Here is a 144,179-nt window from a genome sequence, read left to right on the forward strand (position 1 = left end):
TAACAATATGGGCGGCCACACCATTATTACAAGGACCTAACATGCCCCTCTCCTTCAAAAAAGCGTTTTCCTAAACTTTTGAGTAGTTTTGGATGCTTTTGTATAAATTTCTCATCCTCCCATGTGGAATCTTCAACAGAAAAGTTATTCCACTTAATGGAATACTCTTAAATTGATCAGTTTTGTAGTTGTCGGGTTCTTGTTTCCATGACTGCTTTAGGCTCCAATATGATTTTTCCTTCCTCATTAAGTTCTCGCAATATTGCTTGAACTGGGAGCTTGGTACCTATGACCTTATTTAAGCATGAAACATGGAAAATTGGGTGTACTCGGGAAGATCCAGGCAGCTCCAATTTGTATCCCATAGTACCAATCTTTTGCAATACCTTGTAAGCACTATAGTAATTGGGTGATAATTTATTATGCTTCTTAGCTTGCTTGAGGGACATTTGTTTGTATGGTTGTAGCCGTAAAAATACCCAATCGCCTATGTCAAAACTTCTTTCACTGCAATGTTGATCTTCCTGTTGTTTCATTTGATTTTACGCCACAATCAGATTATCCTTTAAGAGTTGGAGAACTTGTTGTTGATTATCATCAATAATTTGGTTGATGAATGAGGTGGGATAATTGTCCTTCAGACAAGCACGATTGACGTCTCGATACACACACACAAATTGTTCCTTGTTTCTTCATGACATGAGCAATGTTAGACACCCAATCAGTTAAAGGTACACAATAGATGAAACCACAGCGTAGAAATTTCTCAACTTCGGCCTTAATAGAGACATCCTTCTTGGGATGGATCGGACGGAGGCGCTGTCGAACTAGTTTAGCATCAAGATACATCTTAATTTCATGCACAACAATGTTTGGATCAATACCTGACATTTCTTCATAAGACTAGGCAAAAATGTCTCTAAACTCCTGGAATAGGGCTTTATAAGTCTTGACCTCATCGGGAGAGCAAGACACATCGATATGTAGATTTTCGACAATGTCGAGTTTAATTGAAATGTCGAGAGGGATAGTCTCCTCAATATTTGACAAGTTCTTCTCAAAATCGACATCGTAGATGGATGCATAATTCATATACATCTCAACGATATTGGGTTAATAAAGTTCACTAAGATTATCCTCGAAGGAATCTGGCAAGGAGGAACGATGATGATGGTTGTCCCATGGCACATCATTTAGCATCATGATCTCCATGATGCTCTCATCAGTAGAAAACTTATGAGATAAAGGATTAGAGGATGTACCATAATCTACGAAACGATCAACCCAATTAATCGAAAAGGAAGGATCATAATAAGTTGCGAAAGTCGAATATATGGCTTCTTAGTCAAGCTCGATGGGGCTGAGCGGCATACGATCACCAAAACTATCGATATTAGATTCATCTGGCACTATCCACGGATCAACTCGAGTAGTATACGAAGATATCATATTAATATAGGAAACTAAAGTAGATTTGTCAGGAAGTGAAAAGGTTCCCTGAGAGAGTAATCCTTAAGCAGTCCAACCCCAACATGTTGATATGGGTGAGGGGTTTCCCCCATAAGAGGAACACTTCCAGTAACTGAAGAATCAGTGGCAAAGAAAGTGAGTTGATCTATGGATACTATATTGCCTTTGTGAGGAAAAACGATCATTATAAAATATATTGAAACAACCGCAGCCATTGCATAAACCCAAGAACAACCAAGTCGAAGATTATAATCTAGCGGTCCCTACTAATACGGTCTTACCGCCTAATTCTACCTATAGAGAATTCAAAATTCCACACGGTTTATAGCTTCTTCCATTGAAAGCATTCAAAGTAGTCAGTGACTGACTTAGTTGGGGAGAACCAATGGCCTTATAGCAAGACATGGACATAATACAGGTTGAGGCTCCCTCGTCCACAATGGAATGATGGATGTTCTTACCACGAACAACAACCTGGATCATAAAATCTAATAGAGTCAGAAGTCGAGGTGTATAGTTCTCATGGTTATAAACTACTAGGTTGGAATTTGAGGAATCAATTCATCAAATTGCTGAAATAAAATCCTTCTTTTGGGCGGGGAGAATTTGCAATGCCTAAAGAGTCGACATAGTTGATGGACCCTGAGTTAGATCCTTAACTATGTTATAATTATGAGCAGCTCTTGCGCGAGGGTTGAATGTTGATATATGGATAACGCCTTTGGGAGGCTTAATTGCCAATTCAGTAGGTACGTCATTTGGAGTAGGATATGATGGAGATGCAGTCAAACTAGCACGTTGATCAGTAGCCTAACCATTTGAAGTATTCGCGTTACTGTAGTCTTTATTTCAGGATGCCACCATAACATCATTTTTGGGCCTAACAAAGGAAATAATTAAAACCTAGTTAGAGGAAGTGGGATCCCAGGCAACCAACACAGCCGGAGTAGCAAATGATTTAATGAATTGATTCACCTTCGCCTAGTGTGGATAATCGTGAGTGAAATGCTCCTTATTACAAATCAAACATGGGTAACAAGGTTTCCACTTTTCTTCACAAGACTGGTTGTTTTGTTTATCCTCCAGAGAGTTATTTCTTCTTCTTACGTTTTCCTTTATTCTTACTTCTTGGTTGTTGGGATTTTCCTTTGGATGATTGAACAACATTGATTTCGGAAGTAGAATTCGCGGGAGTGGAAGGAGGTATTTGAGCAGTCACAACAAGAGTTGAACCACAAGGTTTACTTGTCGATTGTTGGCTGGTAGAACCAATCACGCCATTAGCGTATGTGCTTCTTTACCAAGAGTTTGAGGAATAATATCAAAATGCCGCATAACATTTGGTATCTTATCATAAAGTGTGTCGGATTGGGTATAGAGGAGATCAAAATACTAGACACGAGCAATTACCTGCTCTTTGATCACGATTATGCCTTTAACGATGTCTTTTGTGATAGATGGCAACAGAGACTTAATGAACCATTAAACTGACAATTGGTCCGGAACAAATGTTTTAACCAAACAATGACAATGTCACCACTCATGAATGTGACCAAAGATGTGAGCGGCATTAGATTGTTTGAAATTGGTTAAAATTTCAGTTCCAATCTCATATCTGATGGGTAACTGGAAATGTGTTAGGAATGTGGTAGCCAAGGCACTGAAGTTATCGAACGAAGCTCGAGGTAATTCAATATACCATTTTGTTGTCGTACCGGTGAGTGTACACTGGAAAAGATGCAAACGAACAGAGTAGTCATTGAGGGAGTTTGAAGAACACCACAAATGACAAGTTATCACTTGCGTGGATGGGTCTTCTCTAGGATTTCCATTGAATTTAGGAATATCACTAGGCAACTTCGTAGGAATAATCGACCACCAAGGAGAATGGGAAATAGGATCATTAGTGAGTCTGGTTAAATCCGACAATTCGAGAGTTGCTACAAATAACAACTACCTATTGAGGTATGGTCAAGGATACCCTGGATAAGATGGGATAGCCTGAGAAACAAGTATCTGTTTCTCGGGATAGGGAGGATTTTGACAACTAGTATACACATAACCGTGCTGCCCAACTCGAGGATAACCTTGTAAAGGTTGAAATAGTTGAGTTTGGATTTACTAACTGTGAGGCATTTGAGTGATACCTTGATACGGTTGATATTGTTTCCCTATGGTATTTTACATCATCCCAACATAAGGTTGGTTAGGTTATGCTTGTGCCATATCATATACATTATGTCCCATTTGAGTTTGAAGGATGGCATGTCCAAACTGTTGTGATTGTAAGTTACCTTAAAAAGGTTGTGTATACATGGCTTGAGATGTGACAAATACAGACATAATGGGTTGAGTTAAAGGTACAACCTGTAAAGGTTGGCTCACATTCACTTGAGCTTTAACAGGATGAGATATAGATTGTTGAACAAGAATTTGAGATGTAGATGGAACAGGTTGAAAAACTAAAGATGAAGCCACAACCAAACCATATTGTGGTTGAGAAACCATCGAAGATTCAATCATGGTTAACTGTCCCAAGGAAGATTGCCAAGGGAAACTCAAAGGTGAGTTGAACAGAAAAGAACCAGACAAAGGAGGCTGAGATGGAGTATGAGGAGAAGGAAAAGGATGGACTTCATAAAAATGATCCTCTACTCGAATAGGAGAGGAGGGTTGAGGCTCTTCATGTGGCATCTTTTCGATACTCACAAGACCAGAAGGAAGTGGTTCATCGTCGGGTCCAAGATATATAGTTTGGGGTTGGGTTTGAGACAAAGGAAGAGAAGAGGAAGGTCCTGAAGTAATAGGTGTAGATAACTGAGGTACCTCAAGTTGTATAACCTCAGGTTGTGTTGTCTCTAATTTAGTATAGTCATGTTCAATAACCTCAAGTAATGTGATTTAAGGTTCTTATGTATCGATTGTGTCAGATTCACTAGCCAATGGAGAGATACGTACGTGGAAGTGTAGTCCCCTATACTCGACGGTACGTGGAAGTGCAGTTTGTGTTAGTGTTGTCTAATGCATAACCGTATGATTAAAGTGTTCCCATATATTTTTCATGTGTGGAGCACCATCCAATATACCTGGAGGTACATGGAGAATGATCTGATACACTTATGCATGTGGAACAGGATATCACCCTAGGAATGCAACACTAGAAAAAAACGATAAATCCTATGTTTATCGACGTTGGAACACATCTCTAACCTAGATATCTAGATGTTTGCGTTAATTTTACAAACACTCCTTAAGATTGATTCAGTAAATTTTAAAGTTTATCTTGAATTAAGTTTCAGCTTTCAAGGATCACCACGAATTTCACCTGAATATCCTAAAATGCAAGCTAGCATGATGAAATGAAACTTTTCTTTTCAATGAAAATCTATGTATGGGAGGGAAGAGAAATACGAATATGCAACATACAAGATGCAACAAACAAGATTTTTAATCAATTCGTGTAGTCCCCTATACTCGACGGTACGTGGAAGTGCAGTTTGTGTTAGTGTTGTCTAATGCATAACCGTATGATTAAAGTGTTCCCATATATTTTTCATGTGTGAAGCACCATCCAATATACCTGGAGGTACGTGGAGAATGATCTGATACACTTATGCATGTGGAACAAGATATCACCCCAGGAATGCAACACTAGAAAAAAACGATAAATCCTATGTTTATCGACGTTGGAACACATCTCTAACCTAGATATCTAGATGTTTGCGTTAATTTTACAAACACTCCTTAAGATTGATTCAGTAAATTTTAAAGTTTATCTTGAATTAAGTTTCAGCTTTCAAGGATCACCACGAATTTCACCTGAATATCCTAAAATGCAAGCTAGCATGATGAAATGAAACTTTTCTTTTCAATGAAAATCTATGTATGGGAGGGAAGAGAAATACGAATATGCAACATACAAGATGCAACAAACAAGATTGTTAATCAATTCCCCTAATGCAACTATTCCTAATTACAATTTCTCACACAAAACCTTAGATGCAATGCATCATGCATAAGATTTTTCTTTTCGATTCCACTTAATTTTAAGATGAAAACTAAGATATTTTGCCTAATCACTCATAAAAGAAACTATTCAGAACGATGACTGAAACACTAATTCCTTCAAGCAACCAAATGATTAAGCAATCAGTTTGCTAATGACCTAATGACAAGAATAAAACAAAATCTAAACAAAATCTTATCAAAGGCACTCAAAACCAAAAGCAAACAAGATGAAGGCTTCTAAGAGACCATGACACACCTAGGGACAAAAGGAGGACCAACTGGAACAAAGTTAATCAAAGAGAAAAAAGGCATTTTTTTTGCATGAAATAGGGGTCAATGAAGGTGCATATAGGCTACCAGTGCTCTGCAACGCAGGTGCAAAGAAGGCCAAACAACACTATAACACTCTGTCAACAGACCAGGGGGAGCGCTGATGAAGGAAAAGCCAATTTTCGACACAAAAAATCAAATTAGCTTAATGAAAGGTCTTCCTAGGGTCAATTGAGACTGAGTGAGGCACTAAAGGTATGTTCAAGAGGTGTAACATGGGATAATGTCAAGGAAACCACTAAGGGAATGAATCAATCCCCAGAGGAGTCACCAGTTTTTTATGCGGAATTTACAACTATGGATAGAAGTATCTTCCCTAGACCTAGTGGGCTAGTCTAGAACAATAGAAAGAAAATAATATAAAGCTCCCCTTAGAGAAATTGGAGAATGGAAATATGCTTACTTGGGATTCGTCACAATATATTCTCTCCTCTCGGCTTGTGAGCTCCAATCGTAGCTTTGATTAATATAATTAGAATCTACACATACAATCAACACAAGCCGAAGATTAATGACATCTATGTAGCATTATCCAATCACTTTATTCAATGGATCAACAAAGCATTGAAATATGTGAATGTAAATATAACATAACACGTATAGGAAAACAATATACTCTTTGTATTAATATGAAAATGAGAGAGTTTACAACCAAGAATAGAAGTTGATATTGTAAAGAGCTCCCTAAGTTGACTTGTCCTTCCTTGTCACAAATTCACACCTCAATGTCACCCTAATGCATGAAGATGATAACTCTCTTAGGTTCAAAGAAGCAACATGAGGGTATTATTAGTCTCCAAAATCCCACCCTAATGTTGTAGATGGCTGCAGATTTATAAGAGAGTGTGTTAGTATAGGAATTCTTATCCATTTACCAATCTAGGCTTGAGATCCACTCTGAATGGGAGGATGAGCTCAAGGGATAAGAGGTGAAATCTCCAAGGTAGGATTAGATAGGATGCAAAGTTCTTATCTAAGGTAAATGGTTAGAACAACTCCTGGAAGCTTCGGGATTCTTTTTAATTTTCCCAAATTTCTAGAATTGGTGCACCCCCAACAAGGGACAACCTATTGTTGATCAGCGTTGGTGGATAAATGAGCAACCTGCTACTGAATGTAGGTCTCTAAGGGGCCAGAGTGCGTTGGGCCTTAAAATCATTGAAATGAAGGAGTTAGACCCAAAAACTCAGGGATTTGGAAGAGTCATGATTAGGGCTTTGTATAGGGATGATGAAAAGATGTTCATGGATGTTGATTGATCTAGTTTGTAGGCCTATTAACTAGATGCGACAAAATGGCCTATAACAATGGGGGCTACACTAGTATTATAGGGACCTAATAGAAAAACCATGTGTTAAGAATACCATGGGAAAAATCATTGGTTGTCAAAACTTGATTCTGAAAACCATGGTTTGCCAAAACATTTTACATTTTACTTTTACATTTTACATTTATATATGTATTAATTTGAATATTAATTAAAGCATATGAAGCCGACATTTTTTTTGTTCTATGTATATATTTTTCTCGAAATTTAAAAAATATTGACATACTTACATTACACCTAACGTTTGACGCCTACAAATCTCCCCTATATTGGAATGATTTTCCCAAGCCCCCTCACCATCCTCGCTAAACCCCATCATAACTTCAACCTTTCTTATCTTAACTTACAATTTGCAAGCGCTAGCTAATGAAACTAGACCATGACTCCCTCCAAGCTAAAAGCCCAAACCATTGAATAATGTAACATACTTCAAGCCATTGTCTAGTTGTAACTTCCTCAAGTAAATTCTCAATCTAATTGTACTTTGCATAAGTCTCCAATGGTGCATCCTTAGAACATCAATTGACCCATAACATGATTTACCTCCTCCCTCACTATTTGATAAATAAATCCCAACAACAAAGCTACTAGTCCCCTTAACTCTGAATCTACCATGCGCCGAGAGGGATCAAATCTCTGGAGCTACAAACCTCTTTTAGATTGAAAAGAGATCTTATCCCTCTTGGTGCTTGGTAAATATGGAGTTAAGATGTATCTAGGTGTGTGTGTGTGTGTGTCCTAAAAACCAAGATTTCTATAAAATATCACCAATAATTTTAACAATTACAATAAAAAATTATTGTTGCCAACTTTTGCAATAGGTATAAATTATTTATTTTCTTGAGATTGACCCCATGACCTATATGAATCTCAGTTCATAGATTATGAGAATTTTTCAATTAACTAAAATCAAATCATGCATTTCAGTCGTTTGGACTTTCTTTCTACGGACCCACAAATGACCTCCCAGTCGCATTTTAATCCTTTTTTTTCACATAGCATATAACAAAAGGTCCAACCTGACCAAAATAATCACTCCTCTGAGACGCCATCCTATTGCTGCTCCATTTCATGTTTGTTATATACATCCCTTCCACTAGATCCAAAGGCAATGCTTTGCTCAGGGAAAATAGCTTCAAATCCACCCTTGAAATGCAAATAATACCTTTCATTTGAACCCTTCCAATAAAATATTTAGAAGCTTGAAACATTTGCAAGAAAATACTTTTAAATAACACAACTACTCCAATTCCCTGCTGATATTCTAGGAAGAATGAAATTCCCCTGCTCTCCTTGAGGCGAATTCTTGTATATCTCTAATAATCTGTGATCAATTATCATTCCAATTCTCAGTAGAAAATTCACAACAAAACCCCCAAGATTATAATGACAACTCTAATGATTCAATCTCTGGGCCAGTATAACAAAATTTAAACAATATAGGCAATTAACAACGTGACGTCACCTGAACTTGGAGTTTTATGAAAAACCATCAATCTAATTCAAACCCAATACCAAGTAAATAGCGTATAAATTCTACGTAACTCATTTTGGGTTGTGATAGAGCAGAGATAAATAACACTCAAAGCCCCAACCAAGTCCTTCTCTATGGAGAAATGAAAAATCATTAGAATTTTCCACCTTTAAATAGACTACACTAGAGAAAAATACCATGGAAAAAACCATAGGTTATCGAAATCCGGATTCCCAAAACCCTAGATTATCGAAACATTTTACATTTTATATTTGAATATGTTTTAATTGAATATTAGTTAAAACACATGAAACTCACACTTTTTTCCCCAAAAATTTAAAAATGTTGACATACTTACATTACATCTATACCTACACATCTCCCCTATTTTAAACTACAAAACACTTCTCAACACCAAAAAAAATAAAAATAAAAAATAAAATAAATAAACTTAAAATCACTAATTTATTTTTCCATATTCAATAAAGTTATACTCAAATTGAACTTATTATGCTTTCAAATGCTTCTACGCATTATATAAAAAAAACATATAATTAAGAAGAAATAAATACTATAATAGTTATATTCTCTTAACGATCTTACCTTTTACCATTTATACGATGCTTTCCTTCTCACCTCATCCAAGAAAAAAAAACTATATAATATTACCTAAAATACTCATCAGTGTTTTTAACATTATATATGTATGGGAAAGAAATTCTATAATATATAAGTGTGAAATTCTAAATTTTAAAATATTCTTATTTTAAGATATATATTGGATATTCTTAAAGCAATTTTGCAAGACATAATTTAAATATTCTTTAAGATATTAAAAAATTGTTTTAATGACACATTCAAGCATTCTCCATGACACTTACAAATAAGTATCCTCTAAAAAGCATGCAGTCACCATTCCTAAAATATGGCCAAAGGACCTTGGGATCCTAAGATATCTGGGGACCGATAATATAAACAAAGTCTAAATTACTCTCAACCTTGACCAATGTCACTATTGTGATTGGAAAAAAATAATCTGGTTAGTACAATGCTTTAATTCGAAGGAACAACCTTTACCAATGTCAATGTTAGTGACTAACATGTTTGAGAATATTTAAAAATAAATCTCGTGAGTACAATAGTTTAATTCAAAGGAACAACTTATGTGGCGGTGTTGTAGAGACTCCCAATTAGAAAAATGGGTGGAGATTTTATGACCACATGAATTTTGAATATAGTATTAGCAACTTATATCAAATCATGTATGGTAAGTTTTTATTCTAAATAAGGAAATGGGACCCCCGACAATGAATTAAAGTTTGACTTGAATGGTGTTGAGGTTTATAGAGGTTTCTATAATACCAAGGGCGGTATACCAAAATTAATTTGTTACTTCAAATTAATAAATGATACATGTCTATAATATGCGAGGTACAAGGTAGGGATATTAAAGTATTATTTTTAAAATATTTTTTTATTAAAAAATGTTGAGTTATTATTTTAGTTTAATTTTGGTTTAATATTATAAGAGTATTTTTTATCTCAGATTTTTGTGATTTATATTGATTGTTTGAAACTGATTTTCGGATTAATGACATAGAATTATTTGTTGATCGAAGTTTAGAACTCTCTAATTTTGGTCTTGAGGATAAACCACATTAGAGGGTTCGATACATTGACCAACAAATAATTTTATGTGACTAATCCAAAAGTCAGTTTCAAACAATTATAAGAGTAGTTAGCGAAGTTGTGGTTGGCGAATGTTGATAGAAATGGTTGTCGCTCGAGTGAACCACGAACTATATAAATGACATAAGAACCATGAACAATGAGCATTTCATAAGAACAACCAAGAGAGGAGAACAACTAAGTATTCCACTTTTCACTAATTTGATAAGTGGTTATCAACAAGTCGTACAATTAGGCATTCCACTTTTCACTAATTCGATAAATGGCTATCAACAACTCGTATAGTAAAATTATAATTCGATTAGGTAAATGTGAAAACACAATCATAGATTTAGAGATGTCAGGATGTTATTATTGAAAACTCCATCCATTAATGTAGAGAAGACGACAAAAATATGTCAGTATCTATAATTCCTAACCATAAGATCATTTTTTTGTTTAAAAGATAGAATAATGTGCAAACGTTCAGTAGGGGAGATGCTTATCGATGTAACAAGGTCATATATTTTATGTTCACATGTTTTTTTTTGTCAATATAAACATGTACGAGGATGGTTTGCCTTGATCTTCTTCAATTTTATATCTTCAAGGAAGTGCGATATCAAGTCACATGTAGAGTGCCCTTATGCTAATTTGTTAAAGAAGTTGTCAACATGCTTTTGATAATGTGATGTGTGAAGACGCTATTTTTTTTACAAGGGAAATCATCCCCTCTCTCATGTTAAGGTCGAGAGTGAGGGTCAAAACAACAATAATCATAAACATATATCCTTTACATCAATATTTCTCATCATCTGTCACTTGCAGGGAAATAAACTGAGTGGGGAAGACAACGACCATTCTTCCCAACCACCCAAAATAATGCCAATTAACATATATGAATATACCTTATCAATATAAACAAATATATTTTTGAAAATTACTAAAAATGCTGAGATAATGAGATGTGCGGAGACAACTCATTAATATAAACAAATTTATTTGTGAAAATGTGTTTTATTTATTAAATAATTTAGAAATATACTTTTAATGTTTTGCATTTTCCATTATAATATTTTTGAAATAAAGTCATGTTATGAAATTTGGGTGTAATTTGTTAATTTTTTTTTTTTTTTTTTAATTATATCATGGAATTTGAATTTGTAAGACCTTTTTGTGTATATTGTATTTTTATTATCAAAGATAAAGTGTAAATTATACTCATTTATAAATATAAATTATATTTTGAAAAATTATATCTAATAATGATTATACCAAAATGCATTGACAATTTAAATTTCACAATACACTTTCAATTAAAAAACTATTACCAAAATGTATCAAAAATTCAAATTTCATAATACATTTTCAATTAAAAATTTAGTAATACACTATAATATTGTAAATATCTATAAATAATAATTTTCAATCTTAGTAAAATAACTTTGTTATAATAATAAGTATATTTAGATGGAAGAGAGAGTGATCTTGATGGCGGAAAAGAGGGTTTTTGCAAGAGTCTTGCATGCAATTGCCCAGTCTAGTGTGTTGGGCAACATTGACGCACAAATCTTGGGATTCGGTTATTTACACAACAAATCTGCCATCAACATTGTGATCTTGGATGGACTATTTCCCGTGCTGTCTTCTCATGAGCCGGTGTATGAGTTCCCAGCACTTGCACAATTTCTGTTTGGATCCGGGAAAATCTCTTCCCCTCCGAAACGCACACTCCTTTACAAATCCAACAAAGATCTAACAGATCCGCTCTCACAGAAAGTAGATTTTCCCTCGCTCCAACTAGATCTGGAGGTTTGCTTACGTCTTGGCTCCTACTCTGGATTGAGCCCTTTTATCGTCACCTTCATTAGATTTATCATCTGGCACAGATCGACCAAAGAAGGAAAGAGATTAGTTGAGCAGGAACTTGCCTCCGCTGTCTTTGCTTCCAATGACTTGCCCATGCTTTTTGTGAATCTAATCCATAACCCACAAGTCTATGTGATTGGATTTAACGATAGCGCTTTGGATATGGTGATAGGAAATTTTCTCGACATCCCCACTAGGCTGAAAACAAGGGGAAGCATAAAGCGTTGTGGCTAGATTTGATGATGGCCTTTCCGAATCGGGTGATAAGAAATCTCCATTGCCTACCCTCCTGGCTGAAAACAAACACGCGACAGAGTACAACGATCCTAAGATGAAAGACTATGCCGACACAGATCGGGCAATTCAAGCAATGGATTGGGATCCGTTTCGACCAGATCTATCAGATCCAAAGTCTCTTACAACAGATCGACCTCTATCACAGACAGATCCACTCACCACAGCTCCGGATCTGATACAAATTTTTATCAGAACACTGCAAGGAAGGATTGTCTGCAAGCAGATCTGGAAGGGGAGGTGGATACAAGAATTAAAGTGTGAAATCCAAACTCATCTAGGCATATTAGTAAGTATGCAAAGCTTGATTTATTCAGGACAAATTTTGTAGGATAATCACACACTATAGGATTATGGCATTGCCTTAAATTCGACCATCATCCTCAATCTGTGATTGTGTGGTGGATGCTCCAGAACTAGCTCAAAGGGCATAGGCTCTTTTAAAGACGCGATCAAAGGGAAGGATGAAGCCCAAACCAAACCAACACCACCTCCAGAACTACCTGGACCCTATATCGTGGAGCAAAAATCCCAGATACTAACCTTGATAGTATCTCTACCTAAGGTAAATGAGCTTTATGCAGACTTCCATACTAAAGCAGTCATATGTAGATTTAATGGTTTTTGGCCTAAATCAGACGCTCTACACCATTAGACATTTTCTACATGGAAAAAAAATTGTGATATTCATTTATGCTCCAAGGGGTCTTTTATTGTCAAATTTGACACAGTGAAAGATAAGGAACATGCCCTCAATGAGGGACCATGGTCTGGGGCAATGCAGGACTCTTCATAATCACTTGGTTCCCAGGTTTTGATGCCACCACTATGGTGGTATCTAAAATGTATGTATGGGTCAAGATACGCAATCTTCCACTACATTTCTGGCATCACAAAGTATTAGAAGGAATAGGGAATTCACTGGGCAAATTTCTCAAGATTGATGCAGATAGAGTTTCAAGAGGCATATTTACTTTTTCCAGAATATGCATCGAAGTAGATCTTAGTCAAGGTTTACCTGATCACATTATACTGGTCCATAACAATATACAATGGACTCAACCACTAGATTACAAAAATACGACATTCCGTTGTCGTGGATGTCTACAAACAGGTCACCTTCACAGTGCATGTCCACAAGCTAAAAAAGACCCCAAAGGAAATAAGAAACAATCCCAAAAGCCAAAAGACTGGCAATGCACTGAGCCCCACAAAGAAGCAGTAGAAGAAGAAGAGACAACAGAAAACATTGCAGATAATAATGTATAGATGGTTCAAACCAACCTGCAGAAGGACAAGATAGAGCACAACTCCACATTAATTCAGAGGCCCAACAACCCTTCGCAACAACGTGAGCCGCACACATCAGGAAAGGAAGTAAGTGGCAATAAACAAATTCATGGATCAGAGGGATCTGATTTTGACAAAGAATATCCAACAAATATCAATGAGAATCAAATGGTTATTATAACATCCACTCCCAACACAGGTGGTTGGCGGAAATTGGAAAAGAAGAAAGGTAGAAAAGAATAGATCAGTTTTTTATGGATTCTGAGAAATCAGGACTTAATATTATGCATATGCTCATTAGCATCTACAACATGTAATTTTTCTCATTATGAATAAAATTACGATTTTTCCTGGGGAAAAAAAGTATATTTAAATTAATAAAAATTAAGCTTTGTTGGTTACATTTATATACTTCGTTTTATTTTAATCTTTCTAATTTTATATACTTTTTTCAGCCTTTCAACTTATAATAAATAAGGGTAGTGGTGGCATAACAAGCTTCGTGTTGTCGTGCTTTTCATTTTTGGCTTATGGGGTTGTCATCGTCTTTTTCAGGGTTTTCGGCTAGACATCCGTTGGGGGTTTTGTTTGCCATTAGCTGGTTCGCTGGTAGTGGGTCGGGGTCGCTGCTAGTCTTGGGTTTCAAGGCCCTATTGCTTGTCACCCTTTTGTGGGCCGTTTTCTTAGTTCTGCTCTAGGATTTTCTATGGCCTCAGGGGCTTTGTTGCATGGGCCATGTGCCCCTTTTTCTTTTTCTTTTTCCTATTGGGGTTTGCGTTACAACGTGTATTGATGGGTGCTTGTTTCAGGGATTTGTTTTGATGTTCCCTTCAGGTCTCTTTTGTGGGCCTGCGAGTCTGGTTTTAGTTTTTTCTTGCCTTGTTGATCCATAAAATACCGTGGATATTCCACTGGACAGTTCGTCACAACAAATTTGATAATATTATATTAAAAATATTGGATTCTACACTATTACAATTTTATTAAACTTTAATATATGTAGATTTAACTGTAATTAATGCATGCACGTGAATGGAAATTATGCAAAAAACTTAGAGAATGAAAAAATAAGCTCTCACACACACATAAGACACAAGATATGCTCTCTGTGAAACCTTTTCGGGAGAAAACCCAGCTGAAAGGTGAGGTCGCTTCGCTCTCTTTCTCTATCTGGATATATGGATGCAGGTACGAAGAAGTGATGCTTGTGGACCGTGGGCCGCTACAGTGCACACATCCTTTATGTGTGCTCTACCTCCTATCTCTCTTGGTTATCTTTGCTCAATTATGGAACAAAATACTCTCGAAAGAATGGAATGTCTCTTCCTCCTAGTGGCTTGGTGATAACATAGCTCGATAGCCTACTAGTGGTTAATTTTGACTACATCAACTCTTAACTAGAGTTACAATATAAACTCTTCTAGAGTCTTTTATATCATAATCACGTGGATAGTCCCTTTTCCATGAATAATGGGGGCTTATGCGACATCCTCCCGAACTATAGGTGTGAAAAAGGGAAGTTCAACTTTTGAGTGGCACAACTTTTGCATACAGACTCTAATTGATGCACTTCTTACATCGTTGGAAAGACCTTTGTGTGTGATGCCTCAAAATGCTCCTGGAAGGTTTCCGATCCCATTTCACCAAACTGGGTCCCAATGGTAAAAACAATCCCAAGAGCTGATTCCTCCACTTTTCCCACTCCAAATGCATCGAGATGGATGAAAAATAATATAATGATCCAATCCAAATCATACTTCCCCATTTTGGGAGGCTTTTGGTCCCCAAAAGCTTTTACTGAATGAGGTGAGGAAATTTTTCCTCTACCTTCTCTTTGGCGTACCATTTAGCTTTGCCTCAAAGTATTCCCTCCAACCTAATTTTCCAAAGGTCATGTTGCCCATGTCTTGTAGTTCTAGATATCTTCTATGAAACCGTGTCTTCTGTCAACTTTGCCTGAGCATCTAGTACCAAATCCTCCATAGAAGGTAGGACTTGTTCCTCTTCCTGATTTAGCATGGAAGGCTGATATAGTTTCAAATTATCTACATTCATAACTAAGTAAATGCTCATAAATGGTGGTAACTAAGTTGATAGACATTATCACCCACCTTTTCCAGTATCTCAAAGGGACCATACCTCGAAACCTTGATTTTCTTCCCAAGTCCCTGCAACCTCTCCTTGTTTAACTGTAACCATACTATGTCTCCCACCTTACTTGTTTAACTGTAACCATACTATGTCTCCCACCTTAAATGACTTCTCTGTTTTGTGTCGATCATCCCTCACCTTATACTTCTCCTGCAACTTCTGTAGTGTTTCTTGTACCTGTAGATCGATTTGTTTGATCTTCTCTATAAAATTTTCAGCCCTCAAAACATCTTCTGTAAGATCCTTCCTCACTCCTCCGTGTTACCCATATGCAATATCCAAAGGTGAAGGTGGAAAATATCCAAAACAAGTCTCAAATGGGGACTTTCATGTAGAAGTGTGGACTGCTTTGTTGTAAGAATGTTGTATATATACCAGATTTTCATCCCAAGTGTTTGGATGCTTTTGGTTATATCCCCTTAGAAGTTGCACCAAAGTCTTGTTGACTACTTTTGTCTACCCATCTGTCTGTGGATGGAATGTTGTATATCTCTTTAACATTGTGTCCATCTTCTCCCACATTGTAGTCTAGAATGCACTGATAAATCTTGTATCCCTATCTCAAATTATGCTCCATGGTATCCCAAAGTGAACCCATACATGTCCAAAGAACAAGTTAGCTGCTTCTTACCCGTTGATGGTCTTTTTACAGGGCATCATAACACACATATTGTTGAATATGTCAACTACCATGAACATGTAGTCATGTCCATTCCTGGTTGTCGGTAAACCTCCCACAAAATCTATGGAAATGATTTCCCAAGGATGAGTAGGTACATGTAAGGGATGATATAGACCCTGTTTATTGTTGTTAGGCTTGCTGGTACAACAAATCATGCATCCTCTTATGAACCTAGCTACATGTTCTTGCATCTTGGGCCAATACACATACCTCCACAAGTTAGCCACGATCTTCCCTATACCAAAGTGCCCTGCAACCTTAGACGTGTGAGCCTCTCTGATCAAATGCAATCACTCACCTTTAAGGACACATAACTTATCCATCATGTAGAGTAACCCATCCCGGAGATGGTAGTCAACCGTGTTATCACCATTGTGCACATGACTCTGACTCTACAACTGTTGATACACCTCCTTGAAGTCCTCATATTATGAATATGCCTCTTTGTATGCATCATGGGTGAATTGTTCCATGTACATAAGAGTCCCCAAAGTTGTGATCTTTGATGTGGGTGGCCTTGAAAGCATGTCGACCAACTTGTTTGTGCTTCCCTTATTATACTTGATCACCAAATGAAACTGTTGTAAAAACCCCATCCACTTGTAATGCCTGGTTTGTTGTAGCTTACTTTGGGCCTGCAAGTACTATAATGACTGGTGATATGTGTGGATTATTGTCTCCTTTCCCATCAGATAATGCTTCCACTTCTTCACAACTTACACCATGGCATAAAGCTCCTTACCATAGGTAGGGTAGTTAAGAATTTCCCCATGAAAAACTTCAAAATGGTAGCATACATGCCGTACTCATTGCATCAAGACAACTCCCATAGCATACCCACTCGTATCTATCTCCACTTCAAAAGGTCGCTACAAGTTTGGTAATGCCATCACTTGTGCTTGGTTGATCTTCTTCTTTATCTCTTCGAAATTCCTTTGCTGACCTTTTCCCCACTGGAAACTCTTGCCACTTGTTGTTATGACGTGGAGCGGTGTTGCTATTGCTAAAGGAGGCTATGAATTTCCTTAGGTACCTTATTTCCCCAATGAAACTCCTGACCTCAGAAACATGAGTAGGCATTGACCATTTCATGATGGCCTCCATCTTAAAAGGATCTATCTTCAACTCTGCTCCACCGATCACATACCCCATATACACCAAATATTGTTGCGCAAACTCACACTTCTTGCGATTTGCTAGCAACTAGTGTTTATTCAATGTTTCCAACACTTGTGTCAAATGTGAAATATGCTCCTCCCAGGTAGCACTATATACCAGTTATATCATCCAAATAGACAATAACAAATGAATCTATAAAAGGGCGATGTACATCATTCATTAATCTCATAACTGTAGCTAGTGCATTACATATGCCAAATGGCATGACTAACCACTTATATAAACCTTGCCTGGTTTTGCAGGAGATCTTCCATAAATATTCTTCTTTGACTCGAACTTGGTATCTAGGCTTCAAGTCCTGCTCGGTGAAGTACTTTGCTTGCTGCAAATGATCTAGCATATTGTCTATCCTGGGCAAGGGGTATCTATTCTTGAGCATGATTTTATTCAATGCCCTGTATTCTATACACAATCTCCAAGTCCCATACTTCTTCAACACAATGATGATGAGTGACCCACATGGTGATGTACTTGGTCGAATGACACCCTATTCCAGCGGCTGCTGCAATTATTTCTTCACTTCACTTGCTTCTATAACATGCTACCTGTACAACCCAATATTTGGAACTGGGGAGTTTGGCAATAGCTGGATCTCATGCTCCACTTCTCTCTTAGGTGGTAACCCTTTAGACTCTTAGAACACATCCTTGCATGCCTATAACAACTCCTCCAATTTTTGCTTATGTTTCTTAGTACACCGCTCCAGGGATGCCTTGACTCTTATTAACTCCTCTTTAGGCTGTCTTTCTCTTAAAAACAATAAAACGTACTTCTTGCTGGAACTGATCAATTTCTTAGCTTAGTTGGCACTTACTAGTGACATTTTCGACTTGCCTTTGTGCGCGTTGATCATGAACGATTTTCCATCCTTGATGAGCTGATAGTGGTTGGCTCTCCTCATGAATATTACATCACACATGTACATCTATGGACTCCCAAACACGAATCCACATACATCAAGGGGAACCACATCTAGGTCAATAAAATCAACGCTAATAGCAAATATAATTTTACATTATTTTATTACCTTCAGCTCTGCATCCTTATTTACCCATCCTAATGGATATGGGTTTGGATGATCATGAACTACAAGCCCCAACTTCTTGACCAGCTTTGCTACAGTGAGATTCACCTGTGATCCTAAGTCAAATAGAGGATCAATCTTTGTCTTCTTAACCTATATCTTTATATGGAAGAGTTTGGTCATTTCTTTATCTTCTCGTTACCGAAGGCTACTCAAATTCACCTCCTTCTGTACTGACATACAAATGATCTTCTCATCCACATTTGAGCTGCTTTCAACTTGGTTGCTCGAATCAGTGGCCATGAGATTCTTCTTCTTGTTATCTTTCTTCTTGTTCTTCGGGTTTAGCTTTGGATGCAACTTCCAACATTTTTCCTCTGTATGGCCATCAATGTTGCAGTGGTTGCTAGAATATTTGCACTAGTGCATTGTGGCTGTTGTCTTCTTATATTTTTTCCCTTTTTGCTTCTTCTTCCCCTCCTTAGAAGCTTCTTGTTGCTCCTTCTAATTGGATCCACTTGATTGCTTTCTCTTCAGGTCTATGTTCTCCAAGTACTGTGCCTGTACACAAGCCTCATCCACCGATTTGGGCTTGAACAACATCACTTACTCACACCGATGGCAGTGCAGACCCCCCAAATATTTGAGTAGTAAATTTGGGTTCTTTGGAGATATACCCAACATTATAGCCATCTTTCTGAATTTCGTGGTGTACTCCTGCACGCTTTGGCCTGACTTTTGCCTTAAATAATGTCACCGGATCCACTAATCCTACTAATCCTTCACGTACCCAATGGAATAAAATTGTGGCTTAATGAGGGCTTTTAAATCCTCCTGCTTAGTCACTAGAGGTTCTCCCTGCAACCTCAGGGTTTCTGTGTGGCTCTCCCACCAATTCAGTGCATGACCCTCTAATTTCAGCCACACGAATGAGATCTTTTGTCCTTCCTCAATCTGATGGATGCTAAATAAACTTCCAGTTTTTGCAATCAGTGATTCAACTTCAAAGGGTCAATCTCGCCATGGTATAGTTTGATATCGACTTTTGCTTCCATTTTAGATAGGGATTGATTCACGACACTCGAACTGGGTTGATATTTTGTAGGTTCTTTCTCTAAATGGTTCTCTGTTTCTCCTCGATCTTCTGATCCCCATTCTGATTTGTCCTTTACATTTGAACCCCAATCTTCTTCAAATATCTCCAACTTGCTATTCAAGGTTGTCATGAGGAGACTTACATTGCAGGTTATATCTACAACTTGTTGCTCCAACCGCATAAACCTCACCTCTGCAGGATCACAAGGTTCGTTTATAGATTCATCAACCATGATTCAGGTTTTGCGATTTTCGGCTCCGCCAATCTAGATCCTTGCAATCTCCACAAAATACCCAAAGAAGCCTACTCTAATACCAAATGATTTGTAAACTGTCATGGATATTTCGCTGGATAGTTCGTCACAACAGATCTAATAATATTATATTAAAAATATGAGATTCTACATTATTACAGTTTTATTAAACTTTAAGATCTGTAGATTTAACTGTAATTAGAGAATGAATGTGAATGGAAATTATGCAAAAAAATTAGAGAACGACAAAATAAGATCACACACACATAAGACACAAGACATGCCTTTGGGAAAACCTTTCGGGAGAAAACCTAGTTGGAAGGTGAGGCTGCTTCGCTCTCTTTCTTTGTCTGGAAATATGGCTGTAGGTACAAAGTAATGTCTGTGGCCTGTGGGTTGCTACAATGCACAATTCCTCTCTGTGTGCTCTACCTCCTATCTCTCCTGGATATCTTTCCTAAACTATGGAACAAAAGTCTCTCGAAGGAATTGAATGCATGTTCCTCCTAGTGGTCTGGTTATAACACAACCTGATAGCCTACTAGTGGTTAATTTTGACTATATCAACTCTTAGATAGAATTACAATATAGACTCTTCTAGAGTATTTTACATCATAATCGTGTGGCTAGCCCATTTTCCATGAATAATGGGGATGATGCTACATCCTCTCGAACTATAGGTGTGAAAACACGAAGGTTAACTTCTCAGTGGCATAACTTTTGCACACAAACTCTGATTGACACGCTTCTTGCACCATTGGAAAGATATTTGTGTGTAGAACAACATGAAATGGTGCAATATTAAAGCAACAAATTTTTATCCCCCAAAACTGTTATTTGATGTCTCAAAACGCTCCCAGAAGGTTTCAGACTCCGTTTTGCCAAACTAGGTCTTGCCGGTAAAAATGGTCTCGTGAGCTGATTCCTCCACTTTTTCCACCCCAAATGCATTAAGATGGATGAAAAACAATATAATGATCCAATCCATATCACTTGAGGGTTGGTTGACGATAGGGTTTTTTGAATGTAAAGTTTTTTTCCTGGCTTTGGATGGTGTATGTTGTCTGGAATGAGCACAACACATACTTTGTGGTTTCCTTCTTATAGCGGAGCCATGTTTATGTATGTATCTTTGATTTCATATGAATAACAAGATACTATTGCAGTTCGCATGAAAAATAAGGGAAGTGGCTTCATAACAAGGTTCTCATTCTAATTCATTATCTTCAACACTACTTCACATATTGATTCCTAAAAAACATGCAATGAATATGTACAACTTTTATTAAGTAATTTTTAGTGATGGCTATGGGTTGAAGGTTATATTTTACTTTGGCTCACATTATTGAGCTTCTTATTTAGCATTAACTTAATGGTGCTTGTGGGGATTTTAAGGATTTGTCATTAGTGCTTAGCAAATATGATGTGTCTTATCTTTGGTTGCTTTATTTATTTCCTTTTTATTTTTAATTTTATTTCTTTTCTTTTTTTCATTATTTCTTTTTGTTATGTATTGTTTGAAATGTTATGTTCACATATTTTTTAGAATTTTGAAATAATTTCTAGGATTGTGAATTCAGGGTAAGGAAAATGTTCTAACTTTGGAGGGTGGTTTTATAATTTATGTTTGTTTCCTTCTATCCACTGTTTGCTTTCATTATTCAAGGGCATAGATAGAGTGGTTGGTCCTTTCTTACTATGATTACTATTGCCATTGTAAATGGTTATTATTCACCATCAAGTTCCTAAATATAACACCACCCATATAAATATGTGAAATGACTTCTGAAAGCCCCTTCTGAAGGTATATCTCAACACAAATTCGTGCATAAGAATAATAACATGCCTTTCAAACTACTTTATCCAAAAGCCTTCCAACATTGGGACTGTAAACTACAAGGTCTTGTCATCCTAGAAAATTATCAAGAGACAAACACATTGACATTACTTTTGGAATGCCCTCTTGAAAATTGAAGCCATGGGTCAAATGTTTAAATTCAATCCCCCGAGGCCCCATGAAGTTTTTGTCTAGCTTCCAATGGGATACAAAAGCGATATAACCACATCTACATAGGAAGAAGTTTAATGATCCTTTCATCATCGAAAGCCAATGTTCTTATAGGAGAAATTTAAATATTTTTAATTTGACTACCACCCCATGAATTTCTCAACCAAGGCTTTATTGATAAAGCATAAAGCATTACTCCTCGGAGATAGAGTTGTGATTTTGTTCTTTAACACTTTTTATAGTTTCTTAACAAAATGTGACTTGTCTTATTAATGTCCACGAGGGCCTATAACATTACAACTTCATTCTCAAGTGCTAGATAAGCCATGTTGAAAGGGATTGCAAACAAAAACACTAAGTGGTAGGAGTCAAAACACTCATTACAATGAAGAATGCCACATTTTTTAAAAAACACAAATCGTACATCAATCAAATTAGGGAATGACTTTTGGTTAATTTTCCCCCAAAGTAGGAAAAATCCTATAATATTTTAGGCTATCAATACTTGTTGATACAATCTCAAGAACCTAATGTGTAGTTATATCAATATGTGTAAACAAAATCATGCCACTTAAAATAACTCGTTGGTAATTTGTAACAAGGTAGAATTCCTCTTATAGCAAATGCATTTAGGTCTTAGGTTATTAACTTATTTCCTTATGTCTAAGAAAAATCAACCATTAACCAATCAAAAATACTTTTGGGTCATACTCCAAGACCAAAAAAACAATTTAAGCCTTGAGCCTACAACAATGAAGTCATATGCCTTCAAATATCATGTGCCCTTAATTCCCTTTAGGAGATTAAAAAAGCATTAATCCTACTAACAATTTATGCCATTCATATTATAAATTTGAAAAGTTTTTCAAGGGTGAATTTGAGTTATTTTGACTTTTTTTACAAGAATTTGACAATACAATTTTGAAATAAATTGTTATTTTTAATTATTTAAAACACATTTTTTAATGTATAAACGGAGTCAAAGCACTAAAAAACCTTGAGACATTCAATTTGTACATATTTAATAACTCAAATTTACCATTTCAATAATTTTTCCAAATTTTAATTAAAACTCTTAAAAATATAACTAATAAAAAACAAAACGTAAAACACAAATACATTTTTTTTTTAATGTGCAGACCCATTCAAAGCATTGAAAAAATCAGAAAAATTTAATTTTTACATATTTAATAACTCAAATTTATCATTGTTTTTGGTTGACAAGTGTGTCAATCCTGAAAATCAGGCTTAAGCTGTCAAAGTCACTTGGGATCGCACGCGACCTGAGTCGCATGTTGGGCAAGACTAGAACTGGTGACCTTTGCTTACGGAGCACTTTAACAGTAGGCTCCTTCACCGATTGTTCTAAATCTCTTTGATTAAACTCAAATTTATCATTCTAATAAATTTTGGGAATTTTAATTAAAACACATTTTTTTTTTAAATGTGCGGACCAATTCAAAACATTGAACATATAAAAAAAATCATTTTTTACATATTTAATAACTAAAATTTACCATTCCAATAATATTTGTTTCGAATTTTAATTAGAACTCATAAAAAAAATATATCCAACAAAAACAAAAAGTAAAACGTAAAACATAAATACATTCTTTTTAGTATGCACACGAATTCAAAACATTAAAAAATTCAGGAAAAAAAATCAATTTTTACATATTTAAAAACTCAAATTTACCATTTCAATAATTTTTCCAAACTCATAATTTTGTTTTAAATGTGTAGACCAATTGAAAGCAGAAAAATTCAATTTTTATATATTTAATAACTCAAGTTTACCATTCCAATATTTTTTTTCCAATTTTAATTAAAACTCATAAAAAAATATAACCAATCAAAAACAAAACTACATTCTTTTTAATGTTAATGTGACCAATTGAAAGCATTGAAAAAATCAGAAAAATTCAATTTTTACATATTTAATAACTCAAATTTACCTTTCCAATAAATTTTCTTAATTTTAATTAAGACTAATATTTTTTTTAAATGCGCGGACCAATTCAAAGTTTGAAAATATCATAAAAAATCATTTTTTACCTATTTAATAACTCAAATGTATCATTCCCTGTTAATTTTCGGCAGGAATTTCAAGTTTGATGGGTAAGCTCTGCACAATCGAAGTGCCTTAGCCCTAGGGTTTTTTCAGGGTGCTGAATCTATATGTATAGTAAAAAAATCAGTTTAAATAACACAAATCAAGATTTCACCTCTAAATTTTCGTCAACAGAAAATCCATAAAATCACATTAAAAACTATTAAACTAGTTTTTTCTTTTTCTTTTAATTAATGTATTTTAATAGTTTTTTTTTTTTCTTTTAATTAATGTATTTTCTTTTTCTTTTAATTTTTTTTTTCCGAAGGTGGTAAAACCTATCATCTCAGGTGTCAAACCAACAGTGAGGACAGCCATCTCTGGCTGCTATCCGCGAATGCTGGGTTTGACTCATCACTGTTAAATAGGAAAACCACGCCACCTGGCATAACCCTGCTGGTGGTCCGTAATCGGGAGCAGGCTCTCACTCCTGCCAGATGCCTCTGGGTCTTGGGCCGTTAACCTGTTTCCTTACGTCCGAGGAAGACGAGCTTTTTCTTTTAATTAATGTAAATTGAAAGCGATGAAAAATTAAAAAAACTAAATCTCAAATTTTCTATTTTAATAATTTTGTGTAAAACGTTTTAGGTTAGCGTGGAACATTGCGAAATCAATAATCAAACTTCAAACCGCGACAAATACAAAACCCTCGCCGATAAATTGGTCATGTTTGACGGCTTGATGTGAGGCCAGCAATAAAAATAGTCTTCCAAAGTATCATTGCTTGCAGCGGCCAAGTATATAAACATCGGGAAAGTGGTTAACGTTGTGGGGGAAAATTTCCATTCTCGGGGACTGTGACTGCTTCGGAATATGTAAAGTGAATATACACCTGAGGCGGACTAAAGAGCGGCCCCACCCATGCTTGCCGCGGAGCTTGGAGAAAGAACAGCGGTATTACACGAAAGCAAGCAGAAAACCAGCGTGGTTTTAGGATTGCAGGATTGAAGCTTACCATAGCTCTGGCTTGCTTTCATTCCTGATGTGGTAATTTAACTGTTTATCGCCATCGAAAACAACAGATGAAGGAAGAGGGGTCGGAGCTTATCGGAATCGAGGTATTTTACGGTATCAATGACTGCCTGCCATTGATCCATCGCATTTTTTCGTTGCTTGTCATGAATATGAACCTGGAACCCTAAAAATTGAAACGGAGAATTAGGTTTTATGCCGTTAATATAGGTTTTTACTTCTTTGTCTTTCCATTGGGTATATGCTAAAGTTTATGACCGTGAGACCCAATAGCTTAAAATAAGGCGCACGGTAATATATTTTATAGGGATTTACTTATTTTGGCATATTGCTTGAGGACTCCATACCACTTTGCGTGCCATGCCTTTTCTATTTTAAGGGAGTGTGCTTCTTAAGAAGACAAGCAATTTGAAGCATTCCAGTTGTTTTCTGCAGATCGTCATGGTATTACCTTGTAAGCAGCCGTGAGTCACACAGAACGCCCTAATATTCTTTATCAGGTATGATCGTGAACGGAGTCGATACTTTCTTCATCTGTACTTAAAATTTTAATGGGTTTTTAGGATTGTAACTTGGTTATTTCTGCTTTATTAGCCTTTTCCTTCCGGTGGTTGGGATGCATTACAGAATGTACGTCTTATGTCCAAAGTTCATGTGGGTAGCGAGAAAGTTAAAATAAGCCGAAGAATAAAAAGTAGAAGGGTAGAAGAGAATATTAACTTTAACGATGTAGCAAACTCAGCATCCTTTTACACGGTTCATAGTTTACGAAGTTGCAAAAAATGAGTACGGAAATAACTCGGCAAGGTTTTAAAAGAATGGGGCAAAACTTGAAATACAGGAAAAAAAAGCAATAAAACTTTTTCTTTCTTTTCAACAAAAAAATGGCGTGGAAACTTCAGTGGATGCTTTTCGACGTTCATAGATGGCACCCCTAGTAAATCTGTTCGCATAGACTAGTGTGTCTTATATATGGGAATTTGAACTGGGCACTTGACAATATAGAACTAGTCAAAATGCCCAACAACATTGGCCACAACTATAATTGACCTAAACTGCTAAGTAAGCTTACTTTGTCAGCTTCTATCCCACAGCTTGTACAAATTGTTTGAAAGAAATGATTTATAAAGGGTCAACCTCTTGTCTGCCACAAATATGGAAATAGTTCCAAAATTTTACGTGTTTTTATTGTAGTGCTTTAATTCTGAACTCTTTAATGAAGCACAAAAACTGGGCAATATAAGTCATATCCTTGATTCTTATCAAGTCAAGGTTTCACGTCGGGAGTTTGAAATGGTATGATATCTATGGCTGATATTTAGTCAGAAATTTGATGGTTAATTCAATCCCTATCCGACACTTAAATTGTTTATGTTTATATTTATTAACATTGTTAATGTTTTTCTGAAAGTATTTCTTTTAGCTCAAAGAGAAATATAACAAATTGTCTAAAGAGGCCGGACACCACAAGTGCCCTGCGTACATGGGCAAAGCAAGTCCTTGACTGGCAATCTGCCGAGCACAATCACTGCTGGAATGGCAACCCCATTAGCATAAACATTGTTAATTAGTAAACACCAGCCATGAATTACACAAAAATATCCTTTTTTTTTCCATTGATGATTGTCAGATGTTTACATAAATAACTTTCTCTTATTCTTCCGGTGATCTTTCTGAACTTTTTTCTTTTTAATATTTTTAATGAATCTGTGTACTTCCTTTTTTAATGGGAGTTTTAATTTCAACCTCCGCAATGTAGTTTTGTTTCATAATGTCTCCTTAAGTTTTAGATTTGGATTACTTGAACAAGGATTCAACCATAACATTCACATTATTCTCATGAATTCTCATCTCTTCCCTAGAGAGTTATGGCTTTGAGTCAATCTAATATGATACTATGGTGTAGTTTTACTGGTTTTCCTATTGTTGTATTTGGTTTGATATATTTGAATTTCAGGATACATTCCCTTATTTTTGTTGCTTTATCACTCATATATTGTAGACACACTAAGCATGAAGTCATTGGAATGTTTGTAGTGGTTAGCATCTCGTTGACAAATTAAGTTATCAGATTTAACATTACGATAGAACAAGTCCTTGCTTGAAGACGTTGGACAACAATGGATAGACGTCAGAAGTATTACCCTACAAAGTGCGAGGGATCATGGAATTTATCCTTGAAAGCGAAGCTGGCATAATAATATCAGTGATCCCATGAACTTTATGATCAACAACTATACTAAAGGGGCTTTTATAATTCATCCGCTCATGATATACACAAATCGGCATAAAATATAAATCAATATCCTTACCAAAACAAAGGAGAACCAACTTGCTCAAGAGAATACATAATTTTAGTGAATATTGAAAACTATAACTTATACCATACATACAAGGTTGTTGTTGTGAAATAGAGGAATTTCCTAAAATATTTGATTGACACCTAGTATGTAATTACTCTTCTTAAAGTAGTGAAAATCTCTATTTTGCTACAAGAATGATTGTTACAAATTCACGTTAAGTACAAGGTTAGATACCACATTACACACACAATATTATGATTTTTAGTAAGCGGCAATAAAATGAAATCCTATCTCTGTTATCCTAAGGTGCTTACTTTTAAATACTTGTTTGAGATGGAACTTGTCCCCCAATTTCTTCTCTAAATGAGGAAATTGTTTCTCAAATGTGGATTGAGAAATCCACTTGGCATGCAAAAGCAAGTTCATTTTCTTGTTGACGAAATATTTATTTATCTTCTTCTATTCAATAGTGCAAGTCATCCTTTCAAGAGGAGTATCCTCTAGTTGTGGATATTGAAGATTTGCGATAGTCTCTTATGGGTGTATCATTTTGTCCTATATCTTCTAAAAAATGGTTGCTTAAGTTGTTAGAGATTACTTCCACGAATGCCAATATGAGCCAACAAGTTGAGATAAAAAACTTGTGGTCTAATTGCTAATAAGTTCTCATAAGGCACATGTTAAAGATTTTGAGCTTGTACACTTTTGGTTTGAAATGGTTTTTTCTTGTTATGTTTTCTTGTTTTGTTGTGCAAGATGCACGAGAAACTTGCAGTTCATGTGTGTAATTGGTTGAAACTAGAAGAAACCTCAAAAGGTGATTGGCTTGTGGACTCATATGCTTTTGACGTTTAGTGACATGATATTGTGTGTCCTCCATGCTTTAGAGTGGCTCCTATTGCGATGTAAAAGGCAATAATTTCAACCAAAAAATTGTGTCCTATACTAGGAAGAAAAGTGAAAATGCTCTTTCAATTGTTACAAGGTATTAGTGAGAGCCTTCCTTTAACTAAAACCAAGAAAGGAGGATATTGTAAATCAAATAATAACTTGAATCTATTGGATGTTCTTATAGAACTATAGGGTTTTTCTCATTACAAGAGCTTAATGGTTAATGGGGTGTCATTATCCATGTGTGATTTGTGTACCTTAAGACTCCCTATCTTCTAGAATCTACATTATATCTTGCTTTGGGTCAGTAAAATCAAAAAATGGTTAACTGTTGAGAGCTAAGCATTTGATAGTTCCCTATCCTTTTTAAGCTCTTCTTGCCTCAATGATGGCACTATTGAGCTAGGGTGTTAAGAAACCAGCTCAAGAAAAGATAGAAAAGATAGATGAACGCCTTAGGATTTAGCCTCTTCGAGGGGCAACCTCCTTTACATTACATAAATGAACAATTCTTGGATGATACAAATGAAAAAACCTCCTTTCTATATATAGGAGTCTAAGGGGTCATAACATAATCAGAGCCAACATAACAATAATAATGTAAGGGCACAATAATAACAATAATGGGCATCTATGGGGCACAATAGTAACAATATGGGCACTAGATGGGTACATCAATATAATAAGTGGGTTATACTAATAACAATAAGGGGTTACACTAGTAGTATAGGGGCCTAACATGCCCCTCTCCTTCAAAAAGCGTTGTCCTCAACGCTTGAGTAGTTCTTGATGCTTCTGTATAAAATTCTTGTCCTCCCATGTGGAATATTCAGCGGGTAAGTTCTTCCACTTGATGAGATACTCTGAAATTGATCGATTTTGTAGCTGTCGGGTTCTTGTTTCTGTGACTGTTCCAGGTTCCCATATGATTTTTCCGTACTCTTCAATTTCTAGCAATATTGTTTGAATTGGGATCTTTTGCAACTTTTGAATAAGTGGCCATACTTCTTCGTCCTTCTTCCATTCATCCCTTGCTTCGTTTATCCAATCTGGTTGGATAATATAAATAACACAAAACAATGCTTCCACAGCCTCATCCTTGAAGAGTCTTCCCATTCGGTAAGGTCGCCATTTTTTAAGTGCATGTAATATTGCCAACATTTCCTTCTCATAAATAGCTTGCTTGAGATGTAGCAGTAAAAATACCCAATCACCTACATCAAAACATTTTTCACTACGATGTTGATCTACCTGTTGTTTCGTTTGATTTTGCACCGAAGTGGCGTTATCCTTTAAAAGTTGGAGAACTTGTTGTTGATGCTCGATGTGATCTTTCACTGCTTGAACCTTTTTCTTCTTGATACGTCCTTCTATCTTGATAGTTTGAGGAGTGGTAATTTCGAACAATGAATTACAAGATATGGTTGGATTCATTTCTTCTTTCTCGATGTGATATTTCACTTCTTACACCTTTTTCTTCTTGATATGTCCTTCTATCTTGAGAGTTTGAGGAGTGGTAATTCTTGCCAATGATTTACAAGATATGGTCTGATTCATCTCTTCTTCTCTAGGGTGGGGTCCTGGCATATATCTTCTTCTTTTGATGTTTCTTGATCCTTTTCTTCCTCCTCTTCATATTCTATGTAAAATAATTTCTTCTCAGCACACTTATGACCTTTAGTGCATTTGCTATCACAATTGTAACAAAGCCCTTTTTCTCTTTTTTCTTCCAATTGTTGTGGTGTAACCCATGTAGGTTGTGGAAGGCTATGAGAAACAACACTTCCATCTTTATAGTTGTTAGGGGTACGCTTCCTGGTTTCCATAATTTTACTTTCCACTATGTCACAAAGCCCTTTTACTCTTTCCAATTGTTGTGGTGTTGCTCTAAAGAAGGTGTTGCTCTTTGTATCCTCATAATGTGCTATCATTTCCTCCGTGAAAATTGACCACGTAACAAGTTGTTTACGAGAACAAAGCCCTCCGTACCATAAAAATTGATCTGGTTCTAAATATGAAGATGCAATACAAACCTTTTGTAACAGTTGTACACCATGTAGATCAAAATATTGCTCCATTTGAAATATCCAATTTACCGGATCCTTGCCATCAAACTTCCTCGTCTTGCTTTTTCTTGATTTTAGGAGCTCGACCTTGAAACGACTGTAACTCTGTACTTTCGGATCTTTAAGTTCTGAATTTGTGACCTGCAGTAGCCCTTTGTGTTCTCTTTCCAATGCCACAATTCTGACCCAAATTGGATTCTCCAAGGAAGAGTTATGCGAAATCTCCCACAGTGACTTGATTATAGACTAGTTCAGTAGAGCGAACTTGTACGACGTGCCACGAGTCACTGTTTCGACCTTTGGATCTGAAAAATGCATACAAGAAACTATATTCTGTCCTCTTTCTGTACCTTCTTACGAAATTTCAATCCGATCCCCAGAGAGAAAGTTATGACGATTTTCCCCAGGTCACCTGTTTTGAATGTAATTCAGGAGTCTGCAAAAATACCAAATTCCTTAGATCATATCTCCGCAAGTATCGCGCAAAAAGCTCTGAAATTCGGACCCAAGGTTTAGCGCGATTTCTTCTCAAATGAGTTTTTTTTTTGCGACTTCTGAAACGTCACAGAAAAAAGTTATAGCGAAAATTCCACAATGACCTGTTTGGAGCAGCGAAACCCTAGAATTCAAAGCTTTGATACCAAATGTTAAGAAACTAGCTCAAGAAAAGATAGAAAAGATAGATGAACGCCTTAGAATTTAGCCTCTTCAAGGGGGCAACCTCCTTTACATTACATAAATGAACAATTCTTAGATGATACAAATGAAAAGACCTCCTTTCTATATATAGGAGCCTAAGGGGTCATAACATAATCAGAGCTGACATAACAATAATAATGTAAGGGCACAATAATAACAATAGTGGGCATCTATGGGGCACAATAGTAACAATATGGGCACTACATGGGTACATCAATATAATAAGTGGGTTATACTAATAACAATAAGGGGTTACACTAGTAGTATAGGGGCTTAACATAGGGCCTAGGGATGTTAGGAATAAGAGGATCTTTGTTCGACATCATTGATATAGATTGAGTGGAATGGCTTTCGAAAGCCCCTTCTCAAGGTCTACCTTGACACATATCTGCACATAAGTTGAACTTGCCTTCCAAACAACTTTATTATCCAAAAACCTTCCAATATTGTTAATGATAGCCTAGAAGTTTTGGTTATCGTAGAAAATTATGAAGAGATGAACCCACATTAGCATTGCTTTTGGAGTGCCCCTCCTCACGATTAAAGCTGAAGATCAAGTGATTAAAATTAATCCCCCATGGCCCTATACTGTAAGCACCATTGCAAATTTTTTAGTTTCTTTCTAGCTTCCACTAGGATAGGAAAGTGACATAGCCCCATTTATATATGAAGAAGTTTATGAGATCAATTAGCACAACAAGACAATTGTATTGGCCAACATTGCCTATTACATTGCATTGACTTCAACATATTGCCAGATGACACCTCTAGCAAACTGTTAGTGTCCTATGTTATAGTAATCAGAGTCAAGTTAGTTTAGTCTTTTTTATTATTCTGGTTAATTTGTGAAGGGTTGCTATGATCTCATAAAGATCAAGTCTTGGTGTCAAGTTAGGATATGATATACTAAATTTTTGAGTGGTGAAAGAAATCAAGTTATCAAGTTCTTAAAGGGTCTAGGTTTAGTAAGTCTAGGGTTAATATGTCATCCAAGTCATGGATAAAGGCAATAATTGGTTTGGTCTTTCATTATTGGGACAAGTTAGTGATGTCTTTTCAGTCAGTGACATGGTCAAATCAGATAGTACATCATATTCTTGTAACCATGAGTTGCTATTGCGATTCTCTTTTGCATTGCGCTTGAACATTTAAAACATGAGCGAAATAACAAAAACCTCCTTCAGTTTCTTCACAAGTGTCATAGATTGGAAGATTCAAATGAATCTTTACAACCTATTTTTTAGATTTCGTCATTTCATGTTTTAGTCATGATCTTTGGGCATAGATTCTAAGGAGCTGGAGAAGAATTTTCGAAAACTAAGAGAGGTTTCTCTAAATGACAAGCTCATCTACAAAAACCTCCTTCATTTTTGTAACAATTATCATGATTCAAGAGATATGATCTAATCTTTGACCCTTATTTTCCAGAAAATTTGATCCCTATTTCCTAGCCGACAATTCCAAATCTTAATGTAACGGATTTTGTCTTTGGGGAAATGGTTGAACTTGACCTCCTTAGCTTGGGAAAGAGTTTTTCCTTTATATTTTTGTAAATTTCTATGAGAGAGGGTTGGTCAGTGTGTGATAGAGAAGAATCATTGTGCATTGTACAATTTTATTTGAAAATTTCAGTGAATGATGAAGGCTGAAATCTACTTGTTCAAGGATTCCTGTGTCAATCATTTATGGTGATGTTTATCTCCTGTTTATGTTTCTTTATCTTCTGTTATAGCCATGCTTAAATGTTATATCTTCAGTGTTTAGTTAAAATAAATTATTTCAGAATTCACTTTCAGGTGCTTTGCTATAGATAACTAAACATTTCAGTGTTTTTTTCTCCATTATAATATCTAAAATTCATCCTTAGGTAGATGCTTTAGATATTATCAATTTCCTTATTCCTCTACTCACCTCTCTACAACAAAATTTGACAAAGATACCATAATGATTGCCTACCTTGCCCCTGTCTAAGGATTCTTCATTTCCCATCATAGCACTGAAAATCATTAGCTTGATTTGACTCCATGCCCAATGGATTTTCCCTCTCCCTTGCCATCAAACTGTTAAAATTATTCTACCTTGATCTATAGACCTAGCCTAAAATCTAGAAGATTTCATAAGAGAGATCCCTCTCTGGGTTTGGAAGGGCTAGCTTCCAGCCCTAAAGTTTGGTTTGTGGTTACCTTTGGGTTACTCTCCTCAGCCTGGAGGAATTACAAAGTGCTAACATTCTGGGTTTCCCCCCTTGTGGGGTTTTGGCCCTAGCTTGGAGAGCTTAATTTCTTGTGTTCTTTTGTTTCTTTGTGATCTTCATGTACATTTTGGTAATTTCTTGAAGAAGAATAACAAAACATAATAATAATAAGCCAACAAACACTCGCAAGTAATTGTCATGATAGTGAAATCAACCCTAATCTAAAGCACATTGAATTCTCAACAAAGTTGAGTATATAGTTGCTTGTTCAGCCTATTGTGAAGCAGTTTGGCTTCGAAAGTTGCTTGCAAGATTGTTTTGATCAAGTGTTGGTGATGACCATGGTGATAGGTCGAAGCACATTGAGTAAGGCACTGTGAGGCTCAAATACATTTCTACTAATGAGCAAGTTGTTAACGATCTAACTAAGAGGATGACTCTGAGCAAGCAAAAGAAAAAAACAAAACAAAAACAAACAAACAAACAAATTTCCTAAGGAAATTGTTAAGTTATGGTATGTTCTATGCTTAGAGCAATTTACTTCAATTTCTTCTTATTAGCCCAATGTCAATTTCACAATTTAGCAATCACATTAACATAAAGTAAAATGTTGATAGAACATAAATAAATGGACAAAAGACAAGCCAAGACAAGTGACACCAGATGTGGCGGCTAGCCAGGGACAAACCCCAATGTGGGGAAACCCTTTGATCAATTCTTCTATATTCTTCAATAATTCAACAGAGAGAGATAGTACAATATCATAGATCTAGGATTTTATATTAGCAATAATATATCAACAACCAACAAAGTCAAAGCTAGTCAAACAACTCCTTTTTTACCTCAAGTCAACCTTGAAGAACTTGGTCTTCAACAACAAACATCAGCAGCCCAAAACAACCCTCGGTCAATGGTCAAAACAACGGTCAAGAAATCAATAGCCTGCAGTCAGCCCTAACCAGTCAACATTGGTCAATGCTCTGGTCAACACAACACCCAAACAGCGTGCATAGGTCAACGCTTGGTCAACGCATTCTCCAGCAGCCCTGCACAATCACCGTTGCCCTAGAAATAGTCAACATTGCCCTAAACAAAAATTTTGTCTTTCTTCTTACACGTGTGAGAGACACTACTCCTATACTGGCCCAATGAGATTAGGAGAGAGAAGATGTGTGTTGAGATGATGTGAAATAATGCCACAAGATATCTTCCTTTTATATAAATCGCTGAGGTTAAGCTGGGGGTGTGCCACACATTTTATCTTGTTGGCCAACCTTGACAAATTGTCAAGTATTTACAAATAAATTCATATCTCCATAAATACATGTCGGAATCAGATGATCTTTAAATCAATCCTACACCTCCCAATGAGAGGAATCCAAGAGAAATATCAGTTGCCATAAATAAGATGACCCACATGGAGTTTGTCCTTAGTTGCCAATTTTAACACTCCATCTCAACTAGGGAGAACTCCATCTGCTAATCCATCTGTCTGTCGGTACTATCTCTGCCATCAAATGCACTGCTTGGCTATGCTCCGCTGAACTATGAAGAAGAAGAAATGATTAAGGATGTATCATACCATCCTCTACTGACCCGAAGTCAGTCCCAGAGTGTGTCATACCACTCTTACTGATCCCAGATCAGTTCCAAGAGAGAGTGAGCTATATCACTCTTACTGACCTGACGTCAGTTCCAATTGATCCCAGATCAATGTCGGTCATCCTAGCATAGGGAGTACGGTAGATACATGATGCATGCATCAGTACTACTATGGACCCTATCCTCATTTCCCTACTCATAGGCCAAATAAGAGGTACTTCCCATGAGTCCCAGACTGCACCGGTAGGATGCCTCGGCAAGAGAAGGATGAACCAATGTTTTAAGACTCCGACTCCGACCCTGACTCGGCCGAGGATCGACTCCGACTCCGACTCCGAAACGGTAATGACTCGGCCGACTCGATTTCAATGACTCGGTCGTTGTAAAAAATACATTAAATATTTTTTTTTATTATAAAAAAACATAATTTTAAAGATTTTCATTCATGTTTCCAAACACACAGCATTATAATATAGATGGAAGACAACATATGATCAAAGTAGGCTCATGAACCAATCCATTATATCAAAATGGTACCCAATGGCAATACATAGTCAACTGTCATACATGATCGAAGACTCAAAACAAAAAACACATAACCAAGGAGGCTAGAAGTGGCCTCTACAACAAAAGTAAACTGTGACGGTGACCAGACTCCAGTACTAGTACTACAGTACTATTGGGCCACTGGCTAGTAGCTATTGTCAGAGGAGCCAAGATCATGTCGATCAATCTCTGGATCATCATCATCAGAGTCAGACAGGGGGCCCCATGGCTCCTCCTCATCATCATCATCCCCAACTGCAACTATAGAAGTGGTACCACTAGCCAGGCTGTGCAACTGCAGCAGATGCAAGCTGAGATAGAGTAGATATGCGGCTGCGCTTCTGTCGTGGCTGAGCAGAGGAAACACCTACAACTGGAGTCCTTGCTGGCTGTGAGACTGAGGCTGGTGGATTGGGATCTGCATTCAACTGAATAGGCTGAAGTTGAACAACATGTTCAAGTTCAACTGATGTCTCCAGATCTAAATCTAAATCAAGATCCTCATCAGGATCAAACTCTGCTGGACAACTCTCCACTACCCAATCTCATGTTGGATCAATGTCTTCCAACACAATGGGATCTGAATCAGGTCTTTTGTTCAGCAAATGGTTTCGTCTGAGCCGAAGGTTGTATTGGACAAAAACTAGATCATTTAATCGTTTTTGATCCAAACGGTTTCTCTTCTTTGTGTGAATCCTCTCAAAGACAGCCCAATTGCGCTCACACCCAGATGCACTGCAAGTTTGACTCAAAATACGAATTGCAAACCTTTGCAATTCAGGACAATGGCCACCAAAGGCCTCCCACCATTGTGCTGCAAAAAACATAGGAGTGTAATGAGTTAGCTCAACAAAATTACAAATTATATCTAACTTTCAAATTATAAACGATTTAACAAACTTTAAAAAAAAAGTAAAACTATTAAGAATTTGAAAATTGAAATTTTTGTTTACCTGGCTCATCTGCTTCTCTTGCAATCTTTGCTAGGTTCTTCCCAAAGGTACCTGCTGCATTGCTGAAGATATTGGCCTGTCGGTGTATCTCCAGCTGATCAGACTCCAATGGGATCATGCGTTCAATGCAATCAACCAGTCCATCTCTGACCTCCCCCCTCAAAACTCCTGACTCCTTAGCTTTATAATGATACCGTGGGTTCAAAAAATACCCAGCTGCATGTATAGGGCGATGGAGTTGATTATTCCATCTTTCATTAATGATTGCCCAAATGGGCCCATACTTTGCCACTCTATCCTTGTATACCGTCTTTATTTGCTCCTTTGCTTGATCCATAGCCTCATAAATGAAGCCCATAGCCAACCTTTCCCCATCCACCAACCGCAACACCTTAACTAGTGGCTCAGCAAGCTTCACAATCTCTGCTGCCTTTCTCCAAAAAGTTTCTTCATGGACGTTCTGGTTTGTTAGACCAATTGCTTTGATTCCATTCATCACTGGAAAACATCTTTTGCAAGTTTCTATGTTGGGAAAGCATAGATTGCAATGTTAAAAAATGTGTAGCAAATCTAGTGATGGCAGGCCTAATAATATCCTTGCCCCCAGTGTGTTTCCTCATGAGGCTCAAAACCAATGTATGATTGTAGATAAATTTTGTTATGCTTTTGGCATGATCTATAGTGTTTTTGACCCAATCTAATTTTCCAATATCCTCAAGCATGAGGTCTATGCAATGTGCAACGCATGGGGTCCAAAAGATGGTCTTGTGTTTTTCCTCTAACAGTTTACCAGCAAGAACATAGTTAGAGGCATTATCTGTGATGATTTGAACAACATTAGCCACCCCCACCTCCTCAACAACCTGATCCAATAGCTGAAACAACAAATGGCTATCTTTTATCTTATTAGATGCATCAACTGATTTTAAAAACATGGTTCCCTGTGGGCAGAAGACAAGAAAGTTTATGATGGTACGGTTTCTTTGATCAGTCCATCCATCTGACATGATGGTACACCCTGTTCTTGCCCATGAGACCCTGAACTCTTGCAAATACTCATTAATGGATTGAATTTCTTTCTGCGAACGAAACCCCCTTAGCTCATGCATAGTAGAGCCTTTGAAGCCTTTTCCAGCAGCATGTATGGCATCAAACATAGGCTCATAATATGGTGAACGAGCAGCATTAAAGGGGATATCAGCATCATACCACCATCTAGCTATGTAATCACAAGTAGTCTCCCTCAATTCTTTCTTCCAATGGTCATCTAAAGTGGGCTGCATTTGAGTTTTACTAACTTCAAGACCATGTGCATCTGATGGAGAGGAGGGAGTGAAATAACTTTTGATAGTCACATCATCCTTTTTCAAATTCATTCTACCCTTTCCCTTATCTTGAACAAAAGCAAAAGAGGGAGGAACATATCAGAAAGGGTTGGATGCCTCAGTTTGAGGGATAGAGGAAGAACCCTCAAAATCATAGTGGGGTTTGGTAGCCATCATTTTTTGTATCTCCCTCTTCCTCCCACTTTCAGCCTGTATGTCTTTTTGCCTAGCCTTATCTTCTTTAAATTTCTCAAAGCTGGCCAACAAATTCTTTCTAATCTCCCCAATTTCTGGTGAGGTACATGGGGTAATTTGGCCTCTAATTCCTGCCAAGTGTTGTTTCAGCCTATGAATGCCCCCAGGACCTTCCTTAGTTTTCCTATGGCAAAATTTGCATTGCATTTGACTATCAACCATTTCAACATATGCCCAAGCAGGATCTCTTGCTCTAGGTGCCATTTTTTGACTAGGAAATGAAAGCAAACAATCTGAAAATGAAAAAAAAAACATTGATTCAATGTTCATTTATTTGACAAAAAACACTCTCTAAGCTTTCTAGATATGCACCTAAAATTTACTAAGCAAAAACAGATTTATAGAGGTGGAAAAAAATACCTCCAAGCACAAACTGCCTCCTCAAGCTTGCTCCAAGAATCAGCTCCTCAATGCTGCTCCAAATGGCTGCCCAAGAAGCTCCTCACTCCAGCTACAATGCTCCTTCAAGACTCCTCACTGCTGCTCCAAAACAAGCTCAAGAACTGCTCACTAACTCTCAAAGAAGACTCTCACTCAAATGCATAAGACTGCTGTGAGTGAATGAGAGCACTTGGGTGTGTTAAATAGGGTTTGGGAGGGGGAAATGGACCCCAAAAATCATTTAGCATATTCATATAACTGTTTGGGGTCCAAACCAAACAAAAAACAATTAAAAAATATATATTTTTTGCTGTTTACGTGTGCCTGGGCTGTTCCTTTGTGACTTGGCCGAGTCATATCGGAAACGGCCGGGTTGGCCGAGTCACCCATGACTCGGCCAACCAGACCGTTTCCATGGCCGGGTCACTCTCCTTGCTGGTGAAACGGATCAACCAGGCCGTTTCGGTTTCGAAACGGCCGTTTCTTAAAACAGGGGGATGAACCACTCATCTTGCCTACAAGTCGCCACGCGGTATCATAGGGGAAGGCTAAACCATTCACCCTATACACAATGCACCACTCGGGGAGGGTGAGTCGCCCTATGGTCGCTCGTTGCTCCAAGAAGTACCCAAGCCCCCCGGAGCTCCCAGAGCTCAATGCATGCAACATGTAGGACCCTCATAAGAGGGTCTCTCAACGACTCCTAGTCGTTCTCAGAAAGTCAAGAATTTGACCTTTCCTAGGGGCTTCGTCAGGATATCGGCGACCTGCTCATCTGTACTGATATGATGGAGCCTTATTGTTTCTCATTGTACCATATCCTGGATAAAGTGGTACCTGATATCGATATGCTTGGAGTGATCATGAAATACGGGATTCTCCGATAAACGAATCTCACTCTGGTTGTCGCAAAGGATCACGGTAGTATCCAATGTATGTCCAAACAGCTCACTGAAGAGCTTCCTCAACCAGACAGCTTCGCAGGAGGCCATACTCGCAGCAATGTACTCTACCTCAGCGGTGCTCAAAGCCACCTACTTATGCATCCTACTCATCCAGGATATCGAGGCAGAACCCAAAGAGAAACAGCACCTGCAAGTGGTCTTGCGATCCTCCACACTGCCTGCCCAATCAGCATCGGTATATCCATGTAGCCTCACATCTCCGGCAGTGTATCTCAACCCATGAGTGATTGTGCCCCGAAGATATCTCAGAAGATTCTTGGCACCAATCCAATGTGAGTGATGATGCTCAACCATTTATTGGCTCAATGTGTTGACTGCAAAACATATATCTGGACAGGAGTTCACCAAGAACATTAATGCTCCTATGAGTTGACGATACTCAGTAGCATTTCCCAAAGCAGGTTCAGCAACACTACTGCATAACTTCTTGAAGTTAAGCTCCATCGGGGTAGTCACGGACTTGCAGTGCACCATACCGAATCTCTCCAATATTTTCAACACGTATTTTCCTTGAGATAGGAAAATATCTCTTGGCTTCTGCCAGACCTCCAGCCCTAGGAAATAGTGCATCATCAGTCGTAGCTCCTTCATCTGAAATTCGGAAGCCAACTCCTTCTCACATTTGTGAATGAGAGGGTCTATACCTGTCAGAAAGAGGTCGTCAACATACAACACCAGTATGAGAGGCTTATCATCCTCAACTTTAAAGTAAAGGTTTGGATCAACTTCACTCCTAGTGAATCCCAGCTTCATCAAGTAGCTATCGATCCTCTCATACCAAGCTCGGGGTGCTTGCTTCAGCCCATAGAGGACTTTCTTCAACCTGCATACGTGAGATTCCCGATTATGAATCTCAAACCCCTCGAGTTGTTCCACATAGACTTCCTCTTTGATCGAACCATGCAAGAACGCGGTCTTGACATCCATCTGATGTAGGTTCTATCCTTGCGAAGCAGCAAGGGCTATGATCGAGCAGATGGTGGTGTATCGGCCAACAGGTGCAAACATCTCGTCATAGTCTACGCCTTCCTTTTGGGAGAAGCCTCGAGCAACAAAGCGAGCCTTATATTTTTCAGCACTCCCATCAGCTCCATGCTTTATTTTGTAGAGCCATTTTGAGGTGACAATTGTTTTGGCCTGAGGTCTAGGGACCACATCCCAGACATCGTTCTTCATGATGGACTCATATTCCTCATTCATAGCATCCTTACATACTTGATGCTTCACGGCTTCTTCGAACAATGAAGGCTTATTTTGAATGATGGTGCTCATGATGGTCAAGTATCCCTAATACCTAGTCGGCTTCTTACTTTCACGGAAAGTCCCTTTGGGTGCAATGTGTCCTTTGGCATCATCAAGTGTTCCCCTAAGCCATGAGGGCCTCTTCCTAGAAGAGGAAGGCTCTTGCAGAGGGGGATCAATAAGATCCATAATTTCTTCTACATCGGGCATCGTCTCATCTTCCTTCTCATCTAGCTTCCTGGTGTCCGCTTCTTTAGTTTTCCTTAGTATAGGAAGATTGTCAACCTTGCTAAGAGCCATATCTTCATCAAAGATGACATCATGACTAATCTCGACTTCCCTTTGACCAACCACATAGATTCTATAGCCCTTAGAATTTTCACTATAGCCCACGAAGATTCCCTTCTTTCCAGATGCACCCAATTTATTCCTTTTCTCTTTCGGCACATGAAAATATACGGGACTTCCAAAAATTCTAAAATGAAAGACATCAGGTTTCTTACCAGTGAACATCTCTTCTGGAGTCCTAGAATCCAATTCTTGATGAGGGCATCAGTTTTGAACATATACGGCGGTATTCGCAACTTCGGCCCATAGAAACTTCGAAAGCCTTTGATCATGGAGCATAGCATGAACAATCTCCACAATCGTACGATTCTTCCTTTCCGCCACACCATTCTGCTCAGGAGTGTATGGTGTTGTGGTCTCCCTCTTAATGCCAGCCTCTTTGCAAAATTCATGGAAGTCATTGGATTCATACTCGATCCCATTATCAGTCCTTAATATCTTGATCTTCTTTTCGGTTTAATTCTCGATCAACGCTTTGAAGTGACGGAACCAGGAGAAGACTTCATCCTTCTTTTTCAAGAAGTATATCCAAGTCTTGTGAGAATAGTCATCTGTAAAAGTGAGATAATATAAATATCCTCCTAAAGAGTTCACGGGCATCATACTAGATATGTCGGAGTGAACCAACTAGAAAATATCAGAGGTCTTGCTATAACTTGAGGGGAATGGTCCCCTTTTGAGCTTTCCTTCGACACATCCCGAACATACACCTTCATGCTCTATTTTGAACTCGGGTATCCCTGTCACCATTTGTCTCACATCGGGTAGAGCCTTGTAATGAAGGTGGGCAAACCTCCGGTGCCATAGTTCGAACTGAAGAGATGTGTCGCAAGACTTCCTCCAACTTGATATAAAGAGCCAACTCAAAACCCAAGATTGAAAGCATCTTTAAAATTCTTTTTCGACACACGTACCTTGCCATCGATGAAGGCCACCTTGTAGCCTTTGTCTCCCATTGCCGAAATGGACACCAAGTTCTTCTTGAGATCTGGTACATATAGGACTTCTTGCAAATGAATTGTGCTACCCTGATTTAACTAAAGAGTAACATTACCTACACCCTTTACGGGATAGGTGGAGTTATCTCGAAGAATAATCTCCAAGTTGGTCTCCTTCTCTATCAGATCAAAGAGAGCTTCCTTGTAACTAGTGAAGTGCCTTGAGGCACCACTATCAATAAGCCAATTGCCTAACAAGTCCGAAGCAGAGGTAGTGGAGAGGGTCAATATCGGATAATATTCATCTTGCTTATTGTTAACAACATTAGATTCATACCTGGAGTTCCTTGCTTTCTTGGAGGGTTGACCACTTCCTTGATTTCCGACATTCCTCTTTCCTTTGCCATTGAACCTGCCATTCCTTTGATTGTGGTTGGAATTGCCCCGGGAGTGATTTTGATCATCGTCATGAGATGTGTCCTTCCTATTTGGACACTCCCTCGCATAGTGGCCAAATTTATTGCAAGCGAAACATCTTCCCTTCCTTCCACCTTTCGATCCAGCCTTTCCTTTGGATTTAGACCCGGAATTATTTCTCCTTTTAGCATGAGAGGAGAAAGCAGTGGGGTTGCCTTTAAATGAAGGCATTTCCTGCTCTTCCATCCTTGTCTCTTCCTGAATGCATCTCGCCATCAATTCCTCAAATCCCGGGATTATATTATTGTTAAGAAGAGTGGTTCTAAATACATACCATTCAAATGAGAGCCCTCCAAGAGTTGTGATAGTCAGTTCCCTGTTAGGAATGACTTCTTCAATCGATAGGAGGTCATTCTTGATCTCGATGATCCTTAAGAAGTAGGATTGCATATCCTCATCTTTGCCCTTCTTAATTTCCTTCAGCTTATTTTAACAAAACTTGATTTGCATCACTAACTTTAAACAAGCTTACCAGTCTATCATAGATCTCCTTGGAGGTGTTTAGCTCGGAAACGTATTCCACTAGGCGCATGTCAATAGAGTCGCGGATGATCTTCTTCGCTTTGACTTCACCCTTAGTGTACTTGTTCCTTGTAGCAGCCGATGCGTTTGATGGAGGCTCTATAATTCTGCCTCTCACATAGTCCAACACTTCCTGCTCTTCCAATGTCAGATCGAGAGACATCTTCCATCCGTGATAGTCAGACTTCTCACGGAGCTTGTCTTCGACGAGGAACTATGATGAGGAACCCAAGAAATCTCAAGACTTTTTCCAACAGTCTTTGGTGATTACTCTTGCTCTTACTCTTGCTTGGGCTTTGCCTTCACCTTAGCTCTGATACCATGTTAAGTTATGGTATGTTCTATGTTTAGATCAATTTACTTCAATTTCTTCTTATTACCCCAATGTCAATTTCACAGTTTAGCAATCACATTAACATAAAGTAAAATGCTGATAGAACATAAATAAATCGACAAAAGACAAGCCAAGACAAGAGACACCAGATGTGGCGGCTACCCAGGGACAAACCCCAATGTGGGAAACCCTTTGACCAATTCTTCTATATTCTTCAATAATTCAGCAGAGAGAGATAGTACAATATCACAAATCTGTGATTTTATATTAGCAATAATATATCAGCAACCAACGAAGTCAAAGCTAGTCAAACAACTCTTTTTTTACCTCAAGTCAACCTTGAAGAACTCGGTCTTCAACAGCAAACATCAGCAGCCCAAAACAGCCCTCAATCAATGGTCAAAACAATAGTCAACAAATCAACAGCCTGCAGTCAGTGCTAACTAGTCAACGCTGATCAACGCAGCACCCAAACAACATGCGCAGGACAACACTTGGTCAACGCATTCTCCAGCAGCCCTGCACAGTCAACACTACGCAGAAAGTCAACATTGCCCTAGAAATAGTGAATGTTGGCCTAAACAGAAATTTCATCCTTCTTCTTGCATGTGTGAGAGAGACTGCTCCTACGCTGGCCCAATGAGATTAGGAGAGAGAAGATGTGTGTTGAGATGATGTGAAATACTGCCACAAGGTATCTTCCTTTTATATGAATCGTTGAGGTTAAGTTGGGGTTGTGCCACACACTTTATCTTGTTGGCCGACCTTGACAAATTGTTAAGTATTTACAAACAAATTCATATCTCCATAAATATATGTCGGAATCGGATGATCTTTAGATCAATCCTACACCTTTCGACGAGAGGAATCCACGAAAAATATCAGCTGCCATAAATAAGATGACCCACATGAAGTTTGACCCTAGTTGCCAATTTTAATAGAAATAGAAGGTTGGTCTACATGATTGAGAAAACAAATTGTGCAAGGTAGGGAGCATATACCTTTGCTCTAACTTTTAAAGCTTTGCAAGTATTTAAGCCTAGCACAAATGAAGAAGGCAAAGGAAAACCCAAATGGGAAGCTACCATGAAGGTGAAATATGATGCATTAATGTAAAACATGACTTGGGCGCTATCAACATTGTCTCCAAAAAAGAAAACCATTTGTTGTAAATTAATTTTTAAGATCAAGTATAGGTCAATTGGTTATTTGGATAAATACAAAGTATGTCATGTCACCAAAGGATATGCGTAGGAGGAAGAGATATACTATGAAGAAAATTTTGGCTTCGTTGTAAGATGGTAACCTTGTGGGGGTTATCTCCAATGTTGCTCATTTTGGATGGAGGGTATATCAAACGGATGTTAAAAAAGTCTTCTTGAATGGAGGCTTGAATGATGAGGTTTACATGGTGCAAACAAAAGGATTTAAGGTTTCCAAAAAGGAACATATGGTTTGTCAGTTGATAAAGTGCTTGTATGGGCTCAAACAAGCTCCATAAGCTTGATGTGTCAAACTTGATCAATATCTTAGAACTTTTGGATTCAGAAAAAAGTCATTCTAAACCCACTCTCAATGTCAAAAACAATGGTAATGGCATACTAATCCTAATTGTCTCTATTGATGATCTTTTCCATCACCAGTAGAAGTATTGACATGATTCAATAGGTGAAATTTGATATTTGTAATAACTTTTAAATAATTGATTTAGGCCTGCTTCGTTATTGTTTAGGTGTAGAATTTTGGCACTCTGATCATACTATATTGCTATCACAAGTCAAGTATGCCATAGCTCTCTCAGAAGAATTCAAATGAATGAATGTAATCCTACATCTACAACTATGGAAGTTGGGATAAAACTCTCATCTCAGATTAACTCACCATTTGTCAATGAGCCATTATATAGGCAATTGGTAGGATGTTTGATTTGTCTTATTACTACTCAATCAAACCTATGTTTTGTAGTATGTTGTCCTTCTTGATTCATGACTAAGCCTCAAGAGGTAGATTAGCAAGTTGCATAATAAGTTCTTCGACATGTCAAAGGGACCCTTAACGTTGGCATTATATATCAAAGATTTGTCGACTCCATGCTAGTAGGATACGCTGATTCCAATTGGGTCTGATCAATTGATACAAGGAAGTCAATAACAAGTTATGTGTTCATTCTTGGTTTAGGGGTGATTTCATAGCAAAGTAAGCTAAAACCTAGAGTTCCCTTGTCCTCCACTAACGTAGAATACAAGGTAACCATCAATACAAGTTGTGAGGCAATGTGGTTATGAAGGATATTGGTTCAACTTTAACAAACAACACCAACCTCACTATTTTGTGACAAGATGGTGAAGAACCTAGTCTTGAACCTCATCACCAATACAATAGACAATTGTTTGATAATGAAGATATTTGCATTTATTATTGTCCTACAGTAAAGCAAACTACTAACATAATAACAAAAGCAATTGGTAATGATAAGTATGTTTAGTTTAGAGATAAACTTCGAATTGCATCTGGTTTACTCAATCAAGGACTTGCAAATTGTGGTTTGTCCAAGACCCAAAACCAAGACCAAAACTTCCAGAAAGCCCCAAGTCATCCCTCCTTCAATTCTTCTTCTTGATAGTCAAAGTCAACAAAGTCAATGTTGGTCAAAGTCAACAAAGTCAATGACGGTCAAACATCTGAATTTTGGCCAATCTTGGAAATTTCTTCCTCCCTAAAATCTTAGCCCTGTAATAGTTGTAGAGAAACTTGCACGTGTGAACATATTAGGGCAGAAAATAAGATTCTCTCTCTCCTTTGACTTTGCTCTCTCTCTCTCTCTCTCCTTTGACTTATTGCTGAAATTGTTCTTCTTCTTGCACATACATTGAAGTGGTGATGGATCCAAATGAGGCCAAACTCTTCTTGTATTTATACGCTTCCCAAGAGGTCGAATAGGTGCCTCTTCAAGGTTGACTTGTAGGAGAGCCAACTTGGTCTTGTGTAGGAAAAATTTGACTTTTTGACTCGTAATATTTTTTTTTATTCTTTTCTTCGAAGAAGTCCAAATGGGATTTTGACTCAAATACATTCTTTTGACTCAAGAATAATTTTTTTTTGACTCAATAAACCCTAGAAACATGAAGAACATGCTTTGACTAGAATAATAATAATAATAATAATAATAATAATTCTTTTTTTTCTTTTTGCTTTTACAAAATATATTTTTTATAAGTACAATGACAATTTATGAAGACCGAACCTAGTTACACTTCTAACACTCCTGCTTAACTAGGGAGATATTCATAATTACACAAAGGGATACCATGGATACTCTCAAATTGAAATATTCTCATAAGAAGAGTTCGGATTGATAAGCATCATCAAGCATCATCATCATAACCAACATTGTCAATTACAAAATAGCAAGGCCTTGACTGACAAGCTCTAACTCTCCACTAGATTAGAGCACAATGTTGGGAGGCATACATTTGGAGGACACCACCACTGCCTCTCAAGGCACATACCCCATCCAGATGTTCACCAGTGTGTCCTTACATGACTATTCTTATCTTGGATTCCCAATCCTCAAAGAATATCGATCCTCCTCAGGACTACTCTTATCTTGGATACCCTGCCCTATCCTCAAAGAGTATCGGTCCTTGGGACTACTCCTATCTTGGATTCCCAATCCTCAAGGAGTATCGGTCCTAGATGCTTATCCAATCCTCCATTCTCCCTACCAGTGCCTTCACTAGACATACGAATTAGTCCTAGTCTAGTGCATGACACATGGAGAATATAGTGTCCACCATCACTCCGCCTCAACTAGGGAGGAGATCCTTACTCCCTCTCAATTGGGGAGACATAACTAGACTAGTAGTAGCTTCAGCTTGTCTCATTCATCAACTACTTATTTTTCCGTGGAGATCTTAGTAGTAGCTTGCGGGGTTTTTCTACTCCTAACATCACATTATATTGAACTTCAACCTTCCTGAATCTTGACAATCTTCATGCAAATTTGTCATCAAATGGTTCATTTATCATCTTCAACGAGTCAAACTTCCTCACAGTTGTTAGCACATGCCTTCTTCCTTACATAACAAAATTTTGCCCTCATGCTCTTCCAAGCCATCATCAATGCTGTCCACTCAATTGATGTGCTCCCAAATCAAATCAAACCAAACAATTGTCGATACATCAATATCAACTTCTACACATGCTTCTACGATATGTCCTTTCCAGGGAGTCAAACCAAATCCCAAACAAGGCATCATTTAATCAAAATAGCCTCTAGTCAAGATGTGGGATTCTTCATGTCAAATTCAGCTGCTCGCTCCCTCTTAGGTCAACCTTCCTTTTGCGTGGTCTATTTTCGTATTGCAACAAAGTTTTGCTTCATATTCTTCAACTTCCAATCTATCTACGTCAATACTGTTAATTTTAAAATGTTCCTGGAACGAACCAATCAACTACCAAAAATCTTCAACTTCTTGCTTAAGGACATTGCCCTAGATCAATCATCATCACTTTTGGTCACAAGCTTCTCTGGGGTTTCTCTCAAGCTTTAAGTATAGTATTCATCTAGGATCTTTACAACTCCTTCCCATCGGAGATAAGTGAACTTCTTGTCATATAATTGACTTCTTTGATGTAAACTTCAAACTGCCCCCTTCTTTTTCATCTTCATGTTTTGCCATGTTCCTCCACTTCTTCCTTCTGCTAGTCAAGCTTTAGATAAATCTTGCCTTGACCTGCAACCTTTATTAGAAGACTATGGAAGAACAAAGAGACAAAGTGTGCATAGGCAAAAATAATATCAATAACAATTAAAGAAATAGTACTTATCCTATTGAAGTGAGTCAACTTCCTCTTAAACTTGAACCTTTTCATTAGCTTTGTCTGCTCATCAGCATGATGTCAATCCTGTCATTCTCAAAAACTAGGTTTTCTTTTTACAACAAAAATGGTTAGTTAGGGTTTCTATTCTAGGGTTTCCTAATTCAAATTTTAGCAAGGGTTTACAAACCCTAAATTCTTCATAGCCATCAAAGACCTACCAAATAATAATTGCAAAACACTACAAGCATGTTGCTAACTACAAAACGCTAATCATACTTGTTGACATGCCTTTTATCCACTTCATTTCTTGATCTAGACTTCATATATAGTGATCTTCTTGGTGTGCTACCAAATCAACAATATTCACTATCTTTAGTCTATATTTATGCAGACCCTTTTACTATTTTCAAAGATCATCACCATGATCTAGTAAACTTAATATAGGTGACATGGATCATGAAATGCACACAAAAATTGTACATACCTCTACAACCTTACCTTGTCAAGTGCTAACATTCTTCAACAAAGGTGCCTCAACTCCTTCAACCTCGGAAATTTCATTGAGTTGCTTCACAGAGACATTCAAACTTCAAATTTTATTTTGCCCATAACTAGTTCTTCATATGATCTTCTCATTGATTTTAGTCCTTTGTCCTTCAAGCTAGGCACAAAGATGAATTCAGTCTTTAGGATGTCATATTCCTATTATCTGTTGGTAATGTCATGGTTGTTCAGATAGGTCAGCTTCATTGATAGATCCTTTGTTTGTTGAGAATTTAGTAACGCAATATATATGTTAATTCTCGTTGCTTGATAACTGCTTGTGTTAGCTTTTTACTTATTAACTTTTTGATCTTTGTTAGTTCAATATGCTCAAACAGCTACCAAAACAGTGAGAACATTGACACAGTTTGTAGGCTCCAAGCTAGGGCCAAAACCCCTCCTCTTGAGGGGAAAACCTGTAAAATCTCTTCTTATCATTTAATATTTCAATTGATGAATACCATGACCTAGAATTAGACAAATACCATCCAAGATCAAGTCTTCCTCGACCTCATGCTGCAATATCTTTGACCTCCTCAGTAAATCCGAAATTTTGCCCCAACAACTGTTGCTGCTTCACTAGGAGACTTGGATCTCCTTCTTGCTGCTCTTCCCTTGACCTTGCTTGCCTTAATTTGAGTCTTAGGGTTAGAAGGAAACCCTAAGAGACCTTCGCTTGCCTTCTAGCTCTTTCTTCTTCCAATATTGAACTTCTAGACTTCCCGAATGCAGAAACCCTAACTTTGCGTTCCCAGAAGAAAGTAGAGAGACCCAAAACACTTCGACTTCTTCTTCACACTTTTTTCTACATCCTTTTGATGCTTCCTCCTTCGTATGAGAGATGCTTCATACTTCGTATGAGAGATGAGTGAGTGAATGATCCAAATGGAGGATGAGTTCCTCTTTTATATAGGCTTCCTTCAAGGGTGGACATGTCTCTTCACTTAGGCCGACTTGACAGCTCATGTACGCTGACTTGATCTTGGAGGTATTTTGACATTTTCAAGAGAATAATTTTTCTTTTACAATTTACAATGTGTCCATAGGGTCTTCCATATATGTCAATGACTCTTATACCTAGGACAAACCATAGAAGCACTCAATGGGTGCTTGACCTATAAAATAGAAGAACTTGAGCATGAAACCCATGCTCCAATAATAATAATAATTTCTTTTTATATACACAAGAATACATTTCATACTAATGAAGACCAAACCTAGTTACACATTTTTCAACACTCCCTCTTAACTAGGGAGGTATTCATAGAAGGTACATGGTCATTCTCAATCCGAAGAGTCGGATTGGTAACCCATCTGTCTAGCATCATAATGACCAACATTGTTATATAGCAAGGCCTTGACTAACAACTCTATCTCTCCATGAGATCAAAGCACAATGTTGGCGAGACCAATGATGTGTAGACACCAACATCATTGTCTCTCTAAGGTACATATCCCACCTAGGTGTTCCCAGAGTATGACCTCTCGTTGGACTATTCTTATCTTGGGTAGCTAATCCTCAAAGAATATTGGTCCACGACTACCCTTATCTTGAATGCCCTACCACATTCTCAAAGAGTATCGAATGTGAAATGGTTACCCAACCCTCCATTCTTTCTTCCCAAGTGAAGACAAGAATGCTTGTGTCTATCCCTCCCTCTCAATCCGAGAGGCCCAATCCACCAAACCTAGCTTGTCCCTTAAGTATACAAGCTTCTTGTTTGGAAGTGATTTTGTCAATATGTCAACTACTTGCTCATCAGTGGAGATATACTGTAGTTGCACCACACCATTTTGCACTAGCTCTCGTATATAGTGATACTTGTTGTTGATATGCTTTGTCTTCCCATGAAACATTGGGTCCTCAGACAAACGAATACAACTTGTGTTATCACAACGTATCACTTTAGGGTTCATCGGTCCTTCAAATAAGTCAGACAACAACTTCCTTAACCAAACTACTTCCCGGCTAACTTCACATGTTGCAACATATTATGCTTCAACACTACTCAAGGAAACAATGTTTTGTTTTCTGCTCATCCATGAGACCATAGATGATCCCAGACTAAAACATCCTCTTGTAGTGCTTCTTCCATCTTGTTCACTGCCTCCCCAGTCAGAATCTGTATAACCAATCAATTGAACATTATTCCTTCTATCATATTTCAGACAATAGTTGATGGTTCCCTGCAGATATCTTAGGATATGTTTTGCTGCTATCCAATGATCATGCTTTGGCTCCACTTGGAATTGACTAAGTATATTTACTGCAAAACATATGTCTGGACGAGTATTCACCAAGTACATTAATGAGCCAATCAATTGTCTATATCTGGAAGGATCCATAGGGCTTGATTCGAAACTCCTTAGTCTTTTCAAGTTTGTGATCATTGGAGTAGTCATCTCTTTACAATCCATCATGTTGAACTTCTTCAGAATCTCGATCACGTACTTTCCTTGACCTAAATAGACTTCATTAGGTTCCTGCCAGACTTCTAGTCCCAGATAGTAATGCATTAGCCCCAGATCCTTCATGTCAAATTCTGCTGCCAATTGCTTCTTACATTCTTCAATTCGACCTTCTACACCTGTTAAGAGAAGATCATCTACATATAGAAGAATGATTACAAGTTCATTGTTTACAACCTTAATATAGAGGTTTGAGTCAACATAACTTTTTGTGAAGCCTAGTCTTTGTAGATATGCATCCATTCTAGCATACCATGCCCTTGGTGCTTGCTTGAGGCCATATAATGCTTTCTTTAATTTGCAAACATATGCCTTCCTATCTTTGATTTCGAATCCCAAGGGTTGTTCTATGTAGACTTCTTCATCCACTGTGCCATTCAAAAATGCAATTTTGACATCCATTTGGTGAAAGTTCCATCCCATCGATGCTGCAAGAGAGACTAATGCTCGAATTGTTGTGTATCTTGCTGTTGGAGCAAAAGTTTCTTCATAGTCGATGCCTTCAAGTTGGGAGAACTATCTTGCCACAAATCTTGCTTTATACTTGTTTATGCTTCCATCGGCTGCATGCTTGATCTTATAGATCCACTTGGAAGTAACTACAGATTTGTCTTCATGCCTCGTTACAATCTCCCATACTCCATTCTTCATTATAGATTGATATTCTTCATTCATGGCATCTTTCCATTCTTGATGTTTTATAGCCTCTTTAAAAGTGGATGGTTCTGCTTCTATTAATTTTGTCATGTATGCAGCGTACCCAGAGTATCTCTTGGGTCTTTTATTTTCTCTAAATGATCCTTGTGCTGCTCCATGACCTTCTACATCAAGTAGTGTAGACTTCAACCAATTAGGTCTTTTCCTTGTTTCTTGAGTGACCACCGGTTGAATAGGTTCACTAGGTCCTTCTTCATCATGGTGAGATTCTTCTTCCATGGTGAGATTCTTCTTCCTTATCAACTTCTTCCTCAAACATAGGAAGTTCTTCGTCATCAGAGTCTATAGAAAGTTCTTTTGATTTTTTGAATGCTATGCTTTCATCAAATATGACATCATGACTAACTTCAATGTGATGTCCATCTTTCATATAGATTCTATAGGCTTTCGATGAGTTACTATACCCAACAAATATACCTTTCACACCGGAAGGATCCAACTTTTTTCTTTTGTCTTTTGGTATATGAATGTACATAGGACATCCAAAGATGCGGAGATGATCGACAGATGGCCTCTTCCCAGTGAACACTTCTTCAAGAGTTTTGTTGTCTAGAGATCTGTGAGGGCATCGATTTTGTATGTAGACTGTTGTCTTAGTTGCCTCAACCCATAGAAACTTCTGTAAACCTTGATCATGTATCATTGCTTTTACACTTTCTTCAATGGACCCGTTCTTTCTTTCTGCAACTCCATTTGTTCGGGATTGTATGGAACTATAGTGTGAACTAGGGCATTATTTATAGGAGATATCAATCTGTAGAGTCTTCCTTCTCGGATACCAATTACTTTAGCTTTTTCTATGCTTGAGTCTTTTGCCCAAACAACTACTTTTCCATCAATGAACACTATTCTATCTCCTTTATCTTCTAAGCTTGAAATAGAAAGTAGATTTTTGTGCAAACCTGGAACAAACAGAATGTTGTTGAGGTGGATCTTGCTTCCATCTTCTAGCTTTATGGATGATGATCCAATGCCTTTCACAGGATAACTCTTGTTGTCTCCAAGTTCCACAGAGTATGCGGATTTTCCTTTTGATAAGGTCTTCAATTGGTGAGAGTGACCAGTCATGTGCCTTGTTGCACTGCTATCAATCACCCAGATGTCTTCGTCTTGAAATGTTCCAGAGAGAGTAGAGAAGAGTCCTTCATCTTTTACTATGATTGATTCCTTCTTTGAAGATAATATGAGACTTCATACCTCTTTGATGCCTTTCTTGAGAGGGCTTGCAATCCTTTTGATGACCTTATTCATTGTAGAGGAGATCTTTATGATGCCCTTAGATAACCAAAGCTTTGATACCATGTTGAGAATTCAGTAGGGCAATATATATGTTAATTCTCTTTGCTTGATAACTACTTGTGTTAGCTTTTTACTTATTAGCTTTGATCTTTGTTAGTTCAATATGCAAAACATCAAATAGCTACCAAAATAGTAAGAACAATGGCACAATATGTAGGCTCCAAGCCAGGGCCAAAACCCTCCTCTTGAGGGGAAAACTCGTAAAATCTCTTCTTATCTTTTAGATCTTTCAATTGACGAATACCATGATCTAGACTCAGACAAGTACCCTCCAAGATCAAGGCCTCCTCGACCTCCTGCTGCAATATCTTCGACCTTCTCAGTAAACCCGAAATTTTGCCCCAACAACTGTTGCACTTGCTGCTGCTTCAGTAGGAGACTTCGATCTCCTTCTTGATGCTCTTCCCTTGACCTCACTTGCCTTAATTTGAGCCTTAGGTCTAGAAGGAAACCTTAAGAGACCTTCGCTTGCCTTCTAGATCTTGCTTCTTCCAAAATCGAACTTCTAGACTTTCCCAGTGTAGAAACCCTAACTTCGCATTCCCTGAAGTAAGTAGAGAGACACAAAACACTTCGAATTCTTCTTCGCACTTCTTTCTTCGTCCTTTTGCTGCTTCCTCCTTCGTATGAGAGATGAGTGAGTGAATGATCCAAATGGAGGATGAGTTCTTCTTATATATAGGCTTCCTTCAAGGGTGGACATGTCTCTTCACTTAGGCTGACTTGACAACTCATGTTGGCCGACTTGATTTTGGAGGTATTTTGACATTTTCAAGACAATAAATTTTCTTTTACAATTTACAATGTGCCCATAGGGTCTTCCATATATGAAAATGCCTCTTATACCTATGACAAACCCTAGAAGCACTCAATGGGTGCTTGACCTATAAAATAAAAGAACTTAAGCATGAAGCCCATGCTCCAATAATAATAATAATTTCTTTTTCATTTTATATATACAAGAATACATTTCATACTAATGAAGACTGAACCTAGTTACACATTTTTCAACATGTTTATGTATTAAAAGGAAGATACCGTCACTGCTCCTCATACTTGTGCATCTGATATCTTGTTGCAGAGATATATTTTGTATGCCTGTTCATAGAAGAGTTCTCTGAAATTAAATGTTGCAACAAACATGTAGTTTTATGTCATAGTGCCTCTCAGACAACAAGATGGACTTCTTTCATACTCGTCATTTGTTACAGAAGTAGAACTAATTTTGGACTTTCTTTAGGGTTATAGCTTGGAGAAAAGTATACTTCGGATGTCACATAATCATAATGCCACAAAAATTTCAGGTCTTGAGTGCCATAACAATTTCAGATGTCATTATCACAGCTTCAGATCTATTGTATATGCTTCTTGTCTTTGCTATTTCTTGAGAGTTGATGTAAACTATCCATAGAAGACTGTAGTGCTGTAGAAAAACATTATGAATAGTTTGTTCTTGTAGCTCACAAAAAATGTTGTCACTGTCATATATGGTTCTGATGGATGTCTCATAAGAGGGTTTGGATACCTCTTATCACAGTCTCGGCCTTCTTTTCCATATATCACAAACTTCTGGTTACTCTATTTGGATTTCAGGTCACTACTGATTGCTTCCATAGTGATGACTAATTTGGACTTGCTTCAGATTCTTCAAAGAATGGATTTGGTCTATATAGTGCTTATGACACTGAGACATAACTCAAACTTCTTTTGAAGTTGTCTACTTTCTTCACAGAGATATTATGCTTGGACAATAAGATTCAGATTTGTCATTTCCTCGGACCTGTATAGTATGGTCAAACTTTTATTCTTCAACAAATTCAGACTTGTAGATTTGGACTCAGCAAACAAACTTGGATCTTGTATATAACAGTTTGGGCTTCTCCACAGAGATAGAAATTCAGATTTTTAACTCAGAAAAGGTAATTCACACTGCTTTCTTGATACTTGACTTTCTATAATGCTATCTTCCAGAATAGTAGAAATCCTTTTGTAACTGTAAAAATGTCTTTGAGAGAGAGAGAGAGAGAGAGATACTTCCATTTAGAGAGATGACTTTGGATTTTCTTCTTTTGTCTACAAGAATAAGTATAGTTGTTGCAAATGATGTCCTTCATTGTAGCTGATGTAAGAGTGCCTTAGGAGTGAGATGATTGTGCCAACAAAATGTGATCTTCAAATTGCCTTTCTCCTCACCTTAGCTATGATACCATGTTGAGAAATCAATGTGCTATAGATTAGGGTTGATTTCTATGTCATGATAATTACTTGTGAGTGTTTTTTGGCTTCTTATTATTATGTTTTGTTCTTCTTCATCAAGCAATTACCAAAATGTACATGAGGATCACAAAGAAACAAAGGAACACAAGAAATTAAGTTCTCCAAGCCAGGGCAAAAACCCCACAAAGGGGAAAAGCCAAAAAATTCCTGTTCTTATAGATTCATATCAAAGTGACATATCCAAGACTTAAAACCAAGACCAAAATTTCCACAAATGCCCCAAGTCAGCCCTCCTTGAATTCTTCTTCTTGCTGGTCAAAGTCAACAAAGTCAATGCTGGTCAAACATCTGAATTCTGGCCAATCCTTGAAATTTCAGACTGCCTGAAATCTCGTCCGTGAAATTTCGGCACTGTAACAACTGCAGAAAAACTTGCACGTGTGAACAGATTAGGGCAGCAAATAAGATTTTCTCTTCTTTGACTTCGCTTTCTCTCTCTCTCTCTCTCTCCCCCCTTTGACTTATTACTGAAATCATTCTTCTTCTTTTATAGAAATCGAAGTGGTGATGGATCCAAATGAGGCCGAACTCTTCTTGTATTTATACACTTCCAAGGGGGTCGAATAGGTGCCTCTTTAAGGCGACTTGGTCTTGTGGAGGACACATTTGAATTTTCGACTTATTTTGACTCATTACAAAATTTTCTTTATTTTCTTCCAAGAAGTCCAAATGGGACTTCGACTCAAATATATTCTTTTGACTTTAATATTTTTTTTTGACTCAATAAACCCTAGAAGCATGATGAACATGCTATGACTATAATAATAATAATAATAATAATATTTTTATTCTTTTTGCTTTTACAAAATATATTTTGATATAAGCACAATGACAATTTATGAAGATCAAACCTAGTTACATTTCCAACAAGCTTCAGCTGTGCTAAGTGCAACAGAGGCCTGCTTTCCATGATATCATTGCAGAACCCAGATTAAAATAACATTCAAAAGTGCTCTTCTTGTCTTCGGTGGATCTGGCCTAATCAGAATTCGTAAATCCATGCAACTGCAATTCACCATTCAATCCATAAACAAAGGTGTGACGTAAATATCTCGATTCTCAATATATGTTTCGCTGCAATCCAACATACATGCTGGAGCTTAACCGAGAATTGACTCAAGGTGTTCACAACATAGCAAATATCAGTTCAACAAGCTGATCAGTCGATGATATATGGGGGAATCAACCAAGTCAAAATCAGAGTCTTGCAACTTCAAATTTGTTACCATGGGAGAGTCTATGGACTTGCAGCCCATTATGCCAAACTTTTGAAGGATCTCAACAAAAAATCCACCAAGCTTGTGCCACAATCCTAGGTAGTAATGCATTAGGCCTAGATCCTGTTGAAAAGTGTAACTAGGTTTGGTCTTCATAATGACATGTAATTGTGATTTTATGTAAGAGATGTAAAGAAGAAAAAATAAAATTATTGTAATGTTTGCATCATGGGTTTCATGAGCAAGAGATTTTATTTTTAGTTGAGGCTCCCATTATGAACCCTTAGGGATATTGTCATCTAGTCATAAAAGTCTAAAGAGTCATTGTCATGTAATGAAGACATGTTACACATTGTAAAGAGTCATACTTGTCTATGTAAAGTCATCCTCCAAGACCTTGTCACTAGCCCTCATCAAGTCGACCTACAACGAAGGGAGAATTCTAGAAGATGAAGTCCACCTATTCTAGAGATCATGTCGGCCTAAATGACATGGACAAACGACTATATATACCAGTGCTCGTCCTCATTTGGAGACAAGCAATTCAGTGAAACAAGCCTACTATCATAAGTGCACAAATCATCTAAGAAGGACCCTAAAGAGCAGGAAGGGACGAAGGAAGGATAGTGAAAGGAAGGGACATCATTGGAGGACTGTTTTGGGCTAGACTACCCTCACACGTGCGAAAGTTGTAGGACCAAAGTTGGCAAGGATAGATTGAAGGTTGCAATCATACCTAAGTGCTCTTGTTTGGGTGGAAATCTTCGCTATAGGAAGCCGAGTAAGAGAGGAAAAGAATCTCCTTCAAGGAGGAGTCTATTCAAGTGGCAAATCTGATCTAGGGTTTCTGCTGTGAAGAAAGGAGTTGTAGAACAACGAGGAGAGGCCGAAATTTTGAAGGAAGCCGAGAAGGAGAAGAGGAAGAGCAGGGTTCCAGAGGAGGCTAGTGACTTGGTCTTGGGAGGACTCTAGTGTCAAGGGTCATTATCATGGTCTTGGTATTCTTCAATTAAAGATCTATAAGAAGAATTTCATTTGGGTTTTCCGTTTTCCTCTCAAAGAGTGAGAGGTTTTGGCCTTGGCTGACAAGCCTATCTACTGTCTCTTGTCTCCTTATTGTTCATGGTTTGGTAATTGTCTTGATGAAAAGAACATAATAATAATTCAAGAAGTAAAAAGACTATCACAAGCAATTATCTTAAATAGGGAAATCACCCAACTATTGATGCCCTAGATTTCTCAACAGATCCTTCATTTCAAATTAAAAAATCTGCTCCCTCATAAACTGGACAATGAGATCATCATCACTTGACAAAAACACGTCATCAACATATAGTAGTAAAATCAAGGGTTCATCTTCAACAACTTTGTCTTATAGATTTGGATCAACATCGATCTTTGAGAAAACAAGACTCAACAACCTAGCTCGAGGTGCCTAGCAGTGGGAGCAAAAGACTCTTCATAATCTTCTCCCTCTTACTGAGGTAATCCTTCGTATTGTACTTCTTGTTGAAGAATCTAGGGCAAATAGGTGTAGTGTGATTCTTCTTGATTCGATAACAGTTTGTGGAGTCTTTTTACTTTTTTCTTGTTAGCTTAATCTTCTTCTTCTTCTTATTAATGCATATGTGTGTACTTCATCAAACTGCTACCAAAAACATAAAAACAAGAACATAAATGTTGGCTCTCTATCAGGGCCAAAACTTCTCTCTCTTAGAGAGGAAAACCCTTTAGTAAGGTTCTCTTATTGAAGCTTCCTATTGATCACTGCCAAACCCTAGACCCTTGACTAGGATGTCCTCCAAGCACAAGTCAAATCCTTCCTCTTTTCTGCACTTGGTTCCCCGACACATAGAATTCCTCATTCCGTCACTTTGCTCCCCAACACTTTGTCCTCCTCCTTTGTTTCTTGTCTAGAGATAGATCTTCCTTGAGTCAGCCTTCTAGGTGAGATGTTCCTCTTCTATCCTTCACCAAACGAGATCTTTTTGGAAGTATGGCTGTAATACTGTTTTGCTACCCTAGTTTTTCCCACGTGAGGTAGGAACCCTAGAGAATTAGGGTCCTTTTCCTTCACTAGAGAGATAGGCTCCTTTGCTAGGCTTGGGAGTCTGTAGATTTGATTTCTCACCCAAACAATAATATTTCATGCACTGTTCTCTAGCTGTTATAATGCCGCAAACTTACCCTCTTCACCTCGACCTTCTTCCTCCTTGCTTCGCTTGTCTTGGTGACCCTTTAGACTAGGCTTTCCCTTGTCTTTTTCAGCTACTTCACTTCGCTGATTTTAGAGATGTATTAGTGCGTTATAGTGTAGTGGACAACCTCTATATATAGAGGACTCTCCCTCCTTTTAGGCCGACTAGAAGACCGACTTCAGGATGGTTTGCAGGACGACATGTTATGCTTGCTTCGGATGGCTTCTTGTGGAGGACGTTTGTTGCATAGAGAGGACTTGCACTTGTCTTGGAGGTATTCCGTTGACCTTATACATAGTGTGACATGCCCTCTAAGGGTCTTATAAATATATTGACCTTCCAAGAAGCACTTAACCATATGCTTGACCTACTTCAATGAGCAAGAAACTCATTGACAAATAATATAAAAAATAATATTTCTTCTCTTGAATAAATACAGATATCAAAAGTACATTTATGAAGACCGAACCTAGTTACATTTCCTTCAACACTCCCTGTTAACTAGGGAGGTATTCATACAACATTACAAGGTGTGTGGCTATTAGTAATCTTGAAGAATTCACATAAGAGAAACCGGATTTGCAATCCATCTGTTATAACATCATAATAACGAACATTGTTTCCACAGCAAGGCCTTGATTGACAACTCTATCTCTCAATAGATAAGAGCACAATGTTGGCGAGACCAATGACTTATAGACACCTTAGTCATTGTCTCTCAAGGTACATACCCACCTGGGTGTTCATTGAGTATGACCTTCTAGGACTATTCTTGTCTTGGGTTCCCAGCCCTCAACGAATATTGGTCCTCTTGCCTACTCTTGTCTTGGATGCCCTACACATCCTCAAAGAGTATTGGATGCCATATGATTACCCAATCCTCCCATTCTTTCTTTTCAAGTGAAGACAAGAATGTTGTGTCTATCTTGTGTCTACATTTCCTATCATGACCTTCATCTAGAGTCACGGTTGTTAGTCCTGGTCTTGTGCATGATACATGAAATAGAAAACACAATTGTCACTCCTTTTTAATTAGGGGTGATCCAAAACTCCCTCTTGAGCAGGGACCTGTCAGAGCTCCCTCTTAACTAGGGACTCTTTAATTCATCAACAACTTCTTCTCCATGGGTCCTTCAGCTGCTTGATCTCCTTCCTTTCTTTGATGTCATGAAGTCTTTGTTCAAACTTCTTCTAGGCAGGGCACCATCCATCAATCACTTTCCTTCCTGGTTTGTCATGTCATTGCTTCCTTCGTGTAAAGTGGCTTTCTTGTCATACATCAGGTTTTCTTGTCATCTGGCTACTCCTTTGTCATCTGTCCATGCTCCAGAATACTCTCCTCATGGATGCTTCGTCGTACTTGCTTGTTTACATGCTTAGACCTAGTAGCCCATCATGACTTCATCTTGATATTGCTTCAACAGTGCTTTTTCTTTTGCTGGATGGCTTCATCATGACATCTTCGTAGAATAGAATCAGTGATCTGCATCTTTCATATCTCCAAGGCCTTCATAGGTGTTAAGGGTCCTTCCTTCCTTTGTCAGAGTTGTCTTGCCTTCTTTCGGAAGATATCTTCAAAGTATCTTGTCAAATAGTGATTCTTGGTGATCATGGTGTTCTTCACATGCTTGATCTCTCTCTTCATTTGCTTCTCTTTGGATAAATTGGTCAACCACCTTATGCTCCTTGAGAACACTTCTCCATTGCTTGCTTCTTGGACTAGTCAACATCTCTTCTTGCTTCTTAGTCAACAATCTTATACTCCTTATGTGAGCCTATCCTTGTGTTGACCTTTATTGCATTGTATACTCCTTATGTGAGCCTATCCTTTTGTTGACCTTTATTGCATTGTATACTCCTTATGTGAACCTATCCTTTTGTTGACCTTTATTGCATTGTAGTACATGCCTTTGAGCATGTCATTGGTGAAAGAGATTGTTTCCTACTTGATCATGTTTATAGAACTATTCCCATGACTCAGTAATATACAAATGATAATATGACTAAAATTTGATGCATACATACCTCATCTTGATTCTCCTTTGATCATCTTAGCTTGATTAGGTTGTTCTTGGTGTGGCTCTTCTTGCTTCATCTTAGCTTGCTTGCATATCATCCTTGTCTTGAATCCCATGAATGGGATTCCCAATGAGACATCTGCTTTGGTTCATGAACCTTCTTTTGAAGATTCCATCATAGGATCTTAAAGACCCTTGACTTGCCAATGTTTATTTTCCTTTGATGATGGAGGTCTTCTAAGATTCTTAATCATGATCAATTTTCTTTCATCGTGGATGAGGTCCTATACTAGGAATGCTCTATCTACATGAATATCTTGAGCTATATCTACCATGCTCCTATATTCTAGAAGATATTTCTAACCATGCATTTTGTTCTTATTATAAATGCTACTTCTTCATGAATATCTAGAACTCTATGTACTTCATGCTTCTAGATTCTAGAAGATGTTTCTAGCCATGCAATTTTTATTTTATTCCTACATGCTCCTATCCTACTCAAAACCTTGAAAGAAGACTTGAAGTAAAGAGTTTGACTTAGTCATAGTAGAGATCTGGAGGATCTTCCTTCTTTTGCTTCTTTTCTTCTTCTCTAACCTCTTGAGTCATGTGAGCTTCCTCTCATTTTCTTTTGTTGTTGTTGTCCTTCTTAAGCTTAGGACAATTCCTTTTGTAGTGTCCATATTCTTGGCATCCATAGCATTGGATTTTGGACATACCTTTGTTGTTTGTTCTTCGTGGACCAAATTTGCCAAATTTTCCCTTTCTCTTGGCCATGGTAGCAAATGCTTGCTCCTTTGATCCCACATCTTCCTTTGCTTTAAGTCTGGTTTACTCTGTCTTGCATAGAGACCACATTTCACTGAGTGTGGTTGCTTCCTTCTTGGCATATATGCTTGATTTGAAGTTGCCCCAATCCCCATGTAGAGCATTGAGTACTACAATTGTCGTTTCTCTGTCAGACATGACTTCCCCAAGCTCTTGAAGTTGATCCATCATCTCAGAGATCTTCATGAATTAGGGAGCTATTCCTTCCTTTGGTATCTTCATCTTGTACAATTCATTCCTTAGAGATATCACTTCTCCAATTGTGGATACCGAGAATAGCTCTACTAGCTTATCATAAATTTCTTTTGATGTCTCAAATTTGGAGTCATAAGGAATGAGAGAGTCTTTGATGGATTCAGTTAGAATCCATTGAGCTCTTGCCTCATCCTTATTATATGTGGCTAAGGCTTGAGTTTGTTCCTTAGCAGGGAAGCGATATTCCCTTTGACATGTTCTAGAAGTTCATTCTCCTTGAGAAGTAAATCAATCCTCTTCTTCCATGCAAGAAAGTTATTGGTACCTACCAATTTGTTGCTTTCCTTGCAAAAAGACATTGATGTATATTCAGAAGGGGACATATACTTACTTGATAGATTTCGAAATGTAGTTGATTTCTTTTCTCCTTGAAGTCTTGATGGCTTGCTTTCCTTGAATCTTGATGTTCCTCAACATGTCTTCTCCAAGTGGATGTATAATCAGAAGGGGACATATACTTACTGTAAAATTTTCTGTTTCCCACCCCGGTTTTCAGTTTCACCTTATTTCTCCCATATAGTTAAATGCCCATTCCCATAGCCATACATTTAACAGACTGAAAAAATAAATATTGCTGAAAACACAAATTCTGGAAATTTTTCAGAGTGCTGGAAATTGCAGAAATAAAAAATCAGCAATTAAAACAGCCATAAAAACACATTTAAACTCAGTGATTTTTGGTCAACTTGACCCTGGAAAAACCCCCTACAACTCTTGGGGAAAACCAGTTTGAGAGCTCTTCTTTATTTCTGGAAAATGCCTTTTACAGAGAAAATATTTTCAGCAAAAAATCAGCAAAACAGAAATTTTTCCAGCAAGCAAAACTTATCTGTTTTCAGCCCAAACGACAATCTGAAAACTGCTGGAAGAGCTGTACGGACCGTACGGATGTACGGACTGTACGGACGTACGGACCGTACGGACCGTACGGACTGTACGGACGGCCGTACGGACTTGTACGGACAGCCCTCGGGAAAAGTGCAGAAAATCGCCTCCTCGATATTCGTGCTGAAAAATAATTTTTTCACTGTTTTGCTCACTAAATCTGCCTTTTTCTGCTTGTTCTTTATGCTGTTCAGATTTGCTGAAATGCTGCCTTGGTGTGTGTGCCAAACTGCTGCCTCTTTCTCCTCCTTGTCCAGAAATCTCCCTTGCTCTCTTGCTCTCCTTCTCCCAATCTGCTCATGAAAGAATGAATGATCTTTTTCCCCTTTTCCTCCCTTAACCCAACCCTAAATGACTTTTGGGTGATCCCTAAATCCAATGGCTGAAATAGATTTAGATCAATGGCTGAGATTAAATGCTCATTTAAATCTCACTTTCTATTTTTTAATTCACCCCACTTTAATAAAGACCCACTTAGTCATTTATTTCCAAAGTCACTTTTCCTTTCTAATTTTTCATTGACTTTATAAAGTCACTTTAAAATTAGACTTAGTAACTTTATCACTTAAAGTCACTTTCAAATTAGATTTAACTTTATAAAAATTATAAAGTTACTTTAGGAGAAAAATTAAATTCTTTTGGACACTTTTCCCTAGGCCAAAGATCAAAGCCTTAGGGAACCACCTGTCCTCCGGTACCAAATTTCAACACTCCCTCTTACCGAGGAAGGTGTTCCTCACCACACCTATCTTGTCTCTGAAGTAGACATGCTTGCCCCGTGGTAAGGCTTTGGTAAGAATATCTGCAACCTGCTCATCAGTGGAAATATACTCAAGCTTTACAGCTCCCTTCTGAACATGGTCTCTGATGAAATGATATCTGATCCCGATATGCTTTGACCTGTCATGAAATACTGGATTCTCCGTGAGTTTAATGCAACTCTGATTATCACAGTAAATCACTGAAGGTCTCAACGGCTGACCAAATAAGCCAAACAACATCTTGCGAAGCCAGATGGCCTCACAACTAGCTAGACTGGCTGCCATATACTCTGCTTCCGCTGAACTCAGTGCTACTGACTGCTGCTTCCGGCTGAACCATGACACTACTGCTGAACCCAACCCAAAACAACACCCTGAAGTGCTCTTCCTATCAGAAGCACAACCTGCCCAATCAGAATCAGTGTATCCTGCCAATCTCACTCCATCTCCCTGCCTGTAGTCCAGACCATAATCCACTGTCCCCTGCAAGTACCGCAAAATGTGTTTTGCAGCCACCCAGTGAACCTTCCTAGGCTCACACATAAACTGACTCATCGTGTTGACTGCAAAACAGATATCTGGTCTGGTGTTGACCAAATACATCAAGGAACCAATCAGCTGCCTGTACAATGTGGGATCCACCAACTCGGAATCCGAAGCATGAAGCTTCTTCCAGTTGGTGATCATCGGTGTCAACATGGGTCTACAATCCTCCATGTGGAATCTGCTAAGGATGTCCACAATATACTTCCCCTGCCCCAGGAAGAAATGCCCCTCCTCCTGCCACACCTCCAAACCCAAAAAGTAATGCATCAAGCCGATGTCCTTCATCTCAAACTCCGCTGCAAGATCTCTCTTGCAGTGCTCTATGAGTCTCTCTGCACCTGTAATGATCAAGTCATCCACATACAGCACCAGAATGAGAGGCTCCTCACCAATCACAATAAAGTAAAGGTTCGGATCTGCCTCACTCTTTGTGAAACCCATCCCCTGCAAGTATGCATCTATCCTGGAGTACCAAGCTCTGGGAGCTTGCTTCAGGCCATAAAGGGCCTTCTTCAATCTGCACACATGGGACTCCTTCCCATGCACCTCAAAGCCCTGTGGCTGCTCAATGTACACCTCCTCCTGTATGAAGCCATTGAGAAATGCGGTCTTCACATCCATCTGGTGGATCTTCCAACCCATCTCTGCTGCTATCGATATAATGGAGCGGATCGAAGTATATCGAGCCACGGGAGCGAAGGTCTCCTCATAATCAACTCCCTCTACCTGTGAGAACCCTCTAGCCACAAACCTTGCTTTGAATTTCTCAATGCTGCCATCTGCAGCATGCTTTACCTTGTAAAGCCATCTGGAAGTAACCACGGATTTGCCCTCAGGCCTCGGCACCACCTCCCAAACATCATTCTTCATGATAGAAGAATACTCCTCCTGCATGGCCTCTCTCCAGACCTGCTGGCTAGCTGCCTCCTCATAGCTAGAAGGCTCAGAGTCAAGGATGCTGGTAACCATCGCCATATAGCTACAAAATTTCTCAGGTGGTCTACTCTCTCTGACCGGCCTCTTCGGCTCAGCAACAGATGTGGCATCTCTCGAGGTGTCCTGAAGCCACTTGGGCTTCCTCTTCCCTGAGCATGCTTCTCCCATAGGAGAATGAAACTCCTCCTCATCCCCATCAGTAGCCTGAACTCCTGACTGTCTGTCTGCTGTCCTCCTGCCTGCACCTGAACCTATAGAAGCTGAGGTACCGTGTGAACTGTCCATCAGTGGACTCCCTAGAGAACTGCTTTGTGAACTGCTCTGTATGCTGCCCGGAGCACCACCCCTCTGGCTCGGCGAGCCACTGCTCACTGATGGACCTGACATCCTCATAGATGTACCTCCGGATCCTCCTGATCCCTGCCCACTGGATCCCTGCGACTGACTCAACTGCTGCTGAGGGTCTGGCTGATCCAGATACTCTAACTCCCGTGACCTCCTAAAGGCCCTGTCCTCCTCGAACTTCACATCCCGTCTGACAACAACTTTCCTCTGTGCAGGAATGTAAATCCGAAAGGCCTTTGAGGTCTCACTGTAGCCCACAAAGATACCCTTCTCTGCGGTGGGCTCTAGTTTGGTCCTCTCCTCCTTGGGTATATAGGAGTATGTAATGCATCCAAGGATATGAAGATGACCAAGATCAGGCTTCTTCCCAAAGAAAGCCTCCTCCGGAGTCATGTGCCCCAAGGCACGATGCGGACTCCTGTTCTGCAAGTAGACAGCTGTGTTGCAGGCCTCTGCCCACAAGAACAATGGCAACCCCTGATCATGTATCATGGCTTTGGCAGCCCCTATGATGGATCTGTTCTTCCTCTCCGCAACCCCGTTCTGCTGGGGGTTGTAAGGAACAATGAACTCCCTCCTAATGCCTGCCTCCGCACAATAGTCAACAAACTCTCCAAGGGTGTACTCTCCTCCATTGTCCGACCTCAGGGACTTGATCTTTCGACCTGTCTGAGTCTCCACAAGAGCTCTGAACTCCTGAAACCGCTTGAAGACCTCACTCTTGGTCTTCAAGAAATAAATCCAGGTCCTCCTGGAGTGATCATCAATGAATAAGACATAGTACTCATATCCACTCAAGGAAACATGAGACATCCGACCGCTCACATCGGAATGAATCAAATCAAGTATCCCCGTCGCTCTGCTGTCACTGCTGGGAAAAGGGGATTTGGCAAACTTGCCCATCGCACAACCTCTGCAAGTATCATGGTGATCAGTACTGAAATCTGGCACACCTGTAGTGATCTCCCGCAATGTCCTCAAGGCTCCATGAGACATGTGCCCCATCCTGCGGTGCCAAATCTCACATAGCTCAGAACTGCTAGCTCTGCTGTCGGTACTACAGCTCAATGCCAAAGGGGGCTGGAATGCAAACTTGTACACCTTTGCATGGCGTACACCTATCACTCTAGCTGAATCAGCTGGAGAGCCCCTGGGATACATCAACACCTGTCCTTCCCTGAACAGTACCTCATATCCTCTGTCCTCCAACGCTGAGACGGATATGAGGTTCTTCCTCATCCCTGGCACATAAAGAACCTCTGACACCTTCAAGGGAGGTTTGGACTCCCTCTGAAATGTCACTGTCCCCACCCCGACTGCTCTAACAACTCTGTCATCACCGAGTACTACCTCAATATCAGTGCCACTCTCTGAAAGCTCTGAGAAGTACTCCCGGACTCCTGTCATGTGACGTGAAGCCCCACTGTCCACATACCAGATACCTGTAGATGCTCCGCTAATCGAGGGAAAAGCATGCTCCCTCTGAACCTGTGTGGCAGGTGATCCTGCACTAGAGGACTCACATGTAGTGAACGCAAACTCCCGGTCAAAACGACCTGCAAAGTCCTCAATCTCAGCTGACGCTGCCACATCCTGGGTCTTCCCCTTCTTCTTCTTCTTCTCCGGACACACAACTGCATAGTGTCCCATCTTCTGACAATTCCAACACTTCACTTTGGAATAGTCCTTTTGTGAGTTACCCTGTTTACCTTTACCTTTGCCTTTGCCTCCACCACTGCTTGTGGAAGCCTGCTTCTTCCCTTTGCCTTTCTTGCCTCCTGCCACCAGTGCTACGTCCTCATCCTGCTCAACTGGCTTGGCTGCCCCAAGCTGTCCTTTCCTGATCTCTGTCTGTATACAATCATCCCAAAACCTCTCCCATGTGGGAAGGGTCTCACGTGCACAAACCCCATCAGCAAAGTTCAACCATGAACGAGGGAGGCCATTCACTGCAATACGCACCAACTCAGTGGATGGAATGGCCTCTCCAATCGCTGCCAACTCATCTCTCACATTGGTAATCTTTGTGAGATATCCAGCTGCACTATCATTCCCCATCTTAATGTTCTTCAGCTTCTCCTTCAGGACCATCTTCCGGTTCTCATTGGTACTCTGGTAGAGATTGGACAATGCTGTCCACATCTCATGGGCATTGCTCTTTCCTCTCACATGAGGAATGCAATGGTCTTTGATTCCGTCTAGAATCAGCCTCTTACCCTTGTTGTTCTTTCTATTATAAGCTGCCAACTGAGTAGCATCAGTAGGCACAACAACAGGGTGCTGTGCTGTATGCACCATGATATCCCAGACTTCTGCCTCCTCAAAGATACTCTGCATTCTCTCCTTCCAAACGCTGTAATTTGTATGCCCATCCAACCTATCCTCCACCCTCAATCCCAATGACATCTTGCTGTCCTAAAACTGAAAAATAGCACTGCTGTGGTAAAGATAAACCTGCTGTTTATGAAAAATCAGCTTGCTGGAATTTTCTGAGTGAAAAAATCAGCAGCTGTATTTTTTCTCTTTTGCTGTCCCAAACTGCCCTTCAGCACTCAAGCTCCGATACCATGTAAAATTTTCTGTTTCCCACCCCGGTTTTCAGTTTCACCTTATTTCTCCCATATAGTTAAATGCCCATTCCCATAGCCATACATTTAACAGACTGAAAAAATAAATATTGCTGAAAACACAAATTCTGGAAATTTTTCAGAGTGCTGGAAATTGCAGAAATAAAAAATCAGCAATTAAAACAGCCATAAAAACACATTTAAACTCAGTGATTTTTGGTCAACTTGACCCTGGAAAAACCCCCTACAACTCTTGGGGAAAACCAGTTTGAGAGCTCTTCTTTATTTCTGGAAAATGCCTTTTACAGAGAAAATATTTTCAGCAAAAAATCAGCAAAACAGAAATTTTTCCAGCAAGCAAAACTTATCTGTTTTCAGCCCAAACGACAATCTGAAAACTGCTGGAAGAGCTGTACGGACCGTACGGATGTACGGACTGTACGGACGTACGGATGTACGGACCGTACGGACTGTACGGACTGTACGGACGGCCGTACGGACTTGTACGGACAGCCCTCGGGAAAAGTGCAGAAAATCGCCTCCTCGATATTCGTGCTGAAAAATAATTTTTTCACTGTTTTGCTCACTAAATCTGCCTTTTTCTGCTTGTTCTTTATGCTGTTCAGATTTGCTGAAATGCTGCCTTGGTGTGTGTGCCAAACTGCTGCCTCTTTCTCCTCCTTGTCCAGAAATCTCCCTTGCTCTCTTGCTCTCCTTCTCCCAATCTGCTCATGAAAGAATGAATGATCTTTTTCCCCTTTTCCTCCCTTAACCCAACCCTAAATGACTTTTGGGTGATCCCTAAATCCAATGGCTGAAATAGATTTAGATCAATGGCTGAGATTAAATGCTCATTTAAATCTCACTTTCTATTTTTTAATTCACCCCACTTTAATAAAGACCCACTTAGTCATTTATTTCCAAAGTCACTTTTCCTTTCTAATTTTTCATTGACTTTATAAAGTCACTTTAAAATTAGACTTAGTAACTTTATCACTTAAAGTCACTTTCAAATTAGATTTAACTTTATAAAAATTATAAAGTTACTTTAGGAGAAAAATTAAATTCTTTTGGACACTTTTCCCTAGGCCAAAGATCAAAGCCTTAGGGAACCACCTGTCCTCCGGTACCAAATTTCAACACTTACTTGATAGATTTCGAAATGTAGTTGATTTCTTTTCTCCTTGAAGTCTTGATGGCTTGCTTTCCTTGAATCTTGATGTTCCTCAACATGTCTTCTCCAAGTGGCTTGCTTGATGATTTGTGGCTTGATGTAGGCCCCTCTTTGATATGCTCTTCTTTGTAAGTGCCTTTATATAAGGCTCTTCTTCTAGCTTTCTAGTCTCCCTTGATGAATGATAGATGATAGACCTTCTTGTCTTTGATGTGATAAAGACTTCTTGGCTTGATGCTTCAACTTTTGTAGATGTTTTTTCTTGATGAGTGTTCTTGAGATGCCTTTTCTTTGATGTGTCACCTTAGCTTTGATACCATGTTGAAGAATCTAGGGCAAATAGGTTTAGTGTGATTCTTCTTGATTCGACAACAGTTTGTGGAGTCTTTTTATTTTTTCTTGTTAGCTTGATCTTCTTCTTCTTCTTATTAATGCATGTGTGTGTACTTACTCCTTCCAGCACTTTGTCCTCTGTTTCTTGTCTAGAGATAGATCTTCCTCGAGTCAGCCTTCTAGGTGAGATGTTCCTCTTCTATCCTTGACCAAACGAGATCCTTCTGGAAGTATGGCTGTAATACTGTTCTGCTGCCCTAGTTTTTCCCACGTGAGGTAGGAACCCTTGAGAATTAGGGTCCTTTTCCTTCGCTAGAGAGATAGGCTCCTTCGCTAGGCTTGGGAGTCTTTGTAGACTTGATTTCTCACCCAAGCAATAATATTTCATGGACTGTTCTCTAGTTGTTGTAATGCTGCAGACTTACCCTCCTCTTCTTTGCACGTGTGACTGTTTCTAACCCTAGAAACAATCCTCTTCACCTCGGCCTTCTTCCTCCTTCCTTCGCTTGTCTTGGAGACCCTTTAGACTAGGCTTTCCCTTGTCTTTTTCGGCTACTTCATTTCGCTGATTTTAGAGATGTATTAGTGCGTTATAGTGGAGTGGATAGCCTCTATATGTAGAGGACCGTCCCTCCTTTTAGGCCGACTAGAAGGCCGACTTGAGGATAGTTTGCAGGCTGACTTGTTATGCTTGCTTCAGATGGCTTCTTGTGGAGGACGTTTGCTGCATGGAGAGGACTTGCACTTGTCTTGGAGGTATTCCTTTGACCTTATACATGTGTAACATGCCCTCTAAGGGTCTTATAAATATATTGACCTTCCTAGAAGCACTTAACCATATGCTTGACCTACTTCAATGAGCAAGAATTTTATTGACAAATAATATAAAAAATAATATTTCTTTTTTTGAATAAATACAAATACCAAAAGTACATTTATGAAGACCGAACCTAGTTACATTTCCTTCAACACTTCTAGCCATCTTCATCTTGGAAGTCAGAACTGACTTCTTTTCGGCATAGATCAAGACATACTTCAATCTGGCTGATCTGTTTGCTCCCTCTGAGGTCACATCAAACCAGATAGCTCGGCTTTTTCAAATTATTGTTGCAATAGATTTCACAAAGGAAGATCTCAGTACCCATGTACTTAAATCATATTGACACATGTGGCATCAATATTTTTAGAAACATAGATCTTTAGCAATGATAGGGCAATATCATATTTGTAGGAGCTTTGATTTTCATCCTTGAAGAAGAGCTCAACCTCTTTTCCACTGTATGCAGGATTCCTTCAAAGTTATGATTATTGAAGGTTATACCTTTCTTCCATCTTTCAAAACTGAGCAACCATAGTTTATGAAATAGATACCATTCTTCTAAATATGCAATGCAGAGATATATCTGGCTTCTGAAGATATTACAACATCATCACACTTCAATCTTTCAATATATGGTTAAGGTCACACATTTTCACATGTGACTATATTACTAGAGCCAATGTCTATTCTTCTTGCCAGACTTTTATGCCACACACTAACAATATTGAAGATTATTCAATAAATTGGAGGGACACATTCAAAATGCACAGTTGTCCTTAAAGATTCCTCATTGTCTTATGACTAACTTAGTGAGTTTCAACCTTACTCTTATTGAAAGCAGAGATCGGTAGTTCCAAAGGAAAAATTGTGATATGAATCTTACTACAGACTTATACTTGGCCCTAATGACGACAGATCTAGGAATGATGTACATGGAAACCTTTGGTCCCAAAAGTGATAAAATATACCTTTATATTTCAAGCGACAAACTTTGGATTTATAGCTTCGCTGGTGTCTGTATAAGACTTCATTGACAGAGGTCCTTAACAAGAAAATATTGAGATCAGAAATTAGTAATTACTGATGATACCTACCTCTTTTAGCATTGTATTCATTGGTTTGACTAGTACATCACTGTACAATGCCTTCCACACCACAAGGATCAAAAGCACAAAATATGATTTGCTCGCATGTCTATGAATTTTCAGTATTCAATGCAAATCTTCTTGCAAGACAACTTTCTTTGACATCTGCGAGATTATCTACACAAGTTCAAATATCATAAAATCTCATTCCTTCAGTAAACAAGGATGTCATGATCAGGGATGATCTGGTCCTCAAATCAAGTAGTCTTTGCTTCAACTAGATCTAGACTTCAACCTTCAACCTTTTGGTATAGAAAGGAGCTTTAAGGACTGCCTACTTAAAAATGATATTGTACGAAGAAGACATCCTTTACATCGGCCTATACAAGTCTTTAACTCATCTTTAGGATGCGAAGCATTCTTGGTACAGATATGGCTCAATATTTATTCTGATAGGAGACATATCACGCTGATTTGTGCAACATAGACTAGCGTCTTCAATTCACTTTTTCAGATCAAGCCTAGGACTGTAGCTGAGCTTCAAGATTTATTGCAATGCTTATGACTTCGCAATCTGGTACAAACTTAGAGCCAATGGCTCAGATTGATCTTAAACAACTTTTAACGACAGATAAAATTTCGATATGCAAAGATCTTGATTCTTTGAAGAGATACAAGCTTATTTTCCTTAAAAGAATTTTGAAGGCTTGACCCTTAAATTCTTGAAATGACTTGAGCTAACAACAAATCTTCTTCCAGATGCTTGTACATAGGTGATCTGCATTTGAGACTTCTTGATGATTCTTGACCCTTTTTCCTTGACCACAAATTCAAGACTAGACATGGTATTGTGAAAAACAAAACTGTGATATTTCTGAAGTCATTCGGCCCTTTAGAATATTACACAGTATCCTCTGCTCCAGGGATATAAGCTCCATCAATTACAAAAAAAAGAAGAAGATTACATATCAGAACAAATAATAGAATGGCTATGATAGTTCAGGCTTTCGTACAGTTACTTGACCTCATGATCATTGTTTGAGGCATCAAGGATTTAGTAGCAGTATTTGTTGAAAATATTAGCGAGAAAAGGGTTCCTTGATTTGTGCCTTAACCATAGGAGCCAAAACGTGTTCCTTCTTGTGCATGACTTGAGTTCCTAAAAATTAGGAGAGTCCCTATAATTAGGACGAGTTCCTTAAATTTAGGAATCAGTCCCTAAAAACTAAGATGAGTTAGGATGCAGTTAACTGATGTGTTGAAATTGAAAGTCAAGTTCTTGATTTTCTAGTGTGAGTTGATTGAGGAAAAACACAAGTGGTTGACTTGAAATAGGACGAGTTGCATGAGCAGTTAACTCATGCTAACTCAATCAATCACAAAATCATTCCTTAATTAGAAAACTCACTAATGTTAACCATTTGAATTGCCTTTGAAAGATGGAACGAAGTCACAAGTTATTCATTGTTTTGGTGAACACGAGTTGGTGAGACCAAGCAATAGGAAAGCACGAGTTTGTGCGTGGAGCTTGTGAGAGGAAGAGTGTGCAAGAGAAGCTTGTGTACAGGTTGGTAGAGGGCAGCAGAGATCAATAATCTTGCAAGGGTTTCAAGCTTAGATCAAGAAGGAAAGGCAATTGTGTCTTTCAGATTGAAACAATTGTATTTTGTAAGAGATCAGTTGCTCAGTTTTTCTATCAATAAAATTCTCATTAAGCAGAGGGTTTTCCCAGTTGGGTTGACTAGAAAAACAACATGTTTAATTATGTGTGAATGTGTCTTTAATTCTGTTCTATTCCTCTGCAAATTTGAAGTAGAGAAGTTCTATGTTTTTAGTGAAAAGAAGCTAGTTTTCAGTTTAAAGATTGTTCACTATAATAATTGCAGAATTTCGAGGAAATTCTACATGGTATCAGAGCTCTTGGAACAAATTTAAGATCTTCACTGTGCATTCCACAAGAAAGGAGGTCTGTGGCAGCCGAGTCCCTTAGGTGCTGGTCTGAAGTGAAAGGAGACCGAGATAGTGTTTCTTCTTGTGTTTTAGGGCAGCCAAGATTGGGCAGGTGGTGGTTGTGTGACAAGGTTGAAGTCTGGAAGGTTTTTTGTGCAGGATTAGTGGGCATATTCTCTTCAGAACAGGCCGCAATAGCTCTGTGTCTCTTGGAGATAGACCAAGCTCCTGTAACAGAGATTTGGGAGGGCTGTAAGGCCTCAAAAGAAGCTGCTACAGGGGCCAAGTAGAACCCAGGCACAACGCAGGTGGAAAGGGTGCTAGAAGAAGGCTCAGTGCAGGTGTTGAAGGCAATAGAAGGCCGAGAGGAGGGCTGTAGCAGCTACTACAACAACCCTAACAAGGGCCAAAGGTTGCTGACACCTGTACAAGCACAGGTCCAGAAGAATTGAGAAAGAAGTTGATCCTTCAGGTATGATATTCCTCCTTTCAAGTATCGTGTTGATGCTAGGTTGGTAGAGGTCCTGTTTGGGCAGAAGTGGGCAACTTGTGTACAGGTTGGAAGACAGTTACAGGGCTGCCAGAAGAAGCCCCAATTCCAGTCCTTGTGAAAGACTCCAAGACTGATAAGAGAGGCAAAATTATTTGAGCCCTAAGTACAGCTTCTTGTGAAGGACTACAAGACAGTTAGTGGGCAAGTTTTTTAGAGAGCTCTTAGGGGAAGTGGCATGGCTTACCAAGGGTTGAGAGTAGATCACTGTCTAGAGGGAGCATCGAAGTTCATAGCTTGGAAAGGGAGGATCACGATAGTGCTGGAATATAATGGAGTGGGAGAGTACATCAAGCAGGCATTCAAGGTAAAGGCTCCTTCTTTAAGACTTAAAAATTTGTTTGGGTTAATTCTGTGTTGGAGATTGGACAAACTCGGACCTGAAGTTAACAGTTAGAAGGGCAGTGACATTTGTGAGGCTTTGTTACAAACTTATGAAGGCTCAAATGTTAAGGACAACTCACCTCAGATTGCTGGAGTACTCGGATTGCTGAACATACTTACCTCAGACCTGTTAGGATACTCTTACCTCGGACCTAATCAGTCTCTGTACTCTGGGCAGTAAAGCTGTGTCTAGCCCAGTAAAGCTCAGACTTAATGCATTGCAGACCCCGGACCAGTGAAAACGTTTTTTTCGAGACTTGGATCTACACCTGCCTGTGGCTCGGATCTAAGGCTAGGAATAAAGGCTCGGACAGCCATCTGTGGAGGACAGATTTGTGGAGACAAGAAGCTCGGTCAGTCACTTTTTTGAAGCTCGGATTTGCATGAACCAGTGATTTGTAAACAATGTCAAGTGAGCAGACTTTTGGAGAGAAACTACACCTTGGACTTGACCACCTGTTAGCCTATGACAGATGTGAGGACCTGTGGTCAGTTTTCTGTGTGTAGACAACTACCTATGAGCAACCTCACCTCGGTTTCATCTGTGGAGAAGCTGCAAACTTCAGGACAGTCCCTTATCAAGTTCGGATCGAGGATAATCACATTTGTTTAGGCTTGGATTGATAACTTGAAGGCTCAGACCTGTGATAGCAGAGAAGATCAAAATTGTGTGAAGTATTCAGATTTGAGTGACAGTTTCAAGCTTGGACTTGTCGACCTGTGGTCACAGAATTATTGGGGAAGCTCATAAAATCTCAGACAGTGAACCTGTGGGCAGTGACACTTGAACTTGTGATCAATACCTCGGACTGCATTACAAACTCGTGGAACAGTCACATAGTAGCATACCTCAGTTGGAGGAGCAGCCCGTTGACAACACTTGGAGCACCTTTTAAAGTACTGCTTGGAGCCCATCTCTTGGACTTTTCAGCAACGATATAGTGCCTTGCAAAAGACATTCTTGAAGTCTCCTTGGAAAGACATTTTTGGAGCAAAATTGTAGAAGACCCTGTAGCAGCAGACCTAGCACTATTTCTGGGTTTGACTTGAGACATCTAGACCAAAAGTAAAGTGGAGACAAGCATCTATGGGCTGCATATAACAGCCTTTTGGAAGACCTCCTACTAACCTTGTTGAGGAATCGTTGTGAAGACACCTTGAGGGATTCTTGAAGACATTTGGAAGATGTGTAGAAGTTGATCCTAAAGGTACCCTTGGAGATCATGATGCATTGTTGAAGGACCTCGTCATGTGACCTTGGAGAATTTCTTTGTGTGAAATGAAGAGTTGTGGTGACAGCTTCTGAGAAGATAAAGTTGTCATTGAGGAAGTGATTTAGAGAAGGCATTGTTGAAGGTGAAGATATTGTCCGGGTTGGTTGTAGAAGATATTGAGAGCATTAAAGAATCGTTGAATCCATATTAAGAATTGAAGCTGTGGGTTGGAGTCCAAGAGGATAGGAGTCCTCAAGAAGATCAAGTTGGAGCCGATACCAATGAGAGGGTTGGTGCCTCATAGAGACAAGGTTGAAGCCTTGGGAAGATAGAGTTGGAGCCTCATAAAGTCCAAGTCGGTGCTTGGAAAAGTACAATTTGGAGCCTGGTGGATTGGAGATTGGTGTCTTCATCTAGGTTTGGAGCCCTAAACTATTATTGTACCTGATTTATTGTAAAGAAGAGGATTGAAGTCCTCGTTGTCTCTGATTAATAAAATCATTTACTCTATATTGTTCATTTTGTGTTTTGGTTATAAGTGATTTAAAAACTGGTAAAATAACAATTGTAAAAGAAATACTGATTCGCCCCCCTCTTAGTATTTCCAACAATTAGAATCAGAGCTCGTTAAAGCCTAACAACTTGAAGGTAGATCCTTAAAAGGAGTCGTCTAAGGAGGTGGAGGAATTGCCCGGACGACCAAAAGTGGCTGGAATCCGGGCAAAAAAAAATTCAAAAAATCTTGTAGAGGCAGTGTTTGAATCTTGTTTTTGATGGTGGAATGGATTCAACACCATAAAAAATGTCTAAGACAACTAAAATTTTGAAGTTTAACAACTATAACTTGGATTTACAAAAATCCTTGCCATATTTTCTCTAAATAAGACCGAAATTTCAATAACTTTCAGGGAAACTTCTCCGCCTCATTAGACTATGCGTCCTTAAAACACAAACGACAAAGCCAAGGAGGAAAGCCTCCAATCCTTCAAAATATGTGTCTTCTTCAACCATGAAAACATAAGAAAATCAAATTTGGAAAGCGCCATTGTTCAATGGAAACTTTTGATATATGGAAGGCAAAAATGAAATTTTTTTTTAATGGCTCAAGACTTTGAAGTCTGGGAATTAGTGAGTACTGAAAGCACGATGGAAGGAGAATCCAAAGAGGATAATGCAAGAGTGATAAAAGCAATCTCGAGTGGGCTACCAGGTGCTATAAAGGGCAAAGTGGAGAAATGTTCATTGGCAAAAGGTATGTGGGACAAACTTCAAGATCGTAACTCAAAAGGAGCATTGACCATAACTTCTATTCATGAAGATAATGGAAAGCAAGAAGGAAATCTAGAACCCATAAAAGAAGCTGAAAACAAGAATGAAGACAACAAGACCAAGGAGGACCTAGAAGATGAAGAAATTGAAGATGATCCCAAAGAATATCTCAAGGTAAAACTTGTAGCTGCCCTGAAAGAGATAAGTAGTTTGAAAAAGGAAAATGAGGAGCTCACCAAGCTAAAGGAGGAATTGCATCAAAACAAGAAAAGGCATCATGGAGAAGTCATATCCATGACAAATCAGTTAGATAAAGCAAAAAAAAGGGAAGACATTTTGTCAAGCCATCTTGAACAAAGACACGAGGACTTGAACAAACTTAAAGCGAAAATTGGTCAATACAAGGAAGATGTCTCCTCCCTTAAATCTCAACTAGAAGAAGCAAAGAAACAAGCACGAGGAGCTGAAAAGGTGATGGAAGCTTTGGCATTCCTAGAAGGACAATTCGATGAAGCAGGGAAGGAAAGAAATGCCATGACATGCCAACTTAAAGAAAAGGATGAAGATATCTCCAAATTAAAATTAGATGTCACCTCACTTAAGGCCCAATCATGTGAAGCAACAAGGATAAAGGAAGAAATGGAGATCAGTCTAGCAAAGAAGGATGAAGAATGCAAGAAAATGAAAGAATAAATTGATATCCTTAAAAAGGAATTTGATCATCTGAACAAGAGCCTAAAGAGCTCTAAAACCCTAGATGACATCCTAAGTCATCAAAGATCTCCTCTTGATAAATCAGGGCTTGGATATGCAGGTGAACCCTCAAACAAAAATGATGCAAACCCGAATTCTTCAAACAACAAGGATGTGGAGAATCTTGGAAGAAATATTGATGTCCCTAGTTCCAACAAAAGCAAGGAGAAGAATCAAGATAACGTTGGAAGAAACCCTACTCCAAAAAGATATGAAGATGGTGTCAAGAATGCAAGAGGCAATAAATATGATCAAAGGATCCCAAGACAAAATGACTTTAGAAGTACATCAAGACAATCTCCATCCTCCAGGTACCAAAGAATATTTTTTGGTTATTGTTATTCTGTACAAATTTTGGGCATATGGCAAAGGATTGTAGGGCATATCACAAGGACAAATATAGTGGTTCCCATCAATCTCGTAGAAGCAACTTGTCAAGAAGAATCAATGCTTCCTCATTTGTGAACAAGATGGAATGCTTCAAATACAACATTGGACATATGGATCGTGATTGTAACTTGATTTGGGTTCCTAAACAAGCTAAAAACATGACTACCAAGCAAGAAAAGAAAGTTACACAAGTATGGAAAAGGAAGCAAATTGGATCAGAAATCTTGTTGAACACTTAAGACATCAACTCATGTTGTTGATCTAATCTTTGGCAAGATGTGATATTCCAAGTTTTGAGGATGAAATTCTGCTAACAAGGAGACCATACATACTGTTATGGGGAGCTTGTGATTTTTGACTATTCTTGTGAAGCTATCTGTGAAGAGCCCTATGAAACCCTGGACGAGTCACACATGGACAATCATCTCTTGATAGATCATCTCTCGAGAGCACTGTTGCACGAAGCGGGAGCGAAGCGGAAGCGCGGAGCGCGGAAGCGTCATTTTCCAAAAATCTAGGAAGCGAAGCGTCCGCGGAAGCGTCTGCTATATATATATATATTTTTATATTTTTTTGCATTTATACTCAAAACAAACATCCCAAATACCAAATTAATTGTAGAAGACATGAAAACATGCATATTTTTGCATAAATCAAGATAGATATGGCATCCATGATTCCATTGTAGTTACTAGTATGTACAACAATCATCTATATTCTAGCTATTACAAACATACATCAAATTTTTAAGCATATTATAAAACATAAAACATTTAAGCATATTATAAAACATAAAACATAGAGCATATTATGATTTATCTAGCAAGTGAGCAACTGTCAACATTTGTCATGTCCAAAATTCAAATAATAATGTTTACAAAATATGTCACTTGGTCACCGCCAAGCCAAAAAGGTTCAAAATTCAAATTCACAAGTCTACAAGTCTAATGAGTAATCTATGACAAAAAGAAGTAGATTGTGAATATATCTACTAATCTCTCCTCCTTCCACCACGAATAGAACGTGATGGCGGGCCTCCACGTGGTGGCAATGAAGAAGATGGTCCCTGTGTAAGTCGTGGCACTGAAACTGATGAAGAAGAACCCCCTGCTGTTGGTGTTGAACCATGGAACCTAGGAACCAAGGGACCAGATGGGGGTGGGGGTGGTGGCATATCAACACGGTCATCATCATCCTAGAATCGCTCAAAAAATTCATGCAAAAAAAAAAAAAACACTAGTTAACAAAAAAATTAAAAACATGAATTAGAGAAATGCTTTATAAGGGAAAATTGGAAAATTCATACCACAATGGACATACCTGGATAAGAGCATCCTCTAATTGCTCTAGTCGCAACACTCCATCCTCCAAATTGGGCTCCTCTGGATTCTTGTCCCAAATCAACAAGTCTTTATTAGACTTTGCATCTTCACAGTAATGGGACAACAATCGCAAGTTGTAATGAACATAAACCAAGCTCTCTGCCCGGTCTAAATTCAACCTGTTCCTTTTAACACTGTGGATGAAAGAATAAGAGCTCCAACACCTCTCTGCAGAAGAAGTGTTTACCACCTGTGATAGCACCCGCAATGCCAAACTCTGTAGAAGTGGAGTACCCCCTCCATGCATGTTCCACCACTCAAGAGCAGAAAAAGTCTCTCGATCTTGAATTGCATGCATGCTCCCAAATGGACCAGTGTTGAGCGTATAGTTGCTCACCTGTCTCCGTACCAATGCAGCCTCCTCATCATCAGGGATTAATCTACTCAATGCAGCCATATATTTTTCGTGAACCTCTCTATCTTGGTGTGGTTTTTTCCTGCTTCCCCCCCCAGGTGCTGGTGTTGAAAGCCATGATGGATGATAGTATTTAGGTGTCAAAACATATGCTAATGCATGCAATGGAATATTTAGCATTTCCCATCGGTTTTGCACCTCTACACGAATATAATTGTACAAGGTGGTATCTCTAGGCTCAACAATGTCTTTAATCTGCCCCAACATGCTATCCATTTGCTCATACACCTCCCCAATTACTGGTCGATCTGAATCTGCAAACTTGATCATGTAATAAATTGGTTTGGTGAATTGCAAAACATATTTAACCTGTGACCAAAAGTAACTGTCAAGAACAGTGTCCTTGACTACATTAGCACCATCTGTGTCAGTGTTAATTTCATCCCATGTTTCAGCACACACCAGATTAGTTAAAGCTTGTCTCACCCTCACTAGCCGCCTAAAGGTGAGGTAATAACTAGCAAATCTTGTCTTTGCAATTTTAAGCAATTGCAACTTGGAGTAAGTGCCATAGAAGTAGTTTACCCTTGTATGCCCTGTGATGAATTTAATGAGCTGCTTCCCTTTCCTGTAAACCTCAGCAATCCACCCACAATCTTTGTGTTTCACAATATCATGCATCAAAAGGTTCAATGTGTGAACCAGGCACCTAGACCAAAAGATGTGTGGATGAGTACGCTCAATAATTTTTCCTGCTGCCTTACAATTTGCTGCATTATCTGTGATCACTTGAACCACATTATTCGGACCAACATCTTTGATTGATTTCAATAGGAGATCTGCAATGTTTTGTGCAGTTGCACTGATGGAGGAGGAGTCATGACATGCAATAAATACTGCACCACTAGAAGAAACACCAAGAACATTTATCAAATGTTGGTTTCTAATATTTGTCCACCCATCTGATACAATGGATACCCCAGAATCCACCCACTCATGTGTAAAACGTGTCAAAGCTCTTTGAACCTTAGCTTTTTCTCTTTCTAATAACACTGTTCTAGCTTTCTCATAGTTGGGGGCCTTGTATCCTTTTGGGGCTTCATTGATGGCCTTTACCATGTCATGCCAATAGGGAGAGCGAAGCACATTGAATGGTACACCGCAAGCACAAAGAAAACGGACTATCTTTCCATCCACATCATCCCTCCCAGCAACATTAAGGAAATCCCCTATTGTTCTTCTACCTCCAGAGGTTGCAGAAGTACCATGAGGAGATGGGCAACTACCAAATTTAGAGGTTGCACTTGATTCAGAATGAGTTTTTTGTTTCTTGTTTTTTTGTTGTGCAGCCATCTCTATTTGGATGTATTTTCTTCTTTCTTCAGTTGAAATGTTTGGGCAAATTTGTACCCCCACAGAACCCTTTTTTTCATCACTGTCCAGCACCCCACAAAGATGCCTCCTCAGACGGGTATATGAACCACAATATGGTTTTCCTCCATGACAACCATGAGGGCACACAAATTTGTAAGATCCACCACCCTTTCCCCCATCAAGTTTGGTCACATAGTTCCACAAGGGTGTTGATGTACCTTTCCCATCTTGTGCTTCAGTGTCCCCTTCAAGTTCATCCCCTTCCTCTTCAAACCCTTCCTCCTCATCATACATTGGGTCACTACTATTAGGACCAAGTTCATCCCCTTCCTCTTCCCTTCTATTCCTCACCCTTGCCATCATTAAAACCAAGAGTGGAATGATACATAGAAGCCAAAAGAACACCATCTTGGAATATGGATATAGGTGGTGGACAACCTGTAAATAAAGGAGCAAGTAGAAACAATGGGAAAGAGTAGGAGAGGGAGGAGAAAAATACAATTTTTTTTTCAAAAAAACAAGGGAGTTTGGGGTTTGAACTTACCTCTTTAGCTCTTGTAGATGAAGTCCTCCAAGCTCTTGCTCCAAGCTCCTCCTCCTTCTCCTAGCTCCTTCTTCACTCCTCCAAGCTCTCCTCTCTTCTCCTCTCCTTTCCTCTCTTCTCTTCTCCTCTCCTCTCTTCTCTTCTCCAACTCTCATAAACTCAAAGTGAGAAAATGAGGAATGAATGGGGGCTTTATTCTTTTCATTCCTCACCCTAAACTCACCCTAACCCACCCCCTCACTCTTAAGTTAAGTTAACTTCAAAAAAAAATTAAAAAAAAGATGCGTATTTTCCAGCCCGCGCGGATTATGGAGGAAGCGCTCGGAAGCGCATCGTGAAGCGTACGCTTCCGGGCCCGAAGCGTGGCGCTTCGGAGGCCCGAAGCGCCATCCGAAGCGCGCTTCGGGGCCCACGCTTCCGAAAAACCAGGAAGCGCAAAAAAAAACCGGAACCGCGCTTCGCCAAAATTGGAATCGCGCTTCGCCTGTCGCTTCCAGAACGCTTCCGTACGGGGCGCGATTCCGGCCTCGGATCCGGGGGGGGGGGGGGGCGCTTCCTGCAACTCTGCTCGAGAGTAATACCGTTGAAGAAAATCAAGATATTTTGTCTTCACTACACATCCATTGTTGAGGATGTCTTCCACCCTATCACAAGGCAACACTATTTCTTATCTTGAGTAAAAAGAAGAGCTAGAAGAGTTTATCCAGGCAGGAGGAGTTGGTGGATCATCTACCTCATCCATTTCCATGAAGGCATGCAAAGGCTTAGGGGAGCAAGTCCATTAAAGAAAAGCAAAATGATAGAGGGAGTTGCAAAGAGCAACATAATTGTTGAAGAATCAAGGGCATTAGTGTGTCTTAGGATTCTTCTTCTGTTGATAACAATTTGTGAAGCACTTTACAATTATCTTAGCTTGATCTTCTTCTTATTATTAGTGTGTGTGTTTCATCAAACTGCTGCCAAAAACATATAGACAAGAGCACATATGTTGGCTCTCTGCCAGGGCCAAAACCTCTCTCTCTTGGAAAGGAAAACCCTTCGGTAAGTTTCTCTTATTAGAGCTTCTTATTGATCAATGCCAAACCGTAGACCCCTTGACTAGGATGCCCTCCAAGCACAAGTCAAGTCCTCTCCTCTTTTCTGTACTTTGTTCTCGACACATAGACTTCCTTTTTCCGACACTTTTGCTCCCCAGCACTCCGTCCTCCTTCTTTGCTGCTTGTCTAGAGATAGACCTTTCTTGAGAGAGCTTTATATGAGATGTTCCTCTTCTATACTTAGTGTTGTCATTTTCTCAAGTAGACTCCTTCCTTCTTTGACCAAACGAGATGTTTCTTGAGATGTAGGAGCAGACTCGATATAACTGTACAACCACCCTAAATTCTTCGCATGTGTGGCAGAGATCCTTGTAGTTTAGGGTCCTTTTACCTTCGTTTGAGAGGAACTTCTTCGCTTGACTTGGGAGGCCTTGTAGGCCTAATTTCTAGCCCAACCAATAATGATCCTTGAACTATTCTCTAGCTGTTGTTATACCCGCAGATTTACCCTTCCTTTCTTTGCACATGTGACTGTTTCTAGCCCTAGAAATAGTGCTACACCTTTGCTTTATCTTCTCCTTTCTTCGCAGCACTTAGGAGACCCTTTAGACTTGTCTTTTCTTCTCTCTTCTCGGCAATGTTTTAAAACTCCGACTTGGCCGAGGGTCGACTCCGACTCCGACTCCGACTCGGTATCGATTCGTCTGGTTTGATTTCAATGACTCGATCGTTGTAAAAAATACATTAAATGTTTATTTTTTTATAAAAACACATAATTTTAAAGATTTTCATTCATGTTTCCAAACACAGCATTAGAATTTAGATAGAAGACAACATATGATCAAAGTAGGCTCATGAATATATCCATTATATTAAAATGGCACTTAATGCACTGTCCAATACATACACGATGATGATATAGAGATCAAAACAAAAACACATAACCAAGGAGGCTAGAAATGGCCTCTACAACAAAAGTCTGTGACCAGTACTACTGGCTACTGCTAGAGTTGCCAACATCATCTGGCTCAGTGTTACTTGGGAGCGGGAGTGAAAGCGGGGAGCAGGAGCGCAAATGGGAGCCGGAGCCCCCGGTTTGGGAGCGAATCCCTGAGGAGTTCGACAACCAATGTCACTAACATCAAGGTACATAGGGGGATTGGTGCTCTTGATTAAATATGGGTTCCATACCCTAATACATGACAAAATTCAATGGAAACATTGCAATCCCCCAATCCTGAAATCCTGAAAAACCGATAAGTCAGCTGGATTTTGAATGAAATCTAAAATTCTACTTTCTCCATATGAAATCCAATGAGGCCGGAACCACTCTCAAACATCAAGAGTCATTTCATGGTAATGTTAAAAATTTAAGTAAAAGGATGAAAATGAAGATTAAGGAGAATGTCACTTTTACTTTAAGAATTTAACATTACCATGAATAACATAGCCTTAGTAGGGCAATATGATCAAATACTAGGGTTTAGGAGAGGGGAATGGACCCCAAAGACCAGCAAACTAATTCATAAACCCCTTTGGAGTCCCCCACACTTAGAAAAATTAAAAAAAAAGGCGTGTTTTTATGGTTCACTGGCCATTGTCAGCTACCCAGCCGAGTAGTTACGGATCCGGTCGAGTTGGCCAAGTTATGACTGACTCAGCCGACCGAACCAAATTTTCTGCTGGGTTGAATTTTTTTTCCGGCTCGGACCAACTCGGCCGAGTCGGTTCTGAGCCGGCCGGATCTTAAAACTATGCTTCTCGGTGTCTATCCTTTGCTGATTTCAGAGATGCTTGGTGGACGTTGAGAGGGATTGGACAACCTCTATATATAGAGGATTGTCCCTCCTTTAGGCCGACATAAACTTTCTTCATCGTTTTGCTTCTTTTGGATGACGATGTTGCATGGAGAGGACTTGCACTTGTCTTGGAGGTATTCCTTTGACCTTATACATAGTGTAACATCCCCCTCTAAGGGTCTTACATAAATACATTGACATTTTGACTTCCTAGAAGCACTTAAACATGTGCTTGACCTACTTCAATGAGCAAGAAACTCATTGGCAAATAATATAAAAATAATTTCTCTTTCCTTGAATAAATACAAATGTCAAAATTACATATATGAAGGCCAAACCTAGTTACATTTCCTTCAACACTCCCTCTTAACTAGTGAGGTATTCATACAACATTGCAAGGTGTTTGGCTATGTTTCAATCTTGAAGAATTCACATAAGAGAAACCGGCTTTGTAATCCATCTGTTATAGCATCATAATAACCAACATTGTTTCCACACCAAGGCCTTGACTGGCAGCTCTATCTCTCAATAGATCAGAGCACAATGTTGGCGAGACCAATGACTTATAGACACCTTAGTCATTGTCTCTCAAGGTACATACCCACTCGGGTGTTCACTCAGTATGACCTGCTAGGACTATTCTTATCTTGGGTTCTGTTATATAAAAATTAGTTCGTTAAGTAGTTATTAGGCAAAGGGCATGATCAAAGATCATGCCCATTCACCAAGAGGCACCTGGGGCGGTATAAAGCCAAGGGCCTCCCTTAATTTGTAATCAACTTCTATCTTTTTAATAATAATAAATATGAATTTGTTGAATAATCGGTGTTAATTGTGCCATCTGGTATTAGAGCGATCGATTCTCCCTGGAATTCTCTGTCCGTCCCTTTTCATTCGGCTTCCTTCATTCATTCGACTCCATTGTCGTGCTCCCACACCCTGTTCTTCGGCTGTCTGACTGTGCCACTGCGCCAGTTTTGCCACGTCACTCCGAATGACCAAGTATTCTGACCTGCGTCAATCTCTTCCATCCTTTTCTGCTGTGATCCATCGTATAAACATTTCGTTGTTCTACCCGTCCCAGCGTTGTCCCCCATTCTCCGTCCTGGCTCCGCCTGTATAGTTCCGTCCACCATCTACATCGCCGCTGTCAACACCCCATCGCACAGTGCCAAGTGTTCTAGTTAGCTATCGGTCTCGGTCAACACTGGCCACATTCCTTGACGTTGTGGCTTATTCAACTGCGGGAGGTACGCATCGTATATAACTATATTACGTTGGGGTATATAACTATAAAGGTTTATAACTTAAATCATATAGTTATATGATATTAATTAGTTATTGATAAATTATTTAATTTAGTTATTATTTAAAAAAAATAAAAATAAAAATAAAATAAAAATTGTCGCCTTTGACATGGATATACTTACATAAAAGGGGAAAAGACAATGTAGTGGCAGATGTCTTGTCTAGGAAAGACGAAGAATCAACACTACTTGTAGTCTCGGTTGTTGTTCCTGAATGGCTTAATGAGATTCGAAGTGAGTATGCTAAGGATCAATAACCTTCCAGACAACTCAAAATTTGAATGGAAGAACGACATTCTATGGTACAAAGGAAGAATCTATCTGAATTCAAACTCCACGTTTAAATCCAAGATACTCAAAGAGTCACATGATTCACTGTCAGCCGGACATGTAGGATTCTTTAAAACTTACTACAATGCACGTCAATCATTCTTTTGGAAGGGGATGAGTCGTGATATTCAAAAGTATGTAGCGGAGTGTGATACATGTCAAAGAAATAATATTTGTGAAAATATTATGACACTTGGATTACTTCACCCCTTAAACATTCCGAATTAAAAATGGGAAGAAATATCAATGGAATTTATTGAGGGATTACCTGTATCTGAAGGCAAGGATAAGATCTTCGTAGTGGTCGACAGACTCACCAAATATGCTCACTTTATTGCAATAAAGAAATCAGACTCAGCTAAACAAATTGCTGAGATATTCTGCAAAAATATTTATAAATTTCACGATTTCATGATTTTCCGAAAGTCATTGTGAGTGATAGAGATGCCAAATTTAAGGGTAATTTTTGGAAAGAGTTGTTCAACCATATAGAAACCTACCAAAATATGAGTTCCAGTTACCACCCTCAAACAGATGGACAAACGGAGGTTGTCAATAAATGTTTGGAAGCTTACTTACATTGTTACGCTACAGAAAAACAAAATAAGTGGGCTCAGTGGTTGCATCTCGCTGAATGGTGATATAATTCTACTTACCATATGTCAACGAAAATAACTCCATGCCAAGCTTTGTATGGGTACGAACCTCCAAATGGTTGGATTTCATTGGACCATCTAGACAAATATACTTGCTGTCTAAAACCAACTAGAAGAGACCCAAAAAATCGTCCAAACCCTAAAGGAAAACTTGAATAATGCAAGGAACCGTATGAAGTAACAAGCGGACCGAAATAGAACCGAAAGAGAATTTGAAGTCGGAGAATGGGTATTTGTCAAGCTCCAACCATACAAACAATTGTCCTTGAAACAAAAAGAAAAAAATAAATTGGCACCGAAGTTTTATGGACCAAATCAGATCAATAAAAATATCAGCCAAGTTGCATATAGTTTAAGCCTTCCAGAGAAAAGTCGTGTTCACAACGTCTTCCATGTCTCCTGCCTTAAAAGGGCACTGGGCGACCATCAATCGGCGCAAACAACGCTTCCATCCCTAGATGATGAAGGGTCATTTTAGAACCAGAAGGTATCATATCTACTAGAGAAAGGTAGCTTCGATCTCGTGTAATCAAGGAATACTTGATCAAGTGGAAGGACTTACCAGAAGAAGAAGCTTCTTGGGAGACTGAAGCATTTTTTCAACAACATCTGTCGTTACGTATGCTTTGAGGACAAAGCATTTTCTGGGAGGAAGGCAATGTTATATAAAAATTAGTTAGTTAAGTAATTATTAGGCAAAGGGCATGATCTTTGCACCAAGAGGCACCCAGGGCGGTATAAAGCTAGGGGCCTCACTCAATTCGTAATCATCTTCTATCTTTTTAATAATAATAAATACGAATTTGTTGAATAATCGTTGTTAATTGTGCCATCCCCCAAAGAATTGTGCCAGGTTCCCAGCCCTCAAAGAATATTGGTCCTCTTGCCTACTCTTGTCTTAGATGCCCTACACATCCTCAAAGAGTATCGGATGCCAGATGATTACCCAATCCTCCCATTCTTTCTTCCCAAGTGAAGACAAGAATGTTGTGTCTATCACTTCCTCTCAATTGAGGAAGACATGCCCAAGTATCCTCTGACATTGTACTTGTGCAAGTTCCTTTGTAATTGGGAACTTGTTATAACTCCCTCTTAGCTAGGGACTTGTCCATTCATCAACAACTTCTTCTTTGTGGGTCCTCCAGTTGCTTGATCTCCTTCCTTCCTTTGATGTCATGAAGTCTTTGTTCGAACTTCTTCTTGGTAGGGCACCATCCATCAATCACTTTCCTTCCTTCTTTGTCATGTCATTGCTTCCTTCATGGAAAGTGGCCTTCTTGTTGCATATCAGGTTCTCTTGTCATCTGTTTATTCCTTGTCATCTTGTCTATGCTTCAGACTACTCTTCACATGGATCCTTCTTTATATTTGCTTGTTCCCATGCTTTGATCTAGTAGTCCTTCATGACTTCATCCTGATATTGCTTCAACATTAAATGGTGATTTTGCTGGATGGCTTCTTCATAATGACATCTTCGTAGAGTAGAATCAGTTATTTGCGCCTTTCATATCTCCAAGGCCTTCATAGGTGTCAAGGGTCCTTTGATCTTTTCCTTTCTTAGTTAGAGTTGTCTTGTCTTCTTTCAGGAGATGTCTTCAATGGATCTTTGTCAGATAGTGATTCTTTGTGATCATGGTGTTCTTCACATGTTGATCTCTTTCTTCACTTGTTTCTTCTTGGATAGATTGGTCAACCACTTTCTGATCCTTGTGAGAACACTTCTTCATTGCTTGCTTCTAGGACTAGTCAACATTTCTCCGTTGCTTCTTAGTCAACAATCTTTTACTCCTTATGTGAGTATTTTCATTTGTTGACTTTCGTTGTATTGTAGTACATGCCTTTGAGCATGTCATTGGTGAAAGAGATCCTTTCCTACTTGATCATGTTATAGAACTATTCCCATGACTCAATAATTTACAAATGATAACATGACTAATTTTGATGCATACATACCTCATCTTGATTCTCCTTTGATCATCTTAGCTTCATTTGGCTGTCCTTGGTGTGGCCCTTCTTGCTTCATCTTAGCTTGCCTGCATATCATCCTTTACTTGAATCCCATGAATGGGATTCCCAATGAGACATATGCTTTTGTTTATGAATCTTCTTTTGAAGATTCCGTCATAGGATCTTGAAGACCCTTAACCTTGCAAATGTTTCTTTCCTTTTGATGATGGAGGTCTTCTAAGATTCTTAATCATGATCAATTTTCTTTCATTGTGGATGAGGTCCTAATCCAGGTATGCGTACCATGCTCCTATATTCTAGAAGATATTTCTAACCATGCATTTAGTTCTATTTATAAATGCTCCTTCTACATGAGTATTTCGAACTCTGTGTACATCATGCTTCTAGATTCTAGAAGACGTTTCTAGCGATGCAATTCTATTCTATTCCTACATGCTCCTATACTACTCAAAACTTTGAAAGAAGACTTTAAGTAAAGAAGTAGACTTAGTCATAGTAGAGATCCGAAGGATCTTCCTTCTTTTGCTTCTTGTCTTCTTTTTTCATTTTTTGAGTCACATGAGCTTCTTCCCTTTTTCTCTTGTAGTTGTTGTCCTTCTTTAGTTTATGACAATTCCTCTTGTAGTGTCCATATTCTTGACATCCATAGCATTGGATTTTAGACATATCTTTGTTGTTTGTTCTTCGTGGACCAAATTTGCCAAATTTTCCCTTTCTCTTGGCCATGGTAGCAAATGCTTGCTCCTTTGATCCCACATCCTCTTTTGCTTTGAGTCTTGTTTCCTCTATCTTGCATAGAGACCACATTTCACTTAGTGGGGTGGCTTCCTTCTTGGCATATATGCTTAATGTGAAGTTGCCCCAATCCTCAGGTAGAGCATTGAGTACTACAATTGTCATTTCTCTGTCAGACATGACTTCCCCTAGCTATTGAAGTTGATCCCTCATCTCAGAGATCTTCATGAAGTAGGGAGCTATTCCTTCCTTTGATATCTTCATCTTGTACAGTTCATTTAGTAGAGATATCAATTCTCAAGTTGTGCTTTCCGAGAATAGCTCTACTAGTTTATCATAGATTTCTTGTGATGTTTCAAGTTTGGAGACATATGGAATGAGAGAGTCTTTGATGGATTCTATTAGAACCCTTTGAGCTCTTGTTTCATCCTTATTATACTTGACTAAGGCTTGAGTTTGTTCCTTAGCAGGAATAGTAAAATTCCCTTTGATGTGTTCTAGGAGTTCATTCTCCTTGAGAAGTAAATCAGTCGTTTTCTTCCATGCAAGAAAGATATTGGTCCCTACCAATTTGTTGCTTTCCTTGCAAAAAGACATTGATGTATATTCAGAAGGGAACATATACTTATTGGATAGATTTTGAGATGTAGTAGACTTTCTTTCTCCTTGAAGACTTGATGGCTTCCCTTCCTTAGATCTTGATGTTCTTCAAGTTGCTTTCTCCAAGTGGACTTGACTTGATGATGAGAGTTGCTTGATGACTTGTAGCTTGATGTAGGTCCTGCTTTGATTTGCTCTTCTTGTAGGTGCATTTGTGTAAGGCTCTTCTTCTTTCTTTGTAGTCTTACTTGATGAATGCTAGATGGTAGAACTTTTTATCCTTTGATGTGATTGAGACTTCTTGGCTTGATGCTTCAACTTTTGTAGATGTCCTTCCTTGATGAGTGTTCTTGAGACGCCCTTTCCTTGATGTGTCACCTTAGCTCCGATTCCATGTTGAAGAATCGAGGGCACTAGTGTGTATTAGGATTATTCTTCTGTTGATAACAATTTGTGAAGCACTTTTACAATTATTTTAGCTTGATCTTCTTCTTCTTATTAGTGTGTGTGTTTCGTCAAATTGCTACCAAAAACATAAAGACAAGAACACAAATGTTGGCTCTCCGCCAGGGCCAAAACCTCACTCTCTTAGAGAGGAAAACCCTTTGGTAAGTTTCTCTTATTGGAGCTCCTTATTGATCAATGCCAAACCGTAGACCCTTGACTAGTCCTCTTTTCTGCACTTTGTTCTCGACACTTAGACTTCTTTCTTCCGGCACTTTTTCTCCTCAACACTTTGTCCTCCTTCTTTGTTGCTTGTCTAGAGATAGACCTTTCTTGAGAAAGCTTTATATGAGATGTTCCTCTTCTATACTTAGTGTTGTCCTTTTCTCAAGTAGACTCCTTCCTTCTTTGACCAAATGCGATGTTTCTTGAGATGTAGGAGTAGACTCGATATGACTGTACAACAACCCTAAATTCTTCGCACGTGTGGCAAGGATCCTTGTAGTTTAGGGTCTTTTTACCTTTGTTTGAGAGGGAGACCCTTTCACTTGACTTGGGAGGCCTTGTAGGCCTAATTTCTAGCCCAACCAATAATGATTCCTGGACTATCTTCTAGCTGCTGTTATACCCATAGATTTACCCTACCTTTTTTTGCACTTTTGTTTGTTTCTAGCCATAGAAACAATCCTACACCTTCGCTTTATCTTCTCCTTTATTTGCTGCACTTAGGAGACCCTTTAAACTTGTCTTTTCCTCTCTCTTCTCAGCTTCTATCCTTCGCTGATTTCAGAGATGCTTGGTGGACGTTGAGAGGGAGTGGAAAACCTTTATATATAGAGGATTGTCCCTCCTTTATGTGGACTTGAGGCCGACTTGCTGTATTTAGGCTGACATGAACTTTCTTCGTCGTTTTTCTTCTTTTGGAGGACGTTGTTGCATGGAGAGGACTTGCGCTTGTCTTGGAGGTATTCCTTTGACCTTATACATAGTGTAACATGCCCTCTAAGAGTCTTACATAAATACATTGACCTTTTGACTTCCTAGAAGCACTTAAACATGTGCTTGACCTTCTTCAATGAGCAAGAAACTCATCGAAAAATAACATAAAAGTAATTTCTCTTTTCTTGAATAAATACAAATGGAAAAATTACATTTATGTAGACCGAACCTAGTTACATTTCCTTCAACAATAAAAAGGAGCACCATGACAAGGGGAACAACATATCTATCATGGAGAACTATCATTGATGAAGAAAGGAAGAAACTACATTGGAGCAACATGTTAAGAAGCAACTTGATAGGGGGAGTACCTGGACACCCCATTTGCCATTGATGTCAAAGGGGAAGAAATCGTTGAAAGTGCTAGAATATTCCCATCAATGACAAAGGAGGAGTCTGTTTGTCAAAGTTGTCATTGATGTCAATATGGCATTGTTGATGGCAAATATTCTTGTGATGCATGAATAACACTTTTGTGATGTTGCCCTAACCTCATGCAAACCCTAGGAGAAAACCCTAAGCATGAAGATGATGCACATTCCCTAGCTACATGATAAAACCATTTGGATTTGCATGAACCAATGATTTGTGAACAATGTCAAGTTAGCAAAATTTTGGAGAGAAACTACACCTTAGACTTGACCACTTGTTAGCCTGTGACAGATGTGGGACCATGTGGTCAGTTTTCTGTGTGTAGACAACTACCTATGAGCAACCTCACCTCGGTTTCATTTGTGGCGAAGCTGCAAACTTCAGGACAATCCTTTATCAAGCTTGGATCAAGGATAATCACATTTGTTTAGGCTTGGATTGATAACTTGAAGTCTTAGACTTGTGATAACAGAGAAGCTCGAAATTGTGTGAAGTATTCAAATTTGAGTGATAGTTTCAAGCGTGGACTTGTTGACCTGTGGTCACAGAATTATTGGGGAAGCTCATAAAAGCTCAAACAATGAACTTGTGGGCATTACAAACTTGTGGAATAGTCACATAGTAGCATACCTCATTTGGAGGAGCAACCCATTGACAACACTTGGAGCACCTTTGAAAGTACTGCTTGGAGCCCATCTCTTGGACTTTTGAGTAGCGCTGTAGTGCCTTGCAAAAGACATTCTTGAAGTCTCCTTGGAAAGACATTTTTGGAGCAAAATTGTAGAAGACCCTGTAGCAGCAGACCTAGCACTATTTTTGGGTTTGACTTGAGACATCTAGACCAAAAGTAAAGTGGAGACAAGCATCTATGGGTTGCATATAACAAACTTTTGGAAGACCTCCTACTAACCTTGTTGAGGAATCGTTGTGATGACACCTTGAGGGATTCTTGAAGACATTTGGAAGATGTGTAGAAGTTGATCCTAAAGGTACCCTTGGAGACCATGATGCATTGTTGAAGGCCCTCATGTTGTGACCTTGGAGAATTTGTTTGTGTGAAATGAAGAGTTGTGGTGACAACGTATGAGAAGATAAAGTTGTCATTGATGAAGTGATTTGGAGAAGGCATTTTTGAAGGTGAAGATATTGTCAGGGCTGGTTGCAGAAGATATTGAGAGCCTTAAAGAATCGTTGGCCCTAGAGGATAGGATTCCTCAAGAGGGTCAGGTTGGAGTTGGTACACCAGTGAGAGGGTTGGAGCCTCAGAGAGACAAGGTTGGAGCCTTGGGAAGATAGGGTCAGAGCCCTAGAGGTTGGAGCCTCATAAAGTTTGTAACAAAGCCTCACAAATGTCACTGCCTTTCTAATTGTTAACTTCAGGTCCAAGTTTGTCCAATCTCCAATACAGAATTAACCCAAACAGATTTTTAAGTCTTCCTCGACCACAAACAATAATTTCCTTAATCTCCTCAACTTCCCTTCCTTTTTCTATTTGCTTCCCTGTATTCTTCACCGAAAATGATGGTTGAAATGAGGTGTTGGGACGTTAGTATATACTGGATTAGAGTTATAATGAATAGAGACGTCAGTTGAAGAGACATGTCAACCTACATAAGCCGGTTTACCAAAAATAATGATTTTTCTAACTTATAAATTCAATCTCTCTCAATTTAAGAGGAGTTAGAAGGCGGGTAATAGCTTGTTAGAAAGGGAAAAATGTCCTCTACAACCTTATACCAATTTTATCCTTAAATGAGGTTAGTTTCCTATCAAGAAAATTATATTTGTGAATAGTCATCATTATTTTGTTCATGGAAGCCTTTAGTATTTTATCATTATGATTTTGGCATTCAAGGTAAAGGCTCCTTCTTTAAGACTTGGCATTATTGGAATGGGCCTAGTAGGGTTAGGGCTTCCTTAAGGCATCATGAACATCATTCAACAAAGCTAGGGTGCCTTTTCAATATGTCTTCATGGGCATCTTCAACAAGGCATTAATAATCTAGTTCTATCTATTGTTTCATGGGCATTAGGGCATCATGAAGCCAGGGCTTTCGGGTTTTAAACTTTTATCATATAGCTAGGGAATTTGCATCATCTTTATGATTGGGGTTTTCTCCTAGGGTCTGCATGAGGTTAGGGCAACATCACAAAATGGTTATTCATGCATCACAAGAATATTTGCCATCTCCAACAATGACATATTGACATCAATGACAACTTTGACCAACATTCAACTACTTGTTCATCTGTGGAGATCTGTTGTAGCTCCTCGACTCCTATCTGCACCATACTCTCGAATCACAAAGAGCTTCAACCTTACATGAAATACCAAGTTCTCTAACAATCTTTATAGAGTATCATGATTGAATTCAACATGTCATCAAATAGTCCATCAAACATTTTATGGAGCCAAATTGCTTCACAACTAATTGTACAAACTGCCATATCTTTTGCCTCCGCAATGCAACAGAATCCTGCTTCATGCTCTTCCAAGAAACCATACCAGCTCCCAACCGTCAATAGTATCTTTTACTCATCATCAACACTGCTAACCCAATCGATGTATCCTCATGTCCCAAGTTGTAGTGTAAGATCCTTCATGTCAAATTCTGCTTCCAACGCCCTCTGAAGTCAATATTTCTTCCTTTGACTCATGAGTCTTTCCCAAAGTACGAGGTCTTCTTGAATCACGATGCTCCTTCAAAATTTGGGTAACTCTTCTAACTGACGCAATTGTCTTAACATGATCCTCTCCCTCTTCTTGGGAGAACCTTCTAGCTTTTATGTTGCCAAATACTAGATCTTGACCTAACCAAGATATACTTCAAACTGTTTGCTCCTCCAGTATTCAAGTCTAATATAAATATAGAAAGTCCTCTAGCTACGTGTCGTTCTTCCATACCATTCTTCTGCTGCCAAAGCCTAGATTACCCTAGTTATTTACCTGCAATCCTCACTAGGAAAATATGGGAGAACAATTATAACCAAGCAAAGGATACATAAAGAAGAGACTAACCAAAACTTAAAGACAGCAACAATAGTCTTAATTAAAGAGGAAAGGTATAGAATACTTATCTTTTGAGAAGAGTCAACTCCCTCTTAATATTGGATTTCTTGTAATTATCACCAACCTTGTCCTTACATCAGCATGATATCATTTTTGTTAATCTCAAGAGCTAGGGCTTCTTTAAGCAGAAACTATTAGTCCTAGGGTTTTTCTTAGTTTAGACTTTTGCGAAGGTTTACAAACCATAGATGCTTTAAGATCCAAAATCTTCGAAACCTACTGTATTACATATTTCAAGTTCGACAAGCATACTAATGTGTTAGATACAAACCCTAGAATTGTCATTGACATACCTTCTATTAATGAGATTGAGCTGAATGTCTAACATACAAAACTTCTGAATGTCTAAAGTACAAAACTTAATCTTCATATACAAGTAAAGAAGAAGTATCCTCTATATCAATTATGTCTTTGTCCACAAGAGAGAGAGGACTAGATCTAGTAGACTCCTTTTGATGAATTTTGAAATGGACTTGTATTCTAGATTTCTGCTATCCTAGATATAAGAACAAAAGATTATATGTAACTCTTAAATTGCAGAGTGTGAGGAGTAATACTTCAACCTTACATGTCCTTTTCTTCCTTTAAATATGGTGTCAAATCACAATTTCTTCAGGCTCCTCCAAAGAGATATGGATCAGCTCTTTGTAATGTAGAATGTCGTACTGTACTGTACTTATGGAGACAAACTTGATCCTTTTTAGAGAAGAAGATGGATGCCATAGATTCAGACCATGCCACAAAGATGTTGAATGTAACTAGTGTTGGTCTTCATAATTGTATTTGAGTCATGATGTTGTATTTGTCAAAAGGAAAAGAAATTATTATAAAAGAAATTGACTCATTAAAGCATGAGTTTCATGCTTGGGTCAATGGTTTTTAGGTCAAAGTCTCCATTGTAGGCTTCTAGGGTTTATGTCAAGTGTCCTTGTCCATGTCATAATGTAATAAACCCTTCTTGGGCTTTATATATCAAAGAAATTTATTTTAATGTAAACTAGGTCTTTTAGGCCTCGTCCACCAAGTCGGCCTAATTAGGGAGGCAGAGACCACTATAAAAGGGCAACAACTCGACTCATTTGGAGCACATTTTCACTCAAGTTTGATCTGCAGTAGCTGGAGGCAGAAAAAGGGTGCGAAGTTCAAGGAAGAGGAATGAAACCCTAGCGAAGAAGAAGGAAGTCTTTGTCAAGGAAAAAGAAGTCGAATTCTCTCTCTCTACTCTCACACGTGTGAAATTCTGAAGCTGCTGGGGAGGTCGAAGTCGCTGGGCTGCAGTAGGGCCGAAATTCTGAAGCTGCTGGGGAGATCAAAGTCACTGGGCTGCAGTAGGGGGCTGAAATTCTGAAGTTGGGGGCCGAAATTCTGGATTGTTGCTGGGCTAAAGCCGCTGGACAAGAAGAGACTACTGAAGTTTGCTGAATCATCTTGGAAGGCTGACTTGGTGGAGCAACTAATCAGTTTTGTCATGTATTTTGGATTTGATATGTGTAACATATTCTTCCTTTGGCATACTGGTAAATGTAACAGCCAAGTCTCATGTCCTCACAGTTAAAGTGTGTCCACTTCCATCTTGCTCACAGCCCAACCTAGACACCCTCCAGAACAAGCTCACTCTACTCAAAAGCATCGGTGATAGACAGGGCTACAATTGAAGGCACGATATATGTAACACAATATCTCTTGGGCACATTATCATATATAAGAGTATGTCTTTTGTCTCCACAGTTAAGCATGTCTGCTTTCATCTGCTTTGACTAGTGCAGTAACAAACACAACTACCAATGCATAGTCTATTTTTGGCAACAACTCAATCAGGTAGGACAACCAACTTGTACCTACTGCATCTAGGATAATGTCTATATGATCTTCGTCAGCAACAATGCAACTTAAGCAAAGGGCAAGTTCAGATAATATCTAAAAATTGGGTTCTTCTACTAACCAGGGATGAAATCATGAAGACATCATTAACATGTATTCGTGTATTTTGTCCTTTAGTACATGTGACATACCACATAGGAACATAATTCCCATATTATTTGGATTTTGTTCTTCTGTAACCACACGGAAACACAGCTCCCGCTCAACATACATGTATTCCCTATGTAAGTAATCAATGTTTTTTGTCTTCTGTGGACTCCCATGAGGTAGGAGATATATAATGTTGGAGTTGCATAAGATTTTGATGAGGCATGGATGCTCCTTCTGTACAAAGGTGCCTTTGCCCACGTTTACTTTCAACTTTTGTAGCTTTGATCAATAAAATATTCTACAAGTTTTCATTCTCTTTTGCAGCAATTCTTGTTAACTTGCTCAACTTGGGAATTGGGATTGTAGGCAGAGTTCAAATACCCGGAAATGAATTTTTGGGCAGGTTCTTCATTCTACTATTTTATGGGCTGTTTGAATCTTTCACCACCCTGCTTCACCTCTGCCCATATCACTTACAATTTGAAATACAACTGAAAATAAATTCAGTTCTAGTTTATTATGTACGTTGATCAGTTGTAAAGAATTCAACTACTAAAAATGTTTCTATATATCCTGCCTTCAGCACTAGTAATGTGTAGATGAGCATTAATGTAAGCTTGGACGTGGGAAGCAAAGTTTCTAGACACATCTGTATGTCTGAAACTTGTAAGATTTCATTTCTAGAAAGCAGTATTTCCCTTTAGGTAAAATAGATGAGGCTCTAGGCTTGCATTAATACCATCAGCAACCTCATTATCTGAATAACATATTGTCAAGCTATTAGCTTTTCTTGCATCTTAATGTCTCATTTTTAGTTTAAGGGACAAGAAACCAAGAGGTTCCACTCTTCAAAATTGTACATATTCCTGAAAGGCTTTCGTCAACAGCATTGTCACCGGACTTGACATGGGACAAGACTTGTTTTGGTGGGAGAGTAAAATTTGGTTCAGGGCTCGGAAAAGACTTATGAGTCAAGACAGTGAAAAGTTAAAACTCAGCAAAATGAAGATACAAAATTATAGATTTTCACGTAAAATAGCTGTCTCTTAGATTATACATGAGAGATTTCACTGATTATAATGCCAATACATTGCTGCATATGATGCAAAGATGACATATCTGAAAATAACCAAGTGTATCATTCAGTGTACATGATATGATCGATTATTCATCATACACCATTAATTATTAAGAAGATTGAAATTATCATGGAGCATGATGTGCAATTATGATTCATAATGTCATATGTCAAGAGTTGAGGCAGAATCAAATCTGGGATCATATGACAAAATCTGGAAATTGAAACAAGCTTGAATTCCTGGTAGAAAGGTGAAGAAAGTTCAAAAGTTGAAGCCCTAGATGTTGGTCAAGGTCAAAACTAACTTGGCAGATCTGTGTCAAATCTGGAATCATATGACAAAATCTGAAAATTGAAACAAGCTTGAATTCCTGGTAGAAAGGTGAAGAAAGTTCAGAAGTTGAAGCCCTAGATGTTGGTCAAGGTCAAAACTAACTTGGCGGATCTGTGGTTCGATTTGGTGGGTCTAGGAAGGTCAAATGGTTTGGGATCAGACCCATAGTTTCCAGGTCCAGGTGCCTTTTTTGAAAGTTGGTCGGGCAGACTCACGAGTCCTGCGGGCGCTGTAATCTGTACAAGAACATTTTGAAAAGAAAATTCTTCTTTTTCCTCTATATTCTGTTTATTGTGTCTTCATTGGCATATTAAGCTCAATTCTTTACTCTGAGATTCAACTACAGTCAAAACCAAGCTTTTAACTTTGGCATCTTCTACAATAAAGTTTATGCCCATTAAACAACCGGGGAAGACTAATTATGATGAGATATGAATTGCAGGCATTTCTGGCAGCTTATTAAAAGGGTGGCAACAAATTTGTTGGCTGTTTGGAGCTTTTAGTTGAGATTTTGTCATCAATGGGGTCTTGTAGCTGATATCAACTCGGAAGAAACTGGATAATCTAGGCAACATGGAGGTTCATGTAAGCTGCTAAACCTCTGTATCTATCACATTCTGGGACAAGCTTTTCAATGAAGTTTTTATACACGTGATTATTCACCTTTTTCTTCTATCTAATAAATCCTTGAGAATTAACTTTTTAGAGAAGATGCTCAGTCTGGTTAATGAGCAAATCTTTTAATACCTTGAAATTTATCCTGTTGTGGTGTTCCATAAAAGTTGTCTGAAACAACAGCGTAAGCAAGACTTTGATAGCCCCCACATCACTATTTCTGTTTATTTTCTCTACTTATCCTGGAGTTCGTTGCATGTTTTGCAGGATAGCACACAAGAAGGCAATGATGTTATGGAATGTGAGGCTCCAAGCTCACCAGATGCAAGTTACAGTAATTCCTTCCCTGGAAATGAGGATGACGCAAGAGAGCCACCTACAGTTCCTCCACATTTGCAACATACTCTGTTAAATTCTCCTGTAAATGTAGAGGCATCTGGTAGTTTGCCACTTCCACAGAACGTGATATTGAACCATCTTTATATTGGAAATACAGAAAATACCCGTTCAATGGTAGCACTTGGATTAACACATCGTTTCCGTTCAAAGTTTGTGACTGTTGTACTTTACAAACCTGCCCGTAGGCGAGGCACATGAATGTTTCATACTTCGTATTTGATATATCTAATTTGTTGGCAGAGTAGATTTTTCTTATTGTGCTCAAGGCGACTATCATATTGTTTTTATTTTATTGTTGTACTTGTGAGAATATAATACATTTCTCCTATATCTATCTCCGCAATCCATTGATTCTTGATGAAATGACCCTTTAAAATCAAGGTAACTGTTCAATTCCCAAAAAGTATAATTAAAACTCAACTCTTTTCATAAGATGCACTTTATACTGATGTTTCTAAGCATTATTTCAGTTCTAATTTCTAAACAATGTCTTATGGACAAAAAAATTGTAAGGTTGAATGTTTTTCGGTGCTGTTGGTTGTGCATTTTTTTTCCCAATTCAATGCTAGACTGGTCAATATCAGTTATGAGATTGGCATATAGGGGGTTTTTAAAAGCCAAAACTTTTCTAAAATTATACAACTCTGTTGCTGTAAATTTCTGCTGAAAAATTATTTAAGTGAATCTGACCTGTCACTCACTAGCAGTTGGCTGCTAAATTTCTTACATCTGCTATAAATGTTTTGACATCATTTGATGCTTTTAAGGAGACACACCCTGAAGATGCAAAGGTGTCTTCAAGGGTGCTCACATGATGCACAGCAAAAATAAGATGTGTAAAAGTAGCCTAGCTTTTTAGCAATTAAATTTCTACTGGCCACCTGCTGTTCAACCTTGCTTTCATGAAATTCTTGTCACTAGTATTAGCCTGTGATCTTACTATGGAAATTTTATATTCGTAAAGTGCGTTAAGGGCCTCCCAAGCCATGGTGTGAATGGAGGTGTCTAACAGAAGTGAATAGGAGTTATGTTTTGAGGTCTAAGTTTTTCCAGCTAAATAAATATTTATATGCTCGGTTTCAGTGGTTAATTGTAATATTGGTTTGGGCATGCTGATTTTGCATTCTTTTTGCCAAGAAAGCATTTGATATGGCAATAGTAAGGACATTATATAACCTCATTGTCTGTCTATTTCATCTTTGTTTTGACATTTATTTTACTAGCAATAATATTCAAAAAACTACATAAAAGACTCATGCCCCAAACCCTGTAGGATTATCTTGTCTAACGCTTTTCAATAAATTTTTATTTTTATTTTTATTTTATGACTAACCTTTTCTTTCCATAGAATCTTTTACTTAACTTTTCTATGGAATCTAATTTAAAATCATTAGCACATTTATAGACAGCACACTACACACAATAATGCCCCCAATTTGCATTTAATTTTTTTTTTCCTGTAAAACAAATGTAATTGTAGACCTAGTTATATCTACACCGATGTAGATGCATTATCAATGGCTGTATGCTAAGTCTGTGGAAGCTAGTTCTCAATGTCTGTATGCTAGAATCTATGGAAGCAAATGATCAAATGATCCTTAATTGGCCAAATATGCTATAACATAACACGTCCCGTATCACTTTGACCTGTATTTATAGTGAAACTGTATATTGTTGTCATTCTAAATATAGTAGAAGATCAATGGGGAGATGATTGCTTTGTAATTTAAGTGATCCATTCAACTTAGGTTTCAAATTATGGTCAAAACAATTTGAATTTATGGTTAGGTATTTTTTCTGTTTGTTAATGACCTCTAATGAGTCACCATTTGTCGAAAATATCATGGAATTATATTAATTAGATTTATTTGTAAGCAGAATGTTTAATGTAAAGAGAAGCTAATTAATGCTTTAGATAATTGGCAAAGACACAAAACTATAGTGTTATTAGCTCTAGTGATGTTTTTAGACAGGATTTCTGGAGACACAAAACTATAGTGTTATTAGCTCTAGTGATGTTTTTAGACAAAGGATTCATGGGGTTTTCTTGAAGTTGTTGGAAGCATTCTTTGGTGGATCTAATGTAACGATTTCTGAGAAGCACATTTTTTTAGGGACCAGCAATTTGTGGTGTCAAAACTGCTATAAAAGGGGGTTCTCCCCGTTTTGTTAGTTTAGAATTTGTGTTTTCATTTCATGGTAAAGAATTATCTGCACATACTTTGCATGGTGAACTAGCCCATGAAGCTGAAACTACATATGAACTTTATTTCGTAGGTAAACCAACCCATGATAGGTAACAATATGCACATGCCTTGCAAGATTCTGGCGTTTGGTCGGGTGTTAAGCATGCCACCACTCTTGCCATTGAGCAACAACCCTGGTTGTGTATTCTATTAATTTTATGATCATTGATTATTAGTCATTAATTATCACTATTACTTTTAGGTGAATTTTTAATGTGACAAGATACTAAAAGCAGTATTAACAATCACAATTCCATAAGAGGGGTTTCTCTTTAATTTAGCCACATAAAAGGTATTCAAATTAGAAGATATTTTACATTCCATTAAAAAGGTTTATTTTTGAAGGTTATCCAAATTAGAATGTATCTATAATTTTCATGTAGGAAAAATGGTACATTGCCATCATGTTAATAATGTACCTTTATCCATATGAATGGTTTTTTCACTGTTTTTGCTTAGTTTTATGTGAATACTGTTGTTAAAGCAAATATCATATTATAATGATCAGTTCGGTATTTAGATAGAGACATTAATAAAATCATTTCATCTTTAGGTCATTGTATACTCTTATGTTTTATTTCACTTTAGGGAGTCTTTTACCTTATTTGTCATTCATAAAGTGAATTGATTTGAATAGCTTGCAGCCTTTTATAAGAAAGTTTTTGCTTTCTCATTGTAAATGAAATGTTGGTTTTCTTTGTATGTTTGTGTTATATCGAATCAAAGCACAACAATTTTGAAATTGTTTAAAGAGTTTCAACCTTTTGAAAGATAAGGTTTCACTCTTGCAACGTAACATTTTTAGTGTCGCCAAATCTGTGAGTGTAAATCCCTAGGGAGCTTTGTTGGTAGAGATGGATTGAGGGATCATCAACATGACACACCAAATATCTAAAAGTTTTTGGATCATTCGAAATTAAGGATGATTGATTTTCAGTCTCTAAAGACAAGTTTGGAAATGCCTTGATTTTAAAGTCATGTTTAAAAATTCAAAATCATGTTTAAAAAAAGGGTTGTAGAATTGCAGGGATTGAACTATATAAACTATGTACAATGACAATATTTAGTTGTAAAAGGAAATGGAATTCACTGTCATATGGAATCAAATTGCCATCTAGAATTTGTTGTAAATGCCTGAAATTGTGAAGTAGGAGGATCTCCAAAACTGATCCAATTAGATCCTCTTAGTCTTTATTGAAAGAGTCTTCATGTCGAAGGGCTTGTCAAGAGCTTCTCTGTGCAATTTGAATGGGATCAAACAGACTCCATATGCATAGCTTTTGGTTTGCTAAAGTTGAAGACAAAGATGTAGAGACCATATGTTGACACACATATCGACCAAAAGACAAGAAGTGACAAGGTTTGGTGTTGGCATGTGGACAAATCATATGATCATTTAGGCGTTGGCATGTGGATCAATGAGAAGGAAACATGTAACGATGTTGACTTCAATATGGCCCTTCATATGTGTAGGCTGTTGAGATTCATGAGAGAGTATATATATATATAATGCCAACAAACCAAATCATGTACCATTCGTGCAATCATGTACAACGACAACATTCTAAAACCATCCATCATCGAGCTTGTTGATTGTATGAATATGGAAAGAAACTGTGTGAATCTTGTGAGCGATTGTAAGAGTCTCATGTAGGCTGATTGCAATTTTTCTTTTTGATGTTACAACCTCATTTCTCCAATACAAACTCCTACAACAATTGGCTCTCCAACGCATATATTTTCCTAATGCAAAAAAATTGTGACAATATCTCATCTCCTTTCCATCTATAAACTCCATCTGGTTGGCCACATAACTAGTGTCTCAAGCTATTCAACAAGACAATGGTACCACTGTTGGAAATGAATTCAACTATTATTAGGAATGATGTACATATAAATACAACATAGAAGCTATTGGATTCAACTTCCAAGGTTTCTTCGGCTTCTAGTAACCATTCACCATAACCATAATAGATTAGGTCTTCAACAATATCCATCTGCCCTGGTCAAAGTCCTTTATAACCCAACCAAAGTCCTTTATGGCTTCAGGAGATTGTTTGTGAGATGGTCAACCCAATCTTGCAAAAACCTCATAATTCCCTTCAAATGAAGGATACATTCAACATCATACTAAGCATGTCTTTGAAGTATGTCCACAATCTACTCATCTTAGGATATCTAGTGGAGCTCCATTGATCTCTCTACATCATGTCTCAGATGAAGTGACTTGGCCATGTCCTTTTGGCTCTTGAAGCGACACTGCTTCATGTCTTATTGTTCCCGCAAAAATATACTATGATTGAATATGTATATTCCTGCAAATACTCACTTCATCTCTTGAGACATATCTCAGACCACATCCAATTGTACAACACAAGTACCACATGCTTTGCTTCCATCTATTGTACATGCCCCGAATCAACCATAATCTGGTTTAGGGTGCTCACTATAAAGAAAATTTTTGGTCTGGTGTTAACCATGTACATCAAGGATCCAATCAACTGCCTATACATCATGGGATCCACCAAATCTGAATCTCCAATCCCAAGAAATAGTTTATCTTCAAGAATCTTTCATTTCAATCTCTAAGGCGTTCTAATGCTAAAGCAAGGCTTCCTGTGGTAGTCCTGGCTATCATGGAAGAAAATACTCCTACGGTTGCTCCCTCTATCACACAAGCAAGTCCTTCTATTGTAGATGCTACCTCTATAATGTAAGCAAGTCCTTTTGCTATGGTTTTCTCAAGGAAGCCATACTTCTCCTAGAGACCCTTTGTCTCTAAGCATCTAGTTTGACAATCTCAACCCCATGACATCCTCTGGGAAGGTTGCTCCTTCCACTTTGCTTGACTATCGACTCCCTTGGATCTGGAATATCTTCCTATCATTAGACATGATCATGGATGTCAATCTACACTTTCTTCCTTTTGAACACCAATCATTCTTAAGAATATGAACATTTGTAATACGAGCAAAAATCTACTCGTAGTACATTCCCTCTTATTGGGAGAACCCTCTTGTCACAAACTTGCCTTGTACTTCCTAATGCTGCCACCTACGTAATGGAAGTCTTCGCAATGTACCTCTTTTCTGTAAACCTCATTCAGGAGGTGTTGTCGCTGCTACAACACCCTCCAAAACTTCACTACATTCAAATTTTGGAGCCTACCAAACTGTCGTATCAAGTGTCACTTTGGTCGTCTAGTATTGTTTCAAGTCATTCCACATGTTTCAACTGTTCTTGATCATTCCCAAGTGTCGTTGGAATGCTTAGAACATATCTAGTGCACTTCATGGTTACAAACCTTAGTTTTTTGTAACATGACACTTTTGGTCGCAGTCACACACACTTTGTTTATTGTACTTGGGGAGTGTTTGTAAAATGGCGTTTTGATGTGTATTTATTGTTGTTTGATCTTGTCTAAGTCTTATTAATGAGTTGGTATGTTTTGCATTTGATTTTATGTCTAAACTCATTGTGTTTGCCCCTTGTTTGATCTTTTAGACTTAGACAAATTTTAGTTGCACACGTTAGCCCACTAAGTCTAGGAGAGCACATATCACACTCCTAAGCCTTAGTTGGGACCCCTTGCTTGTTTCGAAGTGTGCCCTACATCCTCTAAGAGCGCATAACACACTCCCAAGCATCATTCCCCCTTCTTTGTTCCGAACTGTGCCCTTAAAGAAAGCCTTCCTCCTTGTTGAGTGCATGGCTCATCATTGAAGCAAAACCATGGTTCCTTCAATGATCCAATTCTTTTACTTCATGGATGCATACAAAATTGCATTTAAAAGACCATGTAACCAAGTAACATAAACACATAAAATGAAGCAGAAATCAAAAGTAACATGAGATGAAAAGGCACAAGATGATTTGATTACGAAGTTCATCCAGTGTGGCTATGTCTCCGGGCCCGACTCAAAGTGGGGAGACCTCTTTCATTAAATCAAATTACATAAATATCCCTTATACCTCCATTTTCTGACATGGATTGAAAATGCAAAGCTCAGCTGTAGAAATAGTCATCACCGTTGAATTTGTGGCATGAAATCGTGTCAAACGATTATAAACCTAGCCCTTTCTAACACCATCAAAATCTAGATGCTCAGGAATCCCGAAGATTCCCCCAAAGATTCTTTTTTGGAGATGGGCGAAAAATCTGCCGCTCGGAGGAAACTTATGAGCACACCACTGCGCTTCTTGCAAAATTTTGAGAAAACTGACTATAAAGTCAACATCATTACGCCTCTGTAAAAAAATGGGCCTCCAAGAGAATCTAAAGATTCCTTAAGCATCAAATAATATTTCTGTGACATTATGTCTAGAAAAACATGCAAATCATGGCTCCACCTCGGCATCCGTGCGCTTCTCTGCTCTCTGTCCAGTGCATGAGCGAAAATGTTGTTTATATGATTTTCGTTGGGCGGATTACCAATGAAAGGCCCGTTAGCCCGTTGGTATTTGGCCCCAGTTTAGTGCGCATGGCTCGGGTTCAAAACTCGATCTGGGAAATCATTGGCTTGGTTAGTTGGTGGCATATTAACTTTTTTGCAGTGCATTATTTATTTTTTGCCGGGTTGTTTGTTTAAATTAGAGCTCTGTTGGTTTTTGAGTTGGGCGGGCCAACCACCCGGTCGACGCAGGTTCAAATCCTGCCGACCCATTTTAATACATAGCCGTTATGTAATGGCTGGGTCCTGGGTCAAAGCTGTGAGCCCCAACCCCAATATATAATATATATAATACCATGCCGTGGGGTGGCAGGGGTGGTGGCCCACCACCCCTTTATTTTTATTATTTTTTTGTTATATACAAAGAAATTAACCAAAAAAATTCAACCGGTTTTTGGGGTTTACCAACAAAATTAAAGAGGTGACAAATTTGCCCATTTCGGCAGCTGGATTCCGTGCACTAATCATTTGCCAATGGTTGCCTCGTTAGTCGCTGTCACTAGGCCTAGTTTGACCTGAAATTTGACCGCAAATATCTTGAGCATACAGACTCGGATTTGAGTGTCGTTTACACTGTTGGAATCAGGATGATGAGCATTACAATCTGGTCATGGTTCCACTTCAATATGATGACTTTTATTTTTGAGCTTTTTCAAAGGCACTTCTATTTCTGGACCCACCTGGATCATTCCTCCCCACTGAAGAGCTTTTGGTTCTCCAAAAGCATGAACACATCCTGCAACCTGCATGTGTCTTTGTCAAGCCATACTTTCAATGTTTGTATTCCATGCAAATTTGGTACATTCTTTGCAATCACATACAAAACCACACATGACTCAAACAACCTCATACTTGTCAAGAGTTTATAATACACACTCTTTGGTCAAGTTTACATCATAATAGAAACCAATACCCCAACTATAAAAAAAACAAAAAAGATCATCATTGTTTGAATAAGCGATGGAAAACACATCATTTCTTTTACAATTATTCGCAACTCATGATTTACAAAATGCGGCCATAACAAGCTACAATATCTAGTAAAACCATCTCTTACTCAACAAAGTGAACCACTAGGAATGTAGCATATTCGCTTGTTGAACATTTTCACCAACTGATTTCTTTAATGGTGCTTTCTGGGCATGGAGTATTTGACATGCGACTCTCTGGTGTCCAACCTCGTTGTAGTAACTACAATGATTCTTTCTCCTCCAAACTTTCCGGATCTTTGTGGAACACTTATTCCTGGTGCGCCTCTGAGAAGTGCCCGTGGAATCTTCACTATCACTGGAACGTGATGAGGTGCTCCCATCATCCGTCGTTGGTTGGTCACTGGTTGTCTTGGAGCACTTTCCAACCTCTTTTCTGACATACCCAAGTCCTGCATAACGAGACAATTCCTCCACTTTGATGGGATTCACAATGCCCTGGCCATCAATGCCGAGGCCCTTCCCCTGATATCCCATCTTCTTTAACAATTTTGATCCAATTCTTGTACTATGTTTCTCAAAAGTAGTGAAATCATCATGATAAAAAGTTCATGAAATTGAAGAATCACTTTTTACCTCAGGCTTGTTATGCTACAACTTTTCCAAGGCCTCCTCCTTGGCTTGTAACTGATGTTTCAACCTCTTTCTCTGCTTCTCTGCTTCGTGTAGGAGTCTCCTTCTAGAGCGAAGAAGATATAAGGTCAAAGTTGGTCAAGCTCATGTGCTAAAGGTTTTTGAACTAGAACCAAGGAGTACAGTACTGAACCAAGGGACCGAAACGCTGAAGAGTAGCCATGAAGGAAGAAGAAGCAGAGATTTGATCATTGCAGGAAGAATCTCACCAAGGAGGATTTGTGTCTTGGTCTTGGAGTGGCAAATAAGTCAAGGGTATTGGTCTTAGTATTCATCAATTGAAGTCTCTATAAGAAGAATAATTTGTGCGGGTTTTTCTCTCAAGTGGGAGAGGTTTTGGCCCTGGCTGATAACCTACTTTCTGTGTCTCTTGTCTCTTTATGTTTATGCATTGGTAGATGTTTGATGAAGAATAACAGTATAATAACATAAGTAAAAGAATATCCTAATATAAGAAGTAAAAATCACTCACAAGCAGTTATCTAAGAAGAGAAATCACCTAATACTTGATGCCCTATATTTCTCAACACTATGAGGGCTAGGATTTCTTCATCCTGTAGATTCATCAAGCTACCTAGACACACCAAAGTCTCAACAACAAGCTAGCGTATATAACAAATCATTCCACATGCTATCAAGGAGATAAACCAAGTAAGCATCACACAAACTCCACTTGCATCCAAAACTCCATGTGTTTCTCTAGGGTTTCATCCCACAAACACTAGGACTTTCTTTTCCGAGACTTCAATATAAATTGTGACCTCAAAGTCTTCTCTAGGGTTTACAGACCATAAGTCTTCCAACTCTTGTATCACACAAGCATAAAGACTCCAAGATGAATACATCAATATTAAAAGCACATACTTTAATACAAGTGTTATGATAGGATCTCTTTTCACTTTATATAAAAGTAGGTGAGGGAGGCTTTCTCCTTAACTCCCTTTGGCTCTAGAGTAACTTCCTTAGGAAGATTTGTAATAATATTTTCCATTATGAGACTTGGCACCAATTGACAAGAAATCAAAATCTAGTCAAGTTTCTGAATACTTGTCTCTTAAGCTAACTTCAATGGTTTCTCTTTCAACAAAGCTCTAATGCCATGTTGAATTTTCTATAAGATTCATAGTATAATACAATTTTCTGCTAGATAAATATTTCCTACCACACAATATTCTTATGCCATTGATATCATTGAGCAATTACACTTCAGAAAATATCAACAGTAAATGCAGTAAAAACAATAAATATCAAAGAAAGACAAACATGCATAATAGAGACAACAAATTTACCCTAGGAAACCTAAACTTGGGAGAAAACCTAGAAACTTTTCTTCTAGGAGAAATTATTCTTCAACAAAGTTTAAAAATAACTAGAAACTTATTGAGATAATCTTCGGTTTGGTCAAAAATAAGTTTCCGGTCATCTCAAACTTTCCATTAGACTATGGTTAACTATGGCCATATCCTGTATTCAACTATGGCCAAAATTTGCAGTCAAAATACAACCTAATTTTGTGGTCAAAACGCGGCCTAATTCTTTGGTCAATGCCCAATCAAATAACAGATAAACTCATTCAAACTTCAATCAACTCGTCCTCGTTTTGTTACACATGTGGGTGCCTCTACGAGAGATAAGAGATGATGTAATGATGACCAAAATGAAACTTCACATCATGTATATATTAGTCTAATGGGGGTGAATTAGCCCAAGGGACATGTATCTTCACCTATATGGGCCAACTTGTCTCTTGGGCCGACTTGATTCCCTAAAGAAAATAAAATAAAATTTAATCTTTTATAATTTTTCTAGGCCAACTTAGGAGATCTATTGGCATGCAAGAATACCTTCTAACGCTACACCAAAAATCTAAAATATACCGTTGGAAAGGTCCCGAAGAGGAATATCAAACCATACCATCCACAAACTCATTCAGACATCATAAATTTGAAAAAAAATCAATAAAATTCAAACCTACTTGACTTCACTTGATGAGGACATGCAAGTGATCCGAAAATCATACCACTTCCTTTGGTTCATGAGTAACATTGCTTCTTCCTTAGGCATCCCCTTTGAAATAAATGAATATTGTTGTCACCAATGACAATGTTATATGCAACAATCTTCCCCTTTGCCATTGATCAAAACACCATCAGGCATTGATGGTCATTGATTGCAATGGACCAAACTCCCCATGACATGCTACTGGGGACTCAAATCCACATAACTGGATGTGATTATTTTTCCTGCTGCTTTCTCTCATCTCTTATTGCTTTCATATTTTCTTATCAAAATTTTCACTCTCCTCAGATTTCTTCCTTGTCAATGCATGTCAACATCTGTACTCTCCCCCTTTGACATCAATACCAAAGGGACATGGCTTCTTTCCAATGCTTCATGATATTTCTTGAATCTTCCGTTGGACCTGAACCTATTATAAATAGAGTCTCCCCCTAAGACCATGCTTCCTAGTATGCTCATCTGTAAGTGCCTACCAATTCTATCCAACTATTCTTGAACTTTCTTGTGAACTCGATCAATGAAATTCCCCCTGAGAACCTTATGTGTGTTGTGAGAATCCCCCCTATCAATATGATTCCCTCTACATGCAAATACTTCCTTATATACAACTTCCTCTTGTATCTTAAAAAATAATTCTTGATTAGATAAAAGTATCAATATCTATCCTCGAGATGTTGGATCTAATGACATACCTTCTCTCCCTATATATAAGATCTCTACATACTTTTTTCATATTGTTGCCATCATACACTTCTTGTGAGTAGGTTGGGAAACATAAAGCATGAGATATCATCTCCAAAGTACTTGTACACAACCTTGACATATGTAAGTGTCCAAATACACTCATCTACTTTGTCAAATGATCAACATGATTTTCCTAGTCATCATGATCTCTTCTATCAATAATTGCTTCCCTAGTGGTGATCATTTGCCTTGGTTCATCTTGTCTTATACACGGAGTCTGAGTCTCTTCCTCTCTTTGAATTCAAGTTTCACATCATCCATACATGTAGCATCCTTGGTACTGTCCTCAACATGCTTATTAGGGCTTATTCTCCTTCTAGGAGAGAACATTCCAATCTTTCTTATGCATTTAAATCCTATTTAGGCAAAAATTCAAATAATAGAATCTTGGATTATACCTTAGAGTACATAATCAATCAACAACTCATATTGATGCCTTGAGCACTCAAGGAAAATTCACGATGTTCATTTTCTAGCTCAATCTATTTTCTTCTCCAAACCTTGGTTTGCTCAGGTGACCTCTTCATATTGCATTCTCATGCAATGTGACCAAGATTGTGGCATTTAAAGCATTCTATATTGTGCCTGAATGGAGGAGCAACTGAAGTATAGTTTCTATTATTGAATCCATTTGGATCTTGTATACCTACACACTTTCCTCTAGAGGTATGATAATGACTTTTATAATCATTCTTGTCATAAGATTTGCAATCCCTAGACTTATGCCCGAAATTTGCACATGAAAAGTAATAACTAAGAAAGATACTTTGATTCTTGGATAAAATAGGTTCCCTTGAATATCTTATGAAGATATTCTGTCTTGGCAAAGGTTCGATCCTTTGTTGATGCTCTTCCTTCATTATATTGTTGTATTCTTTTCAATGGGGCTTCTTGAAAACATAGACATAGTTTCCCGTGGTAACAACACTTCCAGTATTCTTTTTGATTTTCACTATGATTTGGATTTTAAAGAATGCCAACTTTGTCTTTGAACTTTTCTTCAAATTTAACTTTTGGATACTAGGATCTTGAGCCTTATTTGCATTGAGACTTACCTATATAACTGATCCAGGAGGATCCTCAAAATTTTACAGTCTCATATGATCATGAAACTAGCGCCAAGTTGAAGAGCTCGTCACGCTGATTCCGGTGGTATATTCGGTTTTCAAAAGGGCCTTCATATGAGGGAGAAAACATGTTTTGAAGTTTTTCCCAAACAGACAAAAAATGAGCCAGAGCAGGCCAAGTGACAGTCTCAGAATAGGGCACGTGGCAGTCTCACAGCAGGGCACGTGGCAGTCTCACAACAGGACACGTGGTAGACAAATAAGGCGGAGGAGTTGTGGGTCAAACCCGCGACCACCGAGCCGACACTACAAAACTTTACTAATACACCACGACATTTCTTTATTAATCCTTGGGAGCATGGTTATATTTAAACAATTGTTATGTTGCATGTGGGGGAAAGGTTGGCGGAGCTGCCATATTCGATGGTTCGCCAAACCTGTGGATCATTTTATAGCGCTACCAAACAAAGCCTTCACATTTGGCGCGCAATTCAAATCATATGCCAACATTTTACCAACCTCCACAGTTGGTTTAGAGTCTCCAATCAACTCCATAGGTTATATTTGTTACACAGTTCCAATGGTGATATGTCACGATGATTCACATATATCTGCTAAGCCTTAGGTTAACCTATGGCTATAACAAATGTGCCACCGTCGAAGGATTGTTACAACCATATACTATGTATAAACTTTGGTTAAGGAACATGGAGATTCATTTATCCACCTGGTCTAAAGTTAAAACATTGTTATAACAAATGTTATATATGTATGTTCGTCGACTGTGTATTGCTATATTAATATGTTTGGCTATACACAACACTATGTATTTCCATATAGTTGTGCCTGTTTACATATTGTTGTAACATATTACCATATTTGCAAAGCCAATCTTGGGAGGCTCGCAGGTTTGACCTCAGGACCTCTTGTGGGCTATATAAAAGGTATTTCCATTGCGCCAAAGACAAAAGATTTGTAAAATGTGTATCTGGAACTTGTGTTATTTGTGCCTGTAATATGCCTTTTGAGGCATAACTTGGCCAATATTGGGCCTTTTTATAGTCTAAAAGTTGCGTTGGGAAGCTAAGGCTGAGAGATATCAGTTGACAATAGCCATTGATGCTTGTGTGCACATTCTAGAATGGTGAATTTGATGTAAAGAGACTTTATGAACATTTTTAATACAACGGACGCCCATTGGAAGCGGACCCGAAGATGTAGTCCAGGAGGGATGAACTCCGTCATCAAGTTTTCTGTGTTTGCTTCTTTTTCTCTGTTATTCATGCTCAGTTTAAGATTTCAAGTTTTAAGTTTAAGGCACATAAAATCCATTTTCCTTATTAATCCACTTAAAAATCAACCTTAGTTAATATTTGAAGAAAATGAGCAAATAGTCAATTCTATTGTTTTTGGATCATATTTTGGTATCAAAGCAAGGTTGATCATGTATAAGCAGGATATTTTCCAATGTGAACGTTGACTAGATCCAAGTTGCGACGTGGAGAAGGGAAACTTGAGAAGATAAATCCAAAGATTAGAAAGAGGAAAGTCTCTCAAAAGTTGAAGATGGAAGAGCCAAATGAAAGAGAAGCTCTTGAAACAAAGGTCATTGGAGAGGAGAAATATCAACAAATGTTCCTTAAAATGCAAAGGATGATTGTAGAACTTTATGAAGACAAGAAGACTAGAGATGCAATTTCATCTTTTAAAGGCTCGAAAGAGAAAATGGCAAGGAAAAAGTTGATGGTAATGAACCTCCTTCTCCTCCGTCTTCGTCTTCTTCTTATTTATTCTCTTATCATTTAAGTTCAAATTCAGACTCACAAAAGAAGCAAAAGAAATCTCCTTTAATGAAGCTTGATGTTAAGTTTGAATTGCCCATATATGATGGTGAAATGAATCCTGAAAAGTTAGATAACTAGATAAAGAAACTTGAGGTGTATTTTAGAATTCAAAATGTTGACGAATCTGCAAAAATTCAGTTAGCTACACTTAGAATGGGGGGAAAAACTTTGATTTGGTGGGAAAGTAAAACTCAATCAGATTTGAAGCAAAAAGGTAAAATTATTTCTTCATGGTCTAAGTTTGTTAAAGCTCTTAAAAAGAAATTCTATCCTTTAGGATATATGCAACATGATATAATGGATTGACAACATTTAAGGCAAGGTAAAGGGCAGTGTGTGCAAGAGTTTACTCAAGAATTCAGGAAAAAGAAATTAGCACTTAATGTTCCATTAAACACATGAGAAACTTTGTTAAAATATATTGGAAGTTTGCATTCTTATTTGTGACATACATTGCTTATGTTTAATCCAACTGACTTTGATGAAGTGTGTGTACAAGCCATTCATATTGAATTAGGTGGAAAACCTTTTCAGTCAAACTTTTCAAAGAAACCATTCAAGCATTCAAAGAACAAAGATTCCAAAGAAGGAAAAGGAAAGAGTAAGTTGAAAGGGAAGAAATCAACAACAGCTAAGAAGGAAGGAGAAAGACCTACTTGTACTCATTGTCATAAGGTTGGACATGACGACTCCAAATGTTGGAAGCTTCATCCTGAACTTAAACCAAAGAAGTTCCTTAAGAAGAAGGGTGAAATGAAAGCTAATGCTGCAGTCCAACAAGATTTGGGATCTGACTCCGGTGATGAAAAGAAGATTACCGCTATGGGTCTAACATGTATTCCTTCTGAAACTAGCTCTAGTTCTACTTGTTCTGCATCTTCTTCAAAAGCTAATAATGTGATTGAAGAAAATAAGAGGGTTGAATTGTTTCACATAAGGATCATATCCAAGCACACTAAGATAGACATGTTATTCGATAGTGGATCACAAGCAAATCTAATATCTGAGGAATTAGTAAGGAAATTGGGATTGGAAACTAAAAATCATCCAAAACCATACCCTTTAGGATGGTTGAAAGAAAATACTTAGATGCATGTCACAAAACAATGTCGATTAAGGTTTGCAATTACAACTAATTTTTTGTTGATGAAGTTGAGCTAGATGTGATACCTTTGGATATATGCGGAGTTGTGTTGGGTAGTCCGTATCTTTATGATAGAGATGCCATATTTCATAGAAAGGAGAATAAGTATCATCTCTTTAAAGATGGAATTGAATACATTGTCAGGATACACAAAATTAAGACAAACTTGGATTTAATCAATGCCAGTCAGATGAAAAGGTTAATAAATTCAAGTAAAAAGTTTATTCTCATGATTGTTAAAGAACACACTGAAGATAAGTATGATGCTTTTCAAGGGTGTGATTCTCAGTTTAAGGACAAATTGGTTGAAATAGTAGATTCTTATAAAAAATGATTTAAAGAACCAAAAAGTTTACCTCCACAATGGGAAATACAACATGAGATTCAATTACAATGTGATGCCCCTCTCCTGAACATTGGCATGTATTGAATGTCGGTCATAGAGAATGAAGAGTTTAAGAAACAAATTCAGGAATTGGTTGATAAAGGATTCATTCGACCTAGTTCTTCTCCATGTGGATCACCGATCATATTAGTCCCAAAGAAAGACAAAACTTGGAGAATGTGCGTTGGTTTTAGAGCCTTAAATAAAATCACCATTAAGAATAGGTACCCTCTTCCTAGAATCGATGATTTTCTTGATCAGTTAAATAATGTTGTTTACTTTACAAAATTGGATTTAAGAAGTGCTTATCATCAGTTTCGTATTGCAGAGAATGATATATGGAAAACTGCATTTAAGACTAGACAGGGGCTTTATGAATGGTTGGTTATGTCGTTTGGTTTATGCAATGCTCCAACAAATTTTATGAGAGTGATGAATGTTGTTTTTTGTCCTTTTATTGATAACTTTGTCAAGTCTATCTGAATGATATTCTCATTTTCAGTTCAAGCTCGGAAGAACACGTAAAGCATGTTAAACACGTTTTTGATGTGTTGCAAAGAGAGAAATTGTATCTCAAAGTCTCTAGGTGTGAATTTGGAAAAAACATCCTTAGTATATCTTGGTTACATAGTTGGAGGTGGTCAGTTAAAAATAGATCCAACTAAAATTGAAGTAATTGTTAAGTGGCCAAGACCTCAAAATGTGAGGGAAGTTAGAAGTTTCTTGGGTGCAATTCAATATTGGAGGAAGTTTATTTCTAATTTTTCTTTTATTGCATCACCACTTCATGCTTTAGCAAGTCCTAAAGTCTCCTTCTAGTGGGGAGAAAAACAACAAAAATCATTCGATAATTTAAAGCAGACAATTGTTACAACTCCTATCTTGGCTTTACTAGACCTCCAACAACAATTTGAAATAGAATCTGATGCTAGTGGGTATGCAATCAGTGCAATGTTATCGCAAAAAGAAAAACCCATTTGTTTTCATTCATAAACATTTTTCAAAGCAATTGCTAATTACCCAACTCATGATAAAGAATTGTATGCATTAGTGGAAAGTGTTAAAAAATGGAACATTATTTAATGGGCAAATAAACATTGATTCATTGAGATCATCAGCCACTTAAGTACCTTCAATCACACACTAAGTTGCAATAGTATTGACACTATCGATGGAATTGGGGTTTTTGTAGCAATTTCGCTTAGTAATCAAATATATGAAAGGTAACACCAATAAAGTAGCTGATATGTTATCAAGGCCTACTTTGAATGCTTAATTTATTCTACAAAATAGTTCTTTAGCACCTGAAAGTTACATAGAACAATATGCTAAAGATACTGATTTCAAAGATGTGTATGAATCACTAATTCATGGTGCTCAAATGGAAGAAATGAATTGTCATGTTCATGACAGGTTATTGTTCCATCTTGTCAAGTTGTGCATACCACAGGGAGAAAGAATGCATGTCGTCAAGGAAGCACATTCTTCTCGTGTTTTAGGGAATTTTGGTGTAGGTTCTTCTACTAGCAGATCTCCTTTTGAAACATGTTTTGGGTACTTGCCAAAATCACCAATGGACTTTATGTTTGGTGAAGAAGCTAACGAGGATGAACATGGAGATGCTAACAAAGCAATCAAGTTCATTCAAAGAATCGAAAAGATTCATGAAGCAGTGCAAGATCAATTGGAGAAAAGTCAAGACAAGTACAAAATACGTCATGAAAAGCATCAGATGGATCATCACTTCTAGGTTGGCGATCAAGTATGGCTATACATCAACAAAGAAAGGATGAAAGGTGAAGGTAAAAAGTTGAAACCTATAAGGTATGGTCCTTTTAAAATTGTTTAAAATATTGGGCATAATGCATTCCGGTTGAATTTGTCTCCATACATGCACATATATTCAGTTGTAAATGTTGAAAATTTGAAGTTGTATGAACCTCCAATGATCATGGATCTAGAGGAAAATTCTCAAATTCCAACCGTAGATGATTTTTCACCTAAATGTATGACTGAGTTACAGGAAGATACCATCTTGGATAGGAAGGTCCACACTTCTAGGTGAGGATATGTTGAGTATCTTCAAGCGGGACTCAAAGGCATGAATCCAAGTAAAGCAAGGTGGATGGAGATCAGAAGGATGAGGGAGCTGTACCCTCACCTCATGTATGCTTAAAACCAAACTTTTGGTGGTCCAAAAGCTTCCAGTGGAGAGGAATGATCCAGGAGGAACCTCAAAATGGTCAAAAGTTTACAATCTTAGATGCTCATGAAACCAGCTCCAAGTTGAAGAGCTCATCGCTCTGATTTGAGTGTTATATCTGGTTTTCAAAATGACCTTTGTATGAGGGAGAAAACGTTTTCTGAAATTTCCCAAACATGCAAAAAATGGGCCAGAGTAGGCCAAGTGGCAGTCTTAGAATAGGGCACGTCGTAGTCTCACAATAGGGCATATGGAAGTCTCACAATAGGGCACATGGAAGTCTCACACCAGGAAATGTGGCAATCAAACCAAGCGGGGAAGTTGTGGGTCGAACCCGCAACCACCGGGTCGACACTACAAAAATTTACCAATACACCACGACATTGCTTTATTAATCCTTGGGCACATGGTTATATTTAAACAACTTTTATGTTGCATGTGGGGGAAGGGTTGGTGGAGCTGCCATATCCAGTAGTCCTCCAAATCCGTGGATCATTTTATCGCGCTACCAAACAAAGCCTTCACATTTGGCACGCAGTTCAAACCATATGCCAACGTTTCACCAACCTCCATAGTTGGCGCGAAGTCTCCAATCAACTCCATGGGTTATATTTGTTACAAAGTTCCAATGGTGATATGCCATGGTTATTCGCTTATATATGCCAAGCCTTAAGTTAACCTATGGCTATAACAAATGTGCCACCATCGAAGGATTGTTACAACCATATACTATGTATAAACTTTGGTTAAGGTGCGTGGAGATTCATTTATCCGCCTGGTCTAAAGTTAAAACATTGTTATAACAAATGTTATATATGTATATCCACCAGATATGTATTGCTATATTAATATGTTTGGTTATAACACGATATTATGTATTGCCATATAGTTACGCCAATTTACATATTGTTGTAACATATTACCATATTTGCAAAGCCAATCCCGGGAGGCCCACGGGTTTGATCCGGAGACCTCCCGTGGGCTATATAAAAAGTATCGCCATTGCGCCGAAGGCAGAAGAATTGTAAAGTGTGTCTGTCAAACTTGTGTTATTTGTGCCTATAATATGCCTTTTGAGGCATAACTTGGCCAATATTGGGCCATTTTGTAATCTGAAAGTTGTGTTGGGAAGCTGAGGCCGAGAACTATCAGTTGAGAGTAGCCATTGATGCATGCATGGAAATTATAGAATGATAAATTTGATGTAAAGAGACTATGAACATTTTTAATACAATGGACGCCCATTGGAAGTGGACCGAGAGATGTAGTCCAGGAGGGATGAACTCCGTCATCAAGTTTTCAGTGTTTTCTTATTTTTCTCTGCTATTCATGCTTAATTTAAGATTTCAAGTTTTAAGTTTAAGGCACATAAAAATCCATTTTCCTTATTAATTGACTTAAAAAGAAACCTTAGTTAATATTTGAAGAAATTGAGCAAATAGTCAATTCTGCTGTTTTTGGATCAATAACCAAGACATGTTTTGTCACACGGTGATCTATGACAACTAAGAATGCCATCCAATACTTGAAAACTCTTCAAGTTCTTGTTGAGGTTGTCAAATTCAACCCTCAATGACCCAACTTCATCTTCAAGCTCCTCACATTCTTCTTCCTTCTTCATCATCTACATATTCATTACTTCTTTGATTCTTTTTGCTTCTTCAAGTTCAGATTTCAAGGAGATGATCTCTTCTTTTGCTTTAAGTTTGTGATTCTTCTCTTAAGTGTATCACACCTTTTGTTTCAATTGATTCACCAAGGCATCCTAATTTTATTTATATTCTTTTAGTTTTGTTTCCAGAATGACAACATCATGATCCATTCTTTCTAATAGCTCCCTTTGTTCTTTGTTAAGAAATGTGAGATTCCTTAGCTCTTGTAGAGCAACATTGAGCTCATCTTGAACATATTTCAAAGCTTGAGGTCGATCCCTTGATGCATCTTCAACTTATTGAGCCATCAAACTCCCAATAGTTCCATATTCAAAATCAATGAGCACCATTCCTATTTCATCCTTTTGTCCATCATCATTTTGATTGTCAATTTTTTCTACCACAATTTTAACTTTTTAATGAAATAATTTCAGCTTCTAGTTGTTGAAGTTGTAACTAGGTTCGATCTTCATTATTATCATTGTATCAATATTCATTTTATGTAAAAAAAGAAGAAGAAAATTATTCTTATTTTCTATCATGTTCTTCATGCTTTGTTTTGGTTAAAAGTAAAATGTAAAAGGGCATGTTGTTTGTGACCCTTGTAAAAGAAGAAAATTTTAAATTTGATAAGTGTCGTTTGTCCTTCCAATTTTCCAATTTAGACCTCCAAGAAGATAATTCAGCTTGCCCAAAAGACATGTCCTTTCGAATGAAGGAACAACAATATACTTGTACATATCCTCCAATATTTGACAACCAATTCAATGATCATATGTGGAAGAATAATTCAGAACTGTGGCATGGAATCTGAAGCACATTCTTCTAAAATAGAGTGATCTTTCTTGAGGAACCTTACTCTGTCATGAAGATACAAATTTATGTGACATATATCTCTCCATGATGATGCTAGTTTTTGTGATGAATATGTGAGTTTTTGTGACATATATCTCTCCATCATGATGCAAGATTTTGCGCTGATGATGTGAGTTTTTGTGATATATCTCTCCATGATGATGCAAGTTCCTATGGTACATCTCTCTGCACTGATGTGAGTTCTTATGGCACCTTTCCTTGTAATGAAGCAAAATATCTATGGAACATATATCTATGTAACTTGGCAGACACGTATGAACAAATTAATTGACTATGTTGTGGACAAATCATGTCAGAACTTGGAGGGTTGACTTGGAACTTGCATCACTAGTTAGTTTGACTTGGATTTCTCTTGTTGACGAAGAATCTATAAGGAAAGGATTGATGGGCTTTCCCTTTGTGGGCTTTTCCCCAGCCTCTAGCATAATCTTTCGTGTCTCTCGTATCTTGTGCACTATGATCTCTATTTTCTTCTCTTTGAATGCTAATTTCTTGATGAACAATAAAGAAAAACTAAGAAGAACACTAAACATCTTCACAAGTAATTATCATAACTGGAAATTCAATCTTGCAGCTAAATTTCAACATGGTATCAGAACTAAGGAAGATCGAAGAACAATATAAAGAGGAAAATCTCTTGGAAAAAGAGACCCTTTATGTCTCTCTCTCTAATCAAGTCTGAATTTCTAGAACCAAAGATTGAGATCTATCTCTTAGGTCTTAATTTTGAGAAGAAAAACAATGTTCTGAGTCTATGGCAAAAGAATGGTATCTCTAATTCAAACTAGAAGGAATTGAAGGTGAGGATAATCCAAACTCCTTGTTGATCCAAGTCTGAAACATGAATAAATTCTATGATCAATTTAGAGCCTCTGTATAAAATAACAAGGTTGTGTAAGGAGTTCGTATGTCTCTATGGTGCAAGGTATCAAGTTCAAATCGTTGATATGTTGAAGAAGTGATTAAGGTCAAATATGTGGCATTATACTAAAATGTAAAATTTTCTGTTTTCCCACCCCGGTTTTCAGTTTCTCCTTATTTCTCCCTTGTAGTTAAATGCCCATTCCCATAACCATACATTTAACAGACTGAAAAAAATAAATATTGCTGAAAACACAAATTATGGAAATTTTTCAGAATGCTGGAAATTGCAGAATTAAAAATCAGCAATCAAAAACAGCCATTAAAACACATTAAAACACTGATATTTTTGGTCAACTTGACCCTGGAAAAACCCCCTACAACTCTTGGGGAAAACCAGTTTGAGAGCTCTTCTTTATTTCTGAAAATTGTCTTTTTACAGTGAGAATTATTCAGCAAAAAATCAGCAAGCAAATTTACAACTTATCTCATTTCCCATGCCTCACAACAATCTCGAAATTACAGCAAACAAGACAGCAATAAATGCTGTACGGCCTCCGTTTTGTGTGCAGAAAAATCAACAAACTGCTCCTCGATTTTTGTGCAAAAATCTGCCTTTCACTATGTGCTGAATCGGCTGTACAAATCTGCTCAACTGCTGCCTTGGAATGTGTGCCAAGCTGCTGTCTCCTTCTCCTCCCTGCTCAGAAATCTCTCTTGCTCTCTTGCTCTCCTTCTCCCAATCTGCTCATGAAAGAATGAATGACCTTTTCCTCCTTTTCCTCCTTTAATATAACTCCAAGTGACTTTTGGGTGATCCAAGTGACTTTTGGGTGATCTCTAAATCCAATGGCTGAAATAGATTTAGATCAATGGCTGAGATTAAATTCTCATTTAAATCTCACTTTCTATTTTTTAATTCACCCCACTTTAATAAAGACCCACTTAGTCATTTATTTCCAAAGTCACTTTTCCTTTCTAATTTTTCATTGACTTTATAAAAGTTACTTTAAAATTAGACTTAGTAACTTTATCACTTAAAGTCACTTTTAAATTAGATTTAACTTTATAAAATTATAAAGTTACTTTAGGAGAAAAATTAAATTCTTTTGGACACTTTTCCCTAGGCCAAAGATCAAAGCCTTAGGGAACCACCTGTCCTCCGGTACCAAATTTCAACACTCCCTCTTACCGAGGAAGGTGTTCCTCACCACACCCATCTTGTCTCTGAAGTAGACATGCTTGCCCCGTGGTAAGGCTTTGGTAAGAATATCTACAACCTGCTCATCAGTGGAAATATCCTCAAGCTTCACAGCTCCCTTCTGAACATAGTCTCTGATGAAATGATATCTGATCCCGATATGCTTTGACCTGTCATGAAATACTGGATTCTCCGTGAGTTTAATGCAACTCTGATTATCACAGTAAATCACTGAAGGTCTCAACGGCTGACCAAATAAGCCAAACGACATCTTGCGAAGCCAGATGGCCTCACAACTAGCTAGACTGGCTGCCATATACTCTGCTTCCGCTAAACTCAGTGCTACTGACTGCTGCTTCTGGCTGAACCATGACACTACTGCTGAACCCAACCCAAAACAACACCCTGAAGTGCTCTTCCTATCAGAAGCACAACCTGCCCAATCAGAATCAGTGTATCCTGCCAATCTCACTCCATCTCCCTGCCTGTAATCCAGACCATAATCCACTGTCCCCTGCAAGTACCGCAAAATGTGTTTTGCAGCCACCCAGTGAACCTTCCTAGGCTCACACATAAACTGACTCATCGTGTTGACTGCAAAACAGATATCTGGTCTAGTGTTGACCAAATACATCAAGGAACCAATCAGCTGCCTGTACAATGTGGGATCCACCAACTCGGAATCCGAAGCATGAAGCTTCTTCCAGTTGGTGATCATCGGTGTCGACATGGGTCTACAATCCTCCATGTGGAATCTGCTAAGGATGTCCACAATATACTTCCCCTGCCCCAGGAAGAAATTCCCCTCCTCCTGCCACACCTCCAAACCCAAAAAGTAATGCATCAAGCCGATGTCCTTCATCTCAAACTCCGCCGCAAGATCTCTCTTGCAGTGCTCTATGAGTCTTTCTGCACCTGTAATGATCAAGTCATCCACATACAGCACCAGAATGAGAGGCTCCTCACCAATCACAATAAAGTAAAGGTTTGGATCTGCCTCACTCTTTGTGAAACCCATCCCCTGCAAGTATGCATCTATCCTGGAGTACCAAGCTCTGGGAGCTTGCTTCAGGCCATAAAGGGCCTTCTTCAATCTGCACACATGGGACTCCTTCCCATGCACCTCAAAGCCCTGTGGCTGCTCAATGTACACCTCCTCCTGTATGAATCCATTGAGAAATGCGGTCTTCACATCCATCTGGTGGATCTTCCAACCCATCTCTGCTGCTATCGATATAATGGAGCGGATCGAAGTATATCGAGCCACGGGAGCGAATGTCTCCTCATAATCAACTCCCTCTACCTGGGAGAACCCTCTAGCCACAAACCTTGCTTTGAATTTCTCAATGCTGCCATCTGCAGCATGCTTTACCTTGTAAAGCCATCTGGAAGTAACCACGGATTTGCCCTCAGGTCTCGGCACCACCTCCCAAACATCATTCTTCATGATAGAAGAATACTCCTCCTGCATGGCCTCTCTCCAGACCTGCTGGCTAGATGCCTCCTCATAGCTAGAAGGCTCAGAGTCAAGGATGCTAGTAACCATCGCCATATAGCTACAAAACCTCTCAGGTGGTCTACTCTCTCTGACCGGCCTCTTCGGCTCAGCAACATATGTGGTATCTCTCAAGGTGTCCTGAAGCCACTTGGGCTTCCTCTTCCCTGAGCGCACTTCTCCCACCGGAGAATGAAACTCCTCCTCCTCATCATCATCAGTAGCCTGAAATCCTGACTGTCTGTCTGCTGTCCTCCTGCCTGCACCTGAACCTGTAGAAGCTGGGGTACCGTGTGAACTGTCCATCAGTGGACTCCCTAGTGAACTGCTCTGCATGCTGCCCGGAGCACCACCCCTCTGGCTCGATGAGCCACTGCTCACTGACGGACCTGACATCCTCATAGATGTACCTCCTGATCCTTCTGATCCCTGCCCACTGGATCCCTGCGACTGACTCAACTGCTACTGAGGGTCTGGCTGATCCAGATACTCTAACTCCCGTGACCTCCTAAAGGCCCTGTCCTCCTCGAACTTCACATCCCGTCTGACAACAACTCTCCTCTGTGCAGGAATGTAAATCCGAAAGGCCTTTGAGGTCTCACTGTAGCCCACAAAGATACCCTTCTCTGCGGTGGGCTCTAGTTTGGTCCTCTTCTCCTTGGGTATATAGGAGTATGTAATGCATCCAAAGATATGAAGATGACCAATATCAGGTTTCTTCCCAGAGAAAGCCTCCTTCGGAGTCATGTGCCCCAAGGCACGATGCGGACTCCTGTTCTGCAAGTAAACAGCTGTGTTGCAGGCCTCTGCCCACAAGAACAATGGCAACCCCTGATCATGTAACATGGCTTTGGCAGCCCCTATGATGGATCTGTTCTTCCTCTCTGCAACCCCGTTCTGCTGGGGGTTGTAAGGAACAGTGAACTCCCTCCTAATGCCTGCCTCCGCACAATAGTCAACAAACTCTCCAAGGGTGTACTCTCCTCCATTGTTCGACCTCAGGGACTTGATCTTTCGACCTGTCTGAGTCTCCACAAGAGCTCTGAACTCCTGAAACCGCTTGAAGACCTCACTCTTGGTCTTCAAGAAATAAATCTAGGTCCTCCTGGAGTGATCATCAATGAATAAGACATAGTACTCATATCCACTCAAGGAAACATGAGACATCCGACCGCTCACATCGGAATGAATCAAATCAAGTATCCCAGTCGCTCTGCTGTCACTGCTGGGAAAAGGGGATTTGGCAAACTTGCCCATCGCACAACCTCTGCAAGTATCAAAGTGATTAGTACTGAAATCTGGCACACCTGTAGTGATCTCCCGCAATGTCCTCAAGGCTCCATGATACATGTGTCCCATCCTGCGGTGCCAATTCTCACACATCTCAGAACTGCTAGCTCTGCTGTCGGTACTACTGCTCAATGCCAAAAGGGGCTGGAATGCAAACTTGTACACCTTTGCATGGCGTACACCTATCACTCTAGCTGAATCAGCTGGAGTGCCCCTGGGATACATCAACACCTGTCCTCCCCTGAACAGTACCTCATATCCTCTGTCCTCCAAAGCTGAGACGGATATGAGGTTCTTCCTCATCCCTGGCACATAAAGAACATCTGACACTTTCAAGGGAGGTCTGGACTCCCTCTGAAATGTCAGTGTACCCACCCCGACTGCTCTAACAACTCTGTCATCACCGAGTACTACCTCAATATCAGTGCCACTCTCTGAAAGCTCTGAGAAGTACTCCCGGACTCCTGTCATGTGACGTGAAGCCCCACTGTCCACATACTAGATACCTGTAGATGCTCCGCTAATCGAGGGAAAAGCATGCTCCCTCTGAACCTGTGTGGCAGGTGATCCTGCACTAGAGGACTCACATGTAGTGAACGCAAACTCCCAATCAAAACGACCTGCAAAGTCCTCAATCTCAGCTGAAGCTGCCACATCCTGGTTCTTCCCCTTCTTCTTCTTCTTCTCCGGACACATAACTGCATAGTGTCCCATCTTCTGACAATTCCAACACTTCACTTTGGAATAGTCCTTCTGTGAGTTACTCTGTTTACCTTTACCTTTGCCTTTGCCTCCACCACCGCTTGTGGAAGCCTGCTTCTTCCCTTTGCCTTTCTTGCCTCCTGCCACCAGTGCTACGTCCTCATCCTGCTCAACTGGCTTGGCTGCCCCAAGCTGTCCTTTCCTGATCTCTGTCTGAATACAATCATCCCAAAACCTCTCCCATGTGGGAAGGGTCTCACGTGCACAAACCCCATCAGCAAAGTTCAACCATGAACGGGGGAGGCCATTCACTGCAATCCGCACCAACTCAGTGGGTGGAATGGCCTCTCCAATCGCTGCCAACTCATCTCTCACATTGGTAATCTTTGTGAGATATCCAGCTGCACTATCATTCCCCATCTTAATGTTCTTCAGCTTCTCCTTCAGGACCATCTTCCGGTTCTCATTGGTACTCTGGTAGAGATTGGACAATGCTGTCCACATCTCATGGGCATTGCTCTTTCCTCTCACATGAGGAATGCAATGGTCTTTGATTCCGTCTAGAATCAGCCTCTTACCCTTATTGTTCTTATTTTTATACTCAGCCAACTGAGTAACATCAGTGGGCACAACAACAGGGTTCTGTGCGGTATGCACCATGATATCCCAGACTTCTGCCTCCTCAAAGATACTCTGCATTCTCTCCTTCCAAACACTGTAATTTGTATGCCCATCCAACCTATCCTCCACCCTCAATCCCAATGACATCCTGCTGTCCTAAAACTGAAAGAATAGCACTGTTGTAGTAAAGATAAAACTGCTGTTTATGAAAAAATCAGCTTGCTGGAATTTTCTGAGTGAAAAATCAACAACTGTAATTTTTCCTTTTGCTGTCCCAAACTGCCCTTCAGCACTCAAGCTCTGATACCATGTAAAATTTTCTGTTTTCCCACCCCGGTTTTCAGTTTCTCCTTATTTCTCCCATGTAGTTAAATGCCCATTCCCATAACCATACATTTAACAGACTGAAAAAAATAAATATTGCTGAAAACACAAATTATGGAAATTTTTCAGAATGCTGGAAATTGCAGAATTAAAAATCAACAATCAAAAGCAGCCATTAAAACACATTAAAACACTGATATTTTTGGTCAACTTGACCCTGGAAAAACCCCCTACAACTCTTGGGGAAAACCAGTTTGAGAGCTCTTCTTTATTTCTGAAAATTGCCTTTTTACAGTGAGAATTATTCAGCAAAAAATCAGCAAGCAAATTTACAACTTATCTCCTTTCCCGTGCCTCACAGCAATCTGGAAATTACAGCAAACAGGACAGCAATAAATGCTGTACGACCTCCGTTTTGTGTGCAGAAAAATCAGCAAACTGCTCCTCGATTTTTGTGCAAAAATCTGCCTTTCACTATGTGCTGAATCAGCTGTACAAATCTGCTCAACTGCTGCCTTGGAATGTGTGCCAAGCTGCTGTCTCCTTCTCCTCCCTGCTTAGAAATCTTTCTTGCTCTCTTGCTCTCCTTCTCCCAATCTGCTCATGAAAGAATGAATGACCTTTTCCTCCTTTTCCTCCTTTAATATAACTCCAAGTGACTTTTGGGTGATCTCTAAATCCAATGGCTGAAATAGATTTAGATCAATGGCTGAGATTAAATGCTCATTTAAATCTCACTTTCTATTTTTTAATTCACCCCACTTTAATAAAGACCCACTTAGTCATTTATTTCCAAAGTCACTTTTCCTTTCTAATTTTTCATTGACTTTATAAAAGTTACTTTAAAATTAGACTTAGTAACTTTATCACTTAAAGTCACTTTTAAATTAGATTTAACTTTATAAAATTATAAAGTTACTTTAGGAGAAAAATTAAATTCTTTTGGACACTTTTCCCTAGGCCAAAGATCAAAGCCTTAGGGAACCACCTGTCCTCCGGTACCAAATTTCAACATAAAATACCAAGTATGTAGGCCTGAATTAATAATCCAAATGATTTGGGATCCTTTGGAAGATTTAATATTATAATGTTCCGTGACAAATTTTTGTGGTAAAGTCAAATTCATTCAAGACCTAAATGGCATTTAAATCATGAGACCTTAGATTCGATACCAAGGATGAAGTATGAAGCTACATGATGATTCAAAGGGACCAAGCTCGTTTTGGAATTATGGTGTTCATGGATCCAGCTAGCTGATGATGGCATTGGTTCATGGGAAGCTAGCTCATGTTGGAATTAATATCAACCCTATGTAGCCTAGTTGATGTGTTGATGCCATTCTTTGTAGTATGGTTATAGCTGGTTGTGTTGACATTGAGATGGTTATTTTGGCATTGATGTCAACATTGATGGTCAAATGATGGCAGTGATGTGGTTGATGGTTTCTCATGGGCTAGTGGTGTTCATGGCCTAGTGCAGGAGTTGGAGGATGAATTGTTGCATTTGTCTATTGGACTTATGATGATGATGGAGAGGTGCTATAGTGTGTTGCAGGTCTGTTCAGAGGTGTTGCAACTTGTGGAGGTGTTTGTGGAGAGTGGAGGTTTTGTTGGCACTCATGTCAACCCTTGTTTGTTGGCCTTTTAGGTCAACTTGACAGACACTTGGGAGACTTGTTTGATCACTTTGAAGAGATGTCAAAGGCTATGACAAAGGTTTGGACGCATGTTCAAGGGATGGAGAAGGTGACCAAATAGTTGGAAAGGTTATGGGTTGTGGTTTGATGTTTTTCCTTAGGGTTTTCCCCAACTGCTGGCATACAAGCCTATGGGAGTGGTTGAAAGGTTCCAACGACTAGCAGAAAAGCCCGTGGGCACATTTGCAACCCAGAGAAACTAGAGTTGTTTGTGTGGTTGACCATTTTCAAGTGAATTTCTCCAGATTCCTAGCGCAAATCAGATGAAATTTGGCATGGAAATTCTTAGAGGCTTCAAGATTAATTTGTAAAGGTAGGGAATGGTTTGAAAAGGTTCTCTAATAATGTGAATACCTTTAGTGCACAATTAGTGGTGGTAGTGGATTGATTTTGTCAAATTTGTGCATCCTTGATCCTAGACCAAAGGTGAATTTCACCCTCCATATTTTATATACATCACTTTGGAGCTGTGTGACAGTTGGATGAGTGGATATGTGAGTGATAGAAGGTTGCATAGAGTGAGTATGCTTCAAACCTATTGGTGAGAAATATTGCTTATGTGTATGTGTTCTACTGGCTACAACATGAATAGATATATCTGCTAAAGTAGTGTTTTGATTCAGAACTTCATATTGCAGATAAGAGAAGAAGAGAATAGTAATAGAGGTGTTGGTAGAGATGAAGATCTTGGTATAGTTCCATATTTGAGACTCTCACCTTTGTTTTTGCAGGTGATGTTGATGCATTTGGCACATAGCCATTGTATTTTATGTTGTTGATTGTATTATTGATTCCTATTGGATCATTATATTTTTTTTCATCCATCTCGATGCATTTGGAGTGGAAAAGGTAGAGGAATCAGCTCACGGGGTTGTTTTTACCAGCGGGACCTAGTTTGGCAAAATAGGGTCCGGAACCTTCCGAGAGCATTTTGAGGCATCAACGATGTTTTTTGCGGGTAAAACTTTTCTGCTTTAGCACCACACCTTTTAATGTTATTCTACACATAGAAATCTTTCCGAAGATGCAAGAATCACGTCAATCAGAGTCCGTATGCAAAAGGTATGCCACTCAGAAGTGACCTTGTTTTCACACCTATAGTTCGAGAGGATGCCACGTCAACCCCATTATTCATAGAAAAGGGGCTAGCCACATTTTTGTGATGTAAAAGACTCTAGAAGAGTCTATTTTATAGCTCTAGTTAAGAGTTGATATAGTCAAACTTAAACACTAGTAGGCTATCAGGTTGTGTTATAACTAGGCCACTAGGAGGAAGAGGCATCCCATTCTTTCGAGAGAATTTTGTTCCATAGTTAAGAAAAGAGAGATAGGAGGTAGAGCACATAGAGAGGATCTGTGAAATTTAATAGACCACGAGGCACAAACATTACCTCTTTGTATCTACAACCATATTTCCAGACAAAGAAAGAGATCGAAGCAACCTCACCTTCTAGCTCGGTTTTCTCCCGAAAGGGTTTCCCAGAGAGAATATATTTTGTATTATGTGTGTATGAGCTTATTTTTTCATTCACTACTTTTCTGCTTGATTTAATTTTACATGCATGCACTAATTACAATTAATTTTACAAACCTAGAAATTAAATATAATTGTAATAGTGTAGAATCTCATATTTTTAATGTAATATTATCAGATCTGTTGTGACAAACTATCCAACAGAATATCCACGGAAGTTTACAAATCATTTGGTATCAGAGCGGTTTTCTTTGGTTATTTTATGGAGATTGCAGGGATCTATATCGAAAAGGCTTAAAATCGTAAAACCCTAATCATGGGTGACGAATCTGTAAACGAACCTCGTAATCCTGCAGAGGTGAGGTTTTCGCAGCTTGAAGAACAAGTCGCAAATATAAACCACAATGTCAACCTCCTCATGGTGGCCCTAAGAAATAAGCTGGGGATATTTGGAGAAGAAGGGGGTTCAAATGTAGAGGACAAATCAGAAGGGGGATCAAGAGATCGGGAAGACGCAGATAACCAGTTGAAGAAAGAACCCAGAAAAGATCAACCCAGTTCGAGTGTCGTGAACCAATCCCTGTTTAAAGTGGAAGAAAAAATCAATATCAAGCCATACCATGATGAGATCGATGCTCTGAAGCTGAACCAATGGTTGCAGCAACTGGAAGTTTATTTCAATGTCCATCAGATTGAGGAAGATCAAAAGATCTCACTCGCGTGGTTGAAATTGGAGGGCCCACACGGAAACCCTAGGGTTGGAGGGAGAACCTCCAGTGACTAAGTGGGAGGATTTCAAAACCCTCATTAAGTCACAATTTTATCCCACTGGGTATGTGGAAGACCAGTGGATCCGGTGGCATTACTTCAGGAAAAAGCTCAGCTAAAGCATGCAGGAGTACACTACATAATTAAGAAAGATGTCTATAGTGTTGGGTATCTCTCCAAAGAACCCAGATGTGCTCCTCAAGTATTTGGGGGGTTTTCACTGCCATCTGTGTGAGAAAGTGATGCTGTTCAACCTAAAAATGGTGGACGAGGCTTGTGTGCAAGCACAATACCTGGAGAACATAGGCCTGAAAAGAGCTCATTCAACTGGATCGAAGCAAAAGGATCAAAAAGAAAATTCTAAGAATGGGAAGAAGAAGAACAAAGGGGGAAGATAAAAAGATGGCAGCGACAACACACCAGTGCAAAGATCCTAGCAAGCACTGTAACCAATGAAACATTGATGGCCCTACAGGGGAGAAGTGCTAGAAGTTACATCTAGAGCTAAACTCGAAGAACAAGAAGAAAGATAATAAGAAGAAGAATCTCATGGCCACTGATTTGAGAAACAAAGTTGAAAGCATATCAGACATGGATGAGAAGATCATTTGTACATCAATGCAAAAGGAGGTGAATCTGAATAGCCTTCAACAATAGGAAGAGAAAGAAATGGCCAAACTCTTCCATGTAAATACAGGGCAAGCAGACGAAAATTGATGCTTTGTTTGACTTAGGATCATAGGCAAATATCATTGCAACAGATCTAGTCAAGAATATGGGCCTGGAAGTTCATGATCATATCCACTATGATGGGTACATAAAGATGTAGAGCTGAAGGTAACAAAACAATGTCAAATTAGATTTGCTATCAATGATGATTTTATTGATGAAGTAGATCTGGATGTGGTTCCCCTTGATATATGTGGAGTCATGTTTGGGAGTCCATACATGTACATGTGTGATGCACTATTCATGAGGAGATCTAACCAGTACCGAGTCATCAAGGATGGAAAATCATTCATCATCAATGTGCACAAAGGCATGTCGAAAATTTCACTGGTAAGTGCCAACCATGCTAAGAAATTGATCAGTTCCAGCAAGAAGTATGTTTTATTTTTTTTTAAGAGAAAATGAGTCTATAGAGCAGTCAATAAGAGGAAAGGCATCCTTATAGGGGTGTACTAAGAAACAAAAACAAAAATTTTAAGTGTTGTTACAGGCATTCAAGGATGTGTTCCAAGAGCCTAAAGGGCTGCCCCTTAAGAGAGAAGTGGAACATGAGATCCAACTATTTCTAGACTCTCCATTGCCAAATATTGGGTTATAGAAGCAAGTGGGGTGAATAAATAGTTGTAGTAGATGCCGGAACAGAGTGTCATTCGACTGAGTACATCACCATGTGGGTCACCCATCATCATTGTGCCAAAGAAGGATGGGACTTGGCGGATGTGTATAGATTAAAGGGAATTGAATAAAATCACGCTCAAGAACAGATACCCCCTGCCGAGGATATATGATTTGCTAGATCAATTGCAGTAAGAAAAGTATTTCACCAAGCTTGAATTGAAGTTTGGATATCACCAGGTTCGATTCAAAGAAGAATATACATGGAATATCGCCTTCAAAACCATACAAGGTTTGTATGAGTGGTTAGTTATGCCATTTGGCCTCTGTAATGCACCATCTACATTTATGAGATTAATGAATAACGTACTACGCCCTTTTATAGATTCATTTGTTATTGTCTATTTGGACGATATACTGGTATATATTCCTTCCTGGGAGGAGCATATTTCACATTTGATGTAGGTAATTGAAACATTGAAGAAGCACCATCTGCTAGCAAATCTCAAGAAGTGCAAGTTTGCGCAACAACCCTTGGTGTATTTGGGATATGTGATTGGTGGAGGATAATTGAAGATAAATCCTTCCAAGATGGAGGCTATCATGAAATGGATGGTGCCTACTAATGTTAATGAGGTTAGGAGTTTTATTGGAGCAACACAGTACCTAAGGAAATTCATAGCCTTTTTTTCAGTGGTAGCAGCACGCTCCACGCCATAATAGAAAGTGGAAAGAGTTTCCAGTGGGGAAAAGGGAAACATAAGGATTTCGATGAGTTAAAGAAAAAGATCAGTGAAGCACCAATTATGGCATTAACAAAATTGCAACGACCCTTTGAAGTGGAGACATATTCAAGTGGGTATGCTATGGGAGCTGTCTTGATGCAAGGAGGAAGGCCTATTTGCTACCATTCTGAAGTATTTCATGGGGCAATTCTTAACTACCCTACCTACGATAAGGAGCTCTATGCCATGGTGAAAGATGTGAAGAAGTGGAAGCACTATCTTATGGGAAATGAGACAATAATCCACATAGGTCACCAACCATTACAGTACTTGCAGGCCCAAAATAAGCTACAACAAATCAGGTATTGCAAGTGGGTGGGGTTTTTATAGTAGTTTCATTTGGTAATCAAGTATAAGAAGGGAAACACAAACAAGTTGGCCGATATGTTTTCAAGGCCACCCACATAAAATATTACAACTTTGAGGACTCTTATGCATATGGAGCCATTCACGCATGATGCATATAAAGAGGCTTATTAAGAAGATGAGGAATTCAAGGAGGTGTATCAATAGTTGTAGAGTCAGAGTCATGTGCACGATGGCGACAAAACCATTGACTACCATCTCCAGGATGGGTTACTGTATAGGCTGGATAAGCTATGCGTTCCTAAAGGTGAGCATTTTCAGTTGATTAGAGAGGCTCACACCTCCAAGGTTGCAGGGAAGTTTGGTGTAGGGACCATGGCTAACTTGTAGAGGTATGTGTATTGGCCCAAGATGCAAGAACAAGTAGCTAGGTGCGTAAGAGAATGCATGCTTTGTTGCACCAGTAAGCCTAGAAACATGAAACCGGGTATGTATCATCCCTTACCTGTACCTATTCATCCTTGGGAAAGCATTTCCATGGACTTTGTGGGAGGTTTACTGACAACTAGGAAGGGACATGACTACCTGTTCATGGTAGTTGATAGGTTCAACAAGATGTGTGTTTTTATGCCATGTAAAAATACCATCAACATTTAGGGTCCTATAATAATAGGATTCATAATTTTGAATTGGCTATGATTAGTCTTGTAATATTATACATTTACTTTCTGCAAAATGTTTTCCTATACTAAATATATAAAAACGTAAAGAGGGTAAGTCCTAAAAGAAAAATCAAAGGACTAAAAGAAAAGTATCAAAAAGAAAATAAAATATGAACCCCACCAAAAAGAGATTAAAATAGATTTTGAAAGTGATGCAAATTCAAATGCCACTACTTTTTACTTTGCCTTGCAAAAATAAGATTATGTGCAGCTTGTCAAAAATGCCACAATCCATGATGGTCAAATAGTTTAATCTTGATTCATTCATGCTTTAAATTTCATGTTGATAGATAGAGAATGAAGATCCAACCAAACTTTTTAACCTTGGTGGATCAGTAGTTAGGTAGAGAATAATAAGGATCTCATCAGTTTAATCTGAGCCCTTGGAAGTTATAAGGTTAGAATTAGATAGTTTTCTTATCAAAGAAAAATAAATCAAGGGTCAACAAGCTCAAATGCACCCAATAAATGAAGAGAAAATGCTAGGGTAAATAAAGGGTAGGTACAAGAGGTTTTGGAGTGCACAAGGTTGCAAGCTTGAATGTACCTCCATTATGCTTAATCCTATGTTTCATGTGCAGGAGGAACTGTCAAAGGAAAGAGGACATTCACAAAAGTTGTGTAGTACTTTGGGTATTTACCCTAAACAAGTTCTATATGATTTTAGGCCTAAATACTAAAGTTCATTCACTAATTTCCCCTCATTTCACTCAAACCCTTACATATCTAAGTTTCCCTCCATTACCCCTTCATTACTTTTCATTCACTAATTTCCCCTTCTTGATTCCAAAGGACCCTTCCCTTTCACTTCCTCTCATTTTAACACATTCCCATTGTAAAAACCCTTTCCCTTCATTTTAACCCTGTTTCCCCTTGATTTTACACTTTTCCCTAGACATTACCCTTTAAAAATCATTTTCCCCTTATTAATTTCCCTTTTCCCTTAAAAACCCACTAGAACCCCTTATCCTAAGTTATTTCCTAACTATAGTCCCGCTTTATGTATATTAACCCCCCATTGTATAAATCCCCAACCCTCACTAAACCTTTGAAAATATGTAACCTGCCGCATTATTTATCCTCGAGCCCCGCCAACCACACCCCGACTCCGCCCTCGCAACTCTGCCACGCGATAGCCATCTGATCAAACACTCCCAGATCTGATGACCCATATCCATATCGTACGCTCCCATTGTCCGACTGTTAAAATCCCAAAAGCACGTGAGATTCATGGCTTTGCCTGAGCGCTCTTTGGCTATGTGGTAGCGCCACGTTATGTCGCGTGCTCTCAGAAAATACCGCCTTTCACTAAAAAGCGGTGCGATATGCTACAAAACCGCCTCCCCCGGTAGGATGAAATTTCCTACTGTTCATACTTTAATCTTGCGCCCAAATGTTAACCATTGTTGGATAAAAGGAAAAAAGCCGCCCTTTTACCCTTTTCACCATTATTTCGTTGCAAACAACCTCTGCAGACCAATTTTGAACCCCTAAGCTTTGCTCAACCATTTTAACCTCACGTGCAACTAGAAGGTGCGACATAATTCAAGTTTCAAGTAGCACACAGGCAATTGAAGTCTTAGAAACCTCTGCTGCTACCACAGAACCCTGACTGCACACCAAAACTCCGTTTTTCCAGGTATTCTTGAATAAAACTAGAACAACCTTCTACTTAAGATTTTCACAATAATTATAAAAGGTTAATTAATTAAATTAATTAAAAACCTTACCAAATTGAAGAAACCTACTGTGCATCCGAAGAAACCCTTTTCTCCAGACTATATTCACCCTTCCCACTGTCTAGAAGTCCTGAGCTTATTTCTTAAGCCAGATAAACAATAATTCAATAGAACAAACCAAATTATGGATTCCCAAAGCATTCTAAATGAGAAACCCCTGCAAACCCCTCACCTGGATGTTGACCACCTCCCATTGGCTGACAAAGATTTCCAAATTAAAGACACAGTTTCCCCTAGCCATCTATTGAAACTCCACTGTTGGAGTAAATAAAAATACCTAAACCAAAATGATGACATTCATCTACGGGAATCCAATTTTCCCGAATACTTGTTCCCACAGGTATACCAGTTACCTGAAATCATCCATCTATGCCAAAACTATTATATCCCAACACAAAGAACCATAGTCTCTCTTAACCAACAAATTTTGTTTACAGCCATTGCAGAGTCAATAAACCAAATGCTACAGATCCAGCCAAACCCAAATGAAACCGCATTTTACATTGAATACCTACTTGAACTCTATTTGAAGCTGGACCTTCCCAAGAAGACTCAAATCTTTTAGACTTTCATCCTAGAAGAGTCTCATACCCCTACAAACAGTCCCCCATACTCTGCTACCATTTTCTCTGAGAGGGCTAGACAAATTGTGACCATGCTCTCTTGTATTCTAGGATACACCACAGATGAGCATGTAGATGAGCCTATTCTTGCTTTCCTCTCTATTTTTTGCCCAGGCAAGCCTCCAACTGTAATTTTCAATTTTTCCCAGTTCTTGGCAGACAGAATCCATGATCAATTGATCAAATTTCCAAATGAAAGAGTATTCAAATACTCTTCAGTATTATTCCACATGTTCTTGTATTTCCAATCAGATAAGTTTCCAGTCAATATCCAAAAGCTGGACACTAAGGGCCATCCCAGATTAGTCATCTTTTGGACACCCTTAATCCAAAAGTATTCCACTGTTTTCAGTTACAAAGAGTTCATTGATTCCTTTGTGCATCCAGTTGTAAATATGCTAACTAGTAGCAATCAACCCAGGATCAATGATGAGATAAAAAGAGTTTTGCAGTTGTCTAAGAATAGTAGAATAGGAGACTGGTATCTATACCAAGACCACACTGAAATTAGAATATATGGATGCCAGCTCACTCCCTATAAGCTGCCCAAATATCTTCCCATGAGGATATTTTCATTAGAATATATCAGGCAAATTATAAACTCAGATGATGTGAATTTCCTATTAGCTAGGAAGAAAACACAGGTCAAGATAAAAAACCAGCTTGGTCCTTTTATTTGTAATAATAGGGAGGCTGGGGAAGAATTAGAGAAGTGTTTACAGGAAATGAAGTTCGATAGCAGTTTTAAATGACAATATGACCCTTTAGGAGTCATAAACAAACTAAGGCTCAAAGTCAAATTAAGCCATTTTATGCATGAGTCTAGGGTAGACATTGAAAAATATGCCAACCAGTCAGAATGGTTGGAAAATACCTTCATATATATGGAGAAACATATGGATACTAGTGCCATTCTGCATACTCCAGCCCTGTAGGACAAAAGTACAAAGATGACCACGGAAGAAGGTTCTTGTTCAAGCATAGATACAACACGTGATAGATTTGAAATCATGTACAGGAAGAAGCCCAAGCTAAAACCTGTTAATGAGGAAGAAGAGAAAGCAGAGATAGTTGGGACAGTTGAGACACTTCAAATCATTGATAGAGACACAATGGTCAGAGAAAATACAACTCCATTAGTTTCAGAGGAAACTAATCAACCTTTCACCTCTAATACCCAAAGCATTAAAAAACAACTCAACATAGAGGTTTCTTCGTCAAGAAAACCAGTAGATAAGGAAAAGGACATAAAGGAGAAGTATAAAGAGATCAAATTAAGGAATGAGGCATTAAAGACTGAAACATATGCCCAATATTTCAAACAGACTCCTAGCAATCATAATAGGTTAATGTCAGCTTTTGACATTATAATTGGTAAAATTCAAATGACATTTTTGCAGCCTACAGTCCAGTAGCCTAAATCATCAGCAGACTACAGGAAAACAGAATTTGAAGTTTTGGCCAGGGATGTTCACCCTATTGATCAAATTGAATTTCATAAGCAGGCAGGAGAAATGATCTACTCAATGATGACCAACAAGGTCATGAGTGTTCAGAAACTTCAAAATTCTCTAGACAACATCACAACATAGGTTAAACTAGAGAAAGCATCATCACAGGCAAAGGATAATAGAATCAAGTCACTAGAAGACTTGGTTATTGAGATTGGATATGATCCAAATAACATCAAGGTTGCAGAAAAGATCATAAAGAAGAAAAATGAAGACATTGTTGCATTGAAGAAACAAATGAAGTTGCCTCCTTCTGAACATCCACAGACCAAGGAGGTTCTAGAGAGCCAAAGCGAGAAAGATGAAATGATGGACCTCATTCTCGAGCTAAATGCTCAATTAAAATAAATGGATAATAAATTGGACAATTTAATACAACTAAAACAAGCCAGCATTGAGACACCCATTGCCACTGCTATTCCTACAGTTACTACAACAATTCCTTCAACTTTGGCAGCTTATTTGGCCCCAACAACTCCACTAGCTACAACACTTCCAGTTGCAACATCAACTACATCAACAACAAAAACAACTCATCCTAGTGATGAAGCAGCTAGACTGGTGAAAGCCATGGACGATATGTCCATCCAGACCACTGAAATAAATAGAATTAAGGAACAAATCAAAATTCTATAGGATGAGAAGAAATTGGCTCAAATTATGCGTAAGAATGAAGGTCAGAAGACAAACAGGTTGAATAAAAAGATTGGGAAGCTAGAAAAAGAATTAAAATTGAAAGAGCCACTAGCCCAAGCAAAACAACTTTTATGGGCCAATATCATTGACTCAGTCAATGATATTTGGCCATATATATAGGTGATCTTTGAACAAAATGATTTAGTCAAAGAGGCTGGTGAAGCAATTCAAAGGGTTAAGGCTGAACTTGGAAACATGCTAGAAGAAGCCTCTAGAATAATCCAGTTCCTTAACTCAAAGAATAAATATGAATTGTAGGAGCTTGGAATAGCTGATAGAATTGGCACTATACTAGAGGTGAAGAAGGTAATCACCAAGAGGAACCTGATGATGCAGCTTGAGGACAAATGCCAAACAATGGAGCTAGCTATAGGCAGGTTCATGGTCAAATTTGATGCTTTGAGGCAGAAAGGTCTACCTAATCCACTGGTAATTAATGACAGGTTAATGCCACATGAAGACTATGACAAGAGAATCAGAGAAGTAGCAAAGGAGCAAGCCAATAGTTCCTCCATGAAAGGGATGCCTACAGGAAAGGTTCTTTACCAGAATTTTGAGAACCTCTTTTACCTCTAACATGAGGTAAAACATATTTTTGTAAACAAGCCCACCTTTGCAAAATATATAGAAGCTGATGAAGTCTACAGAAGAATGGTAAATATTAAATTACCAGATACAGAAACTTGGGAAAAGTTAAATGATTTACTGTAAAAAAATGCAAGGTAAACAATGAATACAAAGCAGTGAAAGTAAAATAGCAGATCAACTAAGTCAAAGAGTATCAGATGAAAGAGTATCAGTCAAAGGCAAAGTAAAAGAACAACCAATGTAGAGCAACAACAAAGGAGAGAAAGTAGCAAAATATCAAAGTATAAAACAACAAAATCAATAAAAGAAGGGACAACTAGCCTTTTAGTTTCCTAGGTGTCTCTATCTTCTTGCATGAAGATATTTATTTTCCTTGAATAATTCCTAAAATAGTTTAGGATATTTTGTAACTATTTTTTGTATAAATACTTCATAATTCGAAGTATAGAGGGTGGATTTCTGAACATTTCTATAGTTACATTGATCTAAAAACCTAAGGGTTTATTGTAAAAATTTTCAAGTCAGCAGACTGGACTGAGTAATAAAGGCATTGCATTACAGGATTCATGTGTTGGGCCACTTCAGTGAAGTATCTTTCATTTTTCAAATTGTTATTTTCTTAAGTATTTCACAAACATACATGTGTTTCCAATTTGAATGAAATAACTGGAATTTTACTTTAGAATTTGTTTAAGTACACTCTGTCTTGAACAATTATTCATTTTAATGTTTTCTTCTGATATCCAGAGTAGGGAATTCTTCATTTCTCCCTAGTTTCGATTGACCTCTTTCATTTCCTTCATTATCCGGTTTGAGGAATCCTTAACTGCTCCTTGACCACGATTGAAAAACCACTTCACCATCCAGCCTAAAAGATCTGAATTTACTCAGCTACCTTGCCCTATGAACACTATCTTTAGAACTTGATTCAATCCTGTTTTCTTGACATTTGGACTCCATGGCCCAATGGTAAAAAGACACTTAGCTATCCATCTGAATCAGTGATTCCACCACCAAATCAAATCAAAACCCAATCAAGCTTAAATAACTAGCCTGAAATCAATTAACTCAACAAAGTTAAATCACAAAGAGAGAGCCCTATTTGAGCAATAGGAAGGCTAGATCTTGATCTCAAAAGTAGGTTTGTGGTTACCTATATTATTTCTTTCATGAAAACCTTAGGGAAATTTTAGAGTGATAACACAATAGACAAAAAGAAACAAAATTGTACTTTGGACAAATCTAGGTACACTTTGGGATACCGAGGAGCATCATTTCAGACAGGGATACAAGATTTCTCAGTGCATTCTGGACTACATTGTGGGAGAAGATGAACACGAAGTTGAAGAGATCTACAACATTCCATCCATAGACACATGTGAAGACATAAGTAGTCAACAAGACTTTGGTTCTAAGGGGTTACAACCAGAAGCATCCAAAGACCTGGGATGAAAATATGGTATATATATAACATTATTATAACAGAGCGGTCCACACTTCTACATGAAAGTCCCCATTTGAAACTTGTTTTGGATATCTGCCACCTTCACCTTTGGATATTGCATATGGGTAGAAAGAAGGTGTGAAAGAAGAAATTATAGGAGATGCATTAAGGGCTGAAAAATTCATAGAGAAGATCAGACAGATCCATCTATAGGTATAGGAAACACTGAAAAAGTTGCAGGTGACGCATAAGGCCAGGCATGATCAGCACAAAATAAAGAAATCATTCAAGGTGGGAGACAGAGTATGGCCATAGTTGAATAAGTAGAGGCTGCAGGGGCCTGGTATGAAAATCAAGGCTTTAAGGTATGGTCCCTTTGAGATACTGGAAAAGGTGGGTGATAATGCCTATCTACTCATTTTACCACCATATATGCGCATTTTCTCAGTTCTAAATGTAGATAATTTGAAACTCTATGAGCCTTACATGCTAGATCAGGAAGAGGAACAATTCCTACCTTCTGTGGAGGATTTGGCACTAGACGCTCAGACAGAGTTGATAGAAGATACAATTTTGCAGAAGAGGTCTAGAACTACAAGACAAGGGCAACAAGACCTTTGGAAGATGGGGTTGAAGGGACAACTTCCAGGCAAAGCTAAATGGTACACCAGAGAGAAGTTGGAGGAAAAATTTCCTCACCCCATTCAATAAAATATTTTGGGAACTAAAAGCCTCCCAAAATGGGAAGGTGCGATTTAAATTGGATCATTCTATTGTTTTTCATCCATATCGATGCATTTGGAGTGGAAAGCATGGAGTAATCAGCTCACAGGACCATTTTTACTGGCAGGACCCAATTTGGAAAAACGGGTCCAAAACCTTCTGGGAGCATTTTGAGGCATCATACAACGTTTTTTTGGGGTAAAACTTTGCTGCTTTGGAACCACATCATTACATGCTATTATACACACAAAGTTTTCCAACGATGCAATAATCGCGTCAATCAGAGTCTGCATGCAAAAGTTATGCCACTAAGAATTTTCCCTTCCTTTTTTCACACCTGTAATTCCAGAGGGTGCCGCATCAACCCCCATTATTCATGGAAAAGAAGCTAGCCACGTGTTTGTGATGTAAAAGACTCTAGAAGATTCTATTTTGTAACTCTAGTTGAGAGTTGTAGTCAAACTTAACCACTAGTAGACTATCAAGCTGTGTTATAACCAGGCCACTAGGAGGAAGAGGCATTCCATTCTTTCGAGAGAATTTGTTCCATAGTTGAGCAAAGATAGCCAAGAGAGATAGGAGGTAGAGCACACATAGAGGATTTATGCACTGTATTAGCCCATGGGCCACATACATTACTTCTTTGTATTTGCAGCCATATTTCTAGACAGGGAAAGAGAACGAAGTGACCTCACCTTCCAACTGGGTTTTCTCCCGAAAGGGTTTCCCAGAGAACATATCTTGTGTATTATGTGTGTGTGAGCTTATTTTTTCATTCTCTAATTTTATGCTTGATTTAATTTGACATGCATGCACTAATTACAATTAATTTTACAGATCTAGAAATTAAATAAAACTGTAATAGTGTAGAATATCATATTTTGAATATAATATTATTAGATATGTTATGATGAACTGTTGAGTGGAATATCCATGGAAGTTTACGAATAAATTATGAAGCATTCATATTTTGGTGTTAGGGTTTGATATTATGGCTGAGTGCGAGATTTGTTTTAGCTGTTGATGATTATGTTATTTAGTTTTGATGCATACATTGTGGCCACTATTTTGGTTGAGTAGATAGCATGTTTGTGGTGTTTTTGATTTGATGAGATTGTCTTGTTATTGGAGATCGTATTGCAAGGTTGAATTGAGTTGAGCATAAATTATTAGGATCTAGTGTGAAAATATGTGAAATGAGGTCCACATAGTGTAGAGGATAAATGACTTCATGAGAGTGGAGCAATGATTTCGAAGCTTCAGTGACAGGAACAATTTATCCATTCAATCAGATTTGGATAGTCCAATCAGAGTTAAGCAAGGATCACTGATCGTGGTGGATTTCAGTGGATGGTAGTCTATAGATCCATGTGAGAACAAAGTATTTTGAATTGATCAGTAGAATCAAGTCTCTTGGCTGATGGGTGTTGGCCAATAGTATTTGAGGTCATGTCTCCTAGCTGATGGGAGTCAACAAATCTATGTAAAGGACACATTTTTCTTAATATAAGATTCAAAGCAGGGTAACAAGAACAAAGGTGGATTTTTTTCCCAATGAAGGGTTTTCCACCAGATATCTTGTGTCTCTTGTGTGGATGAGTTTTTGATGGGTTGTTTACTATTTCTTTCATGTTTATTTTGATTTAGCTACTTACATGGTTTATGTTAATGTTGTGGTTTATATGATATGTTGTTTCTTAATGGTGCATGATTCAATAGATAAGCTTAAAGAGGTAAAAGTTAATAATAAGATACACTACTGATTCTTCCCCCCCTCTCAGTAGTGCTCAAAGGTTTCCAACAACTCACTATGTGATAATAGAGTCAAATTTCAAGTACAAAATTTATGTTACCACATTGTGAATTGTAGCCCAAAATAGAGGTATTTAATTCTTGTCCAATACACATCTTCAATATGAAGATAGGTCATAAGTTTGAATTAAGTACAGTGACAAGTTAGAAACAAATACAAGCTATGAACAATAAATACAAGTATCATTATCTCAGTCTTTGTACGATTGCAAGGATATTTCCTTGAAACAAACCGAAGAAATTGTGACTAAAAGTGCACTGAATCCATATATGACATCTCTCTTATAGACCAAATATTTCTCAGGTTCATCTTTGTGGCTTGTATCCTAGTTTGAAGTCCAAAGGACCGAGGCACCTTTGTTGGAGGAATAAAATATATCAGTTGGAGAAAAGTCAAATTATCTCTGTTGCAAGGGACCGGATCTCTATGATGACATCCTAGTTATATATCTAAATACGTGTAGTAAATCGAAGGAATGAAACTACCCTTTGTGGATAAAATCAAAGATTTATGTTCAGACCTCTTGAAGACCATACAAAGACCTAGTTGCAAGAACTTTTATGGAAAAAAATTGAAACAAATTCTTATGGATATAATTGAATGAGAAGTCCAAATCTTGTGTAAGGATGTCTCATTGAAGTAACCCAAGAAAATTATATTAGGGTACAATACTCGATGGAAAAAATGGATAATAGGTAAGGTTGAAGAGGTATCCAACTCAAGACCTGAATACCCTGTGAGCATATTATGAATCCATATGGATTTGAAATTCACTAGACTCACTCCCATGTAATTTTACTCTATTAAGCTAAGTTCCATTGTCTTCTACTTCTTATTACACCATGAAATGATGGACGATCCCAATCTTAAACACATCTAGACATGGATTTTTATAAAAAACACTCCCAACACAATCAAAATTTGTTTACCCCTGCAACTCTAATCCACCAAATCCAACATATTTCAGTATAAAGTCTAATATACCTTCAAGGTATCTCAACACATTCTTTGCTGCCACCCAATGAACTTGTCTTAGCCCCACCAAGAACTGGCTTAGTGTGTTCATAGTGAAATATATAGCTAGCTCACAGTTGACCAAATACATCAAGGACCTACATCTGCCTATAAAATGTGAGATCGATCAACTAACCCTCAGAAGCACTCAAATTCCTCAAGTTGGTGTTCATTGGTGTAGACATCATCCTGCAATACTACATCCTAAATCTCCTCATGATCTCAACTGCATATTTTCCATTTCCAAGGAAGAAATCTACTGGATGTTACCACACCTCCAATCCCAAAAGGTAATGCATCAATCCAATCTACTTCATCTCAAACTCCGAAGCAAGGTCCTCCTTGCCATCCTAATGAGCTTCTTCGATCCCATCAACAAGAGATTGTCAACATAGTTCACCCTCAACAAGTACATAATACAAGATGGAGTCTGCTTCACTCTTGGTGAATTCAAAACTAAGAATATATCCATAAATGCTGGAATACCATGCGTGTAGAGTTTGCTTCAGCCAATAAAGGGCCTTATTTAGCATGCAAACATGAGACTCTCTCCCATGCACCTCAAAACCTTGAGGCTACTCAATATACACCTCTTCCTCAATCACCGCATTGAAGAGGGTAGTCTTCACATCTATCGGATCTATCCTCCAATCCATATTTGAAGCAATATATATGACTTCCATAATAGATGCATATCTGGTGACATGAAAAAATGTCTCCTCATAGTCCACTCCCTCTTTCTAGGAGAACCATCTCACTGTTGGCATTATGATGCATGTGTTGTACTTGATGGCAAACAACTCATAGAAGATCAACTCACTTATATATATCTAGATGAATCTATGGAAGAGATATCAGATGACAATTCTCAGTATGACAAGTCCAAAGGGGGAGATTGTTGGCATTATGAGACAAGTGTTAAATCACACAAATGATAAATTATAGTGCAGCAAATTTATTTGAT

General features: G+C 38.5%; 1 protein-coding gene across 7 annotated transcripts; it reads left to right on the top strand.

The window, feature by feature from the left end:
• Positions 1-24,962: 24,962 nt before the first annotated feature.
• On the top strand, positions 24,963-99,550 carry LOC149185909 (5'-AMP-activated protein kinase beta-2 subunit protein). Of its 7 annotated transcripts, none has more exons than XM_089410835.1 (5): positions 24,963-25,301; positions 25,641-25,705; positions 54,831-55,017; positions 98,651-98,793; positions 99,091-99,550. In XM_089410835.1, the coding sequence occupies exons 4-5, from the start codon at positions 98,782-98,784 to the stop codon at positions 99,418-99,420; spliced, it is 342 nt and encodes a 113-aa protein (XP_089266961.1). In that variant the 5' UTR covers positions 24,963-25,301; positions 25,641-25,705; positions 54,831-55,017; positions 98,651-98,781; the 3' UTR covers positions 99,421-99,550. The 7 variants fall into 7 exon arrangements, with proteins under 7 accessions (XP_089266961.1, XP_089266957.1, XP_089266958.1 ...); XM_089410831.1 differs by having other exon boundaries at positions 24,963-25,291; XM_089410832.1 differs by lacking the exon at positions 54,831-55,017 and having other exon boundaries at positions 24,964-25,301.
• Positions 99,551-144,179: the final 44,629 nt, after the last annotated feature.

Source organism: Pinus tabuliformis, chromosome 3_1 (assembly GCF_031772625.1).
Source record: "Pinus tabuliformis cultivar Carrire ecotype Pingquan chromosome 3_1, CPIR1, whole genome shotgun sequence".
Classification (NCBI taxonomy): Eukaryota; Viridiplantae; Streptophyta; class Pinopsida; order Pinales; family Pinaceae; genus Pinus; species Pinus tabuliformis.